Source organism: Gobius niger (assembly GCF_951799975.1).
Source record: "Gobius niger genome assembly, chromosome: 13".
Classification (NCBI taxonomy): domain Eukaryota; kingdom Metazoa; phylum Chordata; class Actinopteri; order Gobiiformes; family Gobiidae; genus Gobius; species Gobius niger.
Genome location: NC_136864.1, coordinates 28971051 through 29091296, shown reverse-complemented (window position 1 = coordinate 29091296; position 120246 = coordinate 28971051). Strand labels below are relative to the sequence as shown.

At 40.9% G+C, this 120246-nt stretch overlaps 5 protein-coding genes across 5 annotated transcripts; 4 read left to right on the top strand and 1 right to left on the bottom strand.

Moving 5' to 3' along the window:
* Positions 1–4418: 4418 nt before the first annotated feature.
* gdf15 (Growth differentiation factor-15) lies at positions 4419–6477 on the top strand (the record flags this gene model as incomplete). Its single annotated transcript, XM_079568804.1, has 2 exons — positions 4419–4722; positions 5747–6477. The coding sequence occupies 2 exons, from the start codon at positions 4419–4421 to the stop codon at positions 6475–6477; spliced, it is 1035 nt and encodes a 344-aa protein (XP_079424930.1).
* A 5282-nt stretch (positions 6478–11759) lies between these two features.
* LOC306972256 (uncharacterized protein) lies at positions 11760–24948 on the bottom strand (the record flags this gene model as incomplete). The annotated part of the gene is made up of 5 exons (XM_079568803.1): positions 11760–11986; positions 17043–17398; positions 17476–17591; positions 24388–24457; positions 24643–24948. The coding sequence occupies 5 exons, from the start codon at positions 24946–24948 to the stop codon at positions 11863–11865; spliced, it is 972 nt and encodes a 323-aa protein (XP_079424929.1). The 3' UTR covers positions 11760–11862.
* A 9007-nt stretch (positions 24949–33955) lies between these two features.
* On the top strand, positions 33956–65467 carry crtc1a (CREB regulated transcription coactivator 1a). The gene is given in 14 exon segments (XM_079570148.1): positions 33956–34118; positions 34120–34143; positions 40007–40117; positions 44446–44564; positions 46229–46288; positions 46625–46719; positions 50127–50315; positions 51943–52076; positions 52236–52328; positions 54079–54165; positions 57057–57161; positions 62267–62350; positions 62603–62783; positions 64876–65467. Coding segments are annotated over 14 exon segments (1581 nt in total). The 5' UTR covers positions 33956–34016; the 3' UTR covers positions 65073–65467.
* Positions 65468–75283: 9816 nt separating this feature from the next.
* On the top strand, positions 75284–80331 carry crsp7 (cofactor required for Sp1 transcriptional activation, subunit 7). Its single transcript, XM_079570280.1, has 3 exons — positions 75284–75622; positions 77652–77726; positions 78194–80331. Exons 1-3 carry the CDS (start codon positions 75551–75553, stop codon positions 79733–79735), a joined length of 1689 nt encoding a protein of 562 aa, XP_079426406.1. The 5' UTR covers positions 75284–75550; the 3' UTR covers positions 79736–80331.
* A 12352-nt stretch (positions 80332–92683) lies between these two features.
* Positions 92684–117840, top strand: cnn2 (calponin 2). Its single transcript, XM_079570172.1, has 7 exons — positions 92684–92750; positions 104240–104361; positions 104448–104514; positions 109565–109702; positions 109776–109889; positions 113991–114137; positions 117400–117840. The coding sequence occupies exons 1-7, from the start codon at positions 92694–92696 to the stop codon at positions 117700–117702; spliced, it is 948 nt and encodes a 315-aa protein (XP_079426298.1). The 5' UTR covers positions 92684–92693; the 3' UTR covers positions 117703–117840.
* The last annotated feature ends 2406 nt before the right edge of the window (positions 117841–120246 follow it).

Below are 120246 nucleotides of genomic sequence, written 5' to 3'. Positions count from 1 at the left end.
GAGAGGCTGCGTATGTGCTCCGTTTGCCTGGCAGAGCGCACGGACAAAGACCAGACGGGGATATATTAACACGTCTAAAGTGAGGTAAGAACATATCTTAGTATGTAAAAACGGTGGCCTATTCCTTTAATGATGCAAGTCTATGACAGCAGCTATCTCAAGGTTAATAGGAAAATTGACAAAGCAAAAAAAAACAGTCACTGCACTATTGATGATGATTGGTTGGTTGGTTTTAGACCCGGTTATTCTACCATAATTGCAAACTGCTGTTTTATTAAAAAGGTAAAACAGTCCTTGGACAGGAGTCCGGTAGTAGGAGCAGTATTTTAGATCTGAAAAAGGGTTTCGAAAAGGTCAGTCATAGCCTACTACTGTCCAAGATGACATCTTATCTTTCATTCAGACATCGGTGTGTTAAAGTTGGTCAGGATAAGTCACCGCTCTTTAACATTCAGAGGGGCACAGTGGTTAGTCTTTCGCTTCACAGCAGATTCCAGGTTTGAATCCGATTGGGGCCTTTCTGTGTGGCGTTTGCAGTTTGTCCGCGTCTGTGTAGGTTTCCTGCGGGTACTCCGGTTTCCCTTACCACTAAAAACATGCACAATAGGCCAGGATGAATGGTGTGTGTGTGTGTGTGTGTGTGTGTGTGTGTGTGTGTGTGTGTGTGCGTGCGTGCGTGTGTGCGTGCGTGTGTGTGTGTGTGTGTGTGTGTGTGTGTGAAATGTGTTCTCTGCATGTCCTCCATGTCTGTGGGCGACCTGCAGAGTCCAGTGAGCTCTGGAACTCATCTCCATGATGTGGAGCCAGGCTGGTGGTCAGAAACACCTGGCTGGAGGATTCACCTATTGCACATGTTTTTGCCACTAACCTACGCAGACACGGGGAGAACATGCAAACTCCACACCGAAAGGACCTGTCCAGCTTTTCAGGGTAAAGGATCCGGGAAATATTTAGGAGGATCCGGCAAAGATTTGATCTGTTCTCCGAATCCATCACATCAGACCAAAAGTGTTCATGAAACCACTCATTTACAAATGAAGCACTGGCTTTGTGACCATGTCGGTGAAAGGCTCAATATAAATAAAGTTCTTCTTCTTCTTTTCTTCTTCTTTTCTTCTTCTTTTCTTCTTCTTCTTCTTCTTCTTCTTCTTCTTCTTCTTCTTCTTCTTCTTCTTCTTCTTCTTCTTCTTCTTCTTCTTCTTCTTCTTCTTCTTCTTGTATTTCTGTACTGGGACCTTTGCTGCTTAGTCTTTTTATAAATGATTTGCAACTAATCGGTCCTGGTGTAAATAACCAACTGTATGTGAACAATGCAGTGTTTTATGAATCCGTCACGTCACCGGAACAGAAGAAGAAGAAGAAGATCTTTATTTATATAGAGAACAGTCTGTGGCTCATTCAAAATCAGTTGGTGCTCAATTTAACTAAAACTGTATCAATGTGTAATTAGACATTACATTCCAAACGCGGCCGCCCTTCTGTACATGATGCTATGATATTCTCACATATATCATATTGCAGGAGCACATGGGCCCAGGCCGCTCCCTCAGTCACAAAACACCTCAGGTCAGAATTACAATCAAACAATAGAGATTATGGACAAGAAGCCAATCTGCTTCCATCACTGTAATATTTAGCGATTTATGTTTTCTCAAACTCACTTTCATCTGTCTCAGTAATCTGCACCTGAGCCTCAGTTCATTTATGCAGAGACAAAACAGCAACACCAGAGTCACCAGAGGCTCCATCAGTAACAAGTGTACAGTTCCTCACCGCAAGACTGCTTTTGGTCAGTCTGCATTTACATAAAACCGCGACTGAGATTAAAGTGTTCACTTCTCTAATCGAAACAGAAATGTGCCCATTGGTAAAAAGTACTGAGTTTGTGCATGTAAATGATTTATACAGTGTATACAGTGCATATAGGTACGTTTTAGGATGAAATTGTAAGTTTTAATATAGTGTAGAAAGGCCCAACCGGGGAGTTGAAAATTAGCACTGGCTGTAAACTCTTTTTTGCATAGCATCAGCCACCAGCTTATTTTGTACTAGATTGAATTGCAATGTCCTTGTCAAATAAATGAATAAATAAATAATACATGTTTGGTGCAGCCCTGTGAGGAAACTCCTGTTGTGATATTGGGCTGTACAAAACCATTGCTTGATTGATTTAGTGAAATGATGAAATATTGAGGTGAGGTCCCTGGCCTGGACCAGACGAGACCAGCTGGGTTTGTGACTCCGGCACGGGTAACGTTGCATCAGTCAGTCTGATCAGATTCCACTGTTTATTTATGGCTGAGGTCATGGTTGCAAAAGCGAGCTGAACTGCAGAAAGGCCCATCACTCGCAATCACTGATGTTATGTGATTTTTAGAACAAAGCAGCCGGTGACAGATGAGAGTAAGTGAGAGTGCACGTAGATGACTAACACACACCTTTCACACACTTCAGGGGACTTCACACAGGCATCACATGACCAGAGCCGAGTGACTCACGGCTCAGACATCCACTAGAGCACACGCTCTTCAGAACAATGAGAACCCCCAACCAACACTACTGTCAGGGAGAAGTGTCTTTACATTTCAGCTCCAGCTTGCTACATCCATCCCCTTCATTCAGGCACAACTCAATCTTACATCATCTTCATCTTACATCAGCCAGGGGTCACCCACCGGACCGGGAGTTTGAGAGGAGCCTTCTTCCAATGGTTTTATGGCCCGTGGATTATTGCGTGTGTCATATTCCTGTATTCTCTGGCGCACACCTTCTGAGGTTTCAGAATCCTTGGTTTCACCAAACCTTGCGATAAGATTTTTTATGACTTTTTACCTGAGTACAGGTTCTACTGTAAGCACTGGTTCTTTTCCATTAGGCGACAGTGGGTTGGACTGTGTTCGATCAGTGGTGTGATGTAGTCTCTGGGATGCCCCCAGATAAAAGAGGAGGGCATTGACACCGTGCTCTTATGTTGAGACACTTCAAACACTTGGCCTTGTGAAAGCCATATGTGCAGCTGATAAAGGGAGGCTTCCACAGGAGCACAGCTGATAGCACACGCATTGGCGGCGCTGAGCCACTCATTCAAACCTGCTCGGTTTATCTTGACAGAAAAGCTGAAATCAGGGAGTTATAAATAGCGCATTTGGAAAGATGTGCAGCAGGATCCATGACGTCATGTTCCCAGACATGTACCTGCGCTATTGCCTTCTTATTTTTAACCTTGGAGTTTTTCAAGTCGGGTTTGGTTAGTTTCACTGTGCATACATTTGTAAGGTATGCATGTAACTTAGACTTTGAGACCGTTTAGTGAGTCATGTACAATATGAGAAAGTGTGCTGCTGGAGTGGAACAAAGATATGTAAGAAATACACTGCACTCATGCACTGCACTCCGGTCGGTCTGATCATGTTTCTGCCTCCTCACGACAGCAGCCAACTCAACATGCACAACATTTGGTATTATTTATGTCTAAATGTTACTTGTTGCTCTGAATGTTACAACTGAAAATGTTCCCAAGGCCTCGACTGGCAATTATAGTGGGGAGGTAGTTTAAAGAAGGCTAAAACATTAGTTTTGTTTCATATCAGAAACAATTTAACTGAAGAATAAAAATACTGGCTTACATTTCTTTTGCACTTTACTTTCTTCTCAACAGTTGAGTCAATATTCATTCACACCACTCTCGTGGTGGTAAGCTTCATGTATGTAGCCACAGATGCCCTGGGGTAGAATTTGCGCCATCAACCCCCTGACCACCACCATCCTTTACACAACACACAGAGACATTGGGTGAAGGGTCCCAGCACACTGCATTATGTAGCAGACAGACCTTTGGATTTGTGGACAAATGACCGAACTGGGCCACCGCTGTCCCGCAATGATGACTCCCCCAGAGTCCAGTGAAAGTACAATATCATCCGATGATGTCAGCTGTGTTTTGAGCTAAAAATAGATAGGTGAGGAATATAGCATTGTTCTAACCAGTAACCTTATCAAACAACAAAGCCCAGAACAGGAATATGGGATTTGCTACTGTCCATTTGAGTCAAAGATACATCATGTACATATCAAAGAGCGTGAGTGCAAGTGGTCTGCAACACTTGGCAAGTGGCTCTTGCTAAACCTGCCCGACCCCCCCAGCATGACCCTGACTGTTGGCTCCAGTACAGTGGAGAGTGTGTCTGTCACAGTGACGCAGCAGTATATAATGCACTGGGCCAGCTTTCCCTTTTTATCCCGGGCTAATAAGACCAAGAAGCTCCTCTCTGACTGTACTGGCCTGAAATACAGCCGCACAGTCCCAGTCTGCCTCACCTGACTGCTCCTGGGTGTGGCATCACAGCCTCTGCATAAATAAAGGCACGTGAAGAATTTCATTCATAAACCTGCTCACAAAGCTCCTGGGAAAGTCAGCCATGCCCACACAGCAATCCATCGCAGCCTTTACCTTAGTCACAGTTTGCCTCTGCAGTGCGGCCCATGTGCAGACGTCCCGACACGAGGTGATAGGAGAAGATTCAGAAAGAAGGCTGGTCTTGGAGGCGCTGAAAACTGGGATCCTCAGCTCTCTGGGGATGGACAAGCCACCTGTCGTCCGGAGGAAGGCGACGCAAACCGAGCTCATGAAGATGGAACAGCTTTACCAGGAGAAGCTAAGCGAGCTGGGCCTGAACGCCACGCGGACCAACCGGGTGTCCACGCTGCTTTTGCCGGACAGAGGTAAGAAAAAATGCTTCTGAAATGAAGGTTGAAAAAGATGTAGTTAGAATTCAGATGAGTAGCAGTGGTTGTCTAGTATAATAACGTGTTATTGTATCAAGACAATATAGACAATATGGAAAGAATTGTTTTGGTGCCAGGTTATAGAATAAAAGAAATGCACATAGTATAACCATAGCTTCTTTTGTAGTAGTAGTAGAAGTAGAGGTAGTTGAAGAAGTAAAGGAAGTAGAAGTAACTGTTATATCAAAAATAGCATTCACAAGCTTTGTTTGTGTAGCGCTTCACAAAGGTTACAAAGTGCTTTAAGGGGAAAACACAAAAAAACTGTATAGATTGAGAGTTCCTTATGTTTAAAAAAAGAAGGTCTTAAGTTTGCTTTATGAAAGTCTAAAGAAGAGAGGGAGTTTGTTTAGGAGACGGGTGCCACTGCTTTAAAGGATCTGTCTTGGTGTGACTGAAGTGTCGGGTCCCCCTTGTACATGTGGACACTTGACGGGATAATGATCATCATAAAAACATTCTTTTCTAACTTTGATTGTCACACAGTCATTTAAGGCGCACTATACTGGATAGTTGTTTGTGGGTGGTTTTCGGAGAGTCCATAAAGAAAACATTCCTTGGGTGTTGAGGCCAAGTGAGTGTGACGACGCTCCTCTGATCTTACGTAACACTGGGTCTCCTTGGATTGTGCTCGGATCAAGATAAAGGTCCCAAAATAACCCGTTGAAAGACTGACAAGTCATTGCATCAGTCTGAAAGCACTGCCCCCGGTGCTGCTGGGAAATAAGTGACTGAAAGTTAATCTCTCAAACATTCATCTACATTGCGTATCTTATGAAATAACATTGGGTGCACGTCCTGCTGCATTACCACTAATTAGGACTTGATTGTGAGTCATGTTATATTCCTTTGTTCATTCTCCAATCTGGCAACCTTATGTGTGGGGCTTCTTCTGTTGTCTAATTAGTTGTTTTTTAAAATCAAATATTGACATAATGTTTTCTTTTCCCTCTTGTTTCAGTGCAAAAGCTACATCCAGGACACAGGGCCGACTCCTGGAGGCGACACGTTCACTGGCACAGAGCAGTGTTCATGGAAAAACCCCACATTCAGGATGAACTCTCACTGATACGTGCCGAGCTGCACATGTCTAGACAAGTCCTGGAGAGAGCGTCACGCAAGGTTAAAGTTCACCTGTGGAACTCCACACGCATGAGACATGCGGCGTGGGCAGATGTCACCTCCGACGGGAATGTCTCACAGAGCATCGTGCTGGACGTCAGCGATGAGGTGCAAAAGTGGATCGGGGACAGCAGGGCGGGGTCGCTAGAGGTAGATATAGGCAACAGAGGAGCCGAATACAAGTTCAACGTTACTCTGAAGTTGACCCACCAACGCAGCACCAGGACGGCCCGCTCCGTTAAGGAAGACGAGTGTGGCGAGGGAGAGCTGTGCTGCAGGCAGGCGGTGACCGTCTCCTTCAAAGACATAGGCTGGACGGACTGGGTGGTGGCGCCGCTGGAGTACACGATGCACTTTTGCCAGGGTTCCTGCCCGCAGAACTACAAACCAGCCAGCATGCACACACAGGTCAAGTCCAGGATGGCGCAGATCTCCAGGGGGGGCACGCCGCGGCCCTGCTGCGTGCCCGCCGAGTACCAGCCTATGGTGCTCATGCATTATGACAGCCGCGGCAAACTCAAGCTGACGCCCTTTGAAGACCTCATAGTCAGTAGATGTCATTGTGCTTGACCCTGGTGTCTATAAAAGTGGATTTCTTGAGTAAAGTGGACATGTAAAGCTTATATTTGTGGCTTATAAACTACTTAAAGTTCATAAGCCAATTAATGTTGAAAAAAAGCTTTTGGTACGTTGCTTTGAACGCCCTCGACTGGCAGTAAGAGGATTTAAACATAGCAAATATAAGATACAAGCCATCATGTCTTAGTTAAAGAAGCTTTGAAAATGCAGAAAAAAACAACACGCTTTATATGCAACAAAATCCAGGAAATATGTATTGGAGTGCTTACGGAAAGAAGTTAATTTTGCCTACGCTAATTCCGTCACTGTTCTCTCATTAGTCTACGTAGTTTGTGGGTAAATGCTATGCTCACTGTGCCGTTGTTTCCTTCATTCTCACTTGTCTTCTACCTGACTGTTGATGCGAACAAGTGTAAACATCAAGTCTAGTTTTAACAATGTAGCTAACCTTTAGCCTCGCTATAGCTAAAGCTATTGTTAGCAACGTTAAACGACCTTAGCTACTCCTAAAGCTAGTCTTAGCAAAGGTAGTCTAAAGACAGGGCAAAGAGGATGTGGCCAAGTGTTTGAAAAGCGAATCTTGAAAATAGCCTCTGTGCTATCAAAGGTAAATGCTAACTTTAGACCGCTAGTTCAGAGCAAACTAGCATAGACAAACTAGCATAGACGAACCATACTAAAGAACCCTTGACATACAGGCTATTGATGTCTCAGGTATATGTTATATTATTGTATAGACCTACTCCTTTGTAAATGGTGTTACTTGTTGCATTCAAATGACGCTGTTCTTTTGGACTATTTATTTAAACTTTATTTATGTTAATATGTTGTAATGTTACACAATGTTGTATTTCTTATGACACGATTTCCTGTATGCTCCACTGTTTACTTTACTTGAATGTTTTTACGGTGCTGAATGCTGTATCAGTGCGACATTTCACAATAAATATGAGACAATAACACACTGTTGACGGAAATATTGTTAAAGGGTTTATTGGAGAAGCTCGATGACTCATATTTGTGGACAGATAACTTATCAAGGACTTTCTATCTGTGACCTTGATCCGCTGCGGTGGCCTTGACACATATCTACAAGGACGTGGATTGAAACTGTAAAAATCTGAAAAAAATAAAATAAAAATAGGCTGTAGAAAACGCTGTTGACTTGCCGCAATACAAAAGATGAAAGAACTCCATGCTCGATTAGGACAGTACAATTTATTATAATTCAATTACAATAATGAATATTATGAAAGTCACATCATTGAGGGGGGAAAAGCTTTATTATGTCCATTACTTTATGAACTGCACAGCTGGTCAAAATGCTGTGAAACGCAGAGTTACTAATGCATGTTTTGTTAGCTCTAGCTAGCTTGGGCTACAACCAGCTAAAGGCTAATTAAAGGGGAAAAAAAAAAATTATATGAAGCCATTGCCTAAAACAGGGTGTCCAAACTTTTTTCATGGGGGGCCACGTATTGGAGCGTACACGGGGTAAAGGGCCATGGGTCGGTGGTTAGTTCCACGAAACCTTCAAGTAGCAGAGGTTTAAATTGTGCCTCATGCCTTTATTTATGCTTAAAACCTTAATGCCAGCTCTGTCTCACAATGAAATGCTAGTTGTTTGGTTAGAATTGTGTAGAATTATTACATATTAAATAAAAAGGACCATCTCTGATGATGTGAACCGATTCAGCAAGCAGCCCGAGAGCCACCAAAAATTGGTCTGAGGGCCACATTTGGCCCGCGGGCCGCACTTTGGACACCCCTGGCCTAAAACAAATGTCAAAGCACTTATACCTAAGTACTACGATATTCAACAGTGAAAAGACAAAGGAATCGGTTCACATAGTCTAGTCTAATTATAACTGCATTTTATTCCATGGTCTGGGTGAATACTCGATTCTGATTGGCTGGTGCATTATTTTGGTATAACCGCACACGTAGTCCGGTAGTTAAATCACTGGGATATGGCACATTGAGTTGCCTTGTGTACGAAATGCGTGGTTGCCTTGCCTTGCCTTGGGATATCACTCCGCTGTGGGCGTCGCCATAGCAACGCATGACACAGCTGAATCAGATAAAGGCGTAATTAGTGACTGACAGGAACGTATGAGATGGATTTTGTTTAATTTCAACGATTTTGGCCAAAACAAAACGTTTGATAAATGTTTGTAGAGGAGAGTGAGCAGCTAGGTTAGCTACTGTTAATAACATATGAGCTTTACATTTCTATTGAAAACGGTTAAGGCTATTCATCATTTTCAGGCGTACATAAAATGATCCTGCATTTAAGCATATTTGTCTGGATTAGTAAAGTCAAACATAAAAGTTTCAGTTGGGGGGGCCCAGGTGTGAGCGACTCCACCGCAGCTGTTTCCATAAACAGTTGAGCTGGTTGAGCTAGCTAGCTAGCTTCAGGTTAAACAGCGTAAAAGGTAAATAACCCACGAGTGCCGCATATCGGTGTTTACTTCCAGGGAAAAGTGTTTCCGGGTTAGTCCTGTTGTGTTGTGATTCTGTGCTGATGTTGTGTCGTTGAGCCTGACTGAGATCCTCGTAATAGCTGCGGAGAATGACTCGCTCTGAGACCAGCCTTCAGTGACCGGCTAATAACCCACAGAAAATAGCCCCGTCGGTCTGGCATATTTAGTGAGTTTAGTCAATGAAAACAAAATTTATTATAAATGTTACGTTTGTGAGACCATAGTACTCCACTGCGCGTCGTGGTGGTCTTGACTCCGCGTCGTGCATTATAACCATCTAATGCACGACTCCTCGTTGTTTAATCCGTACGTCTTTGATATATCCCACCAACAACAGATATAAATGTTGGCTATAAGGAGACTATTAATTTGAGGCCAAAATATTTTCTGACCAATTTATAAATGTATAAATTTGTTGTCATATGTTGCTCATGCCCAAGGCCCATTAAAGGAACAGGCCAGCATTTTTCCATACTGAGATATGTTCTTACCCGAGCTTCGATGAGTTGATAAGTACCTGTCTGGTCTTTGTGTGTACGATCCAAGTGTAGCTATGCTGTTTAATTTTGTGTGACTATACTTGGATCGTGTAACTACTCACGTAACTGTATTTAACCCTTTAAAAATGACAACAAAACTGAGACGAAAACAATGATGGAAATGTGACAAAAAAGTGAGAAAACATTGACAAAAAAGTGACAAAACATTGACAAAATGTGCCAAAAAATGACAAAAATGTGACAAAAAAATGATAAAAATTTGATTTAAAAATGGACGAAAAAAATTACAAAAATGTGACAAAATGTGACAAAAAAATGACAAAAGTGTGATAAAATTTGACAAAAAAAATTACAAAAAATGGACAAAAAATGACCAAAATATGACAAAAATGAGTTGAATACCCAACAAAAAAATGATGGAAAAGAAATCTGATGACGTGAGGAAAATGATCCTCTCAGGCAGGAGTTAAGAGGTCAAATAGGGAGAACGTGGAAGAGCTTGGTCGCTTCTAACTTCACCCCCGTTTGGCCCCATAGAGGAGCGCAGGAGAGGCTAAAGGCTAACACAGTCTTTGGTCTTTTTGCGTGACTGAGCGCCCGCACAAAGAACAGACAGGTACGCATCAACTCGTCTAAGCTCAGGTAAGAACATGTCTCAGTCTTGAAAAAACGGTGGCCTGTTCCTTCAACTACAAGTCCAAGCTGTAAGAGTTAGAAGAAGCTAAGGAGGAAGTCCTGGCGGATGTGGTTACTTCATTACGCAATATTTCTAAATTTACTGTTGAACTGCATGGTTTCCCCATAATGTGCTTAGATGATAATTGAAGGGTTTCCAGCATTGGGAAATCCTTCTCATTATTTTGATATAAGTTTAAGTAGCCTAATTCAAGCAAAGATATAAATAACCAGTGAGAAAGAACAACAGTTCCTCCTTTCGATAAAACGCTCCACATTTTCATCCATAACATTATATAGGCTACTTTAAAACAGAGACGGAGCTGCTTTTTTTTAACCATATATGCAACAAAGCCATATCGGCCAACAGGAAGATACATACAACACATGAATTACAGTAATTAGCTCAATTTATTATAGTTTGAACCTTCTTTCAAAACAGCGTGAAATAAGTAGCTATTGGTACTGTTACATTTTTTCTCAGTATATATATTGAAATGACATTTTTTAAGTAATCCACACATGTTGTCAGGAAGTCAAAGAATATGCAAACAGACAAATGCTTGTGAAATAATGTAAAACATCAGAAAAAAAACATTGCTGCACAACATTTGACATCAGTGTGTAAGACTGGGGACTTCAGTCAGTTCAGGTGAAACCAAAATGTCACTCTGTTGGCACGGATTACGTACTACCCAAACAGCGGCCAGCCAACAGTGGAGTTTGGAGGCTGGAACATCATGGTGTTGAGCACAAACATCACCTGATGTGGCTCATCGCCGTGGAGACTAAAGGCAGCCAAATATGATGTTTAAACATATTAGGTCCTCGTCCAAATCTATTCTTTAATCATCCACCGCAAAAGCAGCAATGTCTGTGTTGAGCATGTTTTGCATTGTCAACAGTAGAATCCAAAATGTTACGCAGTGTGCCTTTAAGTCCATTTGAATGTGCTTTATACTTAACCTCTTAACTCCCGCCTGAACAGACAACATTTTCTCCAGTTCAGCTTTACCCAAATCCTGTAGGCCAGTTGTAGCGCCTCATTTGAAAGCTAAGATCTACAAAACTCATCTAAATGGATCTTTTTCCTCATGTCATCAGATTTTTTGGGGGTGTTTCAACAAATTTTTGTAACTTTTTTGTAATTTTTTTGTCAAATGATAAATGTTTTGACACTTTTTGTCCTTTTTTGTCATTTTTTGTGACATTTTTGCCACTTTTTCATAATTTTCCATCAATTTTTTGTAATTTTTTGTCATTTTTTTGGTCATTTTTTGTACATTTTTTGTCCTTTTTTGTCAATTTTGTGTGTCATTTTTGCCACTTTTTCATAATTTTCCGTCAATTTTTTGTCCTTTTTTGTCCATTTTTTGTGACATTTTTGTCCTTTTTTCTGGTCAAATTTTTGTCAAATTTTTCTCACTTTTTTCTCACATCTTCATCATTGTTTTTCGTCTCAGTTCTGTCACTACTCTCTCACCTTTTTTCCCCAGAAGCGTTTGGACTGGGGTTAAAGCCAAACTAGAGAAAATGTGCTCGGTTCAGGTGGGAGTTAAGGGGTTAAACTTTAAAGCCATACTGAAGAACATCCCAGTTGTACATAAATAAATATGCTGCTCACATTCTTGCACTTTTAAAGAAACCGAGTACCGGCTTGAAGTAAACCCACCAACAGTCCATCTGTGTGTAACACTGAAACCCATGGAGCGTTCTCAGGAGTCTGGGATGATGTAAGTGTCGTCCTCCTGGTGGTGGGCGGAGGGATCGCAGGCCGGGTCGTTACTGTAGATTGCATCACACTGCAAATACACATCATCCTCAGGCACGTGGACCGTCCTGTCAACACGAGCACAAACCCCCCCCCAGGGTGGCGTTAGATGAACCCCCCGGTTACAGATTAACAGTGAATCTTCCGCTGTGACTCAGATTTCCCACATTTCAAACCGTGCGCTGATGTTACGACATGAGGGACTTTCGAGGTGAAATGGAAAAGCGCCTGCCGCTGACTCAGCATTATATAAAAGGCGTTTGGTTTCCCGTCTCAGGACTCAGCATGACGACAACAGTTTTGGCTTTACCCAAATCTAAAAGCTTTCTGGAAGTAGCGACGAAAATGAGACGAAAATGAGGATGAAAAAAAGCAACGAAGAGCAAAAGAGCGATGGGAAAGTGACACAAATGCGGGACACTTGATTCTTGCATTTCGGACATTGAATTTGATGCATTTACTATTGAACACGACATATTTTAGTGAAATGAAGCCAAATATCAAAATGCAGTATCCAAATTTAAACCAGATTTGAAATGTTATTATAAATGCTGATTACATTTTACAGGAAAGGGGTCTGGAGTTGTTGGTTGAATCCACCCCTGGGCGAAAGCACATCATGCAGGTTGCTCCAGTCATAATACAGCAAGGGTAGGAAATACTCTGACATACACCAGACATCAAAGGCCTGTTTCAGTCTGTCTGCTTTGTTTGACTGACTGAAAATAGTGATGAATGAACCATGAAGATAAGTGTTTCTAGTAATGAATGGGATGGTGGAAGAGTTGTTTACGCCTTGAGAGCAATGGTAATGCAAATCATTATCATTATTATCATCATGATCATCATCATCATCCTTATTATCATTATCATCATTACTATTATTATTATTATTATTATTATTATTATTATTATTATTATTATTATTATTATTATTATTATTATTATTATTACCATTGTACATTTGGTTATCATTTCAATGAGCATTGCTACAGCATAGTTAGCCTGGGTAACGCCAGACTAAAATCACAAGTGATATTTAGTCTGGGGACCACAAATTCATTTTCTCGTAGGAGAGGTGTGGTTTACGGGGCGCTACGAACGTCAATCATGCGTCTGCATGTAGCCACAGCCAATCGTATCATCGTATCCGATTTTTTAATCCGTAAATAAACATCTTGCCGTCCCTCCTCACTCTGTGATTGGTTCCCAAATCCACGCAAAATTTCGGCCATGGTCCCCAGGCTGTTGTGCAGTTCGAAATGATTCGAGCGCACACAGCAGCAGTTAACAGCATAATAACAGCGTAATAAATCATTATTATCATTAGACATACGTACACACATACATACATAGACACGTGCATAGATTCCCATACAGTAGGAACACATTCATGCAAGCAATATTATATTCTGTCCATTTTTTGACAATTTTTTGACAATTGAATGGGCCGCTGGGCACTACCATTAGACTGGCAACACGTGAATCCCTCTTAACTGATATGTAAATGTATGCCTGCAGTGCTCGGGTGTGATGCAATAAAAAAAAGTGGTTTAGCGATGTGTTACATCAATGTGAGAGTTTTGTGGTGGATTAAAAGCTGAGGGATAATGTGTTGCTATTATTATACACATGTACATGTATCCACTGTTATTTGTTTTTCTGTTTACTGTGGTGGCCTTTTTTTTTACTTTCCTTTTGCCTATAGAAGGTCATTCACCTATATCATACACACATCATATATCATACACACATCATATATCATACACACATCATATATCATACACACATCATATATCATACACACATCATATATCATACACACATCTCTTTAGTACAGGGGTCACCAACGTGGTGCCCACGGGCACCCAGGGGCCCTTTAGGGCATGTCCAGTAGCCCTTGGGACTTTTTCTGAAGTGTAATACACTTCATTTTCTTGAATCTAATTCTTAAAATTACAGTTATTTCGGTTCTTGTGACTCGGTATGAGTTTAAAATAAAGCTATTTTAATATAATATGGGGTCAATATCCTATAAGTGAACAGTGTACGTTTAAGTCTTTAGGATTTGTTTTTGTCTGGTAGCCCTCGAACAACTTAATGCTCTTAAAGTAGCCCTCAGCTGAAATAAGATTGGTGACCCCTGCTTTAGTAGATCTTAGCTTTCAAATTGCTCTCCAGTCGAGAAGCTATAACTGGATAACGGCACTGGGCCGGGGTTGAAGAAGTTAAATATGCTCAAAATATTCTTTGGTTAAGGGAAATGGACTAATTTAGGAAAGTACACTTTATTTATTACTTCTATAGTTAGTTCATGTATTTATTTACAGCAGTACTAAGCAACTCTTGCCCCTAGAGGCCATAGGCGCAACTGCAGGTGTCATAGCAAGTTGCGATTTTTTTAACTCATTAATTGTCCGCGAGAGTAAAAACCACGCTGACAGAAAGGACAAAGGGAGAGAGGAATATCGTACATCCAATTACATAATTGAGATCACTTTTTTCACTGTCAATACTGTTTAAAGTGGCGCTAGCCCGCAGATAGTTTTGCCTGTTAGCCTGTTAGCTTCTTCTTCGGGGTTTTCTGGCCAGAGACACCAGGGGGAGATGAAAGACCCCCCCAATCATAAGGTAAACAAGTTACTTAGTACTGCTTTAAAAGGCACCACGTACAATTATAGCATACATGTTTCTACTTAATGCATTGTACCAGGGAAGGGCTAGCATGAGGCTAATTTACATCAGCAGGCCCTGGCAGGGTAACGGACAACCCCTAACAGAAAACAAGACCTCACACCAACATGGTCCAGCAGGGGCGGACTGGCCATATGTCCATTCTGGAAGAGCACAGAAGGGCCACTGACTCTAGGGCCACCGGTCTGGCCTCTCACTTTACCTTACCCTTACCCCCGGGGTAATCTAAAAGCTTAAAAGAAAAGCGTAACAACAAACAACAAAATGTGACAAAAACGTGACGACAAAGCAATGAAAAAAGCAACGATAAAAGAGACAAAAAAAGTGACGAAAACGCGGCAAAAAGCCACAAAAACGAACATCAACAAACAAAACTGCAGCGACAACGTGACAAACATCACTTTTCTAGATTTTAGCTTTCAAATGAGGCGTCACTCACAGTGGTGCTCTCCAGTCAAAAAGCCTTTGGATTTGGGTAGAGCCGAACTGGAGAAAATGCTCTCGGTTAAAGGGACTATAAGGAGTTTAAAAATGTTAAAGTGACGAAAAATTGATGAAAAATTGCAAAAATTTGACAAAAAAAAGACAAAAATGTGACAAAAATTTGATAAAAATTTGACAAAAAAAATGACAAAAATTGGATTAAAAAATTGACGAAAAAAATGACACAAATGGGACAAAAAAATGACAAAAATGTGATAAAAATTTGACAAAAAAATACAAAAAATTGACCAAAAAATGACAAAAAAGTTTCAAAAATGAGTTGAATACCCAACAAAAAAGCAGTGGCGGACTGGCCATATGTCCATTCTGGAAGAGCACAGAGGGGCCACTGGCTCTAGGGCCACCAGTCTGGCCTCTCACTTTACCTTACCCTTACCCCCGGGCGCAACCGAGCTTTACTCAAATCTGAAAGCTTAAAAGAAAAGCATAACAACAAACAACAAAATGTGACAAAAACGTGACGACAAAGCAATGAAAAAAGCAACGATAAAAGAGACAAAAAATGTGACGAAAAAGCAGCAAAAAGCAACAAAAACAAACATCAACAAACAAAACTGCAGCGACAACGTGACAAACATCACTTTTCTAGATTTTAGCTTTCAAATGAGGCGTTACAGTGGTGCTCTCCAGTCAAAAAGCCTTTGGATTTGGGTAAAGCCGAACTGGAGAAAATGCTCTCGGTTAAAGGGACTATAAGGAGTTTGAAAATGTTAAAGTGACGAAAAATTGATGGAAAAAATTACACAAATTTGACAAAAAAATGACAAAAAATGACAAAAATGTGACAAAATGTGCCAAAAAAATGACAAAAATGTGACAAAAATGTGATAAAAATTTGACAAAAAAATGATAAAAATGTGACAAAAAAAATGACAAAAATTGGATAAAAAAATTGACGAAAAAAATGACACAAATGGGACAAAATTTGACAAAAAAAAAATACAAAAAAATGGACAAAAAAATGACAAAAAAGTTACAAAAATGAGTTGAATACCCAACAAAAAAGCAGTGGCGGACTGGCCATATGTCCATTCTGGAAGAGCACAGTAGGGCCACTGGCTCTAGGGCCACCGGTCTGGCCTCTCACTTTACCTTACCCTCACCCCCGGGCGTAACCGAGCTTTACCCAAATCTGAAAGCTTAAAAGAAAAGCATAACAACAAACAACAAAATGTGACAAAAACGAACATCACTTTTCTAGATTTTAGCTTTCAAATGAGGCGTCACAGTGGTGCTCTCCAGTCAAAAAGCCTTTGAATTTGGGTAAAGCCGAACTGGAGAAAATGCTCTCGGTTTAAAAATGTTAAAACTAAGTATTTTCCTCCCCCTACGTGTTCCTCCATGTCCTGATGAGCTCATACCTGTTCACCACAACTGCCTCTTAAGTCACTCACAAAGTTGTTAATTCATAATTCTTAATATAGAAGCTGCAGTTACACGTAAGACCTGAGGTGGCAGTAGTGAGCATAAAATGACTAACTTGCATCTAGCCCCTTTAGGCGGGGGGTAAGAGGTTAACATATGTATTTGTGGAAGTGTCGCATTTACGCTAAATTGGGCCAGGAGTCCAGGGCTGTTTTTCAGTCCCAATTTGAGAATGTCTACAGTCGACACTTGCTAAATTGACCTCTGAACCCCCACCTGAGCCAAGCGCATTTTCTACAGTTTGGCTCTGTACCCAAATCTAAAAACCGTCTTGAACAAAGCCTCAAAATAGCAACATAAAAACGAGGACGAAAACGCAACAAATAAAAATGACAACAAATAAAAGCGACAAAAACACGACCAAAAAGTGACAAAAATGTGACGGAAAAAAACAACAACAACAACACACTGATCAACCTTCCAAAGAGAGGTGAATGTGTAGAACGTCTGAACTAGTTTGGACACGAGCAAAGTGAATAAAAACAGAAGAACTCCCCGTACCTGTCCTGAGCCTTGGCGCCGTAGCTTCCTACCCGGGCCACGTTCTCGTAGATGGGGGCCTGGGCCGGCGTCCCCTCGGGTCGGCTCTCGTAGTCGTGGCACTCCTTCACCGTTTTGGGCGCTTCTCCCTGCACCGCTTCCTCTCTCTCCTTCTCGATCCTTTTCCTAGAGCCGAAGCTCAAGACCCTCCTCAGCTGGCCGAACTTCCGATAGGCCAAAACTCCCGCCACAGCAGTCAGCAGCGCGAGGACGATGAAGAAGACGGACAGACCGGCGATGAGCCCGGTGTCGGGGCCCGGGGTCGGGCACGAGGAGGTGTCGTTCCCCGGGACGCAAGTGCTATTGGAATTCATAATCTGTGAAAGGAAATGGTAAATTAGTTAAAAATTAAAGGGAAGATCAACAGGTTTGTGGTTAATATCTTTTGTCTTACCATTTGAGAGTGGTCGGGGATGTAAGAAACTGACCGTGTTTGTCTGACACAGAGCTTCAAGTGAGAGACAAGTTCCCTTTTTTGAAATGGGCTATTGAAACCGTGCATAGTGTTTCCTGTTTAAAAAAAAAAAAAGACATAAGTGCTGAGAAAGGACTGAGGGATGCTGCTGCATTGTTAGAATGAATGTGTAAAGACGGTTTAAAGCTAACCTTAAAGGCATTAGAGAGGATTTTCCCCAGGAATTAAGTTCCCAGATACAACTAAAATGACTTAATTGATCGATGGCACTCTTGTAATTATGGTTCCCAAAAAAAAAAAAATTAATATCCATAAACTGTGGCCGTAGTGGGGCCTGGAAAACATTAGCCAATCGACTTTGTCACCTTTCCAAAGTCGATTGGCTACTGGTTTGTCAATCAAAAATTTAGCGTATATGCCCCAAGTACGTTATTTACGTAGGCTCCAAGCGTAACTCTCACGCAGTTTGGCCGGCAGTCCGCCATTACGCCGAAGACGAAGGATAGACTACCACCTAGTTCTGTACTCTGTACTGGTATTTAGAATTATTTCAGAAATGGCAGAAAAGAACCCTGAAAAACCTAACCGAAAAAGAAAGCCACTGTTTGAGGTGGTTGAAAGGAAGAGAGAAACTGCGAGAGAGCGGAGCCGAGTAAGCGTCTGTCTGGGAGATTGTTTCGAGCGCTGGCGAGCCCTGAAGGTGCAAAAGAATCTGAAAACGGATGCTTTGGTCGCTAAACTTCTGCTGGACAGGTAAATTCTGTTTAATTGTTGACTAAGTACTGTACTTAGCTATTTAAGAAACATGTGAAATAGAAAACTCATAAAGTTGTATGTTTACAACGAAGTGAATGCAACCTGCATTCACTTTGGTAGCCTAGCTTTAGCTTAGCTGTTCGGATATTTTCTAGCTATATGCGGATAGTTGTAGAAAAGGCGATTGATTGGGCACAGGCTTTATTACTTTTTTTAAAATAATCTGTGGCCATAATACTTCCAGCCACTGGTGCTGAGTGCAGTTAAGACTGTTGTTTTTGTCGTAGAAAAGCAATGAGCCGTGGCACAGCTGCTGATGCGTCCCTCCATTGTGTAAACAGTAAGCTCCTTGTATAACCTCGCGTTGTAGGCTTCTCAATCTTTACGATTCACTTTTAGCATTTTGGTACAAGTCTTCGCTAGATCGTGAATGTTTGGTGAAATTATGAGCTTTTAAATTGCTGTCACTGTTGTGGAAGAACTTCAGTCATTTCTCCGGTTAGCCTTCTTGTAGCCGCCAAGCTAGTAATGCGTCATCTCTTTCCCAATGGTCTTAGCTCGCTCGTGTCTCTCCCTGCTCCGCATACAAGTAACGCAAACGTCCCTCTCTTGTTCACTGGTAAGTTACAGATGTGCCACGGCTTATGTGACGTGTGTATTTCAAAAAAAGAAAGGGAAATAGGTGGCTTGTTTATACAAGCGTCACCATGACCGTGAGAATGCTAATGTGGCAGGCTGGTGTAGGCTAATGATAACAAATGATGTGTTCATCTTTCAAACGATGTATTTAATCGAGTATGATGTATAATATTCTCATGCATGCATGTTAAAATTGAGTGTAATTGTGTTTACAGCTATGACAATATTACATCAACACCATTACCTCATGGTCTATGGGTGAGACCACAGCCTCCAGTTTCAACTATAATGCAAGAGTCTCTCACAGACAGGTTGGTGTTTTTTTTTTAATTGCGTGTGATTTCTTTAGGTGCACATTGATGGTTATGGAATAGAAAAGTTGTTTGTTTTTTTTCCAAAATGTAAATACACCACGTTTGTTCAGGACCTTTCCATGACTTTTTTGTTACGTGTTACTATTAGTTATTTTGGACATGGGTACATATTTTACTTCCAAACCACAACTGTACTGTTCTCGCTTCCACATATTAGTGTAATATGTAATTGCAATGGAATTAGGTTTAGGATTAATCTGTGTTTTGTGATTGCAGAGATGATGATTTCTCTGTCAAAGGCGTTGAGAAATTAAGCACTAGCAGCAGTAATGAAGAGCTCGATTCACATCAGCAAGAGGCTGCTGGGTAATACACTTAGACTGCATAATTTTTTGGTCAAAAATGTTTGTTTTGGTTTAAATGTTTGTAAATTAATTGATGAATGATATTATTGTCACATTTTATATTTTATTGCTGTTTCTATGTTCTAGTCCCTCGATTTCCAGACAAGAGCAAATGGAAGACGTTAATGAACAAGCCTTCAACAGCCTTTTGAATGCTACGTAGGTTTTGAAATAAGACAAAAAAAAAAAATGGGATTATAATATAGTGTTATTCACTGCACAGGGTTGAGTGGGATAATGATGATGATGACGACGAGGACCAAACATGGACTCCACAGATGGAAACCCTGTCAATGTCTACATCTGAAGAGGACGAAACAAAAGAGTTCGATTCTGACTCGGATGACAGCAAAGATCTAGACTACGTTCCACCTATTTGTCTGCGGTTAGAACATTTACACGTATTTGTAACTTTATTTGTAATTTCAAGGACAGACCTTTTTTTTGTTTGGTATACAAGGGGGGAGGTGTTAATGTTGTTCATTTGTTTTTAACAGGGCTGGTGGTGCACTTAAAAAACGGATCGAGATCGAGGAACTACCTGAGGTATCAACAGAGGAAACCGTACTGGACCAACCACACAGCAGTGACAAACAAGAAGAAATTATTCCTCCAGTAAACGCTATGGTCATTACTGAAGAAGATGTTTTGGACAAACCAGCATCGATAGTATATCACGATGTCTTAAAACAGCTTCTTGAATTTTTGAGATTGCCAATAGACATTTGTAAAGCAAAGGATTCTGTAACAAAAGAACCATGCAATGCTGCAGCACCCTTTGAAGTGTCAGTTAAATGCAGATGCACAGCAGTTATTGCAGAATGGGTAAGTGTTTACACACTTCCACTATATTACCTATGTAAATTTACTGTACTCAATCCTCCAAAATGTAGCATTCTAAAACTTGCTTCTTGGGTACTCAATCTATACCCATTACTGTCAATTATTACCAATGGAATCCATGTTATCTATCTTGTAGTATGACTATTGCAAATGTCATATACACGGATACATTAATTTCCAGTCTTTATAAAGCTTTTGCTTTTAAAATAAACTGTTCTTGCTTTACTGTAAAAACTAGATCTGTCCAAATGGCCATACAGTTTGGAGGTGGAGCTCCCAGCGGTATTTTAAATACGGAATGCTTGCCGGAGATTTCATGTTGGGCTGCAATATCCTGCTATCGGGAAACAACTACAGGAAAATAGCACTCATGTTCAAGTTTATGAACATGGGGATAATGGACCCATCAACATATTACAAGATTCAAGACGGATTTTGTGTAGACAACATCAAAGCGTTCTGGAAGAGTACTAAACGAGGGATAATCAATGAGCTTAAAACAAAAGAATCCATAGTTCTGCTTGGTGAATGACTTTTTTTGGTTATTTTTATTACATTCTTCATATCATGGAATATTTTACTCTACATAGTACGTTCTTTCTGTCTCACATACTGAAATTTGTGTTTGTACACTCTTTCTTTTCGAAGGTGATGCTCGGATGGACAGTCCTGGATTTTGTGCCCAATATTGCACATATACCATGATGGAGAATGACTCCAAAAAAATCGTCCACACACACTCAACTGATAAACGGTACACCCAGAGAAACTCTGTAGTCATGGAGAAGGCTTGTTTTATCAAGTGTATGGATGCAATAAGTGAAGAGTTGAAAATCGATGAGGTTTGCACGGACGCACACTCGCAGATATCAGCTCTTTTCCGTAAGTGTTTTTACAGAGAACATGTTTATCTATGTACAATATTTGGCCCATCATCAATTTTGTTTGTACAGAAACGGGTGAATACAAAGACAGGGGCATAAAGCACTCCCTTGACATCTGGCATGGAGCTAAAAACCTCAGTAAAAGGATTGCTGCAGTAAGTATCCTTTGTAATGAACTATGTGCTTTTTTCCTGTATTTGTGGAGTGCGTTGTAAATATGTCTTTATCTGTCTAATAAGGCTGGGCGTGAAAAGCAGTGCAAGATCCTACTGAACTGGACCCAAGACATTACAAATCATTTCTGGTATTGCTGCCGAACAGCTGAAACGTATGGACAGTTCATGGTAACTAAAAATGAAGTCAATTGATGTTATTATTTACATGAATGGATTAACATTATGTAATGAAAGCCTATTCTTTCAGGACCTATGGCAAGGAGTGTTACACCACGTCACCGGTGAGCATGAGTGGTTCCTTGGTTCATGTCGCCATGGCCCCTACAATGACAAAGACAAGTCACTGATTTCCAAGGGTTCGGTGGCACACAAGCGATTGCGTGATTTAGTGCTGGATGCACGCTGGCTCAAGACGGTTACAAAGTACCTGTACTTCAGGTATGTGTTACATAACTTGTCAGTGCCATTTCATAGAGAATATGAACATTTTCATTACTTATTTCTAATTTGTTTAATTCAGATCCACATCAGATTTGGAATCTTTTCATAATCATATTCTGATGTATGCTGCAAAGAGATTCCATTTCACTGACAAAGTGTACAAGGCAAGAGTCTATTTGGCAACTTTAGACTACAACCATCACCTCGACAGGCCACTCAAGAGGAAGAAGGACGGATCAGTACAGTATGTTTATTTTGATCTTTCACATAGAAGTCACGTGTAATAACACAAAAAGTTTGTTCTACATGTTTATAACAGACACTTTGTAATGAATCACTTTCCATAATCTGTCTTGTCTTGTCTTGTCCTGTCCTGTCCTGTCTTGTCTTAAATGCACCATGCGTCATTTGAAGTGTTTTGATGTGCTACTCCAGGTGTAATTTCAAAAGCGCTTTTTTGCATTCCAAATAATTGCACATCAGACTATTTAAACTGAAAAATCCACATGTTTTAAATAATACCCAGAATTTCTATATAGTGCAAATCAACGTAGAAATATTCATGTTCTTCTGAATCCAGTAATCTGACTGAACGAACTATGCTACCAAATAAATTTCAAGAAGACTATTCCTATTTCTGCTTTTAACCACCCTCCCTCTCCTCTCCTCCCACTCCAGAAAAGGAAAAATATACAGCAAGAGAACAAAAATGTGGCGACTGTACTCTTATAAAGTCCCAAAGGACTACAAGTACATACCAGACCTGCAGGCGATCATCCTTCGCACAAGGATTGTGTCAAAGGGAGGGATGGCAAAAAGCCATCCGTTCAGACCTGATGACCCTCGTAAGCTTGGGACTCTAGCTGGTGGCCCAACACCAACGATAGAAGAGCTAGAGGAGCAACAAGTCAGCAGAGGGCTGCGTAAGTTGGTAATATGCATATACTGTAACTGGGGTATATTTATTCATGTATTGTATTGCAAATAAACATGAGTGAATTAGCACATAGGTGCAAGAAACTAGTTATCATACTTTGTACATTTGTTTTACCCTATGGCTTTCAAAGATTTCACAAACCGTATTGTATCTATGTATACAAAGCCTCTGTTTCTGTGATTCACGGGGATGTTTCTTCGCAATACAATATATTTTAGTAGAACAGTTGGAAGTGGCCTCGATCAGTGCCAATGAGTGTTGAGTGAATAACAGTAAGTAACAAAGTTGTATCCGGCTCGTCTAGATGCCTAAACAAAGTTTTGTCCAGAGTCTTTCTCACGTACATGTAACCATATAAAACATACATGTATTTTTCAACTTAAAATGTTTCCATTACAAGTTCCTTTTTGTGTGGCCCCCAGCTCAATTCAGGTGACATGTTGCCCCTTATCAAAGTAGCATACCCCTGCACTATGTAAATGTGATACTATGATGTATTAAAATAGACATAATCCTATGAGTTCCTAAACTCTTTTTCTGCTTCTTTCAAACAGGGAAACCGACAGAATAAACGGGAGAACCAGCACCTACCACCCGACTCATTTGTGTAAATTGTGGCAGTACAGTCTGGTGACTTTTAATTTTGATTTGATTTCACAAATTCAATAAACCGTATCATTGCAAGTTTGTATTCATAATGTATGCTTACATATTACCAAGATAAAGTACTAAAATACATAACTTAGGTCTTACAATATCTACAGCAAATCTTATTTTCCACTAAAAAAATCATCTTTATTCTTGTTTCCCTACTTCCTACCTTCAAGTTGCACAACAGAGGAAAATGCATTTCTATTTTTTTTGTTTCAGTCTGATTCAGATTAAACTTTCACCATTGTTAAAGATTTTCTTTTTAGAATATTCTTACATGACAGTGAGTAAATTAAAAACTCCCTTGTGATGACAGAAGATACAGAGTAAGGAGACCAATATACAAAGAACTTTTTATTTCACAAACCAAAATATAAGATAACATTTTTCAAAAACTCTAAAAATCAACATTCAGTCTGGAAGGTATGAATCCCACGTAACTGCCATGTGGGTCTGGGTATTTGTCGCGAATCCTCCATACACAGCAAGAGGGTATAACAACTCTGTGACCAGGGCCTAATACACCCCATCTCCAAACTACAAACTGACGATATGCAGCATAACGTAGCTGTTTATTGCTTTCTCCAGTCTCTTGTGAGTCTTGTTCAGCACGAAGATCATTCCAAATACGTCTTGCAAGTCGCAAGACGCCACCCTGGAGAATAAATACGTCCATGTGTGGCATCAAGGACACACATTGCTGGGGTCCATACCCACAACATTTATTCTCCACAATAGTTGGCATCTCGCGGCATTTACCACACACACACCAGATCAGTTGTTGGGCAACGGGAGGTTGTTCTTGCGGAGCTGCAGGAGCGGTGTCCATGAGGTCAAAAACCATACTTGGCTCACGGTCCAGGCACCGCTCCAGTAGTCGTTTGCATTCTTCATGCTTCAATGCCTGGATTCGAGCCTGTAAAAGACACAAGAATCAGGACAATTAGCATTACTTCCCCTCAAATAATCTATACAATATAGTTTTGATTAAATTTTACAGAGTGACTGCTTTTCTTAAACATGTTTTTAATTTATTTTTCTTAAACGGACAAGTGGAAGAAAACTGATGGATGGATGGATAGTTTAAACTCACCCGATCACTGTCAATCCGCTGCTGCTGGAGATCCTGAACTCTTTCAATATCTTGTCTTGACAAATGTTGTAGTATAAGTCCTCGTCCTGATTGTCTGGCTTGAGGTCTCCTGCGATCCCTGGTGCTCTCTGCTGCCCTGGTGTTCCCTGCTTCCCTGGTGCTCTCTGCTGCCCTGGTGCTCCCTGCTTCCCTGGTGCTCTCAGCTTCCCTGGTGCTCTCAGCTCTGCCAATTGCCCTGCGGCGAGAACCGGTGCCCCGCTGTCCTCTCCCACGCCGGCCCCATGAACATTTAGCCCGTGCTGTAGGTGGCTCATACTCTGAGTCCGAACCCTCCAAGGTCTCACCTTCAAAGCTCTAACAACAAACACAAAAATGAAATATCAGTCAAATTCAGTACAGAATAAAGGGGAGTGCTGCAGAGAGTCCTTTGTATACTTGATTGATAAGCAGAGTTTGACTTGAGGCTGGAAAGTCAATAATGGTGTCTGAGGCACTCTGTTGTTTTAAAATTAAAAGTCCTTTATGCCCACATGTTGGAATTAATGAATTTGACAAAAGATTGCCCCGGACACCGTTTTTGACTTTCGAAGCTCATTTTCAAAGATGTGTATTTCATTAGCCTCAAGTCAGCCTCTGCTTATCAATGCCATATCAATTTATGTATCTAAGTTGATGTGCAGACCAAAACAACAACTATAACAGACAGAAGGATGATTTGCATCTTGCATTTGTAAAGCTAACTAGATTGCTTACATGAATGCTATAGCTGCGTAGGAAGAGGATGCTGCAGAAGCATCCTCAGATACATAATGTAGATACTTTTCAGATAAATAACTAGCACAAAAAAGGTTTTGTAGTAAATTAATATACATATTCACCATGGAGGAGTCCGCCATATGAAAGTCCGAAGGATGTTCTGGCTGCAGTTGCGAGCACTCGGTAAACAACGTGTGTCAGTGTAGCCCATGGCCTCTCAACTTTGACCGCAAAAAGCAGAGGCTTCTTCTTCTTTTAGTTATTTTCGGCAGACTAGGCGCATCCTGGCACATTGCTGCCTCTACAGGTGAAATCCAAAAACAACGGCGGAGGCGTTTCTTACGTAGAGAGCTAATGCAAAGGAGGGGGCTCTGACGCATGCGCACTATTCAAACATACGCAAACAGCCGTTGGACAAATCTTAAACCGCAGAATCCTCTCTAATGCCTTTAAGTTTGAACCAATGTTTGCAATGTATCACTGATAAATCGACTTACTACTTCATTTCAGCTGCTAATGTGTGCAGCCATTGAGTGGGTTAAAAACATTAGAAAATGTGGGCCTATGCATAATAGCCTACAGGACTAACCCAACACGTGATCGCAATTCCATGTAAATACAGCACTTACTTACTTAAAACAGCGATTCTCAACTGGAGTGCGTCACAAGCCTGTAGGGAAGCTTTGTTTCAATATTTTCCATCTGAAACTGCATGAAAACACAACTGTTAAAATGAATGCAATTGGGTTGTTTAGCTCATAATTTCAGCCTTAAAGGAACAGGCCACCGTTTTTCCATACTGAGATATGTTCTTACCTGAGCTTAGACGAGTTCTTTAGGACCTGTCTGATCTTCACCCGTGCCTTCAGTCACGTAAACACAGCGCAGACGGCGTTAGCATTTAGCCTCTCCCTCTCTCCTCTATAGCTCCAAAACAGGTCAAGATAGAAGCTACCAAGCTCTTCCACGTTTTCCCTATTTAAATATGGTTACGTGAAGTGTTCCACTACAAAGTATAGTTACACAAAATTAAACAATGTGGATTTTCTAAGCGGATAAAAGGGGGAACTATATTGTAAGGCGTAATAATACCAGGAGTAGTTCGAAATCCGCGCAGTAATCTTCACTTTACTGTGCGGATGCCAAACTACTCCTGGTATTAAATAGGGAAAACGTGGAAGAGCTTGGTAGCTTCTATCTTGACCTGTTTTGGAGCTATAGTGGAGAGAGGGAGAGGCTAAATGCTAACGCCGTCTGCGCTGTGTTTACGTGATTGAAGGCACGGAAGAAGACCAGACAGGTCTTAAAGAAAAAAAAGGTCCTAAAGAACTCGTCAAAGCTAAGGTAAGAACATATCTCAGTATGTAAAAACGGTTCCTTTAAAGGAACAGGCCACCGTTTTTCCATACTGAGATATGTTCTTACCTGAGCTTAGACGAGTTGATACGTACCTGTCTGGTCTTTGCGCGCGTCCGTGAAAGAGCTTGGTCGTTTCTAACTTCACCCCCGTTTGGAGCTTAAGACAGAAACAACTGTCCGGTGCAGGTTTCAGTTGGTTTTAAATCAGCGGTTCCCAAACTGTGGGTCAGGGACCAGAACTGAGAGAATGGGCCCATTTGCCATTTACCATATTACAAAGTGGGGGAAATAGACTATAGTGGTCCTAAATCCCAGTCTCACAGTGGCTTGGTGGTTAGTGGTTCTCACACTGAGGGGCAGGGCCTGCACTGATGCACAGTGGAACTGTTCTTGACCATTAAAGGATTCACATTCTGTCAAATAGCCACGGGATGCGTACTGTAGGGCCCCCGTCTGGATTTTTGCTTAGGGCCCCAGAAGGGCCAGCACCGGCTCTGGGCACGCACAAAGACCAGACAGGTATGTATCAACTCGTCTAAGCTCAGGTAAGAACATATCTCACTGTGGAAAAAAACGGTGGCCTGTTCCTTTAAAGACAAAACTTCAGCTTGTTCAGTAGAAAACAGACGTGTCATCCCAGGAAATGTTGGGTCCCAGACCACTTGAGAACCACTGTTGTAAAACATTGGCATTTGCAGAAAACAAGTTCTTTGCTTTAGGCTACAATGGTGAGGTTTGGCCTTTGGTGTTTTCAATTTCTTTGCTTTAAGCTACTTTTGGCTAGCCTGGCTAACACCAGACTAAAATCACAAGTGATATTTAGTCTGGGGACCACCAATTCATTTTCTCGTAGGAGAGGTGTGGTTTACGATCGTCCATACTCGTTTATTGGGCGATACAAAAAAAAAAAAAAAAGTCTCATGCGTCTGCACGTAGCCATGGCCAATCGTATCATCGTATGAGATGACGTATGACGTATCCGCTGTAAACTTTTGAGCTAAATTATTTAGAACAAGGTCTAAAGCTTGATCAAAAAATACCATTGTGTCTGCTGCTGTCATGTTGGATCCGTAAATAAACTTTTTTTTTATTATCCGTAAATAAACTACAAGCTTCCATATATCGAATAGCGCGTCATCGTCTTGCCGTCCCTCCTCGCTCTGTGATTGGTTCCCAAATCGGCCATGGTCCCCAGGCTGCTGTGCAGTTCGAAATAATTCGAGCGCACACAGCAGCCTGGTGTTAGCCAGGTTAACTTTTGGCAATGATGAAAATCGTCCCTCCATGACACAAACTTGAGACCGCTGCTCCACGCGTTGAAAACACCAGTCCCCACACTCTGATCAATGTGACACAGAGATTTCCTCTCTTCTCTTCTCTGCTGTTCAAAATGAGAACTGTACTACCAAGCACTTGCACAAATAGAGGAGAACTTCCGCATCAAAGAGTTACCTGATATTAGCGTGTCTTTTGCAACTTGTGGTAAACCGCGAGGCTATGTTTGTACACAGCATCTTAACGTCCACTAAGAAGACATGATCCCATGGCTCAGGGCGTAGTTCTGGAAAGTCAAAGCCCCAGACTGTGATAAAGCCATGCAATGGTGGGTCCAACCAGGGAGCCTGTGGTGAATCTTAAATGCTCTAGAGTCTTGCCACAGGCTCCAGTATTCCCTTAGTAGTGAGTGTCCAAACTGGGAGACAATAGGACAGGGTGGAGAGTATGATGGCATGCAGGTATGTTCTTGAGACAGGTAATGACAAGCATGCCCTGATCTTACCATACACAAACAGTTTTTGGTCTAGCTTTTTAGTGAGGTTTTGTATGTGGGCACTGTATGTAAGGTGAGAGTCAAGGGTTACCCCCAGGTATTTATTGTTTGATGCAGTTGAGAGTGTTTGGTTTGCAATGACAAGGGTGTTGGAGATGGACAGCTGTCTCCGTGGTGAGTGGAAGTACATGCATTCTGTTGTACTAATGTTGAGAGTTAAATGATTGTCTTGGAGCCATGCATGTAAGGACTTTAAATCTGAGTTTGTCTGAGTCTGAGTTTTTGATTAATAACCTCTGTGTTTGGGCCAGAAACAAAGATCACTGTATCGTCTGCATAGAGCAGCGTTTGTGAGTGGTTTACTGCATTCGGGAGATCATTTATATATATGAGGAACAGCAGGGGGCCCAAGACACTGCCTTGTGGTACTCCCATAGAGCAGCCCAGTGGCCTAGATTACACTGACCCTATCTTTACGAGCTGTGTTCTGTCCTTTAGGTAAGACATTATCAAATCTATGGCATGTGACAAGAAATTGAGAGAGTGAAGCTGATTTTGGAGAATTAGGTGATGGACCGTGTCGAAAGCTTTGCGGAAATCTATATACACTTGCCCCTTGTTGAGGGAACCCCGTGTATGTTCGGTGAACAAGAGCAGTGCGGACATTGTCGACGCTGGGGTAGAGAAACCATGTTGGGAGTCTGGGAGTAGGTCGTTGGTCTCAAGAAAATCCACAATTTGATTGTTTAGTGTTTTTTCAAGTAATTTAGAAATGGTTGAGAGGACTGCAATTGGGCGATAATTAGAGATGTTAGTAGGATCGTCTTCACGCCAGGGGTAAACAATGTCCAGGTTAGGGTCCAAATCCGGGCCACCAGCACAGAACCTCTGCCCCCAAGATGATGAAATGTTGTTATGCAAATAAGAGTTCGAATCCCTGTTAAAGTATACTCTAAAAATGTGAGAGATATTTTTAACATTTCCTGGCAGAACATCCCACTTAGTCATATATAAAGGAACACTGGAGAGGCAACAAGAGCCCCCCACACCTGCAGCACAATGGAGGTGTCACAAGAGGAGGTATCCGGGCAGGACAAATAGCTAATAGCTAATAGTCACAAGCCATTAGGGAACCTTTGTTTCAATATTTTCCATCTGAAACTGAATGCAAACACACCAGAGTCTGCTAAAATGAATGTTATTGGGTTGTTTTGATCATAATTTCAGACTTGAAGGCAAATCTACAGGCTTGTCATCCCAGGGTGATGTTTGGGTCCTGAAGCCAGACCAACATTGGCTTTTGCAGGAAACAAGTTCTTTAGTTTAGGCTAAAATGGTGAGGTTCGGCCTTTGGTGTTTTAGCAATGATGAAAATCAGCCCTCCATGACACAAACTTGAAACACTCTAAATGTTGCACAGAGATTTCCTCTCTTCTCTGCGCCGAAGACACAAGTGAAAGAATTGTGCCTTCTGCTGGTGTGTTGTGTAACTGCTTCTGATGACATTCGTAAACCAGGGGGTGTTTTCTAGTCATACAGTATCTTCATTTTTACTCAAACAGTTGTAAAAGCCCAAGTAATATTTCCTGAAGTGCACAATCAATGCATGCTTAAATTAACAATGCACAAAGGTTGACAATAAGGCTTGTAGTAAAAGGCTATACGAAGATGGTTTATGGAGTAAACATTTTGCAAAACAAAACAAGACCAAAAAGAAGGAAGGCAGACTTTGTTGTACTCTCCAAAACTGCAGTGAGAGTCAGATGTGAAAATGAGTAACATTGTTAGTCGTTTCTCACTTCTGTTCACACTAACGCACTGGAGGAGGAGGTACATTACACAAGAACAAAGTAAAAAAAAACAACAGCAAGTTATTCCAAATGCCACGTATGCAGCTTCCTATAGAATACATACATTCAAATGTGTTAAAGCTGACATATCATGACTAAATGTTCCTGATCAGCATTTGCTCGGGCACCTCAGCATTGAAATGTTTGTGTTGACTATATGAGGGGTACTATGCTCTTTTGCGCGCATTTTGTAATACGAGGTTTCATTTGTAGCCATGGTCATGCTTGCAAATCGGCGGCGCTTCATGAACCCACTTTCATGCCGTGGCAAAACCCAAGTCAGGACAGAACTATGTGGCACGATTATGGGTAAAGTTTGGAATGATTTGAATTATTGCTTTATAACCCAACAAATTGTGTGAAGAAAACTTAAGCCTCCTCCCTTTGTGAGCCCGTGTGCCACAGTTACAGAGGAAATATCACAGAGAAACAGTCAAGGGAAGTGAGAGTTTCATTTTGATGTGTTTGTGTCAGGTTTCAGGTTTTTTTTTTTTTATCACTGCTTTTCAATCAACATCATGTGTTTGTCAAAATGTAAAGAAGACATAGAACTATATTTTTACTACTATCTACTCATAGTTAGTGGTTGTGTGAAGCCATTAATGGTGAAACAAATGAGTTTATTCTTTTTAAATCATACGAAAAAAGACCCTGATCAAAAGTTTATATTGCTCCTTTAACATCAATGACGGCTTGGATTCTTTTGTGGTAGTTGTGGATGAAGTTCTTTCTTTTCTTTGGATGGTAAAACTGTCCTTTCTTTTTGGCAAATAGCCTCCAGTTCCTGGAAGTTCATGGGCTGTCTTGCATGAACTGTATATTTCAGATCTCCAGGCTGATGAGTGACTCTTCCTCCAGTATTCTTTAATAACGTGCTGCATTCATCCTGAAATCAGTTTTCACTAAGTTCCCTGAAGCTCACACATCCCCAAAACATCAGTGATCCACCTCCATGTTTCACTGTGATGGTGCACCGTTCATCTCAGGCCTTGCTGACTCCTCCAAATGTAACGTTCATGGTTCTGGGCAACAAGTCCCATTTTGGTCTCAGTGTTTCAGAAATGTTGAGGTTTGTCTCTGTGCTGTTTGGCACATTGTAAGTGGATACTTTGTGGCATTAGCAAAGTAATGGCTTTCCCCATGACTTAGAAACCAGAATCGCCAGTGCAGCACTGGATGAAAGATGCAAGGGTCTGTCAGGAGCCCAAAACTCACTGACCATTTATACACACACTACCTTTAGTAGCCATTCAGACCCTTTGTGTGCATTTTTTCACCATAAATAGCTTCACACAACCACGAACTATGAGTGGGAAAAAAAGAGTTTTGTGTTATCTTTCATATTCTTTGAAAAATAGTCAAAAAATTCAAATGTTCTGCCAAAGTGGAAAAGTTTGTCTGGAGAAGAGAGACAGGTCTTTATTCTGACAATGTTCAAGTCTAGAAAGATTTGTAACTTTTAATGATTATTCATGTTGTTTTGGTACTTTCACTTTCAGAGAGAGAGAGAGAGAGGGAGCGGGAGGGAGGGAGAGAGGGAGAGAGACAGAAAGAGGGAGGGAGAGAGAGAGAGAGGGGGAGGGAAAGAGAGACAGAACGGGAGGGAGGGAGGGAGAGAGAGAGAGAGAGAGAGAGAGAGAGAGAGAGAGAGAGAGAGAGAGAGAGAGAGAGAGAGAGAGAGAGAGAGAGAGAGAGAGAGAGAGAGAGAGAGAGAGAGAGAGGGAGAGCTGCGACTTTCAGACGCACTCTCCCTTACCCCCACACAGTCCACTAATGTTACAAGAATCGATGTGAGAAACGCAGAAATAAACACAGAAAATGTTGCAGTTCTTTGCAAATTTGATCTTTATTTACATCTTTTCATTCATTTAAAAAAGAATACTTATATATATTTATTGTTTTGGCAGCCAGGGTCCTCCATACATGGCAACCCGCTATCCAGATGTTTTGAGGAGTGCATTTGTTATAACCATGCCAATAAGAACAGCCAAAGTGCATTAAAAGAAGACATTTACAGCTGTGATCATCAAAAAGAACATATATTTCTGAAATAAAACATGTTCTCCTGGTCTTTATTGGACGTGGACCAGAATGGCTCCAGAGCTCCACCTGGTTGGGACAAGCTCAAATGCAGGTGCTCGCAAATGAAAACATTTTTTTCTCATCGTAGTCCACATCTACTTTCTGTTCTTTTGTTGTTGTTTTTGTTTTGGAAAGTATAGCCTTTACGAACACTTGTAGAGTGGAAGAATATAAACAACTAAAATCAGAGCATCCTAACCCTTCTATAACTCGGCCTAATGACAGAAACAGGCCAAGTGTTAAAGGCTCTGTACCTGATTTTTGTGATAGTGTTGCACCCTGAAAGTAAATCATCCCTGTGAAGAACTGAGATATTAGAAATGCGTTTCGAGAGCTGTGAATGAGTTTGGACCACTAAAGAAAAAAACGAAGGGAATAAAGTATATTATAATAAGGTAGGCTATGGGGCCTTAAGCATTGGAACTTGCTCGGCAGTCATTCTGCTGCTGTACTAAATAAAAGACAATTGTGGCAACAGTGAAAATAAATAAATAATAATAATAAAAAATGGTCTGCCGAGTGATTTGAGGCTCTATGCATTCTGTCTATTTGCTAGCATAAGGGATAATAACAGGTATAACCAGTGTGAGGAGTGTGGCGCAGGACAGGGCAGGGCTCGTGGGACAGACCGAAGGATGCGTGTCATGTTGTCGGAGTAAAGCCCACGGACACAAGTTGAATGCGGGTGTTGCAGATGGTCCAGATGTGCGCCTCCACCTCACGCCCGCGCAGCGTCGTGAACACGCACAGCCGCGGTGAAGCGGCCGCAACGCCACACCGGAAACCGCGGTCCAGTTTTCACAATAAGAGCTCCATGGTGAACTTTTTTTTTTTTGTTGCACTCAGGAGAACAAAAAAAAAAAAAAAAAAACACAGCAGATTCCTTACATTTAGAAGAAAAAATGAAAACAACTTTAATAACTCAAGTTTGCAATTAATTTAGTCAAGCCATAAAAAAAAAAAAAAAAAAACATTGCTTGGCAGAGTGGTGCGTATCTGGTGTAGCTTCAGAGCTCAGCTTCAACTCACTATGTGTAGGTTACAACAAGCTTTATCCCAAACAAAAAGTATTTACACTTTTGGTAAAGTTTGTGCATACTTTTTTATTGAAAAGTTCAGTTGACCCAAGCATTTATCATAAGGCAACTGTCAAAAATCATCATATCAATCTGAATCTATCAACAAAATGTATTTTTTGGCAAAAGTCTCTGACCAAAAAGTTTTGCAACCAACTTTTGCATCCTGATCCACTTACTGGTAAATATGGAAATGTATGGAAACACAAAGCCTAAGATTAATGGCAGTTTATTTATTATACAAAAGTTATATAGCCTAGATAAGATAAGATAGAATGATATATCAGTAATGTATGTATTAAATATTGTACAAGTAAAGATACGTGCTAAAGACATAATAGCATTTTTTTTTTTAGAAAATGTAACTTCTTGTGAAATTATGGCATAGCATTTTTATTTTGACAAAGCAGGTCAAACCGGAAGTGAAGCGAGCGTGCGGCGCGTGCCTTGACAGTCCACTCTCGCTAAACCGAGCAGAGCGGTGAAACATGGCGACTTCGAACAATCCGCGGAAATTCAGCGAGAAAATCGCCCTGCACACCCAGAAGCAGGCGGAGGAGACGGCGGCCTTCGAGGAGGTCATGAAGGACCTTGAGCATCACGCGCCAGGCCCGGGTGAGTACCGCCACGGCACGAGCTTCTGCAAGCTTCCTCCCGCGACATGACGAAGAGGAGGTAAACAATAACAAACGACTCTTCCTGCACTGCTGCCAGCTGGAGCCATAGTGCAGCCTTCAGCCCGCTCCTCCAGCCCGCTCCTCCAGCCCGCTCCTCTGCCCGCTCCTCTGCCCGCTCTGTGACTGCGAGCGGCGGACTCACTGAAGCGAGCGAGGACCGTGCTCCAGGTTCCCACGGTAATGTGGAGGAAGAAAGGGGCGTGCGTGGATCTCCCGATGACATTTTGACAGGAGCTTGTCCTCGGCGGTTCTAATCCAGCAGGGCCGTAGTCAGGGGGGAGGCAACGTGCTGGAGGGGTTGAGTCCATTTGCTGTCGTTTTAGTTCAACTTTATAATGTAACAACCATTTATTGCTGTGATTTTATTGATTTCTGTATTCCCACTATTTGGTACTGTAGCCACTCAGTATTAAATCCATTGAAATGAACTTCATTTCTTTAAAGCCATTGCTTTTTAGATTATTGTTTGGCATACACTATATTAGCCTCTTAACCTCTTAACTCCCGCCTGAACCGAGAGGATCTTTTTCCTCACGTCATCAGATTTTCTTTCCATCATTTTTTTGTTGGGTATTCAACTCATTTTTGTAACTCATTTTTTGGGTAATTTTTTGGCACATTTTTGTAATTTTTTTGTCAACTTTTTGTCAATTTTCTATCACTTTTTTGGTCATTTTTTCGTCAATTTTTTATCTAATTGTTGTCACATTTTAGTAATTTTTTTTTGTCTTTTTTTGTCTTTTTTTGTCATTTTTTTGTCATTTTTTTGTCATTTTTTTGGTCATTTTTGTGACATTTTTGCCACTTTTTCATCCATTTTTCGTCACTTTTTTGTCAAAATTTTCTCACTTTTTTGTCACATTTTTGTAATTTTTTCGTCAACTTTTTGTCAATTTTCTATCACTTTTTTGTGTCATTTTTTTTGTCATTTTTTTGTCAATTTTTTTATGTAATTGTCACATTTTTGTAATTTTTTTTGTCTTTTCATTTTTTGTCATTGTTTTCGTCTCAGTTTTGTTGCTTTTTCACACCTTTTTTCCCAGAAGCTTTTGGATTGGGGTAAAGCCAAACTGGAGAAAATGTGCTCGGTTCAGGTGGGAGTTAAGGGGTTTTACCCCCACCTTAACCGAACACATTTTCTCCAGTCCAGCTTTGCCCAAATGTAAAAGCGTCTCGACTGGAGTTTTTAGCCTTTAAGCCAGAGTAATGCGTCATTTTAAAGCTAAGCTGTTAAGTTTTAGTAGCGTTTTGTACCATTTTGACCACATTTAGTTCTTTAGTGTAATGTAACTGTGATGAAGCCACAAAAATGTGAGGAAAGCGTAACAAAAACTTGACGAAAACCTGACAACAAAAAAGAGGAAAGCGCTTCGGCCTTGGCTTTCAAATGAGGTGTCACTCTGGCCTATAGGCTGTAAACTCTCCGATTTATGGTTTATAGCTCAAGAAAATCCCCCATATCTGTGCTGGCCATGGCCTAAAGTATATTCCGGACTATAAAGTTTAAGTCGCACCAGCCAAAAAATGCATAAGGAAGCAGAAAAACAAGTCGCAACTACCTGGGCACATAGGCGTAACTGCACCGTTGACAAGCCTCTCCCGGCAGCACGTTGTTCAAGCACCCACTTGCAAACTCATTCCTCCAGCTGTGGCCATCTGTAGCTTTTAGCCTGCAGTTAGCTTTTTTTTGTTTTCTTCATTTCACTCCAAACTCTCTTTCTGCCGCACAATTACCATAAGTAATTGAGTATAAGTCACCCCCCGCCAAACTATGAAAAAAAACTGTGACTTCTAGTCCTGAAAATACGGGAACTGCAAAAATTCAGCCATCTCTAAACCAAAACCTGTGGCTGAAGTTGTGTTACACAGCGTAGTAGTCTGTCCTGATACAAACACCGATGACAGATGCTCCCCGGTGTGAGCCAAGCGTGTGCAAACTTGTCGGACCGGTCTCCGTGGGCTCCTCTGCTGTGATTGACGTCTGAACTTGCAGCCTGAAGCCACTGGATTATAACCGGTGTGCGCCGTGTCCCGCCAAAAGGAAAAGTCCCCCTGGCCTTTGTGAATGCCCCCGTCCCGACCGCACTCACTGGAGCTGCATATCACACGGCTATATCAGGTGCTCGTCTGTCCACTATAATCCAATTTACCCACACAACTCAATTAGCAGAGACTATTTGCGGGCTATGAATATAAGGACGTTAGGGCTGCTCGATTATTGAAAAAATAATAATCACGATTATTTTTGTCATAATTGAAATCACGATTATTCAAACGCTTATTTGTCCAGCAAATCCAGCACAAAAAAGACAAAAATCCATTAAAAAAGTGACAAAAATCCATTAAAAAAGTGACACAAATCCAGCAAAAAAGTGACAAAAATCCAGTAGAAAAAAACAAAAATCCATCAAAAAAATGACAAAAATCCAGCAGAAAAAAGACAAAAATGCAGCAAAAAAGTGACACAAATCCAGCCAAAAAGTGACAAAAATCCAGCAGAAAAAAGACAAAAATACAGCAAAAAAGTAACACAAATCCAGCAAAAAAGTGACAAAAATCCAGCAGAAAAAAGACAAAAATCCAGCAAAAAAGTGACAAAAATCCAGCAAAAAAGTGACAAAAATCCACCCAAAAAATGACAAAGTATGCCTTGATTAAAGAGAGGTCCCTGTTTCACACCTGCCCCCTGCTGGCCAGCCCTCACACCTGTGCGCGGCCTGATGACATCATCACACAGCGCCGTTTGTTTTTATGTCAGACAAAAGCATGAGCCGTGGCACGGGAAAAGCGAAGGGTAAATAATCCCAGCGCCGTGAAATAACACAAGTCTGCTTTGCAAAAAAAAAAAAAAAAAATAGAAAAAAAAAATAGAAAAAAAATAAAGAAAAAAAATAGAAAAAAAAATAACTATAATTGATTTTTTGCGATTATGCTAATTTTGTAATCGTTTACTGTTGTAATCGAAATCGAATTTTGATTAATTGCACAGCCCTAAAGGACGTAACAATATTAATAGCCGCAGTTTAATAGATACCACAAAGTTCGCCAAAACTGTGCCTGTTTGAGCAAAACAACAAAATGTCCTGTTTCCATGGCGTCTTATCAAGTTCAGCATCTGCTAAAAATGAAGTGCGTGTGTCAGTTTAGCAGCTCACATATCGGCCGTCCCTCAAGTGTCAAACTGGATCTTTTTGCACTGGGTTTTGTATCGCTTGAACGCAGCCCCTTTGGCAGGCTAATAGCAATAATCGATTCCATCAATATCCAATTGAGATTTTTTTCGCACGCGAGCCCGTGGATTTAGGAGTAAGATTTTCAAATCAAGATTCGTTTCACTTTTGGAAAATGTCCCGGAGCGTTATTCGCACAAAGCCTAATTAGAACAGCGCAACGACAATCAGAGAATCAGACGCACTTCGGAACATGTCTGTAGACGCTGGGCCGGTCTCGGGGCGCTGTGGCAGGCTCAGCTGGTAATTGTGGTCATTATTAGATTCTGCGCGGTGCCCGTAGGGTTCGCAGGAGGAAATCTAATGGAGCGGTTATGGCTTCTGTAAATTGGAAATGGGACTTGAGACCGTTTTTTGAAATATAGACGTTATCAGAGTGCCTCCGGGAGTTTGTTTTAAAATTAGAAGAACAACATATGCTTACGAGATAGTTTTGGCTTTGCCCCCCCCCCCCCCCCCCCCCCTCTCCCACTTAGCAAGTTTTTAAGTGTTGATGAGCTTGTTCATAATCACCCTGATCGTTCCAGACACGGCTTTGGTTCGTTTTGCTAAATTCTACGTTGTATGCGCCACCAAACACAACGGCTGCGGAGGTGATTTGTCGGACGTCGCGAGTATCAGAGGTTTGCTCCGGGGAAATGTTTTCAAATCGACAACTTACGCCTTATTCCGTAATTTTCAAAGGTCAAAAGAAAGGATGTCAAGATTTAGCGGTTTTACGATTACCGTGGTCATTAAAGCAGTACTAAGCTAATGTGTTTACCTTAATAAATCCTTTCCGTAGTCCCTGTGGGGGTAATACAAGTGTTTATGGGATGAGTGGAGGGTCTTTCATCGCCCCCTGGTGTCTCTGGACAGAAAACCATGTTTGCAACTTGACTGCCACCAGGCCAGAGTCACCAATACACACTAATGGAATCACGAAGAAGAAGCTAACATGCTAACGGGCAAAGCTAACTGCGGGCTAGCGTCACTTTAAACAGTATTTACAGCCAAGTTTGAGTGAAAAAAAGGATTTCCATTTAATAATTGGATGTACAATATCCCTCTGTCCCCTCGCCTTTCCTGTCAGCGTCGTATTTACACTCCAAGTCAATTAATAAGTAAAAAAATCGCAACTTCCTACGACACCTGCAGTTGCGCTTATGGCCTATAGGGGCAAGAGTTACTTAGTACTGCTTTAAAGCTGACGGCAGGTTAATCGTAAAAGCAGTACGTCGCGGTAACAAGCGGCAGGAAGTCTTTTCAAAACCTCCTTTTTTTCACGAGGAACGCTTCCGACGCTGTTTCTTGTTCCGGTTTTCGAGATTTTGTTTGATTTTCCAAATGATTTGAAACAGACAGTGTATCGGTCGCCGCGCCGCCATCTTTAATGTTTTGGAAGAGCGCGTGGTGGTGACGTGGTCCGTGATTGGACCGTTACGGGTCAAATGGTGATATGACGGTTCTCCTTTTCGAACAGAAAGGAGGAGTGTCAAGGCAGGCCAGGCACTCAATGGCTGAGGTAAATCCACCCCAAACATATGAAGCCAGGTTCAATAATCCAACATGCAGGAGAGCAAATCTTATTCATTGTCATTGCCAAAGGAAAAGTCCCAAAAAAAACATATGCAACTGCGTTATGTCATGGTAATATAGGCTGAATATTCAATAGGTTTTCAATTAAAACAATCCTTAAATAAATCTAAAACTGTGCATAAAGGGGGTCATATATCAAGTGCAAAATAGTGAGTGCAAGCCACAAAGCATGTAGCTATTTCTGGGCATGTTTCACCATAGTTAATAAAAAATCTGATGTGTAAATTAAAAAATGCTGCGTGCGTTAAAAAAAAAAAGTGTGAATAACTCTGCTGCTGATCCACTTTAATTGACTCCCCATAATGTATTGTTTCTTTTTGTGAACATTGTGAAAGGATGAAAGAAATTGACTGTATTTTTGCCCCCAGCGCTGGCCAATAAATGGAAATGTAATCGAATTCAGAATCTCTGCTTTGGTCAATCTCAATAATCGTCATAGGACTTTATAATTGTCAGGTTTACAGCCATTTCTTTGGCCAAAACAGCACTGAGTTTTGTAAGTTTGGTTGAAAAACGCCGCATTTATTTGTCATATTGTCCAACGATATTTCTTTTTTTTTCAATAATTGTAATCGTTTTTACTAACAGCTTCCATAACAGGGCTTAGAATTGTGCCTGAAACGCATGAATAAGCAATTGATTTTATATTATATGAATATGATAAGAATTTCAGGCACAACATCTTGCTCTTGTGCACAAAAGCTCTTAAGCCGTCATCTGTATTTGGTAGTTTAAGCTTTACAGACATTTCACCTTTCACCCAAGAAGCTGTTGATCCAGTGGGAGGGATTTGGATTATCTTTGGTCCCATCTTTACCCCAAAACCGTTGGGTGGTACCAATTAGTGTAAACCCATCCTACTGGATCAGGATATTCTACAACACTTAAACTCCCCAGTCTTTAGATCCTTTGTCTACGATGGGAAACTCCTGTATGACAAACATGGAGAATGCAGTGAGAAGAAGCGTTGTAATCGTGCTCTGTGTGTTGCAGTTGCAGAAGGCCCAGTACCTGCAGCTGGGGCCGAACAGGGGCCTGTACTACGGAGGCTCTCTGCCCAACGTCAACACGATCGGAAAGAGCGCCGGAGAGGTGTCTTTTCAGGTAACTCCCAAGCGGCTCTCCATCGTGATCTGCTTCGCCAGCTCTAACACCGGCTTTGTGAATCTTTTGTTTAAATAATTCTGCATTTCTGAAATACGCTAGGTCACAGTTGAGACAAGCTGCGCATTCGCAAACAAGAGAGAGGATAAACGTCAGTCAACATCATTTGTAAATGAGCCGGAACTGTAGAAATGTGTGCGGGACAAGAGAGTCACAAGTTCCCAAGATGACCTTTGACTTTTCAACACAACAGAAAGCAGCTGAGCTAATCAATTTAGAAGTAGTTTAGCGGTTTGTTGACGACTTTTCACCTGAATCTATTTGTTTAAAGTGTATTGGTGTGGTTTTTTGGTGTGGTTTTTTTTTTCACTTTGCTATGACACAAAAGCGCTTGAACACAATGCACTCGTAATTTCCACTTCACAACTGGAAAGGATCATCTTTGCCAGAGCACATGAAGGCAACATGACTAGTGCTAACGCGGCTAGTGGGGGTCAGCCCTATGTTCCCCGGTGCCTATGTTCCCCCGTCAATAGAAGTGGGGGAATGTATTAAAGGTCCTATATCATGCTAAATCGACTTTTTGGAGCTTTTAGCCATGTTGTTATGCTATTTCCTTATCAAAAACACCCCCAGAGTGGTTTGTGGCTTCATTCACACAGCTCTCAGTAATCCTCCTGAATCCTGCTCTCTGAGCAGCTGCTCCTCCCTCTCCTGGTGAACGACTGAGTGTTCAGTTGTGTCGTAACAGCGGAACGGAAGTGCTCGACGTCTGTAATGTGATGTCTTAATTCTATGCTTTCAGCCTGAGTTTAATTTGTAAAACAGCGTTTTCATTATTTCTGTCGTAAGAGAGAAACGAAGAGAAAAAATAAATAAATAATAATAATAAAAAAAATAAAAAAGGATGTGCCCGAGGTGCTTCCAGGTCAGCTGTGGCCAAAACAAACACATCCCCTGAGCGTCTGAACAGATCAGTCATGTTTGCGCTGCAGCTGAAGATGGAGCTCGTTGTCACCTATTCTGGACACACCTGTTCTTTATTCTTACCTAACGATAATGTCACGGAGAAAAAGAAGCGCGTTTGGCTACGAGGACGGGAGTTTGTTCAACCTTTTTCAGGAAGAGGCCACTCAGCTGTTTTTTTCTCCTGGATTCGGCGACTATCACCAAAATATTGTTTTCTGTGACTGTCACTGATGGATGTTTGGGGAACCTTCACCAGAACCAAAGTGGATTAGCTTTTATAACCAACGCGAGTCCCATAATGTAAACAGCGATGGACCAGAGTGGTGAGTCAATCCAAGCGCGTGTTAGCTTGTGTGTTAGCATATTAGCTTGTGTGTTAGCATATTAGCATGTGTGTTAGCCATTTATCAAGCTGTGTTGCAGATGTCAACTCCTTATAACTGCATTGTGAAGTAACTTCACTTATTGCTGTTTATTTATATTACGGTAAAGTTGTATGTGCGGAGAGAGGGGGCGGAGTTAACTGAATCGAAGCGTTGTGTCTTCCGGGTTCGAAAAATACCTCCAGAAAACACTTATATTTATCACAAAAATGAGTGCTCCATAATGGTAGAGGTACAAATGCCTATACTTAACTTTGGAATGGCTAAAATAGCATGATATAGCTCCTTTAAGATGAGGCACCAGCCCACTTTCCTAAAGGTTAGTGGCTCGGGCAGGGTCAGGGTTCAGCTGATTAATATATGTATGACATTTCACTCTTGGTTGATGTACCAACTCACCTACGGAAAAAAAAAAAACGCACTTGGGGAGCATAGGCACGCACCCGGCTAGTGCTAACGCGGCTAGTGCTAGCACACAGCTTGTGTTAACCTCCATAGCAGCTAGTAAATACTTTGACTGAGGATGCTCTGCGCTGCTAAATTATAATTATTGCAAGGAAAGAATTACCTTTGCTGTGCTCCTTTGTCGTCTTTAGGGTAGAGTCAGAACTCTGATAGAATCGAGTCCAACAGCTTTAATCGGGAACTGAACTACTGTGATTACCCTGTCCTGCAAATGTTTCTGCAGTTCTGGCTTTTACAATGATGTTTCTCCCCTGTTAGCGCACAACTGAGACCTAGCACGTATATCGGAGATGAGGCATTGTGTGTGCATGAGGAGAAAAACGCTTGACGGAGAAAGACTTCTCTTATACGCATCTCTCATGTACCCTCCACTGGCAGCAGGGGAGATTATGACGAAAACCAGATACAAGCCACATGTTTCACTAACGGCATGCTAACAAATCAATGGTGCTGTGATAAATGCAGTTCGTTATGCGACTAAATCTGTAAAATGCAGATCAGAGCTTTTCTGTAGTAGAAGGAGAACTGACCAATGCAAACAGGATTGCTCAAACCGTGAATGAAGCTAGACAACGTTTTTGTTTCTGTTTATGAAACACCGTTGTAAAAAAGTCATTTTGGGTGATATGATTTGCTGAATAAATTGCAAATCAAATCACAAATATGACTCGTTAGCTGAAGGAAAACTCAATATGATATTTTTAGCAACACAATAGCCACAAAACAAAAGCCAATTTGTCTTTTCATCAAATTGCATCAAAACAAGACTTAACTTAAAGACTACTCAGTAAATGCTGCACTGATTGAACGGTGACAGAGATTTGCCGTGTGTTTGATCGTTTAGCTGGAGGACTCGCCGCAGAAACATTATAACAGTTAAACAATGGCCGACTCCAAAGTACACAGCCCGGTTTACAGAGGGCAGCTTTAGGGACCAGACTCCACGCTGAATAAATATTTCTGTTGGACCTAAGCCTCCACAGCTGTCACATGTAAACAGCCGCGTACATGTGTGTGGCTCTGAGCATACTCTGCGGTCCCTGGTTCACCATGTGCTCCATAAAAGTCTTAATAAGCTTGATCAGGCCATATGCTCGTGAACATCATGCTATTTATTCACGGGGGGTAATAAAGTGCTAGTCTGTTGTTCGATATCTGTCGGATGTGCCGGTTTCTTTGTGAAATTGAGCAGTTTTTCCTTTGTACGAAAATGTGATGGTGGTTTGTAAAAACACTTCTTGATTTTTGTCATGGAGAAAATCCCCCAAATGCTGAAGTAAATATTGAAAAGTACTAAGAAATGATTTACCCACAGTGTATTCTATTCACTTTGGTGGTTTCTTCTTCGACTGCTGAAGCGCTCTGATCTGTACTTCCTGGATTATATTGCATTTAGGTAAAACACAATGAAACGGAACATTTTAAAAGTCCTTCCCACTGCTGCCTGCAGAGGGTGTTCCAGGCAAACTCCTCACCAGCCACGGCCCCTGTGTTTCAGTTTTTCAAATCATAAAATGTCAAATATCGGGATTAGTTGAAGCTAGGGGTGGGCAATACGACCATATTAGACCGTCTTACGATCTCCAGAGCTGACGATGTCCACAATTTGCACAATAAAAGTCACTTCATGTTATCGCTTTAGGAAGTCTCTTATTGTGAAAGGGTCCGACAGTGATAGAGTGTCACATGACAGCAGCTCCACATCATGAGAGGAACAGATACTAACACGCATTTACCAACCTTGTTGTTATGGTGCGTTCCATTTGTAATGGGAACTCGGAATTTCCGACCTCCTTGTGGAAATTGCAACTGGAACGCCCCCCTATGTCGGATTTCCCACTGGGAAAAGCGCCGAGTTGGGGAAAACAAAATGTCGGCACATGGTGTTAGCAGTAAATAAAAACAAACCAACTAAAATATTTTTGGATTTCTTGTGGTCTTAGCACTGGAGTTGTCCTCCTTTGCCCGCTCGCTGTCTGCGAGGCTAATGTTGCTAACGTCCCTCACGGGCTAATGTCAGCCTTGCTCCCTTATTAATTTGTAACATTGTTCATGAGATCGTATATATAACCACACTGTTCTGGTTTATAAAACAAGTAAGGGCCATGTTATCTTAACAACCGGAACAATGAAACTCAGACCTCCGAGGACAAATGGAATACAGCATTACTCTTTTTCTTTTCATTTTTATTGTGTGGAGTTTTATTGTGTTTTTGTGAGTTTGTGAGCTTGCTTTAGTTCCAAGACTATTATTATTGTGTTGATTATCTCAAAGTTGAATAAGTAAGTCTATTCAGTCTTCTTCTTCATTGTGTAAAAAATCGTGCTAAAATCGAAATTGTGGATTTATAATGACATGAGTTGTGGTATTCTATTCTTGCCATACCCCTAGTGCCTCATGCTAGTCCTTTATGAAACTCTGTGCAGTGGAAGTGGTCTCATGACATGTAGTGTAAATATTACCTGTGCACTGTGTTATACATTGAGGACATGTCGTGTTGTTTTGCTCAGACGGATACGGGCAGAGGGGCGCGACACCACGGCCTGGTGGACAGAGTTTACCGCGACAGGAACCGCATCACCTCGCCGCATCGCAAGCCGCTGTCTGTGGACAAGCACGGACGGCAGATATCCTTTCACCGCTCGTGCTAAACATTCTGGACCGTAAATGTACAAAGGACTACAATGTCACTTTAGATGTGAAGTCTATAGATACTTAGTTCTGCTTAAAAGAAAATCAACATGTACGAAAAGATTAGATTAGATTTGAAATGTATGTCTGAAAATCTAAAGAAATATAAACTGCTAAATAAAGAGTCCATTCTCCCTTGCCCACGTAAGACAACTAAACTAGTTGTCACATGGTTAGGGCATAAGAATTATAATTTGAGCAAATTAAAGGGTAAAAAGAATCTAATAAGACTTAAGCCGGGTGGACACTGCAGAATGTAGACCGGCTGCGATGAACGATCTCTTGTTGTCGGGGAAAATCTTAAATTGTAGCTAGAAAACGCAGGTTATTGGTGGTACAGTGAGACAGGGCAAAGATTAGAAATAAAACCATCTTATGACCAAAGACAAGATACGACCGACATCAGGCAGTGTCTGAGTAGGACCTGACTGATATATCGGCCAGCTGATCTAGATACAGACGGCATCTCTGGAATCGCCCATATATGGTCATGTTTGAAAACAGTTAAGGGGGAAAACAATTTGGAGAACCCTAACCCTTTCTTTAATTATTCAACAGCGACTTTAACAAATGCTGAATTATGAAGTTTTCTACTAAATAAAGATGCAATGATATGGGGAGGACCAAAGTGGTTCGACAGCCCATAAATGCATAAATAACGGAGAATGCTAACCTGATGCTACATGTTAGCATCGGGCTAATGCTAACGGTTAGCTAGCGCTAGCTACAACTGCCGTTTTTTCACTTCTACTGAACAATCTGCTGTGAGAAAATATTCATATGGGCCCGATTTACACTTGACTTTACTTATGTGTGATACATAAGTTCATATTCCACCAGAAAATGGCTAAAAAGAGTGAAATAAATTGTGTTTCTCTAAAGATTCTATTTTCCCCCTCGGCGATGCCACGCCCCCTTCTATGACGAGTCTGTATCTATATCAGTCCGATATTTGAGTATTTTACAATATTGGCTATCGGCCGATATCTCCAAAACCGACAGTGATGGAGAGTTCCGTTTGGAATTGGAAAGACCTCAGTCAGAGCCTTAAAAGGAGTCCTCCCACCCCCACCTCCCCCCTTCGTGCTGTGTACACCCGGCTTAAGCAGTGCTATTCAGACAGGTGCTAAATAGCAAGTGCAAGGTGGAAAATGGCGCAGAGCACCGAATTTACCAGTTGAAATTTACCTTTTGCAAAAGCCCCAAACCCTTAGCAATCGTGCACTTAACTTAAATCTGAGCATCTGGCAAACGACAAGGCGGATTGTAAATGAGTATTAGCTTGGCTCAAAAGTTATCAGGCTGTGTTATTCAGCTCGTTTATCGACTTTGAGAAGAAACCGTTTCCGCTCTGTTAGTTTCTATGGGAGGACATAATGTTGTGTTACATTGATGCTGTATTCGCCATCAGCTAAACTGAAGCTACTTTCGTTATTTGTTCGTGTATGCAGCCCCTGTCTAATATTCATTGATTAAAAAAGGCTGTGAGATTTCCCAGTGCAGCCGCAGCCTCTTCACGTCTTTATGATTGTGTCTTCCAGCGTTGAGAGGATTGAAGCGATGATGAATCTGTGTTGTATTTCTTAACCCCGCGCCGCACATCGACAGCTGTCCGTACGGCTCTGTGTACCTGTCGCCTCCGCCCGACACCAGCTGGAGAAGGTAAAGCATAAATCCCGCCAAACCGCACCGCTCGCTATGGAATATTTACTGCCGTCTTTGCGGTTTAGATGGTGTGTTATTTATAGTGGGCTGAAAAGGTTGCCTTCCTGTGATGTCATCCTGCACTAAATCACTCCCGTTGTGTGTTAGACTTTTGAGAAACCGGTAACAAACTAAGTAAACCGCCTCAATTTGAAACTATAGGCTAGGAAACAGTAAGAAATGCAACTGTAATCCCCCCCGATATCTCCTCATCATAAAAGCGTCACTCGTACCTTTGTCTCGAACCATATCCTGCAGATTCAGCTTGTATTTGTAACGATTGTTTTGTCCCAGGGTGAACTCGGACTCGGCCCTCCACCAGAGCACCCTGACGCCCTCCCAGCAGGCCGCCTTCACCGGGGGCTCCCAGGAGATCCAGCCCAAGAGAGGTATTGACCAAACACAGCCGGAAATAACGGGCGCTGGGAGACCAGACAAACAGCTTTTACTGATGATCAGACATTTAACCTTTAAAGTGTAAATGGGCTCGTTGAACTTTTAACCATTGTTTTTTTCCGTCATCAAAACCTTATTTGGAGTTGGCTTTCTTGTGGGAGGTTGTTTGACTCATTCTATTAGGCATTATATAACTTATCCTAAATTGATCTCTTAGCCCTCACCTGAACCGAGCACATTCTCTTTTCCAGTTTGGCATTACCCAAATCTAAAAGCTACTTGAAAAGGAAAAAAAAAGAGTCTAAATAGCGACAAAGACGTGCTGAAAACGCAACAATGACACAATAAAAAAGCGACAAGAGACGACAAAAAAGCCATTAAAGAGTGACAAAAAAAGTGACAAAAAACGCGATGAAAAAGTGACAAAAAGCGTGGTGACAAAAAAAGATCAGTTTTGTAGGTCTTAGCTTTCAAATGAGGTGTTGCACTGGCCTTTGGGCTGTGTGCTCGAGCCGAGAAGATTTTCGATTTGGGTAATGTCAAACTGGAGAAAATATGCTCGGTTCAGGTGGGGGTTAAGAGGTCAATTTATATGCCATACCGAAGAGACGTTGTTTTAGAATAGTGAACATTTTTGTAAAAAGAAGCAGTCAAGCAGAAAAAAAATTGAATGTATGTTTTTTAAGGCTCTTTTTTGGAGTGTACCTTTTGACATTAGGGTCTTGAAAGGGTGCGAAATTGAAGGATCACAAAACCAACACAAGCTACAGCGGCCTGCAGAAGCAACACACATCGCACTGTGTTCCAGCACGGATCACAAGTTTATACAGATTATTTGAGCTATGAAATTGTAGGATATTCTACATGGTGTGAAGATTAAGGAAATTACTACTTATTAAATTAAAGAAACAACGCAATGAAAATTGGTTAGCTTTACCATCTAAACCTCAGTCAATGTGGACATGCTGCATGTCATTTTGAAGCACATTGTGCAATTGTATTTTTGATCGCAACAGCATGCTAATGCTAACGGCAACTAATCAAGGCTGGGAATCACCTAAAGATATGAAATATAATCGGCCACTGCTGGAGTGGCCAAGTATTTATGTTTATACAGGATTATAGACGGCATAATAATTGGCATCGGCCTTAGAAAAACCCGTATTGGTCGATCTCTAATATCAAATTTTCTAACCTTCTTACTCATGTTGGTGACTTCATAAAAATCGCACCCACTTTTTTGTCAATGAAACCGTTGCTGATCGGTTGCAGAGCTGGCGACAGCGACAAATGTTGAACATGTTTCAACTCTCTTGTATTGCGTCGCAAGAACATGAACGTCGCCTGTTGCTTGGCAGGAGAACGTGCGAGTTCCATAGGAAATGAAAATGTGTCAAGCCCATAATATTGGAAGGAAGACAGAAAGGGCATCCAGCATAATGAAATAATGAAAAAGGGGTCTTTTACACAATATGATGAAAAAGCAAATTGAGTGGGATTTTTTGGCAACCTCTTCGCAACATTTTTGGCTTTTTGAGAAATGATTTTTGTCGTACCTTTGGGTGAGAATATTTGAAGCTGTGACTAAGGAATCAAAATTAAAAATTTAAAATATATATGCTTTGTATATCATTTTTGGCCCCATTCACCTCCGTTGTAATGGCTTATTTACCCTTTTTTTGGTATCTACGATGAGGACAGATGACTTGGACAGCTGTCACCTACTGCGGCTGTAACTAAATAGTTTGTTCTTCCTAATGTACAGTGAAAACCTAAAGAACGAGTATAAGCCGCTCTCAATACGGCACCAATTAGGCTGCACTTGAGCGAGTCACGGCCTGTCGCCGGCAGCTAGTTTATGTAGCTGTGAGGCTTGGCTTTGGCTCTTCCATTCGGTTAAGTGCACTCTTTTTTGTTTGATTCGAGAGGCTCTTTATACTGGCTTTGAAGGTTGAACAGGAAATGGAACAGTGTTTTTAGGAGCATGTAAAGAGGATCCAAAAACTCAGGGCACTTTCGAGTGTGTTTCACTAATGACTGAGCAGGGTTAAAGTATACAGTGTAATTACGACATGAATCACTCTCTTCATTATCAAGGTAGGTCATACTAGAGGGTTCTCCAAAAACAATTGATATTTCTCCACATGTAGCTGCTTATAAGTTTCCTAAAGAGTAGGGCTGGGCGATAGTGCCAAAAATGAGACTTTCTCATTAACAAAGATGAAGCAATATTTTGGCAAACCATTGAACATATGCAAAAAATGTGCTGCCAAACATCTTAATTTGCAGAGCTTTGTTGCTCAAAAAGACAATTCTCCCAATTTCCCCCCATTTCTTTAACCATTTTTTCCTCAAAAGAGTATGCCTGCTTTTCATCCATGCAATTGGAGATTGCCAGTAAAAAGACCCCATTCAACGCGTGTTAAAGTGCATAAAAATATATTGTAGGGTTTTTCTAGGTTTGATTAATTGTTGTTAGTATAAGCATACTGTTGCTAGCCGAGGCATTTTGAGCATTAAAAATACAATTGAGGAAGTTGAAACTAACTCTGCGATTGGATTCCCAAGTGCTTCAAAATGACATGCAGAATGTTCATCTTGACTGAGGGTTTAGTGAAACTTGTGTTTAGCAAACTTGTAGCTAACGCGATTTGCATTGCGATGTTTCTCTGTTCTCTTGAGGCCTCGGAAGTTGTGGGAGGACTCGAGAAGTCTCTATCACTTTCGGTCCCGGAGATATCATCTTTTGTTTGCCGCTAGATCAGCAGATATTGTATAACACGCAAATATTGGCCCAGCATATCGACCGGCTGATACATCGTTCAACCTCTAATTAAAAAGCATTACATTGGATTCCAATTGACGTTGAATCGAAAGTTCTTGGGGAAAAAATGACATTGATGGTCTAAAACTGTGCACCCAACCTAATTTCCTTGATGCCCACAAATGCATCAGAACTTAATATTAATGGCCAGCAATTATTTAAATGCATCCAGTAAACATTATTGTGGCCCTTTCTCAGTCACGGGTAAGGATGTTTTACCATTTCATTTGCTGAAATAATGTCTCTTGTGGCCTGACCATCTGACTACTGTCCAGACACAGCTCCAGGGACCCCTGAAATCCCAGGCGGTTTTAAATATCAGGAAGAGGTAGGCATGACTGGATAGAATTTTGCTGTTATCCAGATTTAGATGAAGTGATGCACTTCTGAAGACCTGTTGCTTTCCGCTGATTTGGCAGCTAAATATCAAGTCAGTCCGCCCACTTCATTCTACTGCCCACGCATCACAGTCTTCTTTTGCAATTTTACTTATTTGAAAGATATCAATTTCTGTGCCTTATGGTTATCCTGCCAGTTCACCACATTTAAATAAAATCCACCCTGCTGCTTTGACAGTTCTTCTCCTCAATGTCCCGGGTTCGGAGGGACTGGAACAGGAGCAGCTCAAACAGGCGGCCCACAACACGGGCGGCTCCCTGCCCGACCTCACCAACCTGCAGTTCCCCCCACCTCTGCCCACTCCGCTGGACTCAGAGGACACAGCGGCGGGATCATTCGGCAGCTTGCACTCTCTCAGCTCACAAGGTAATGACAGACAGTCTCAGTCTTTTTGCGATAATGTACAGGGGAGAGCGAAGGTTTAGGGTTTAGTTGCTTTTTCTCAGCAGTCAAGAGTCTTTCTGTTCTTGTTTGAGGGATTTTTTTGCTCTTTCTTCCTTACAAAAGTCCTCCAGAATTAAGAGATTTCTGGGCCGTCTTGCAAGTACTGCTCTTTGGATGTCTGTCCACAGATCTTCAATGATGTTTAGGCCAGGGGACTGTAAAGGCCGTAGCAACTTGAGATCGTCCATTGAGGATTTTGGTGGTGTGTTTAGGATCATTTTGCCATTTGTAGAAGCCATTTGCTTTTTAACTGCAGCCTGTGTTACGCTTGCCTTCAGAATTTGTTAGAAATTAATTGAATCCACTCTTTGTTCTACTCGTGAATTGTACCCTGTGCTAGTGTTGTCACGATACTAAAATTTAAAACTCTGAAAATAAAACTCGATTGTTGATACCGATTTTGGTAACTTGGGAAAAAGAGACGAAAAGAAAAGTACTATATAATACTATATTTGCTGCTGGAAAGCTTTGTAATTTTCTTTTTTATTGTCATAAAAGGTGTCATTTGTTCTCTCTAATTAAAGTCAAATGCTAAAATTATGCTTGGTAATATATAAACAACGGTATTTAGGAGCATTCAAAGCACCAAACAATGTTAAAACTGACCTTTGAATTTCCATACACATCCATGAGTAAAGTACTGATAGGAAACATGTCACTGTACAGTTGGCTTTGGTATCATTTTTAGGAGAAAAACACCTTAACTGTAAACAAATGGAAGCTGCTAGTCTATGCTAGGCCATGGCTAGGAATTTGCACCCCCAAATCTACTGTTTCCATCAAAACGCCTGCTCCTTTTGACCTGGTACAGAACCAGCATCCGACACTTGGACGATGAATGCATTTAGTTTTCACATTATATTCAGGGTTTAAGTGAGTACTTCTAGCTCTCGTTTCAATTTTGAGCGTAGCGCGCAGGTTCCTGCCTGAGCTCTGGCAGCGGAGCAGTAGGAGTAGGGCCTGTTCTGTGCGGGCAGCCCGGAGGAGAGGAGGAAAGTATTGATATCTGCACAAATGAATATCTAGCTACGATGCTTTTACATTTTTAATATAAATTTTGAATCGAGGATTTTTTTTTGGAAGCCCTACCCTGTGCCAATGGCTGCAATACAACCCCCATTCTTTCCCTAACGGACCTTTGCTCACTCCGGCCAAAAAGTTCTATTTTAACCTTGGATTTTTGTCTCCAAATACATGAAGCTTGTCTTCACTTTTGCATCGTCATCGTAGAACTTTTTGGCTGGCAGCAGAGGAAGGGGAAGGGGGAGTTCAGTTTTCTGACATCTTTGTGGACGAAACTGTTCTTCAGTCAGTTGGACTTGGCTGTGGATTGAGACTCCACAGCGGGTGCTTGGATTTCCCACTGAGATAACTCCTTCTACTAAGCTTGTGGAAAGGGCACTGTCCAGATTGTTGTTGTTGAGCCATGACTCTGTAAACAAAGCATAGTTTAGTTTTGTTGTAATTTCCGCTGCGGTTTGTTTAAGCGCGGTGACCGGCGAAGTTAGAAGTCCTCCCCGGTGACTTGTGCGTTTTCTGTTGCGGGTAGGAGTGAACGCCTCGCAGCCCTCTGTCGCCATGGAAACGCAGAGCCGGCCGGACATCGTCCCTCTGATGCTGAACGCGGGGGACTCCCAGCACCAGCAGCTGTCCCCCCAGTCTCCCCCACTCACCCTGTCCCAGGTAAGGCGAAAGTCGAAACGGTTTCCAACATTTGAGGAGCGTTTATGAGAGATGACTTTTGCTCTCGGGAGGTTTCAGTCACCATTGTCGTATTGATTGTTGCCGTAACACAGTGTGCTGCGGTGGTTTTGTGTTTTACTGAGTGTTGATGCCCCTCAGGCAGCGATCAACGCCATGAACCTGGAGCAGCAGCTGTCTCAGTACGCCTTCTTCAGCCAGCAGCCCACAGCGCCGACGCACCACAACCAACAAGTACGCCACTTTTAGATACACACCGACGCGCTGTCACTGGCTTTGTAAAAACACAAGGATATCGCTGCATTGTTGCACCTGCGATTTTAATCCATCACTGCACTGGCTGGAGTGAACAATCAAGTTAACAGCATTTTTAACAGATTTGATTTGATTTATTTTCACACAGTAAATGACATCACATGATTTACATCTGGTTCCAAGCATGTGATGGAAGATTAACAAAATCCCTCAAGGTGGCAACCTCCATAAATTGAGGTTAAAGACAAATGAAGCATGCAGGTATATGCAATAGTCAATACATAATATACAATGTCATCAAACAAAATGTACAGAAGTACAATACCAAGTTTAGAAATGGATCACTTGAGGAAAATCGCAATCACTCAGAAACAGAGATTTTAAAGGTCAAGTTAAGATTGCAAAATTGATTGATTTTTAAATTAATCCAGGCGCTAATAGCTAATATTTAAAGCAGACCTAAGTAACTTGTTTACCTTAATAAATCCTTTTCATAGTCCCTCTGGGGGTAATACAAGTGTTACTGGGATGATTGGGGGGGTCTCTCAGCTCCCCCTGGTGTGTTTGTCCTGAAAACCACCCTTTTTTTAAATCTTTATTTATACAGGGAAAGCCCAATCAGAGTAAGAAAAGCCTCTTTTTCCTGTGTCACTCTTTATGAGTCCATTTTTCATTACTAAACAGTCATGTGACCTAGTGTTGTATCGACTTGAGCTGCGAGATAATCAGGAAGCCTCCCAACAAGTCCCTTATAATTAAATAAGATACAGTGCTGCTCTCTCCGGTTTGTCAGGGAAAACCAGCCAACTTTGTCATACTGCAAACAGTGATGAGTTCTGTATTTCTCTCCAGTTATAAATCAAATAGCAGAATGATAGACTGCATCGAGAGGTGTAAGAACGGAAGGGGAAGTGTGCACATAAACTGTGTTACTTTAACTGTGTAACTTTCCCTGCACCGGGTCGGAGGCGCAATACACGCTAATAGAATCACGAAAAAGAAGCTAACAGGCTAACGGGCAAAGCTAACTGCGGGCTAGCACCACTTTAGCAGTATTTACAGTAAAGTTTGAGTGAAAGAAATACTCTCACGGGCAATTAATGAGTAAAAAAATGCATCATGCTCGACACCAGCAGTGGCGCTTATGGCCTCTAGGGGCATGAGTTCTGCTTTAACACTGTTGATTTATTTCATGCATATATCTGGAGCAGAGATGGGTAAAGTAGCCAAAAATATTTATTCAAGTAACATTACTTGGACATAATTTTACTCAAGTACAAGTAAAAAGTATTCCCCAAACAATAATTAAAGTAAAAGATTGCTTGGAGAAAATGTTGTCCGTTGTCAATTATATCGTGAAACAAATCTTTATTGTGATGTTTCTTTTTTATATCATGGTATAGATTTTAGGCCATATTGCGGTGCCCTACTAAGAAACACAATTTCAAGTACATGGGTAAATGTAACTGAGTACTACCCGCCTCTGGTCTGGAGTCAGGGAAAGGTTATGTTTGTGGACGCTGAGCAGTTTTAGTTGCACTAAACCCTAAAATTCTTGACAGTTTGCTTTTGCTGGTAATCCCACTGAAATGAGCAACATTTTGTGAGAAGTGCATGACATTGATCTATCGGTATCCGCTCTGATCAGATATATTAAGCCTGTTATTATATCCCACATAGTCAAAGAACTAATGCCTTTTCATTAACCTCCCTTTGCGTTGTGCCGCAGACCGGCCTCGTCCAAATGCAGACCATGACGTCGCCGACGGACAACCAGAGCTCCCAGCAAAACAACATGACCATAGACATGAACGCGGTAAGATCCAGATGTTCCACTCTGCTTTCTTAAATATACAAAAAACAAGAATGTTCAAGGTTTAGAGCAAATTCAAACTAGTGGGGTATGAATTCTAGAAGAAACCTCTGCATTTGCACCAAAAACATGCCGACTCACTCCTAAGTATGTCAAGGTTACATCTATAAGTAGATGCTCTATTTCGCTGAGCTGCTCTTGGAGTTGTTTGTCCTGCAATGTCAAACACACACACACACACTACACATTTTATATAAGAGAAATGAGTATGCAGCACTTCAGATATTTAAAGGATTTCCCCCCCGGCGCTACTTCAGTCCTTGCAGATCAGATCAGAACAGCCTGATCTGTTTAACTCCAGGAAGGCTTGCTGTACATAAGGGGAACAAAGCAGCCGCGTCACAAGAGGATGTATCAGCACTACAGAGAGAGCCAGCTGCACAGCTCTTTTCTTTAGGCGAGGTGGAAGTATCAGTTTTTCATGCAGTGGTCGATGTTGAGATTTTTAGCTATAGTTTTCTCCCTTAACATAAATGTCCCAGAAGATTCCGGCCTCATTTAAACCGCAAACATTTTTAGTTTTTACTGAATTGTTTCACTTATAAATATTCAAAAACTAAAGAAGATTTCCAAAATCCCCTCTGATGAAATGTTATGTCAACACAATTAAAGCAAACATTTAAACCGGGCTGTATCCATTATTTAGATTTCCTCATATTTTTACCAGTAATCTACAGTAAAGGGTTCTAATCTCTAAATGTATTTGTTTTTACTCTCCACCTGCAGTGTCTCGTCTAAAGCCTCTCACCACACTGTTGATGATGATAAGGTTAGCATTCTAGTAAAGGAAAAAAGATAGTGTGGGAGAGGAGTAAAGGAGGTTATTTTTGTCCAAAAGCTCAAACCGCGCCAGAATAACTATTCTAATTAGTTGCTGTTGCTGTTTTAGTGTGAATAAGAAATAGGTGTGGCTCAGTGAGTTAGTGGTGTTGTTTAACCAATAATTCAAATTGTGATTTTGTTTTGAATTTGATGAATTATTAAACCCTTATCAAACCTTACCATATATATATTTTTTTTAAGTTTTTGATTTGTGCGCTGCAGTCTTCTCCTTGATCTTCCAGGCGTTTGTCTTATCCAGGGTTTTTCAACCTTGAGTCTCTGGCCTCCTGTGGTCTGCCTCGCATCACAAGCCTCCAGCAGCATGAATTATACATCCATACAACAAGTTCAAACAGTCTTTTCAGCGGAGCGGAGCGGCAGACACGGATACTGCTTCATTTTTCAGGGGCTTGGAATTCAGAAGGAGATGCACAGCTTCTATTAAGATCAATATTCAATCAGAGAGAATGAATTTGAAGAGGATTTAAGGCTAAAACTAACCAAACAGACACATGCGTTAATAGAAGACGCATTCAATTTTAGCTGCATGAGAATGGTTTATTACGAAGAAACTCTGGAGTCCATTAAAGTAATCCCTGTTGTAAACCGTATCAAAACATTACTGTTAAAAACTGAAAAATATCACTTTTGGGGTCTGGCATCTGTCCTATTTGCAGTAGCTCACGCCTTTTTCTTAAAATGTTATGGAATATGTCACTTGGGTCAAACAGCTGGCCTAGGATGGGTTTATCTAGTTTTTCCCATAAGCAAACATGGGCATTCTGTTCAATTACTGATGAAATGTGTATGTGAAATATGTATCATCATAAAAAAAAAGTGGCATTTGTAACCATAGACAAGTTATATTTGTGCATATTTTAAGAAAAAGTTGCTCAATCTATAGAACAGGGGTTCTCAACCTGGGGGTCGGGACCCACTAGGGGGTCGCGAGACAAATTTGAGGGGTCGTCAGAGCATATAGATAAATATGTATTTTAATATTATTATTATGGCGTCGTAGCATACATGCTATTTTACCAGGGTGCCATTATTTGTTCTAAATTTAATTCATTTTTGTTTTAGCCATTGTTTTTTCTTTGTTTTTTAAGAGTTATATAGGTTAACCTCTTAACTCCCGCCTGAACCAAGAGGATCTTTTTCCTCACGTCATTTTTTTGTTGGGTATTCAACTCATTTTTGTCATTTTTTGTCACATTTTTGTAAATTTTTTATCACATTTTGTCACATTTTTGTCATTTTTTTGGTCACATTTTTTTCATCAGTTTTTTATCAATTTTTTGTGATTTTTTATCACATTTTTGTCACTTTTTACATCAAATTCTTGTCATTTTTTTGTCACATTTTGTCAAATTTTTGTCCTTTTTTTGTCACATTTTTTTCATTTTTTCGTCAAATTTTTGTCAATTTCTTGTGACATTTTTGCCACTTTTTCAAACATTTTTCGTCACTTTTTTGTCAATGTTTTCTCACTTTTTTGTCACATTTCCATCATTGTTTTCATCTCAGTTTTGTTGCTATTTTCACAGCTTTTTTTCCAGAAGCTTTTGGATTGGGGTAAAGCCAAACTGGAGAAAATGTGCTCGGTTCAGGCGAGAGTTAAGGGGTTAATGTCCCTGTTTTTCCCATGGTCTGACCCGGGTGGGGGCTCCAAAGGGTTGAGAACCACTGCTATAGAACATTACAGATGTAGCTTCATATGGTCTTTTTTGAGACAACTAAAGCTGCAGCGTGCGCTTCTTATGAGAGTTCGCACTCTTCTGTGATCAGCTGTCATAAATGCTGTCAGTATTGTCTGTCATGCCAATAGAGGAACCAATAATGCAACAACAGCCGGAAATGTAGGGTAATCACAACCAAAAACATCATTAGGTTGGCCAGTTTCATACGTAATGAGGCAAAAGCTGTGTTATTTCAGATGAGAAAGGCATTATGTAGCATGTCTTCTTTGTGGGCATTAGTGGGAGGTATTGAAGAGCTGTCTCCTGTGTCAGTGTCAGGCTTCGTCCCAGTACCGCAGCAGAATGGGATCCTCGGCCAATCAGTCGCCCACGTCTCCCGTCTCCAACCAAGGCTTTTCCCCGGGAGGCTCCCCCCAAGTAAGGCCTGGACCAGCCACCGGCGTCTAAACCGGCTCAGGCACGGCGCCAACACCTGTCCGAGCCGGTTTAAACCGGATTTGTTTCTTTTTTTCGGATCCTGTCGAGTCCAAAGTCGTGGTTGCTTCCCCCCGAGTCGCTTCTGTGATGTTGATGGCAGATCTGGGCAAGATTATTAAGATTTTTTTTCCTTTTTCTTTTTTTTTTTTTTAACACCGGTCAAAGCAGGATGTAGTTTTCAGTGACATCACTTTTGAAGGGAAGTAACCATGGCGATGCACACTATACATAACCACAGTGCTGTTAAGTCGAGCATTGAACAGTGATCGGCTCTGTTCATGTTGTGTAATGTTGATTTAATGGAGATTCTAAAGTTTTACATTTAGCGTTCAGAAAGTGTGTGAGATTGACTTTGTTTGAACATTTCCATCGAAATTCACCCGTTTTAAGGGAAACTAGCAAACATTCTTTATTAGATTAACATGTAGAAAAGAGCAGGAGAACAACAACACATACACTACCTATAACGAAATGTATATAAACAATAACTCCAATATTTTACGTTTTGAAGTCTCCATTGGTTTATTTTTTTGAAACAGAGTTTGGGATCGAGATGTCATGCCACAAAGCATTATGGGATTTGCAGTGTACTTTTTCCATAATAAACTATTATTGGTTATCATCACTTAACAACTAATATGTTTGTTAAGTGATGATGTCATCGCTGCACTTCCGGGTTTAGCTCTATTCACAATAGGATAGTAAAGCTTTTCTGGCATTAATTATCTAATTATTCGTTCACAATGGATATGGTGAGCTATATTATTAATTAACTAATTGGGCTGTCATTTCAGCAGGAGATTCAGATAAAGTTGCGTTTCTTACTGTGTATGTCAATGGAACCATCAACAGTTTGGATGCGGAAAAAGCTTATTGTGTGTGAAAACACTACAACACTACAAAACACTACAGTATTAGCTTGTAGCTGTAATGTTATTTATTCACTGATATCGTGTGTGCATAGAGTTTGAGATATTGCATTTTAATGTTACCAATTTACCATGGAGTCTGCAATTTTTGTTGAATATGGCACAAATCTACAAATTGTTATAACTGTTGTACAAAAACAAAAAAATCTAGCGCCAATGCATCGCCTCGTGAGCTTCTCTCCAATGATGTCACCTGAAAACTATGAATAGCAGGCACTTGTTCCAACATATACTATTAACTCTCTTCACAGTAGGCAACCGAATGGCTTAGCTTTAAGTGCTCTTTGCCCAGATCTGAGCGCGTCCGTCCTCTGGTGTCGTTGGCGTGATGTGCCTCTCCTCACTCCTCACTCCTCACTCCTCACTCCTCACTGCTGCTGTGTGCTTTTACAGCCCCCCTGTATCCCTCAGACGTCCTACTCAACCTCTGTGTTTCTGTACTGTCCCGTCAGGGCAAATGCTGGAGAGTCATTGTTTTATGTGTAATGTGTACTTTCTGTTCAAACTCAAGTCGCGAGTGAGCGCAGATCACAAGCTGTCTGTGGATGTCGTACTGTTGGAGGTGTTCACACGTGCATTAGTCATTCACTTGTATGTGTTGATAACATCTTTGGATTGTGGACCAATTACGAGTTACTATTTTAGGGTTCTGGCTCTAAGGAAAGCTGTAAACGGGATTTTTTATTTGTAATTTGCAATCTTTTTGGACAGATAAGTTTGCAAAATCCATCCATCCATCTGTTTTGTTCCACTTTATCCGGGGCCGGGTCGCGGAGGCAGCAGTCTGAGCAGAGATGTCCAGACTTCCTCATCCACGCACGAATATCTTCTACAATCAAGATTCAGCCCACAAAGCACATTTTACAGATTATTATCGACTTTTCTAGAGCTTTTTACTTTGTTATTGTGTCTCTTCAAAAACGCACCTAGATTTGTGGGAGGGGTTTAGGGAGAGTGCCTTTTTGAGCCAGGAAGTAAGACTTAAAAAGAATGTGTGTAAGCCGTTTTTGATCAATCTAACCGACAAAGTGCAAGATAAAGATCAAACTACATTTGAGATCATTACCAAATATACCTGCAAAAAGCACAATATCCAAGGATAAGATTTCAGAACATGTTTTCTTAACTATACAGTTAGGAGGCTTTATGTTGTAAGAGCCTAATTAATTTTTGTTTTGTTTTTGTAGATGAAAGTATCTAAATATTAACCTCTTAATTCCCGCCTTAACAGAGCACATTTTCTCCAGTTCGGCTTTACCCAAATCTAAAAGCTTCTTGAAAAAAAAACATCAAAATAGCAACAAAAACGAGATTTAAATGAGGATGAAAATGCAGCAAAAGAGTGTCAAAAATCACAACAAAACGGCCGAGAAAATAGTGATGAAAAAGCAGCAAAACATAACAAAAAAGCGACAAAATGCAGCAAAACAGGCGACAAAGAAGTGATGAAAAAGCAACAAAAACGTGACAAAAAACGACAATAACCTGAGGAAATGTCTATCAGTTTTGTAGGTCCTAGCTTTCAAATTAGGCGTGACTCTGGCCTGTAGGCTGTAAACTCCAGTTTACTTTTACATTTGGGTAAAGCTGAACTGGAGAAAATGTGCTGGGATAAGGCTGAGGTTAACTGCCACTTTAGCTCTTGCTGGTTGATTATGGTAATGCAGCAAGGTCCCAAGTTTGGTTCCTGGATGGGTGGGGCGTTTCTGTGTGAAGTTTGCACGTTCATCCCGCGCTCCAGTATTTCCTACCACTATAAACATGTACATTGGGATCCCTTCTTACTACCTACAGTACCTGCCTTGTACTTTCTATCTCATTTCAAGCACTATTCACACTCCCAACTTTGAGGAGCGAGGTGCGTGCGTCTGAGATTGAACAAAGGCCGCGTCGCATTGTGCCGATCAGCCCCGCGAGCCCCCGTGGGGACATGTGAACTCACTTTGATAATCCACTTTTCATCCGGCTGGAGCACGGACCGCAGTATGATCCAATTACGCGTGCATTATAAAGGCCACAATCCAATCAGCCGTATACTCGTGTTTCTGCTTCAGTGACAGCATCCACCAGAGAAGCTCGCGGAGAATTAGCCGCGGCTCGCTGACTTTGAGGAGGAGGAACGGGATTCAACAGGGATTAATATTTTTCAGCGAGTTTCAGCGGATTGGATTTAGTTGGTGTTAATTAAAACATCAAGGGATTCGCAGGCTCAGAGGGGAGTGCGGTTTTCTAAAGGAAAGTCACTGCTGCAATGTCCTTCCATGGCTTTAACTGACTTCACTTCAAGAGCCTGTCATGCAAACTGACTACTTGAGGGCTTTAACCGTTTTAATGTTTTATTCATTTGTTCTTGTTTCAGTTAACTCCCTTTTACGCGTTCGAAACGTGTGCCCCTCACCGGTATACGTCACTAAGTACTGTATGTCGTCATCCTTAGAGATATACTTATCCCTAGAGAACAATATCAATATTGGAGGATGGCTGACATCCGATACCAAGAGACTTTCTTAAACGTACCTTACTGTGAGTTCAAAAGTGAATGGTCCTCCTTCATAACAAGTGAATTTCTCAAAATCAAAAATACATTTGCAAAACTAGCAAATTGAACCCAGCGATTGAATTCACAGAGCTCAGCATGTCCATATTCACTTTGATTACGTCACTGATAGTTGTATTTTTAAAACAGTGAGAGATAAAATGGGTATCAGTTCAGTATCGGATATTCGGAATCGATACTCCATTTCCATTATCAACTCTGATAGATACAGACAGCATCCCATATATGGTCATGTTTGAAGCAGTTGCGGGGGAAAACAAAGAGGAGAAAAATCGAAACTTTCTATAATTACACCAAAACTACTTAAACAAAAGCTGAATTATGAATATAGTTTACCCAAAAAGATACAAAGACACGGAGAGGAGCAAAGTAATTCAGCAGCCCATAAATACATAAATAACAGAGAATGCTAACATGGTGCGTCATGTTAGCGCCGTGCTAAGGCTAACCACGAATGCTGTTTTTTTTTCATCTTCTACTGAATAATCTGCTGTGAACAAACATTCATATGGACCCGATTCAAACTTGACTTCCTTCCCCCTTGGCGAGGCCACGCCCCCTTGTTTGACGCAATGCCGTCTGGATCTATGTCCGATACCGATCCCGAGACGGTATGAGAACAAATACTGAAATATTTCATTGTTTTTTTATGTCCACATCATCCAGTCGTGTAATGTACTACAAACGTCCTTGTTGTACGTCTCGAAGGAATGTTAAAAATCTCCTGAATTAGACTTGAGTTGATCAACCGCTTAAACTTTAACAGAGCGTATTTTCCTCGTGTTATATACTATATTACAGCGCATTTTTGACACTTTTTTCAAGAACCTTTTAAATTTGGGTATTGGCTGGATACCTGGATAATAACTGAACATACAGTATGCTCGGTTAAGGAGGGGATTAAGAGGTTAAACTAAAACATGTAGGCGTTTTGTTTGATTTGTCATGTTTAGATACAGCTCTGAGGGATTCTTAATGCCAAAAAAATGGTCAGACCAGTGTTTTTTACTCAACATGTTTCAGTGATTGACAGCCCTGACGTGTCTTTTATCACACGTCAGACGAAGGCGGCAGTCGCGGTTCAGTTTGATTAAAACAAATACTAACAGCACGTACCTATGAAGTTAGTCAAAAGCTTTGCAGGAGATCATAGGAAGACACCCCTATCTGTCTTATCTTGTCAAAATGCATTATTAATGACACAAGTATTGATGTCAGCCATTTTGAAACTCTTGCTGCTTGTCTCTGTTGTTTTGTTGAATGGAACAGCCCTTGTACTGCTTCGCTGTGTTTGTAGATACTCTCCCGCGCAGAGCTGTCAGTGTCAAAAGAGAATTGTACATTTTTCATGTCGAGCTGATCTTTCAAAATAAGTTTGCAACAGCTTTTCTCCCCGCACTTTATCTGCTCCGAAAATGAGAAAACATAAGCCAGTCTTTCTCTTCTCGCAATCCTATTTTGATGAATATATTAGTGGTTCTGTGTGGACCTTCTAGATGGCATCTCTGTTGTTTTGATCTGAGCTGACCCCCCTGGGCTTCTGTGTTGTCTTCTTGTAGCACAACTCCATACTGGGCAGTGTGTTTGCAGACTTCTACGACCAGCAGCTTCCGTCCATTCAGACCAGCGCTCTCTCACAACAGGTAACGTAACAGTGTCCATGAGATGCTTTCTAGACGGGTTTCCTTTAACGGATGCCATTTTGAGGACTTGTTTTCATAGCCAGCAACCCGTCCTTTCAGTGCAGTATGGCTCTGTCCTCTCCTCTCGAGTTTTGTCACAGCGTGGGTTGCTCCGAAAAAAGTGCCAGTTTGAAGTAGGAGTTGTTGTGTGTTGTGTTGTGTGTGTGTGTTCCTTTCTTAACCGTGCGATGTGTTGTTGTGCGTTCCCGTCAGCTGGAGCAGTTTAACATGTTCGAGACGCCCACCAGCTCCGACAGCCTGCCCTACAGCCAGACGCAGTCCACGCTCAACTACTCGCAGGCCCTCATGATGGGACTGAGCGCTCCTCACCTCCAGGACCAACCCAACCTGGGCTTCAGCAACCACAGCAACATCCCCAACATCATCCTCACAGGTTGGGATCGCAGTTTTCATACTGCTCAGTGTTTTTTACTCATGGTTATCTTTAAAATAATTGCGTTTACATTTCTTATGGTGAAATGCATTTCTTATTTTTGCATGCCTCGGCTATATCTAACTAAACATTGGTGTTCATAGCTCATTCATCAACACATCAGCACAATGAGAAAATACATCTATAAATTTCACTCAATATATATATACAAATATAAGCGTGTTTAGAAATATATAGTCAATGTTGAGTTACTTGGAAAAGCGCTAAAGAGTAGGTAATAACTACAAGTAGGAGAACCCTTTAATACAGACCTGGACAAATTACGGCCTGCGGGCCACATCTGGCCCGCGAGATGATTGTATCCGGCCTACGACTTGTAGGGCATAAATTCCCGAGTATGTAAAAAAAAAAAGTAGGTCTCTAGCCCATTCCTTTGCAGAGTTTTTTTTAAAGAAATTACCAGAATGCTCACTCCAGCCACAAGGGGGCTGCATAAATAAAAAAAATAAAAAAATACATGTTGTTTGTTGTTTTACTATGGATGCCCGTTTCCGCCATGTTAAAAAATAAAATCCCAAGGGGAAGTCGAAATTACGAGATTTAAAGTCATAATTTTGTGTTTAAAACACAAAATTTCGAGTTTAAATCTCGAAATTACGACTTTTAAACAAAAAAGCCACCAAAAGCGATAGAAAAAGTAGCAAAAATGCGATGGAAAAAAAAGTTTAAAAAGTGACACACGGCAACAACGCAAGGAAAAGGATCAGTTTTTATCAATTTTGTAGCTTTCACGTGAGGCGCTACAATGTCATTTGCATAATAATTTGGAACGCAGTGTATACCAATCTTGTTCTAAAACACTGAGAGGCTTCTTTGTGATCTCAACCCACAGATTCTGCAAAAAAGCGAAAATCACCAATAAAAAAAAACAAAAAACTTCTTTTGCGTTTCTCTCGAAACTTAGGCTGCCGAATTCTGTCCCTGGTACTCATGACGGGGCTCATTTGTAAGTGCTTTTCTCATCTGTATGACATTTCTTTTGCATTTTTGTAGACACATAGTTTAATAGCTGAAAACAGAAATTGCTAAAGCCCTACATCATTACTTTGTTCCTTATCATGTCAGTTTTCTTTTTTCTAAATTTCATTAATCTGTGACTCTGTATGCGATCACAGCACTACTTTGAACAGAATCACAAAGTTCCATCTGAAGCCTGTCCCGTAAAAGTTTTTGGGGTCCTGGGACTGAACGGGGCCAAGTTGCAACCAAAGGTACCCACTGGTAATGACGTAAAAGGTGTTGTCGGTTATGTGTTAATGCGATGAAAGGAGGGAATGTTGACGTTTGCTCTTTACTGACGCCTACAGCTAAGTTAGCAGGAATGTTTAAAGGCTTAAGGATGACTTTGTGTATGGACAATCTCCGGACAATGGAGATGAAGAGTGAACTGAGGACAAACCAGTTCTCTTGGAGTTGTAAGAAGTTTGTCAGTTATGACTTGCCTTGTGGGTCTTCAGTGTGTAATTAAAACGTCAAAATGTCAAGTTGAAATTATAGGCCTCTGCTTCCTCTCACTTAAAGATTATTTTGTAAAAAGGATTTTACAAAATAATGTCAGTGCCAAATAGCATTACGTTTATCCAAGGAGGCATGTTGGTTAGTGGTCTGTTTAGTGCACTACTTTTTCTCCTCTTCAAAAAAAAAGCCCAGTTTTGACTGACGCTGTTCACTTTGATGGTTTCTTCTACAGCAGAAATGCTCTGATCTGTTTATCCTGGATTATGCGGCTGCTTTGTTGTTGTGAACTTTCCAGTTGATGTAGTGCCACTACACTCACTCAGTTGGTGATTCGGACATGTAGCACTACTTTTTTTACCCAAATGCCAGAGTGGCATCATCTGTGGTGAGGAGAAAACAGTGAGTTGTGTGTCCGAATTGCCGACAGAATAAGTGCCCTATATAGTCTGCTATATAGTGTGGCACCATGTAGTCAATGAGGAGTTAATGGCTAGGGTTCAATGTTGGTACTTGAAAAGAGGAGAATCACTGTCCTAACCCTTGTCCTTGTCCTCCCATTCCCTTCCTTCCCCAGTGAGCGGCGAGTCCCCCCCCAGCCTGAGCAAGGACCTGGCCTGCCTGTCCGCAGACCTGGACCTGGACTCTCAGTTTCCCCTGGACGACCTGAAGATCGACCCCCTGACCCTGGACGGACTGCACATGCTCAACGACCCCGACATGGTGCTGACCGACCCGGCCACGGAGGACGCCTTCAGGCTGGACCGGCTGTGACTCTCAAACCCCCCCCCCTCCCCTGCTGCCTCCCTCTGACTGCCGCCACGACTGTATGTAACCACACTACAGCCCTGGGTTTGGACTGACAGGCCCGAGCTGGTTTTTAAAGTCCTATCATCTCACTACAGTTACTGTACAAATGTGGTTTTTATTTACGAAACAGTCTCAAAAGAAGCGCTTATGTGTTGTTTATGCTGAAACTTCAATATAAAAAGTGTTTGAATGTAATAGGTCAATAAAGCTCAAAACCCAGTCTGGTTGGGGAGGTAAAAATGTCATTCATATTCCCCATAGACTTTTAGGAAAAAGTATTAGACGTTTTTGGAGACAACGGAAGCTAGCCAGCGTTGTGGTAACTACTGACCATTGAGGAATGGAAAAATACAAAATACAATCTGTCAAAAATATTTAAATTTGCACTTACTTGAAACTGTAGTGAAATACTTTTGTAACGTTTTTGTATATAAAGATGCAGCTAAATGTTCCAGGTGAAACTGCTTTATGGCCGCGAGTTACCACACATTGCTGATGAGCTTCCATTATTCTTTTATATATTTTTTCCCTAATAAAAAGTCTATAGGAAAAATGAACTGGGCTTATTAGCATGAAACAAATGCAATCTATTCGCTGCTGTTAACACAAAACAGCAAAACAAAATGGAAAAAAAAAAACCTCTTAACGGCATGAACATCACTGAGCTATTCTCTGACGCTGGATCATTTTACAGCAACTTCATGTTTACTTATAAAACGAAATCACTTTATCCAGTGCTTGAAAATATCGACTGAACGATCGAGTTTTATGAAACATCCACCTGTTACTGTACACAAATATGCCACACTCTCTCTGATAATTTGTTTAGCTCGAATGCTGAAGTTTGGTATTCTTTTAACTCTTAAACCCAAACTCGTCTTTTTGAAGTCAGTAAATAGCCGTCATGAGTTATGCATGAAATAACAAATCACTGTGCATACTTGTTTTGCCTTAAAAAGCTTTTTGGTTGCAAGAATCATGAATATAGAAAACAAAATCATTTTGGAGTTGTACAAATATATGTTGAATGATTTAATCGTTTAAAAGATTGTCAAGCCAAAATCACAACCCCCCCATCAGTGTCCATCTGAGCTCTTAGAAAACACTACAGTCACACACTATAACAATGAATCAAGCACTTATATATATATACAGTATAAGAAAAAAAGATTGAGCTAACATATTTTAAGATGCAAACAGGCACAGTGTAAATATAGAGTGCCCCCTATTTTCGAGAAGATTTTTATTCAGTATTTATGTACCTGTTGTTGATAAGAACACATAATGCAAAATTGCAGTACCTTTACACTGGCATTATTTGGGTTATTTATTTGTACATAAGTCAAAGGACTCCTGAGAAATAGTGTGCATACCGTCAGTAGACACTACCCCATCTTGCGTGGTCTGTCATTAAACTCATTTAAATCATCGAAAAACACTTCATATGCAGTGCTGCCACAGATTACTGATTACTCCTTTAAAAAGTAACTTAGTTACCTTACTGATGACTTGATTTTGAGAGTAACTAAGTTAGATTACACGTGACTTTATTCTTCGTATAGCTCCCGACTGTAGTGAGATCAGTCTACTGTAGTTTGGGTACCTGACCACTAGGCGGCACTACGTTTGGCTCTGATTCACTTCAACCTCGTGCTGTGGCTAAATCAATGCATTTTCCATGAAGCTTATGACCTGTGTTTTAGCTCATATCATGACACGGACATTCACCGCCTCCTCCTGCATTAGCATCTGCTTCTCCAATCCTGGTGGGACTATCTCTGTAAGTCTGACTGCCGTGCTGCAACTCCAAATGTGTCTTCATTTGATGCAGTGTTTTTGAACGGAGACAACACTTTGATGTCAGTACAGAGTGTGCAGCGAACCTTATTATTGTGCTCTTTAGCTGACACAAACTCAAAATAGTGACTACGTAGTGAGAATACACGTATCTTTCTCCTCCTCCAATTGCTGTTTATGTTTGTGCCGTGGCCCTCAGGCCCTTTTTACTAAGGAAAATGACAAAATAGTAACGCACAGGGACTTGACTTACTTGTTTGGAAATGGTAATGCATTAGATTACACATTACTGAAAAACGTAGTCAGATTAGAGTAGCGCGCTGTTCATATGTCCCATACTGTGTTTATGCAGACAAGTTAACAACCATTAACCAGTGGTTAATAACCAAATGAAAATATGTCAAGCAAGGATGATTTTACAACGTTTTACAAACAAGCACAAGTTACATTTTGATATGAAAAAGCTAGTCTGGAGTTTACTCTGCACTTCTCAGTTTTTTCACGTTTAGTGGCAGTTCATTCACAGATTTTCACGATTTTCACCAGTTCATTCACAAATATTCACAATTATCACTAGTTCATTCACAGATTTTCACGATTATCACCAGTTCATTCACAAATATTCACAATTATCACTAGTTCATTCACAGATTTTCACGATTATCACCAGTTCATTCACAGATTTTCACAACTTTCACCAGTTCATTCACGGATTTTCACGATTATCACCATCTCACTCACAGATTTTCACGATTATCACCAGTTCATTCACAAATATTCACAATTATCACTAGTTCATTCAAAGATTTTCACAATTATCACCAGTTCATTCACAAATTTTCACAATTATCACCAGTTCATTCACAGATTTTCACAACTTTCACCAGTTCATTCACGGATTTTCACAATTATCACCATTTCACTCACAGATTTTCACATTTAGCAGCAGTTTACGCCGATTTTCACGACTATCACCAGTTCATTCACAGATTTTCACGATTATCACCATTTCACTCACAGATTTTCACAACTTTCACCAGTTCATTCACAAATATTCACAATTATCACTAGTTCATTCAAAGATTTTCACGATTATCACCAGTTCATTCACAGATTTTCACAACTTTCACCAGTTCATTCACGGATTTTCACGATTATCACCATCTCACTCACAGATTTTCATGATTTTCACCAGTTCATTCACAAATATTCACAATTATCACTAGTTCATTCACAGATTTTCACGATTATCACCAGTTCATTCACAAATATTCACAATTATCACCAGTTCATTCACAAATATTCACAATTATCACCAGTTCATTCACAGATATTCACGATTATCACCATTTCACTCACAGATTTTCACAACTTTCACCAGTTCATTCACAAATATTCACAATTATCACTAGTTCATTCAAAGATTTTCACGATTATCACCAGTTCATTCACAGATTTTCACAACTTTCACCATTTCACTCACAGATTTTCACATTTAGCAGCAGTTTACACCGATTTTCACGACTATCACCAGGTCATTCACAGATTTTCACAATTATTACCAGTTCATACATAGATTTTCACATTTAGCAGCAGTTCACACAGATTTTCACCATTATCACCAGTTCATGCACAGGTGTTCACGATTAGCAGCAGACAACTACTGTGAGACAAGTACCTAACAATAGAAAAGTGTTTATTTCAAGTGTATTGCTCCAATCTCAAAACTTAAATTCTTCTCACCACGTCCGGGGCAGTAACAGTTTTAAACCAGCGAAAATAGGGTAACCTTCCAGATCAGGTTGCAGAATCAGAATTAGAATCAGATTCTGCAACAGTAAAAAAAAAAGATGATTTGATGTCCATAAAACAATCTGTTTGCACACATTAAGTTGTTTTCCTTCTCACCGTATAGTTGCAGAATGCTTACCGTCCTGTGAAGATACTGCCATTTTCATTGAAATGTACACGTGGCATAGATTAAGCTCGCTTCTCTCAACGGAGCACTCACCCATCCACCATGTTTGTACAGTCCATGGTGAAAAAGATGTATCTGCAATGAAACGTATGTTTACAAGCTTCATGTACAGATTGTGATTGCATTTAGTGTGAGCGTATCTATGCAAACAAAACAAAAAAACAATGTAAAAGAGAAAATTTACCCTAAGCCTGAATTTACATACGACGCGACGACGGTGCCATGTCTGAATTCTTGGATGCTTTGGGGAAGGCTGAGGGCAGCTCTTTGTGACCTCCGTAGTTCAATCGTTTTGCAGGCAGATGAAATGCCTCTATGGTGTCAATGCAACAGAATGTATTTGGTCACATCTGTTCTCTCTATGTTGTGTCTTCATTCTCTCTTTTATGTGCTTGTATTGAGGTAGTGTTTTTGATAATGATACACAAAAGAATCTGCATATTTATGTACATAGAGCTGGGCTGTATGTTGTAAAAAGTAAGTTATCTAATGCTGTCTTTGCCCTCCGATTTTTAGTTAGCGTCTTGATCCAGCCTTACCGACTTTCCCTTCAAAAAAATTGTCAAATTTACCAAAAGAAATGAAGTAGGGCAAAGTCCAAGACAAATATGGTGCGATCATTTTTCAACCAAAGTTAGTAAAAGTCTCCATCTGTTAGTCCCGCCCTTCGGAATTTAAAGGGTTGAATTCTGATTTGTGGACTGGCCAGGCTAAACTATAGTGCGTCCTGTAGTTCTCTATACAGCCCACTTCTACTGTTTGAACTACATTACTGTATGAACTACATTACTGTATATTCCTCCTCTCGGCTCTTTGTTACCAGTGGTGTGCGCTGTTCTTTCTTGTGCATTAATGTTGCTTGAAGTGTATTATTCAATTCTTTTATTTTTCCGTTTTCTTTACCCAGCACTTTAGGCTTTGTCTTTGGAGAACCAAACCCGCGTGACTGTTACTGTACATGCACTGGACCTTTTGCCCCATCTTTGACTAAACTTGCCTTTATGTAAAAAACAAAACAAAAAAACATATATATTATAGATTACAGTTATTTTTAAAAGTCAAATTGATATTGAGAATATTTTGTTATTCCTCCGGTGCTTTTCCTAAATTTTATAAATTCTATGAAAGGATAAAAAAATCGGGTAATTTGATTTCGTCTCGGGGACATTATAATGCCACGCATCATCAATATTACGACATCTGAAGGAGCCCTATTCGATTACTTTGTAGTCTTATTAACGAGGTATTTGTTTGTTAAAAATCAAGATAAGAAATCTTTGAATTTCCTCAAAAGCTTGGACATGAACTAGAGTGGATAGAGTAACCAAAATATTTTATATAAGTGCAACATTAGTAGAATAATAAATAAAATAATACTTTATTGAAATTATTTTTTGAGCAATGAATAGCAGTGTGAGTATAAAGTCTGATTTTTGTTTTTGTAGTGACATAATCCAATAGACAAAACCCAAAATAAAATTTCCAAAGAATGCGTCATAAAAAAGTAATTCTGAAGATATGGTAAACCAAAATACAAACTGTATTTGGTTTTTCGTCCAGTTTTTTGTTTTGTTTTGTTGTCGTTGCCATTTATAGATTTACTTACAGTGAAGTAGAGAGTAACTTAGTTTTTATTCAAAGATCTATCTCAGAGCAGACTGAAACAGGAACTCTCAAACATTACTTTTCTATTGGTAAAATTACACAAGGATCAATTTACAGTTATCCATTAAAAACAGAAATGTTAAAACTGCTGAAAAATATGAAAAAATAATACATTTGCAAGGGACAAGTGGGACATTTAATACAACAACTGCAGTTCCATTGCTCTCTCATAAGATAAGGTATTTATTACATTATTAATCTCCCAGTGGAGACATTTGGGAAAATGTGCAATAAAAAGACAAAACAAATGTGCAATCGAAGAATAAAGATAGAATATAAGATAGATATAAGAATATAAGAATAAAGACTTTAGACTTGATGCAGCTTCTATATGAACCAACACAACATAATAACATAGGGATAAATAAAGGGGCAAGAATACTTCCTAAATATACTATAAATTAATCACATACTCATAACACACAGTACCCAGACTAATAACTGATATGCTAATCTTACTACTTTTCTAATGTCGCAAATATCTGCTTCTTTTTGTTTACGTCTTTGCTTTTGCGTACTTTGCCTTTTGTCCCTTTGCGTCTTGTGACAAAACAACTGGACTCGCACTTAAAAATGTCTCTGTTTTGTCCACATTAAGTGCATGGTGAGTCTAATCAGCTTTTTATGGACATTTGTAAAAGCTGTTGTTTGGTCTTTTGCAATATTCTTCGTGTGCTTTCAATTTGTGCAATACCCCACCTTTTTTGTAACTTTTGTTTGAAAGGTTTTATAGACATGCTTTGTACTTTTCTGTGTTTTGGAATAGTGTGTTATTTCAGTTCAGGTTGACAGCTGTGTTTGTCTTTACCATGTAATGATTATGTCAAACAGATTGATTATCAGTTTAATATTAACTCCATTAGCCGCCCCAAAGCCAAAGTCTCAAGGAACCATAAATGAGACAGGGCATGGTTTTATTCTGTCAAAATCTTTGAATCATCAGTTATTATAAAGATGATGCAAGTGCTATTTGTAATCACTAGGTTGTCAGTGCTGTGCAGTTGTCTAAAACTCAATATTTTTCATTTACTCTTTAGTTTAGGATTAATGGTGCGTTCCAATTGTCCTCGAAGGTATAAAATGCACTGTTTGCTCTGTGATGCTAATGTTGCTAACGTCCATCATGGGCTAATGACAACAAGAGCAAAGTGCGCTACACAATGACACTCTACGGGTAGTAAGTTAATTATGTTCATGTTTTGGTTGACTTTTACGAGATCTTCAATCACATGTATTTGTCTCATTGTCAGGAAACTTTCTGACAACTAGCGTACAGTAATTCAGATAAAATGACTTTGAGTTCCAGCTTCCGAAGACAAATGGATGAATAAGAACCATACATTCCAGTGATGACCTAGCTCGGCCAGCCAGCCACCCCTGCTTTTTGTTTCTGTTCAAAAGCACGTCTTTGTTAAGAATGGGAAAAGCGTGTAGTCTGGCTGGCCAGGCTAGTGATGACCCATTTTAAAATCACTGGGCAAAACTTCATTTTGACAAACCTTGGTGGATAAATATTTTCTGGTTTATCCTGTAGTAAAATTGACTGAATGTTGTAATTTAAAGCCACACTGTTTAACCTTTCTTTCTTTTTTTTTTATGCAAGCACTTACTTGCGTCTTTACGGGTACTTCTTTGGCGGAAAAAACAAACCAAAACAAAATAAACGCGTCTACTTTGAGCAGGCTCTCCTATCCTCAGACTTTTTGCTTGCTAGCCAACATGAGGTTTCAAACCATTTAGTACTCTTCCAAATGCTGTATTCTGATCAGGTTCTGCACAAATAGCATTGTTTGTGTCTAGCTGAGCATTAGGAGCATGTTTGGTATTGCCAACGTTTTTGTTTTGAGTTTTACGACAGTTTAGTTACTCTGGAGATGAAGCAACAGTGTCCCGCAGTGTGGCTTTGATTAATGGTAAATACGCCTGACCCTGCATTAAAACAACACCACAGCATCTTACCTGGTAGACCATAATATTTGTTTTACCTATTTCTTTCAACGCATCAATCTGTACGACCAGTTATTGTTATTAAATGTATTATTGTAAAGTGTCATATACCCTGGAAAGCAGAAGTCTACTGTACTGTATGTCACTAAATGTCAATCACACCTTGTCAATACTTTTGTTCAATATAATATTTTTCATTTGCAGAAGAGAATCAGGACGAGAATCGGACCGGCGTCTTTATCAGGTCCGTGACTTGTTTGTGCGTAACCTTCGAGGACAAGTAAACCTCATTCAGTGGCAGCTAAATTCTCCTGTATTTACTTTCTTGGTGATTCTGTGCGTTTGAGTAGCCCGGCCAGCCAGCCACTTCTACTTTCTTGTTCTAAAAAGCAGGATCGTCCGTCCGGGAGCCTTATCAATTTTCTCACAAGTTTGCAAATCAACACCGGTTCCCAGGGCAAGTACGTCTTCGTGAAGAAAAGGAAAAGCGCGAAGTGGTTTTCGACTGGCCGGGCTACTGTTTTACTGCCGTGTATAGGATTTGCATCGCGTTCCTTGTTTTGTGACACGGAACTTTGCAGCAGGGGACATGCGCTCAAAAAATATGCAAACTTCTTTTTTGTGTTGAGCAAACCCTTTAAGACGACAGCTTCAGAAATTGTGTTTTTCTAGTTTCGCCGTTGTTGAATCGGACCAAAAGACCCTGAGTTTGCCTGTACATGTGCGCTTATTTAAAGATGGCATACGCTTCTGTTTGAACCGTAACCTAATGTATTTTCTCTTGTGGAGGCTTCTGTCTTTGTACCTTTGCATTATTCTGATTTGTAAATGACATTAAAAGAAGTATATCTAAATAAGTACTTGTGACTGTTTCTGTCATGAGGTGTATGATACTTCAAAAATATCCAATTGCAATATTTGTGACGTCGATTGAGATTCCTGCCGCCGGCTTGGGATTCCCCCAGAACAGCTGGAGGAAGTGTGCGTGGATGGGGAAGGCTGGGCATCTCTGCTCAGACTGCTGCCTCCGCAATCCGGCCCCGGATAAAGCGGAAGAAAATGGATTGATTCCTTAAAACTCCTAAATAGACAGTTCGTGATCATTTCAAATAGTTAGATAAAGTGGACGTCCCCTCCACATCTGAGTTTGAGCCCACTTCACAGCCCGCAGAGAGAACACACTGGACATTCTGCTCGTGGGATGGAGGAGGAATAGCTGATGGCAGGCTTACAGGAACAAAATACATTCATGCTCTTACTTTCTGCTGGCTTAAAAAATCCTTTGAAAAGATATTATTCAAAACTTTCCCTTTGTCAAAGTTTCACTACAACCTCATAATAGCTAGCTGTATTGCTGTGTTTTGTCTATGTTGTGGTATCTTAATCATATAGGATGCTTGCACACTCACCTAATCAATGGTGAGAACTGATTGTTTTCTAAAACTCTTCCGCCATCTGCTGGTCAATGGCAATACTTCACAAATGACGGAGTTATTCCTTTCTGTTGTGCTGCTGTCAAACATTGTTATGGGTTAATAATATATTCAAGGCCTTCATCATAAAACTGCAACGTCTTAGGAGTACAGACCACGTCCTGTCCCTTATTTAGAAATGAAATGGTTTATTTCTCAGTCCCTTCATTTTCCACCAAAATGCTCAACAGGTCCCAGTTGTGTATGTGTATATATGTGGTCACACTCCTACACCTTTAACCTCACCCCCACCTGAACCGAGCACATTTTCTCCAGTTCGGCTTTACCCAAATCTAAAAGGTTATAGCCTGTAGGCCAGTGTAATGCCTTATTTGAAAGCTAAGACCTACAAAACTGATCGTGACTTTGTCGTCGCGTTGTCAGTACGTTTTTGAAGCATTTTTGTCGTATTTTCGTCACGTTTTTGTCATTTTTGTTGTGTTTTTGTCGCGTTTTTATTGTGTTACTTTTGCCTTTCCAGCAGGTTTTTGTCGCTTTTTTGTTGCTCTTTAGTGGCTTTTTTGTGGCTCTTTTTTTTTTTTTTCGCTTTTTCATCACTTTTTAATCATGTTTTTGTCGCATGTTTATTTTTTTTAAAATATATATAATAATGGTTAGTGCTAGATCGTATGCTCCGGAGGGACGGTCTGCTGTGAGTTTGTATTGATTTATGAGTTGGTTTGTCTAAAAATGCAAATAATCCTAATCCTAACCCTAATCCTTAAAGTTAACCCCTTAACTCCCACTTGAACCGAGCACATTTTCTCCAGTTTGGCTTTACCCCAGTCCAAAAGCTTCTGGAAAAAAAGCAGTGAAAATAGCAACAAAACAATGATGGAAATGTGACAAAAAAGTGAGAAAACATTGACAAAAAGTGATGAAAAATGTATGAAAAAGTGGCAAAAATGTCACAAGAAATTGACAAAAAATGACAAAAATGTGACCAAAAAAAATTAAAAAAATTGATAAAAAATGGACAGAAAAATGTCAAAAATGTGACAAAAAATTGATTAAAAATGGACGGAAAAAAATGACAAAAATGGGATAAATTACAAATAAGTTACAAAAATGAGTTGAACACCCAACAAAAAAATGTTGGAAAAAAAATCTGATGACGTGAGGAAAAAGATCCTCTCGGTTCAGGCGGGAGTTAAGAGGTTAACCATTTCCCTGGCCCTATCCTTAATTTGTGTCACGATATCTCACGTTTTCACAGCAGACTGTCCCTCCGGAGCATACGATCTAGCACTAACCTATAATAATATCGCTATGTATTATTTCCTTGTGTGCGTGCTGACGTCAGTGTGTTGTGCGCGTACTTTCCCGTCATGCAGAGCGGGCCGTGTAGCCGAGGTTGATCCGGGGCTGTAGAAGAGGATCGCGCCGACAGACCAGGCAGCAGCCCACGGCCAGCCCAGTGTCCATGTGAGATCACCCAGCCGTCTCGCTTTTTAGGCGACTCAAAATATGCTGTTCGGGCGCCTGACGTGTCACCGCAGCGGCTTCTGAGCGACCATCATCTCCGGGGGGTTTTGATTTCGGGGGATTCCTCCCTCCATCCTCCGGACCGCACCGAACAGGCAATGAGCACGGTCCCAGCAACCCCGCAGCAGATGAAGGACCGGCTGCTGCAGGCCATCGACAGTCAGAGCAATGTGAGTGCGGCTAGCGGCTAACTAGCAGCTTCACAGTCTTCACAGATCGTACATACACGACACGTCCGTTTATTCGGCGGTGTATCTTACCTAATGCGATCTCCTACGGTGCTAATGGTGCTGGTGTTGCAACAACGCGAATTCCTCCCTGTGAGACAAATGAGAGCTAAAGTTATTGGACTGCATCTCTGAACGGAAGGCATACTACTTCAGTGTAACAAACATACGTATCCACGCAGCTCTGAAAGCACACTTTTAATGTTCAAATCTTTTGCTGAGCCTTTGGTAAAAGCGTCGACATCAGAAGTCTCTGGAGTTGACAGCTTGGAGCTAACTTAGCAACAGCGTTCAGTCAGAAATGCTTCTTCAGGGAGAGATCGCAAACCAGAGAAAAGTCATGGCTGCTTTTTGGCATGTGATTGGTTGTGAACCAATGGTTTCAGCCCGTCAGCGGCCTTCAGTGTTTACGGAGCATCTATTGTCAAACTCTATTTATTCAATTACAGAAATTGAATTGTCTGAAGTTGTCAATATGTGTGTGCTACGATACAAATATCTTCATATAAAGAGCAAAACGTTGTCTCACCTTACTCTGAACCTTAGAAGTATTTCCGAAAGGGACAAGCTATACATATTTTTAGTATAATAATTTAAATGTTCCGGTTATTTAACTGACAGCATGTGGGAGGTACGACTACTTGAAGTTCTCGTTTATCTACAACTACATCAATGCTTACCATAACAATGCTGGCAATCTCACAACAATTTATACTCTCTGGTTAGGCTACAGTTTACTGTAATCTACGATTAGCATGCTAACGTTAGCCTAGCATCAACGCACATGCTAGTCAAAATATGTGACCTCTTTTGGACCTGTCATATAAAATACAGAACCCCAATAGTCTCCCGTACCGCCTCGTCAACTTTCTTACACATATATTTCATCACTGTTGCTTTGTTTTATCGATGCGTGTTAACCCTATACGGCTAACTTTAGCCTTAGCAGCTAAAGTTGAGTCGGACTACTTCTCAAGTTAGATCAACGGGAGCAGAAGCCAATGCTAATACATGTAAGACTGTGACATTGAATCATTCTTCTTTTGTCCTAACAACACCAATATCTCCTCTTTTGAAGCCCTTGACAAACAAGCTCTGCATTTTGCGTCAAATGCCACGTTTGTCGGTGTGCGACAGTTGGACATGACACTTGTACGTTCTTGCATTCAGCCTTCATATCTAGAATCCAGGATAATCAAGTCATAGTTTTTTTTCTTGAATAACCCCTCTGTATATGAACGTACTTCTAAACATTCTTGATTTGAACTGTAGCACATGGATAAGGGCACTGTCCTATAGGCCTATTATTTCTTAAACCTGTTTCAGTAATGCTGTGGTAAGGATTTACTTCAATTATAAACGTATTGCTTTTTTGTCATTTAAATAATTAGATTCTATTAAAAACACAACGACTTTATGAGGTGAGCAGTTTATCCTTATAGAAGAGTCAGTGCACTGTCATGCATTGGGAAAAATCCTTGAGGTTCCAGATGAGGATATTCAGATGAGTTTCCTCTATCAAATAGAATCCCCAACTCTACTCATGGTTGAAGTCAAGGGCAACTTCCTGTGTGGTTAATAACAGTTTTTCTCATTTTAAATTGTTATGCAGTAGCCTGCAAATTACGATTGCAATAAATCTCTTCACTTGGTTCCACAGTCCAGTGAGTTGCTAACTTCTGGTTTTCAAGTCAGATAGTCAGACATTTCCTGAAGATGCCACTTCCTTGGTCTCTCTTGGTGTTTGAACACATGTCACTTCCTGCATTTGGGTTTAGAGTCCAAACTGCTGCCGAGCTGGCTTCCATCTGGAGTTCACGCAGAGCAGATATCGCACTGAATTAAGACCACCTCTTTTGGTGCAAACAATGATTCATTGAACAGTGAACTGCTCAACCCAAAGGTCTATGAAATATTACTTTAGCCTCAAGATGTGAGGAAATAAAATCTTTTTAAATGCTTGTCATTCCAGATATGCAACATGGTGGCAGTACTGGAGGTCATTACCTGTCTGGAGAAGTATCCCATCACCAAAGAAGCACTTGAGGTAAGTTCTCCCTTGCTTACCACATGTTTCCACACACACTATCAGTATACAATGATTTAGATCTCATTGTCTGAGAATGGCTCTAGCTGCCGCATCATATAGTAGTGCAATCATGCGAATGTGGCAGAGTTGATTTTGGGAAAGTGACCCGGGTAATGTCAAATTGGAATTCTGTCAAAAATTCTCCCGCTTCTATTTTCTGAGCTTCAGATTCTCTCCACAGCAGCTGTGAGTTTACGCTCCTCTTTAATAAGAGTATATTAAGAGTTTTGTTCACGTTTAGAGTGTCATCACTGAGTATCCAAGTAATGAGCTTGTTCATTAAGACAAAATCTGTCAAAACATGTGTTCATTTCTATCTGTAGTTTACACATTGCAGCGGTACCACCACTACCGTACGTACAATCATGTCTGCCTGCAGGGGTAGGTGTAAGAAGTTCATGCAGTGTTTTTCTTTTTTTTCATAGGAAACACGATTAGGAAAGCTCATTAATGACGTAAGGAAGAAAACCAAGGATGAAGACCTTGCTAAACGTGCAAAGAAGCTCCTGAGGAACTGGCAGAAGCTGATTGAACCAGGTGCTGCTGTAGCTCCCAGTGCTGCCCCCGGATCCACCAATGGCAGCTCTCACCCTGCCCCACAGGACATCCCATTGGCAGGCAAAGCGGTCCCGGAAGTCAAGCTCCGAAATGATGTGCACAACACCTACTCTCCCAAAGCAGAGAAATCGAGCCGTAAGCGGCGAGCGGAGAACAGGGACAGCGGGGTGCACATACCCGAAAAAATGTCCAAACTGTCTCCTTTTGACGTCTCCTTGTCTCCACCACCCAGTAATGGCATCTTGGCCAGCCCGGACCGACAGGAGCAGGAGGTGGTCCCATCGCCAGACGGACTGCGGCTCGAGCACCTGGACAATGATAAAATGTGTCGCATTCCTGTAAATGCTGTAAAGCCTCGGCCTAGTTCTCCGGGCATGGCCAAACTACCTAGCACTTCTTCTTTGATCAAAGCTGCGGTTCCCCAAAAGGCCCCAAGGCTGGATGACAGTGGGGGTGGGGGGTACTATCAGGCCCGCAGCCCTCGGAGCGTTAAGCAGGACGTCAAATGCTCTGGTTCTTATGCACTAAAGGGTTCGCCTGACTCCCCAGTGTCTGTGCCCTCTCCATCCCAGCCCACTTTCACCGACAGACTGCCTCAATCTTCGTATAGGTCCTCTACTTCACACTGGTGTTCAGAGGCCTCGCTACAGGACACACATTTGGAATCGCCTACCGTCTCCCCATCACCGGACCAACTCAGACCAACTGTTTCTGAGGAATCCGAACACAGCACAGAGCATAAACGAAGGAAATATCGCCCTAGGGACTACTCCGTTAACTTGGATGGTCAGAAATTAGAAGATGCAAGTAAACCAGTTCGGTTAAAAGAACGCAGACTGACGTTTGACCCAGTTACTGGGCAGATTAAACCTATAGTCCATAAAGAACAGACTCACTCTGAGGAAACCATCATTTCAGAACCCCAACCCCCAAAAAGAACTGAAAACACTGCCCAAGTACCCTCCACAACAACAACAACAACAACCATCACATCCACCACCCCCCAAGGCCCCAACCCTTTCCATCAAACCAACTGGAAGGAGCTGTCCACGAACGAGTTCATTCAGTCCTACCTACACCTCCAGAGCAACGTGCTGACGTCGTCTGGAGTGCAGGCCCCCAGTGCACACTTTTTCATGTCCGAGTACTTAAAAAGGGAGGAACAAGGCCCGGCAGAGACCAGGCACACGCATGTGTTACAGTTGAGCCCGCCTGTGGAGGAGCTGCCTGGGGTGACGCGGCCCCTTACGGAGGACGACATGGACAGGATACAGACGCAGCACTGGCCCGGGGTCAACGGGTGCTATGACACCCAGGGCAAGTGGTACGACTGGACAGAGTGCATATCATTAGACCCACACGGGGACGAGAGCAGACTCAACATCCTGCCATACGTTTGCCTAGACTGAGGGGTTCTACTCAGTTAATCTGTCCACTGTGAGTTTGGATATTACAGCAGGAACGCTAAACTCCCCCCAGGCCCCCACTATTGCCTCGCCCTGCCGATCTGAAATGTTGTGGTAAACATGAGAAATAAAAAAAAAAGTGATAGTTGAGTTTGTAATTTTAAGGGCTGTTTTTTGTTTTGTTATTTTCTCCCCCGAAATAATAGCCACAGGAAAGATTAGGCCATTGTAGCAGAAATGCTGCCATTAAAATAAAGGGCACTGAGGTGGACATGGTTATTCTGGATTGACCTAAGGGCTGTGACTACGAAGGAGATTCATTCAATAGATGCCCCAATCAAGTGATTCTATATAAATTCTAATTTTTCTAAAAAGATAAAAGATAATTTTACAACAGCATAAGATATACACAAAAACTAAACTGGGCTAAATGTGCTTCCAGTGATAGTTTTGGTCCAAAGCATGAAGCCGAATGTGGTGTTCCTAAACAACAGTGCACAATAACATGTAAAACATTGATTTTGATTAACTTAACAACAGTATAGCCATTCTTACATAGCTCTTCGTGACACATTATAGCAGTCATAGTACTTGTTATTTTAAAAATGAACGAGCTTGTACAAATTCACCTACCATTAAACTGTTACTGGTATTACAATGGCTTCGTAGCACACACCTGTTTACAAGACATGGTCACATTTAAAAATGATTAACTTTCCCACAGAGTCTCTCTGAGTGCCATTGTCCTCTTCTGCTGCCTTTTGTTTGCTGAGGAACTTAAGCTGCGACTGGGGGAAGGTTGGGGTTTAGCCGACCTGTACTACACCATGTTGGTGCCCTGAACCCATCCATACACAATGAGACTGGCGCTCCCGAGGCAGTCACCCAAGCTTTATGTGACACACAGAGTAAATTATCAAATGTTATCATGTAATACATCTTATTTATTTTGGGTTGTTCATAAACGCAGATTTTCTTTTTGCTTCCTCCTCGTTGTTGGCGTTACATTGTCGTCGACCGGATTTCCTGCGTGTAACGGGCACGACCATGTTTCTGCATTGGCCGATGCATTTTGGGCAAAACATTCCATACCTTGCTTCAGCTTCAAGTTCACACCCAGGAAATGTTCTCAACTGCTAATCATCACTCGTTTGATGCAAATTAGTTCAACTTTACTTTGAGGAGTTGTATGGACTTGTGGACAGCTGGTGAAGAGAAGCAAACCGAACTGACGCAAAAACACATTTAAACCCCACTTTTCCAACATCATTAACGTATCCACTGCTGGTACAAAATTGAATCTGAATTAGTAATTGATTATGAAATGCCATTCAGTTTGTTTCATGCACTTAACTATATTTGCACTATATTTGAAATGGGAATTACAGAATCGATTGCCTTAAGTATAAAAAAAAAAAAAAAAGGTTTTGTGGTAAATGAAGCTTCCCCTTTGTTACTGTATTAAAGCTTTACAAAGAAACAATTCTATACATTTTGATAACATTGCCATTCTGTACAAGCCTCTTCCATTTTCATCACCGTCTCGCCACCTGACCGACGTAGGAATTAACAAACTTTACACCACGTGAAGATATCGCAGTCAAACTTAACCCTATGTTAAAAAAAAATCTATCATTGCAACTAGTTAAATATTTGTTTGTGGAAATCAGCGGGTAATCAGAGCCTTAATTGCCGCAGTATGAAATAATTAGGACACAAGGGGAAAGCTGCGGAAAATAGCTCGGGGCCTTGTCAAGTATGCCCAATATCACCACAAGTGTTGCATCAGCCGTGCCCTTTGTTAGATTGAAAATTGAACTATTCCTTTAGAGAATATTTTTCAAATTTTACTACTATTAACTATTAAATCTGTTTACTATAATTAGATGAGGATGCATTTGTTTTCATGTGTTTTTTTTTAAACAAAATTGAAAACCAAAAACACATTCAATTAGCATCATCGCTAATTCTCTGCTAGTTGGCCTGTCAAAGCGTCCGCCGTTGCACTTGCTAGGTGGATAGCTTTTGGGTATTTTGATTGGGGGTTCCCATGACAACTTCTGATTGATTGATAAACTTTGCTGTAACTGGTGCCATAAAGTCTAGCAATTTGATAATATTACGGTAATGGCGGCGGCACAGATCGAAATGGAAACGCCAAATTTGTACACTTTCTATCCACAAGTGCTTCATACAACTCCCGTCACACTCGGAACGCTACCGTTTCCTCTCTAGATCTTAGTTGCCTTTTGAAATATTTCCAAAAAGAGACGAAAAAAACAAAAAAAGTGTTCCATTTGATTGCGAATGTACAGGGTTGCCGCCTCTTAATGCACTTCCAGGACGTAACATCGTTGGCTTTTCTCACTCGATGGAGTCTCTGTGAAGTTCTTCCAATATCAGATAGGAAGCTGTTCAAGTAGCATTTCTTTGCATTTCTATTCATTTTTCCCTCCATCTTCCCCAACTCTGCCTCCATCGCTGTTCCATGTATACATCCCTACCAATGTGCCTTGGTGAAAACGTTAAGCTAGTTTTTTTTTTTTTTTTGCTTTTGGAAAAAACGCCTGCCTGCCCGCCTGTCTGTTCTCCTCCTCGAGAGATGGGAATTCTTTATTTTATTTTGTGCAAGTGTCTGAATCAATCCGACTGCGGTATATGCACAGAGTTAGCTGACTTATTGGATCTCCGGTGAAGAAGAGAGAGAGAGCGTGGGAGAGGGGGGAGGGACCGCACAATTCTGAAACAAGCTGGCAATAAAAAAGGAAGGAGGAAGAAATCTGGAGTTTGGACTTTAATGGGCATCTTTATTTGTTCAGTGTTTAACATCTCTCAATTGTTTGGAAAATAAAATATGATTCTTCAACTATGTCAACCCCTTTTGTCATTCCGCTGTTGAAATTGCTGTTGGTGTAGTTTGAAGTATTATATAGCTGTGTTTACTTTGTTCGCAAGTGGTAAAAATGATTGATTCTTAAACTTGAATCCCATCTCAGATATTCAGGGCTGTACAATTTGGGATAAATCAAAGTAAAAGAGACTAGATTAGCGACTCAGGACCAAATAACATCTGTGGTTACATGTTGAATTTGTAGTTGGGAGTTCTAAGCAGTGATGATGGGTCGTCGGTTACATAATAATAATAATACCTTTAATTTGTAAAGCACTTTACATGGAAATCTCAAAGTGCTTGAGTACTTCCTTAGAATCATTTTACACACTTACTTTTGACTACATCTTAAAGTCGGAGTATCAATATATACAACAAAAACGTTATTCATTGTGTTTAACATATTACAAACTTGGTTTACTTTAATTTTTACTCTTGATAGTACTCTTTTCCAGGTGTCACTTTATTTTACAGTACCTTATTAATACATTATACGATAACTACATGTAGTACAATGTAATGTGCCCTGTAACAATCTGTAATAACTTGTACCTATGGGTTAGATACACAATGGAATAACTTGCACTAGTACTTTGTAGGTACATAATGTAATAGGACACGAGACCTTTAGGTTTAGGGTTAGAGTTAAGTCTACAACTACAAATACATATTATTCCATTGTGTATCTAACCCATAGGTCCAAGTTATTACACATTGTTACAGAGCACGTTACATTGTAGTAAATTTAGTTCGGTGCAATGTATCAAGGGTAAAATAAAGTGTTACCCTTTTCTGTTTACTTTTGTAATATTTGAGTCACTACTTCTATTTGTTGCTAAACTCCCCACCTCTGATAACGAGGAATCCACCAATATCGATTATTAACCTCTTAACTCCCGCCTGAACCGAGAGGATCTTTTTCCTTACGTCATCAGATTTTTTTTCCATCATTTTTTTAGTTGGGTATTCCACTCATTTTTGTAACTTTTTTGTCATTTTTTGGTGATTTTTTATCACATTTTTGTCTTTTTTTTTTTTTTTTTTTGTCAAATATTTGTCTTTTTTTTTTAATCACATTTTAATCACATTTTTGTATTTTTTTTGTCACATTTTTGTCTTTTTTTTTTTTTGGTCAAATATTTGTCTTTTTTTTGGTCAAATTTTAATCACATTTTTGTAATTTTTTTGTCACATTTTTGTAATTTTTTTGTTACATTTTTGTCATTTTTTTGTCACTTTTTGTCATTTTTTGTCACATTTTTTCGTCCATTTTTTCTCCATTTCTTGTGACATTTTTGCCACTTCTTCATCCATTTTCCGTCACTTTTTTGTCAATGTTTTCCCACTTTTTTGTCACATTTCCATCATTGTTTTCGTCTCAGTTTTGTTGCTATTTTCACAGCTTTTCTTCCCCAGAAGCTTTTGGACTGGGGTAAAGCCAAACTGGAGAAAATGTGCTCGGTTCAGGTGGGAGTTAAGGGGTTGATACTAATCGTTGCACTACGCCATTGTGCCAGCAGAGGGAGCCCTGCACCTATCGAGAATCCTCTGTTTAAAGAGAGTGGTCCGCCGGCTGTGAAGTGATGACAGTAATGTGAGCAAGTGTGACAAATCAAGTGTGGACAGGCGGCCACCACCCCCCAAAATTGTGCAAAATTCTGTCTAACAACCATTGTATTTCAGCCCTGTTGTATTTCTTATAGTATCATTTATGAGGAAATTTAGAAATTACAATACAGAACGCTTTTTGCAGCACTTTTGAGGGCCCCCACCCTGCACTGGGCCCTGGGTACTCAGTACCCTTTACCCCCCCAGTCCGATTTCCCCATTTCAATGCTTTTTTTGTGCAAATGGAAGCGACAGCAGGAGAATCCGGATGTTAAACCTGCTATAAAAAGCAATGTGACAACCAACCCGCATGACAAACAGCCCCGATCTCCCCCACTTGCGTTGCCGTAAATTAAAGATCACTACTTACTGACTGCAATGAATCAGAGCTCTATGTGTTTCTTATTCATGTGGTGAATGTCTTCGCTCAAACACATGATCATAAAGTTCAGTAACGCGATTTATTCACCTTTTCATTGTCAGATATAAGCCTAAGTGTGGTATGGATGAAAAAGTAAGGTAGGGGAGATCGGGGCTATTTGTCAATTTGCTTTTTATAGCCACACGAGAGGGCGCTGTACGCTGGTACTGATATATAATATGTGTATTGGTATTCCTCTTCTCTTCCAACAATACATTTCTCATTTGGACTGAAGACATGAGGACGGGACACATTTGAATAGTTTTTTTTTTCATGGTTTCTCACAACCTTTAATGTTTGGGTTATTTCTGTAATGAGAGCTTTGCTTTAGTTAGTGCCTTAAAGGAACAGGCCACCGTTTTTCCATACTGAGATATGTTTTTACCTGAGCTTAGACGAGTTGATACGTACCTGTCTGGTCTTTGTGCGTGCTCTCAGTGACCCAAAACGACCAAAGATGTTGTTAGCATTTGGCCTCTCCCAATGTTTTCCTATAGCTCCAAATGGAGGTGAAGTTTGAAGCTACCACGCTCTTCCACGGGCACACACAAAGACCAGACAGGTACGTATCAACTCGTCTAAGCTCAGGTGAGAACATATCCCAGTATGGAAGAACTGTGTTCCCTCGATCACGTAAAAAGACCAAAGTTGCTGTTAGCATTTGGCCTCTTCCAGTACATTCCTATAGCTCCAAACGGGTTGAAGTTAGAGGCGACCAAGCCCTTCCACGGGCACGCACACAGACCAAACAGGTACGTATCAACTCGTCTAAGCTCAGGTAAGAACATATCTCAGTGTGAAAAAACGGTGGCCTGTTCCTTTAAACAAAAGACACTGATCTGAAAGACACAGATGCTAGCTTTAATTTGAGCCGTCTCAGAGCTAACATGCTAAAGCCGTTTAGCTTTTTAGCCGTTTAGCCGTTCAGCTAGCTTACATTGTTGGTAAAGTGGACACTCGGGGCTAATTGTCAAAAAATGGAGGGGTCATTGGTCACATGGGGGAAAACATGGAAGGACATTTTTTTCTTGTGTGTCTAAAATTGTTTTTATGATCGATTTATTTTAACATTATATTATATAGAGCCTGTATGTTTGGGTTATTTTTCGTGAATTATATTTTAGACCTCATAGTATGGAGCATTTTGCAAAAAAATCAACGATGAGATCAAATGAGTGTCATGAACACATGTGGCATGGCATTGTGACTGTGTTATCAAATCAAGTTAACATAAAAAACGATTGAAAACAATAGTGACAACCAACCCCCCATGACTTGTGACAACTTGCCCCGCACATGGGGCACATTGTCACAGTTGATTTGCTTGTGTTTGACGGCTAATAACTATTTATTGCAATGTGATGGAGAAAAGAGATTTCAAGCTTTCATTTAATGCAGGTCTGACTCTTGTTGGATTTTGCTGAGCAGTGAACTCTTGAAAAAAAGTGTGACAAATAGCCCCGGTCTCTCTTACATTGATTTGTTGTAGGCTATACATGTATTTATCAAGCTGGAATATACTTTTTCTCAGTGGACTGTGTTAGTACATAAGTAAATATTGTTTTGGCTCAACAACGATGATCTGGACAGGGCCCGTTGGACTGGCAGAGCGAGGAGGCTCATCTTATATTATTATGTCCATCACACAACTTCTCCAGTCCTGCATCAGGGAGAAAACGGCAGGGTCTTCATCCATGCCAGGACGAACTGACTGAAGGACAGCTTCATTCATCATGCTGTCGGAAAGGTGAACTCTGCCTTATTGTGTTTGACATTGCTCTGTGTAATGTTAACCTTATCCGAGCACATTTTCTCCAGTTCAGCATTTGAAAGCTAAGGCCTACAAAAGTCATCTAATCTCCTTTCTTGTTGTTGTCAAGTTTTAGTCATTTTTGTTGCTTTTTTGTAGAGTTTTTGCCACGTTTTCGTTGCTTTTTTTTGTAGCATTTTGGACGCATTTTATTTTTTTAGTGTACTGTAACTGTGATTAACCCCTTAACTCCCACCTGAACCGAGCACATTTTCTCCAGTTTGGCTTTACCCCAATCCTAAAGCTTCTGGAAAAAAAACAAAAATGTGATCAAAATTTGACAAAAAAATAATTAAAAAATTGACAAAAAAATGACAAAAATGTGACAAAAAAATGACAAAAATGGGATCAAAATTTGACAAAAAAAAAAATTGACAAAAAATTGACAAAAAAATGACCAAAAAATGACAAAAATGTGAAGAAATAAATTGACAAAAAACTTACAAAAATGTGACAAAAAACTTACAAAAATGAGTTAATACCCAATAAAAAAATGATGGAAAAAAAAAAATCTGATGACGCGAGGAAAAAGATCCTCTCGGTTCAGGTGGGAGTTAAGAGGTTAACTGTGAATTTGAGGGTAACCATTTGGAGTATTATTGACACTAAAGGGCTGTTGACGGATTCATTTGTAACGTGTGACCTTTAACCTACACTAACTCACTGGGCTGTGATGTTTCCTTCTGCCCACGTCATCACTGTGACTGTGACCAGACGATGCCGTGACAGTGTTGACGTGTGACACCTGCCGACGTCATCTCCACCTGCAGACGGTGAGTCACGCCTGAGCACACCTGGACCCTTCTTTCAGGCGTTTACAAAATTACAACCCGCGCACAGACATGAAACGCACCGGGACATTCAGCCAGGCTTCGGTCTGCACACGCTTTACAACTCAAATGAGCTCAACACCGTCGGGTCAGACAAACAGAGCGGGACCATTACACGATAAAATGAAGGAATGGACTGAGGGAGCGGGGCTGACCCGGGCTAACTGAAGCTCGTTCATGCTAGCAATTTGCCTGGGTTTTTGGAGCCAGCTCTATCATTTAGAATAGGACGAAAACAAAAATAGTAAGAAACAGGATAAAATGAAGATGATGTTGCGCATGTTAAGACAAACATGTGGCGGTATAGATGACAAGCCCCCCCCCCCCCCCGCCTTCACTGAGCACGTTTTCTCTTCAGTTTCGGCTTTACCCACGACTGGAGCTTAGAACCTATAGGCCAGTGCAACGCCTTATTTGAAAGCTAACAAAACGGATAATAAACCGATCCTTTTCCTTGTGTTGTTGTCACGTTCTTTTTCATAGCATTTTTGTCACTTTCTCGTTCTTCTGTTGCTCTTTTGTGACTTTTTTTTTTTTCAAACTTTTGTCATTTTTTGTTGCACTTTCATTGCTTTATTGTGCTTTCTGTCACTTTTTTGAAGTTTTTGTCTCTCTCTCTCTTAAAGGCACTATACCAAATTTCTAGCTATTTCGTCAGATTCGCCTTCAAGTTTTTTGTTCCTTAAATGTTTTTATTACCGCATTGTAAAAGCTTTAAAGGGGGGGTGTTATGCAAAATCGACTTTTTCAAGCTTTACATCATGTTATTATGTCATTCCATCATTAAAAACATGCCTGAAGTGTTGCCTTGGCACATCCACGTATTTTTGAGTAATCTGTAAAAACTCTGATGGCGGCCATTTTAGGGATAGGTTTGCCTGAGTCCTCCTAGGAACGCCCCCACCTCCTGGAGACGCCTCCCAGCTTTCGTCACCAGCCGAGTAACCAACCACTGCTCCTCAGCAGAACCCCCTCCCCACTGATGCCACAGACAGCGTGTGGAGGGGGCGTGTCTGAAAGGCTCAGAGGTTCTTAAAGAGACAGAGGCCTATTTCAAGACATTCGCTACAGCCATTTTGAGAGAGACATTTTATACAAGGCAGTTATTCTAATTTACTGCATTTACGACCAACAGAAGGTTTGGTCATCATTGTAGTGTGATATAGACTGGTGCTATGTGATTGAAAAAAGCAGAATACCCCCTCTTTAACAACACAATTTCTCCATTGTGAGATCAATAAAGGATTATCTTAACCTGTCTGCACTTGTTTTTGTCCGTTTCGGTGCTAGGCCTATACGTTGTCAGCTGCACCTGCACTATGTGCCCAGAAGAAATTTACCTATGGGGGACAATAAACGCTACTCTACTCTACTCTACTCTACTCTACTCTACTCTACTCTACTCTACTCTACTCTACTCTACTCTACTCTACTCTACTCTACTCTACTCTACTCTACTCTACTCTACTCTACTCTACTCTCTACTCTACTCTACTCTACTCTACTCTACTCTAATGCAGAATGGCAACCAGATCACTTCTCTAACTGTTAGCGTATTTTAAAATTAATAATGTAAGTTTTTGTAAGTTTTTAACACAAATGCATCAGACAGTTGAAAAATTGGCCAGAACCTCGGAAATACAAATAATTTCCCCCATTTCAATGCTTTTTTGTGCAAATGGAAGCGACAGCAGGAGAATCAGGATGTTAAACCTGCTATAAAAAGCAATGTGACAACCAACCCGTATTGTCGTGTTGTTTATTCTAGCTTTTGTATAATACCTGCGAATCAGACCATTTATGTTTTGTTTTTTTTTGTCTACTTTTTGTATTTGAAGAAAGGGGCACTTAGCATAAGCGTTGTCTTCATCGTGCTCCTTTTCAATCATGTATAAAAAATAAAAAATAAATAAAAAAAAGCATGTATAGTTGTTGAAATGTGAAAACATGTAACTAACAGAACTGAACTGACTGAAATAAATAAATAAAATAAAATAAAAATAAAGTATGACAAACAGCCCCGATCTCCCCCACTTGACTTGCCGTAAATTAAAGATCACTCACTACAATGAATCAGAGCTCTATGTGTTTCTTATTCATGTGGAAAATGTCTACTCTACTCTACTCTACTCTACTCTACTCTACTCTACTCTACTCTACTCTACCCTACCCTACCCTACCCTACCCTACCCTACCCTACTCTACCCTACCCTACTCTACTCTACTCTACTCTACTGAATGTTTCCTTACAAAGTGAAAACATTCAGGTATCCCTAAAGCACTGAGTAGTACTTGTGCATAGAAAGTTGAGTGCGGTCAAATGACAACAACTGAAACAGCCAGAGTTGCAGAGAATCGTGTTCTTTAACCACAGTTGCTTTCCAGAACTCACACCTCGGTGCTGCACTTTTCCGGGGCTAAATCCAAATGTCAGGCGCGCTAATCTGCTTTTACGCACGTTCCCGCGCCGGCTGTGAACAGACACAGCCCGTGCCCCCGTCCCTAACCTCGACATTACGTCAGCCCAGTAGCCCTTTGCTCCTGCCCCTGCTGCTGCTGACTTCATTTTTCAGTCCAGCTTCTCTCTCAGCGGTGAGTCAGGAGAAAGCACGCCCGGTCTGTGTGCTCGGCTGCCCGGCTGGAATGCAGGGTGGGCCCTCGATAGCCGCACTCCCCACCACCAGGAATTTGGGACGGTTCCTTCCATATAAGGACTTTTTGATATCAATCGCCGCCCGGAGACGAGCAGGGGAAAAGGTGGAGCTGTGGGGGGATCGATGACCGAAGAGCAGTGGCGAAAGGGGCGGGGCTAAGAGAGGGTTGATGTCGCTTCACTTCCGCGTTCGCTCGGGTAGAACTGTCTTTATAACGGATCCGTGGGAGGGAACTATCCAAGGCAGTTATTCATGAAGGCTGCTTTGAGTTTCACAAAAACATTTGCAAGGATTAAAGACGAGATTAGATGAAAGCGCAAGTGTCTTTATACACAATGTGGCCTAATGCATTACACCACAGCAAGCAGGTCCCGGTTCAATTCCCAGGGCCGTGTATGGCTCTATTAGTTTGGGGTTAACATTATTCTCCCTGTTTCTTTCGGTTCTCTTCACTAGACTTTATCGATTGATTTAACTGCCTTAGAAGGAGCATGGCACAGACAGTGGCAGTGTGTATTGTAGGTCATGGTTTTGGAGATGACATCATGGTTGCACTAAATCCAGGCTGTCCAAGCTGCAGAAGTGACTCCTAACCTCCTGGTGAATTCAAAACTAATTCATGGCCGATCCCTATTCCATGACAAATATATTTTTCCAACGAACTGAAATCATTGACATATCCCAGAAGTAGCTGGACCGAGGATGCTCTGGATGTACTAGGCTGGTCTTGGAATGGTTCCCCCTATGAGCTGGAGGAGACTGCGAACCCTGGTCTGAAGAAGAAGCTTTATTTCTATAGCACCTTTCACAGATATGAGTGCTTCACAATGGAACAAGTGACAGTGGCACAGCGGTTAGCTCTCGTGCTTCACAGCTCTAGGTCAAGGGCTCGAGCCCCGGACAGGACTTTTCTGTGTGGAGTTTGCATGTTCTCCCTGTGTCTACGTAGGTTTCCTCCGGTTTCAACTACCACTAAAAACATCTACAATAGGCCAGAATGAAAGCATTGACTTTTCAGAAAAAGGCAACTATTTAGAATTTAACATCACGGCGCTGGCTAATCAGCTGTGTGCTAACTCACGGACATAAAACACACAAGGTCAAATTCAATATTCGTCTAAAACATTACAAATTGCAAAATTATAAAAAGTTATTTTCTCGTATTGTTTGTTTGTTTCTTGTAAAATACCTGCGCTGTTGTCGGTAGTTAGCACATAGCTGATTAGCCGGTGTCGTGCCATTAAACTCTTAATAATTGACTTTTTCGGAAAGTCAAAGCAAAAAATACATGTGATTTTCTGTGTCTGACCCCGACACGTGACCGGGACTGTGGAGCTCTATGCACATTAATCAACTTTTCTGTAAATGTGCCCCACTTTTAGCTCTGAAGTTTTTTTAACCCTGGACATGGACGATTATAGCCTGGTGAGACCAGAATGATTCACCTCTATATCTTTTAGACAGAGGGGGATCAGTATGGACACCCGCTAGTACAGCAGTGAGTCTGGTTACCAGGCTTGGACATTTAGCCGGGTAACCAGAAAAAATGTAAAGGCACAGACTGGCAGCTGTGGCTACAATGGCAGTTTAATCTGTAAAAACTCTGATGGCGGCCATTTTAGGGATAGGTTTGCCTGAGTCCTCCTAGGAACGCCCCCACCTCCTGGAGACGCCTCCGAGCTTTCGTCACCAGCCGAGTAACCAACCACTGCTCCTCAGCAGAACCCCCTCCCCACTGATGCCACAGACAGTGTGGAGGGGGCGTGTCGGAAAGGCTCAGAGGTTCTTAAAGAGACAGAGGCCTATTTCAAGACATTCACTACAGCCATTTTGAGAGAGACATTTTATACAAGGCAGTTATTCTAATTTACTGCATTTACAGACCAACAGAAGGTTTGGTCATCATTGTAGTGTGATATAGACTGGTGTTATGTGATGGAAAAAAGCATAATATCCCCTCTTTAACACCACTGAGTATGGAGTGAATGAATAATGACTGCGCTGCGCTTTGAGAAACTTGGTAACACAAGCTTGTAAAGCACAATAAAAGTGTACGCCATTATTATTGAAAATCAAATTAAAATAGAAACAGTTGTAAGTCTTTGCCGTCTCAATAGCCGAGTCTTCAGCTGCTTTTTAAAAGAATCAACACGGTCTGGATTGAAAAACAAAAAACACAAAGCTTCCAAACTCAGACCGGATCAGCATTCACAATTGCTTTCTGTTGGTTAATCTGAGTTTAGACCTGTATTAATCCTTGTTTTGTGGCACAATACAAACAAACCACTCTTCTACACACTCCCTCCCCCCCCCCCATAAAAGTTCAAAACACAAACCGAAACAGTCTACAATGCCTCCACACACGCTCTACCTTCGGAATCCCGTCTACCCCGTTGCGTAACCGGCTGCAGGTGGTAACTAGGAAGTGCGCGGCCACGCTTCGCATATTAACCACCTCCACTGAATATTCATGAGCCTCCCCTTAAATCCCCGCGGCCGCCTCTCCCTCCTCCGCACACTGACCGGCCCCCTCTTCCTTTTTTGGCACGGCACCATCTTGACTCCCGCAACTCTTCGGGGCGCCACCGTGGGAGCGCTTCTAATTGGTGGCTGTAAAAGAGAAAGGAAGTTATTTAGCCGAGCTTTCATTGAGAGGGAGCCAGACACAAAAGTTTGGCACTCTTGTTCGCAGGAGACTTTTTTTTTAGGCATTTTAATTTCCAGTGCGTAAAAGTTCTTCCGCGCACCATGGCCGGCTTCAACAAGGGACCGTCTTACGGCTTATCCGCAGAAGTGAAGAATAAGGTAACTGTCCACCAACAATGCCTAACTTTTCGTGTTTTGTTTTTTGTGCTACGGTCGATCTGCCACCTGGGCTCCATCTTGAGGTGAAGACGCGTTTGGGCGATGGGGAAACTACGGTAGCGTCGCGTAAAGTTATCTAACGCGAACTATAGCGCGCGCATGGAAGTTTATACGTAGATTAGGCGTGAAGAACGGGGGACACGGACTTTCCCACGGACGTTTTCAACAAACCATGGGCGTTGTCCGATTTGCTACAAGTTGTTGTGTCACTCTCCCCTAAAATCTGCTGCAAATCTCGACTCCCGACGCAACACGCGGCGTGCGTAATTCGACTATTTTATCACAAAATGCGTCACGGTGCAGCTTTTTTCTGTCCTTTTTTTTTTTTTTTTTTTAGCTTCGTGGAAGTTTTTTGGCAACGTTTCCATTCCTTGACCAAACTCCTCCCCCCCAGTTCTGTTGAAAAGGTAAAACCACGTTGACGAAGTAACCTCCAGACGCAGCGTAGACGAGAGTGCGTGACCTCTGCGGTTTTTTTTTTACTCCTCGGTGCTGCTGCTGCCCGCGAGGAGATAATGGAATTGTTTGTGTAGGCTAGTGTGGACACCTTGGAGCACATCCGGAGCCACTTAAAAAACAGCAGGCAGATGGAGCAGATACCTTTTAACTGCATGGAATGTTCTCGATTGAGACGCAGCTCCATGTGTCGAAGTGTGGTAGAAGAGTTCTTTTGTTCATTTGCTGGTAGTGTTTTGGGCAAGTCAGCTTGTCAGGGTCATATTATGATGACAGTGACATTCCAACTTGGGATGTAGGAATTCTAATTCACTTATACTTCGACTCGGGGCCACAAAGTTCTTTCACACAGAAGTAAAGTACAAAACTATTGTCATAAAACAAGAAGCAAATATGACAGGCTTTTACCGAACCGAAAATGGCATGGGGCCCCCCAATGATATTGTTCTAATAATACAGGGGTGTCCAAAGTGCGGCCCTCAGACCAATTTATGGTGGCCCTCGGCCTCTTGCTGTATCGCCAGAGATGGACCTTTTTATCTGAAATGTAATAATTCTATACAATTCTAACCTAACAACTAACATTTTACTGTGAGACAGAGCTGGCATGAAGGTTTTAAGCTTAAATAGAGGTAAAGGGCACAATTTAAACCTCTGCTAGTCAAAGGTTTTGCAGCACTAACTACTGATCTACGGCCCTTCACCCCGTGTACACTTCAATTAGGGCTGCTTGATTATTGAAAAAATAATAATCACGATTATTTTTGTCATAATTGAAATCATGATTATTCAAACGATTATTTGTTGCCTTTAAAAAAAAGTCTATCTTTATTTTATTTATTTATTAATCAAAACACTACACTACACTTTGTTTTCTGGACAGTCATAAAAGTACAAATGATTTCAAGTGCGCCTTGATTAAAGAGAGGTCCCTGTTTCACACCTGCCCCCTGCTGGCCAGCCCTCACACCTGCGCAAGTAAACTAAGCAGTGCGGCCTGATGACATCATCACACAGTGCTGTTTGTTTGACAAAAGCATGAGCCATGGCACGTGAAAAGCGAAGGGAAAATAATCCCAGCGGCCTGAAATAACGCAAGTCTGCTTTGCAAAAAAAAAAACTTGGGGGAAAAAAAAAAATATAACCGATTTTTTGCTATTATGCTAATTTTGTAATCGTTTACTGTTGCACAGCCCTAACTTCAATATGCGGCCCCACATGAAAAAAGTTTGGACACCCCTGTACTAATACATCTCAATACACTTGTTTGGTTGGACAGGCTGTAGTACTTCAGAGGGCCCTGGACCCCGCTTTGGGAACCACTGAAATGTCCTCCAGGTGCTGCGGCGTTCCCCATCAGCCCCAAAAAACAAAACCTGCTTCTGTTACGTAAAAAAACAACGACTGTACGTAACCTATACATGACCTGTCAACTTTGGAATCTTAGCCCTTTTGCTGAGTCACACGACAATAGTCAAAATCAATTGAACAGTCGGTGCACTGTCCCACAAAGATATTCAAAAGAATACTATACGGTGTTTGAGTTTGTTTTGTTTCCCCTCCAAAATACCCCCAACATAAAACAAAAAAACTGAAAGTTGAAAGAAGCCGAGGTTTTGTTGTCAGCAGGGGTGGGACTAAACAAGTTACAACTTCTTCCCACTCCCATTTTCTCTTCATGTTTATTTCTTTTTGTCCTTATGGCATAATGGATGTACAATGATGTTTTTCAAGGTTTGTAAGGCTGGGCTATGTGGACCAAAAGTCATATCCCGATATATATTTAGGCTGAATATTGATATACGATAGATATCCCGATATTTTTTCCACAAAGTGAGAGCTGTGAAATGAAATGTTAAGTCAAAGTCAAATACGAGTAGCTTTATTTATTGAAAACTCACAATAAAATATAAATTCAAACACTCAATTCAATTCAATTCATCTTTTTTATTTGAGCATCTGAGCTCCACAAAGTTCTTCATAGGAGCAGAGTTCAGCACAGTAATCAAGCAAAAGAAAGATACATGCGTAGGTAAATAGCCAAATAGATAAATAAATAACGTGGATATGACACACTGTATCACAAAACTCTTTAAATAATAATAATAAAAAAAGAAATAAGTGGCCTATAAATAAAATGGGTCAATCTTTTTCTGAGGGCAGCATTTATATAAGGGATAACAAAATAAAGTGCTCAGTTTAAACATCAGCTTGAGATTACCTGTGTCTTTTTGTTAACTTAAACAAAAAAAAGACCATCAACTCAATAAACATGTTCTTTTTTTACTTGGATAAGCAGTAGTGCTGTCTTGAGGTAGACATTAGAAGACAGACAAGCGTGTCCCCTTCATTTAAAGATTTTTTTTTTCAATCTGGGCTTCAGAGATGCTCTGTGGGAGGTCACGATATTTCCACTGCCCTGAAGCAATTTTTACAGCGCAGATTTGGTCTAATTCCGTGTCTCATTTAAAAATATATCGATATATCTTCAATATCGATATATCGCCCCGCCCTAGTTTGAATGAATGAATTCATTGAATTTGTTCATCCAAATACTGCCATTTGCCACACAAATAATGTTAATAATTAAATAATAATAATAATAATGGAGGATTTTCCAACACATTGTGGCTTCTTGAGATACGGATATTGTATCACTCAATTTTGCAATACGATATTTTTTGCGATATTTTGAGCGTCCCTAATTTCAAAGCCTAAAGTATGGGAAGATGTTCTCACAAATGTGATTATTCATAAGCTGTATCCTCTCCAACAAGTTTCTTTCTCCCATCAGTTCTGTCCTTTGTGGGCACCTGTAGTGTCAATACCATGGCTCCTTATGCTGTGAGCGATACTCCTACTACTTCCATACCACCTTATGTGGGACTGGTTGGCGGTGGTTTGTAGCCGCACTTCTGCCAGTTTTTTTAATCCTTCGGCGATAGAATTTCCATCCAGTTTATCCCGAGATTGACTGTTTCTCGAATGGTGTGCTATTTTTTACCTCCGCTCATGCTTCGTCACACGCCGGCATCTTCCACCTTCGCACTTGAGATTTCGGAGCGTTCTGGTGTGGTCTCCTTGTAAGGCAGAGATATAGCAGTCTCCTCCCCAGATCAGTGGGTTCAGGCTGGGGTGCTCTGTCTAGGAGAGGGGCGAGAGGGAGGGAGGGAGGGAGGGGGGCCGGGAGCTTCATGAGCCATGGAATTTCCTGCTGCTGAGCTGACGTCGCCTCCCCGGGGAAAACAAAGGCATCTGAGGATTCGCACTGAAATCCAGGGACCGATTTGGCTGGAGATTGAGTTTGGAGATCTAAAGTTTAGTCCAATTAATTTCAAGTTGTATTTGACGGTTGGCATTTTAACCCCTTTACAGAGAAGCTAAATCATTGACTGAAATGGGTTTTTGGGAAAGTTGAGGATGTTTCACTTTGAGTCACACAACTTTACCAGAATTCAGTCCGGTCAATTTCACTTCTCTGCGATGGATACTCCCTGGACAAAAAAGAGCCTTACATTATAGTTTCATAAGGTATTTCTCTTTCTTCATTCAGGTATTGACCATCAAAAACTCTCATAACTATTTATTAAAAATCAATTTGGATGGGGCGCAACTCGCTGGAATACGTCCAGTTGAAAACCACCGATTTAGATGAAGACTCTATTCCTTACAAACGGAATATGTGTGGTAAAGACCTTCAGAAAGTATAAACATGTCCTGAAATGCTTTGCGTTTGTTCAAGCAGTTCATATTTTAGCTTTGGAGAATCTATATTGAAAACGGTTATCACAATTAACCCACTAAATGTTAATCCTGTTCATTCATATCGGCTGTAAGCGACAATGTTCTTTACCCTACAGTAATAATAGTCATTTTACGTGCTCCCGGCTCTGGTGAAAACTATAGGGCTTTACACTGTTGAGTTGTCATATGAACCCACCAATTACTGTAGACTCAATGGTTATAATTCCTTATGGCTGGCAACAAAGTACTCTGGTGTGTTCTTAACTTGACTAATAAATGTTTTAGTTTCTTATGTATGAAAAAGGAAATGAAAATTCCCCCTTTTTTAAAATTCAATAGTTCCTCATTCCATCAATACGGAAGTTTTAATAAAGGCAATAAGCAGAAATGGAACAATTAAAGGCTTATATTTGTGAAACGCGGCTATCCCGTCATGTTCCTCGATTGGCAATTGGTCGATCTTGTTTAGGATTTCTCCAGAAGCTCAATGTTACAACACAATTTCATGCATTATTCAATCACTCTCCGCACTGAGTTGTGTCGCATTAGTGACCAGTTCATGTGGATTCAATAGAAGTCGCTTTGGCATTGGCTGCTGGAAGATTAATTAGGAAGTAGTGGCGGAGCCCAGTCATTACGAAAGTTCTTGGCTGCTGTGAACTTACCATTGAAACCTATTTCCCCTCTTTAAGTCATTGTCATATTCCTATGGCCCCAAACGGGGGTGAAGTCAGAAGCGACCAAGCTCTTCCACGTTTTCCCTATTTTAAATATGGTTACGTGAGTAGATACATGATCAAAAATGTCAATTTTCTAAGAGAATAAAAAGGGGAACTATATACTAACACCTTAGGAGCACTTCGGCGTCCACGCAGTGATATCTTTAGAATTCTTTGGGAATTTAGCAAGAACATATATTATGGAAAAAGTGTGGCCTGTTCCTTTTTACATGAACTACATTGTCCTATTTTTTCCTTTCGCTGTTTCTATTTTCACCTATTTCTCAATAGCTGAGCGACTCCAAAAACATGGCTAATTGGCTTGCATGAATGAGCTTCTTTTGAATCTACAGTCTATGGTTGTAAACTAGTGCTACTACTACTACTGCCACAGGCAAGGTGTTTGAAGTGTCTTGCCAAAGGACACAACAGCAGTACCGGGTTGGAGGTGGGATCTGTCCATGGATCAAAGAATCCATGATGGGGTTTTTTCTGTTTTGTCCTTTTGTATATTGTAAACTCAGACATTTGTGGGGAAGGCTCTGCATCTAATTACAAAGCCTTTGCATCAACTTGATTGTTTCTGTGAAAGTGAACCTGCAAGTTGTGAAATGTGCCTTTAAAGTTGGCCCTGTGAAGAATTCAGATGCTACAAAAATGTACGGAAAGTGTGGAATGAATTTGGACCAGACTAAATTTAGTGGCTTCCACTTTACTGTTTGTGAAGACAAAGGGAAGAAAATATCAGGTATTTACTTTTATGATAATCAATCAAACTTTATTTATAAAGCGCTTTTCATACCGAAAGGTATCACAAAGTGCTTTACAGATGACAACATTTAAAACCATACGCCTGGCACAATCTCCCATACATATTATATATGAGGACTAGCTACTATAGTTAGACACTACTATAGTAGTGGTAGCGACTGCTATGGGTGTGAGGCTGTCTGCGTGTGAGATTTGCCAACAACTTCACAGTACAATATGCAATCCCAAGTCCAAGATACAATACATATGCTGATGCGAGTATACATAAGTTTATATTGGAGTACCGTAGTTGGTGTGCATGTTGATAAATTCTGAATTAATTGGGGTCAACAAACATATCATACTTAATTTTTTTTATTTTTTTATTTGCATGTCACGATACAGGTGCCTTGATATTATATACGTATTTTCACATACTCCATAACAATACATTGTCGATATGGAGCACAGCCTTACCAACCATCAGTCACTCACACACCACTCCTGGTACTGCCCTGGCCCAACCATGCGGAGCTTAAGAGATGGGTTTAAATCATCGACTGGACGAATTAGAGCCTTCACAAACTTTAGAGATGGAGCTTTCTCAAGGGGATTTGGGTAGTAGTAGTAGTAGTAGTAGTGGGAAAACGAGGGCATTACGTATCTTGGAGCTGCCCTTGGCTATAGTAATACTTTTTCAGTTTTTGCATACTGAGATATGTTCATACCTGAGCTTAGACGAGTTGATACGTACCTGTCTGGTCTGTGCGCGTGCCCGTGGAGGGCGTGGTAGCTTCCAACTTCACCCTGCATGGAGCTATAGGAATATACTGGGAGAGGCCAAATGCTAACAACATCTTTGGTCTTTCTGTGTGACTGAGGGCACGCAGAAAGACCAGACAGTTATGCATCAACTCGTCTAAGCTCAGGTAAGAACATATCTCCGTATGGAAAAACTGTGAACTATTCCTTTAAGACACATCCAGGCATAACCAACATGTGATTCCCTCGGAAAAAGTCTGCTGGAATCATACAGTTTTTTTTCCTCACCGAGATACTCAGTGCAGAATGTAGTTGACCTAAAAAAAAAGTCTATCTAACTATTTCCCTCACTTTGACTTTTTTCCAAACATGGCCGCCATTCGGTCTCCATAAACCACGTCTGGCCTGTTAGTTCATTCATTTTTACAATCTCCAACAACGGAAACATCCAGCAGCGCCGACATTGTCCTAGTAGCTGCTGTTATTTACAAGCTCCTTTTTCCTCCCGAACTCCGGCTCCCTTTCCTTTCCACGCTGCGAGGGGGAAATTCCTGGCATTCCCTTTGTCTTTTAAAAATAACGTGCAGGATTCCAGTTTCGAGCACGCCATGCTGTGTTTTTTTTAATACAAGGAGCAGCGTAAAGTAATTAGAAGACAGACATGTTTTTTAAGAGCAGTTGCCAGTGTTTATAATAGGCTAGCTCTGCGGTTAGCTTTCCATGGCCCCAGGGACAGAAGGGATTGTTAGCTATAGCTGCGGTTTGAGAAGCTAGCACGAACCTTATCTTTATGCTTCAGATGTAAGTCGGAGGAGAGGTTAGCTAGCTAGTCATTTTGGCTTTTGGTTTGGTTTCGAAATTTGAGCTAGCATGTTAAAGAAAGCCGCGTTGCCGCTGTAGAAAGCAAAAAAAATTGTAAGATAAGTGTCACCGACCAAAAAACCCAACAAAAACTGACTTCTGAATGGTTATGTGTGAGTGTGTAGCGAGGAATTTGGCTACGTTATTACTTGCAACAGAAAAGGCATTAGCCAAAACCATTTTAGCAACATTTTAAGTGGAAAGAAAGTATCCTTTGTACAGTTTGAGATAGCATACATTTCTGGGAAGATTGCAAGCAGGTGGTATAAGTCATGAGGCAAATGATTTTAATCACATTCAGGGGTGAAGACTTCTGTCTGTCTCTCTAACAAACGAATAATAAGCTACAATGTGTTTCAAATCAGGAAAGTTTAGCTACAAAATAGTTTGGAGTCAAATGTTGAATTGAACATTACCATCGCCATTTTAGGGGGTAGGCCGCCTTCTAGAAAATATCGTCCATAGATCATTAACCTCTTATCTCCCGCCTGAACCGAGAGGATCTTTTTCCTCATGTCATCAGATTTTTTTTTCCATCATTTTTTTGTTGGGTGTTCAACTCATTTTTGTAACTTTTTTGTCATTTTTTTGGTCATTTTTTGTTTTTGTTTTTCTTCAAATTTTTGTCCCATTTTTGTAATTTTTTGTCACATTTTTGTCATTTAATCGTCAAATTTTTGTAATTTTTTTTGTCACATTTTGTCATTTTTTTGTCACATTTTTATCACATTTGTCACATTTTTGTAGTTTTTTTTTGTCACATTTTTGTCATTTTTTTGTCACATTTTGGTCATTTTTTTTTGTCACATTTTTATCACATTTGTCACATTTTTGTAGTTTTTTTGTCAAATTTTTGTAGTTTTTTGTCACATTTTTTCTTCAATTTTTTGTCATTTTTTCTTCAATTTTTTTTGTCAAGTTCTTGTGCCATTTTTGTCACATTTTTGCCACTTTTTCATTAATTTTTCGTCACTTTTTTCTCAATGTTTTCTCACTTTTTTGTCACGTTTCCATCATTGTTTTCGTCTCAGTTTTATTGCTATTTTCACAGCTTTTTTTCCCAGAAGCTTTTGGACTGGGGGTAAAGCCAAACTGGAGAAAATGTCCTCGGTAAAAATCAATACAAAAAGTAGATAAAAATTTTTTTAAAAGCCATGCAAGCTGTGGGTCACTTCTGGTCCGAATAAAAACTCCAGTATTTTACATTTTCAAAGTTCCATGAGTTTATTATTATGAAATGGGCCTACAATCTCCGAAATCTAAGCGGTTTTGTTGACACAATCCCATGCTCTCTGGGAGAACATGTTTGCCGAGGTCCAAACTCCAGGGGTAGCCGGTTTTATACACAAGACCTCACAGAGACGGGATACAAAAGACAACGTATTACTAATTACTCTTTGTTGGTTTGTCTTTTACACCAATTAAACTTGCATTGGAAATAATTGTGCAACCTTCTTATATTAATTCCTCAACATGTTGCGATGTGAATATGATTAATCTCCGAATCCCATCCCTAATCTTGTAAGGCCATTCATTTGACATTTATCTGGCGGCCCTCGCCACAATCACCCTCCCTGTGCTCCTGTGATCGCCACACTATAGTTTTAAAGAGTGTTATGGCTGGCGTTTTTATCGCATACGCAGGGTCACCTCTGAAAGCCGCCTCTCTCCCTCCCCCAGCCGAAGCCGGTCCACAGAGCGCCGCTTGTCTACTCCCTAAATAAAGCTAACTGTGCGCCGACTCAAGGATATCCTGTTTGCTACTTGCTTATTAAAAACGGGGAGGGGGGGGGGGGTTGACAGCTTTGCGCGGCCACAATAATCTGCGTTATTGTGGAAAGTGCAGAGGTGCAGAGGTGTGATACTGATTCGCGTGTGTCGCTCCAGTCCTGACAGAAAGTGTGAGAGGGGTCTTGGCTGTGAAAAGGTCTTTCAGAATGATGACTGGAGGTTTGTTGTGTAACCGTATATACAGGGAGGGACCGGGGGTAATAATGGCAGGTTAGCTCATGCCGTTGCAAATTGAGACGTTGCCTTCTGTTGAAATGACTGTGTAAAATTACAGTTGTGGATGTGCATTTCTGAAAAGACCAATTCATAGGAGAAAATGGGTTCTTAGTAAATTACAGATTGTTTGCATGCAGCGATTAAAAGATTCAGGCGAGACACTGGGGCAAAACTTTTTTTTTTCCAGGTTTTGGGACAGTGTGTTCTAGGGCTGCTTGGTTATTGAAAAAATACTTATCACGATTATTTTGGTCATAATTGAAATCCCGATTATTCAAGCGATTATTTGTTGCCTTAAAAATAATTTAAAAAAACTATACTGCATATTTTATGTGTTTGGAACAGTCATGAAAGTACAAATGATTTCAAGTTTGCCTCGGTTAAGGAGAGGTCTCTGTTTCACACCTGCCCCCTGCTGGCCAGTCCACATACCTGCGCAAGTAAACTGAGTAGCGCGGTCTGATGACGTCATCACACAGCAGTTTGTTTTAGAGCCATGGCTCATGAAATGCGAAGGGAAAATAATCCCAGCCGCATGAAATAATGCAAGTTTGCTTTGCAACAAAACAATAATTTTCTATTATCTATAGATTATGCTAATTTAATAATCATTTAGTCTAGTAATCGAAATCGTAATCGAATTTCCGTTAATTGCTCAGCCCTAGTGTGTTCTCTTAATAAACTTTAATAGAGGAACAAAACAATCTACATTGGGCTTCGTTATGAGTTTACTGTCATCAGAGGGAACTTATCAAATGACATTTTCTTTATAGTTCCTACAGAGACCAACTATTCCAGTTTATACTTAAAGGGGGGTATTATGCTTTTTTCAATCACATAGCACCAGTCTATATCACACTACAATGATGACCAAACCTTTTGTTGGTCTGTAAATGCAGTAAATTAGAATAACTGCCTTGTATAAAATGTCTCTCTCAAAATGGCTGTAGTGAATGTTTTGAAATAGGCCTCTGTCTCTTTAAGAACCTCTGAGCCTTTCCGACACGCCCCCTCCACACGCTGTCTGTGGCATCAGTGGGGAGGGGGTTCTGCTGAGGAGCAGTGGTTGGTTACTCGGCTGGTGACGAAAGCTCGGAGGCGTCTCCAGGAGGTGGGGGCGTTCCTAGGAGGACTCAGGCAAACCTATCCCTAAAATGGCCGCCATCAGAGTTTTTACAGATGACTCAAAAATACGTGAATGTGCCAAGGCAACACTTCAGGCATGTTTTTAATAAGGGAATGACATAATAACACGATGTAAATCTTGGAAAAAGTCCTTTTTGCATAATACCCCCCCTTTAAATGATTAGATTTTATTTTATTTAACCAGGTAGGGGCAATTTGAGAACCAAGTCTCATTTACAACGGGCTAAGAGGCAGCGACCAGAGTCAAAGTTCCAGTACAAAATACACATGAAGGATAGTTTCAGACCTAAAAATCACTCTCTACATTGTCCATCTACAAAGGGCTCATCTATTTACACTACAAGAATGATTTAAAACATCTGCACTCCTCATGAAGCACAGATCTAAGGGAGAACCTGAAAAGTAGAAAAAGGAATCAAGGAACGACGGAGGGAAGGGACTCTTGGAGTTACCAGGGTTCAGCATCACTAGATCGTAAGTTGCTAGGGCTATTTGATATAATAAGAAAAGAACCAACATACTGGAGGTTTTTTTCCTTTTAATTGGTTTGTAGATGTAGAGATGCCAGTTTCCTTCCATGGAAGTAGAGGGGCAGGTGTATAACATAAAGTAAATTTGAGCACTTAAACTGTTGGTCATTATTTTTCCTATATTATTGAAGAAAATGATGTAAGATTCAGTTTGGCTTAATAGCAAACATTTCTGCTTAAATGACCGTATCTTTTGTCTTTTGCTTGTTGCTTATTTTACTTGAATTGCAATTAATCTTTCGCCCTTATATTCCCACGTTAGACTGGTTTTCTGCCTCGCGTCGAATACCTTGTTGAACCTCTCCAACGCTGCATTGTCCCATTGTATTCCCCTTTCACCACACAACACTCTGTTTACTCACGGCCTCACTCGACCTGCAAACATTTCTCAAACAAGTCTGGTCTGTGTTAACCAGTGCCTCTCCTCCTGACCCCTTCACCTTTTTGACCCCAGATCGCGCAGAAGTACGACCCCCAGGCCGAGGAGGAGCTGCGCGTGTGGATTGAGGAGGCGACTGGCTGCAGCATCGGTCCGGACTTCCAGCGAGGCCTGAGGAGCGGGGTGATCCTGTGCAAGTACGAGACACGACGATGAGCTCGCCGGCGTTTCGGAGAACGTCCGGCCGGAGATTAACGCGGTTTACTTTCTGTCTTCCGCACAGACTCATCAACAAGCTGCAGCCAAATTCGGTGCAGAAGATCAACGAGTCCGAGCTCAACTGGTACCAGGTGAGTCCCGTGAAGAGACGGAGGTTAAAACGCCAATGATTTCACGGTTTATAAACTAATGCGAAAAGGGCTGGACTCATTTTTTCTGAGTGGCTTCCTTACACATTTTGTTTATGCATGTATATCTTTACTCAATATTTCATAATACAAAATGAAGCAAAAGGGAATGAAAAACCCAACCACATCTGCTCTCTCTCCACAAATTTTTTTTAGTTCAGTTTACCTGTTACTATGTAAGGCAGGGGTCACCAACCGTAGGGCCGCGGGCCATAACCGGACCGTGGGCTGTCAGGTACCGGGCCGCTGACCCAATCCCGTCAACGTTCTGAGAAACATTGGCAAGTTAAGGCCAATTTGATCCAACTCTGATCATGAATTGGTGATTAACCTCTTAACCCCCCCACCTGAAACAAGCGCATTGTCTCCAGTTTGGCTTTACCCAAATCTAAAAGCTTCTTGGAGAAAAAAAAAAAAGCATTGAAATGAAACAAAATGACAAAAACGAGGATCAAAATGCATAAATGCATTTTTGTTGCTGTTGTTGTTGTTGTTTTTTGTTTTGTTTTGATGTTGTTTGTTTTTGTTTTGTCTTGTTTTGTATTTTTGTACTGTGACTTTTGTGTGTGTCATGTATTTTATTTGTTTCTGTCATGTCTGCAAAATAAACATAAATTAAAAAAAAAAAATGCATAAAAAAAGTGACAAAAACACAATGAAAAATGAATGAAAAAGCAACTAAAAATCACAAATCACAAAAGTGTCAAAAATGTGACAAAAAAACAATAAAAAGTGACAAAAGTATCATATCTTATCTTAAAAAAACAATGGCAAAGCTAAAAAAAAAAAACAGAAAAATGTGACAAAAGAGAAGAAAACGCACAAAAACACGCTTCAAAAATGTGACAAAAAACACAGACGTGACAAAAAAAGTTGCAATCACTTTTGTAGGTCTTTCAAAATCAGGCGTTACACTGTTGCTCTCCAGTTGAGAAGCTTTTAGAATTAGGTAAAGCTGAACTGTAGAAAATGCTCTTTGTTCAGGCGGAGGTTAAGAGGTTATAGCTTTTACCTCCTCTCATTTAGATTATTCATTATTTACCCGTTTCAAAAAATCTGCTTTGAATCATCTTCAAATGGTTGAAATCGCTGCAGCGAGGCTTTGAACAGGATCTACAGACGCTCACACACTGCTCTCATTTCACACTCTGCACTGGCTCCCCACCAAAATTTCAAATTGAATATAAAATCTTGGATTCGCCTTTTATAAGAGTCTTGCATGGTCAGGCTTCCAAACACGTGTCCGGCCTGATGTGCCTCTATACTCCTCCGGTCGCACCCTTCGGTCCTCGGGCCAGAACCCTCCTCACCGTCCGAGTGACCCACTTTAAGACCAGAGGAGACTCGTCCTTTGAAGCCGTTGCTCCTAAACTGTGGAATGGCCTCCCTCTGTCGCCGCATGGGGCCGACTGTTGAGTCTTTTAAAAAGCAGCTGTTCAGACGAGCTTTTAGTTGGCTCACGATTGTTTCCATTTTGATTTGTGTTTTACTGCGAAAGGTACTGTATAAATAGTTTCTTGAGTGTGCAGAGATGTTAGTTCATTATTCTTTCAGCGTATGAGGATGCACTTGCCCGGCAGCGATGTAAAATGCTTCTTGTTAGAAGTCCCAGATGTCTCAAAGTAACCAAATTCTGGGAGCTTTTTACAGTTTTTCTTAACCTCTTAACTCCCGCCTGAACCGAGAGGATCTTTTCCCTCACGGCATCAGATTTTTTCCATCATTTGTTGTGGGTAGTCAACTCATTTTTGTAACTTTTTTCGTCATTTTTTCATCATTTTTTTCATCACATTTTAGTCAAATTTTTCGTCAATTTTTTTAAATCAATTTTTTGTCATTTTTTTGGGTCACATTTAGTCAAATTTTTGTCATTTTTTCGTCAGTTTCTTGTGACATTTTTGCCACTTTTTCATCAATGTTTCGTCACTTTTTTTGTCAATGTTTTCTCACTTCTTTTTTCCCATCATTTTTTGTTGGGTAGTCAACTCATTTTTGTAACTTTTTCCGTCATTTTTTCATCATTTTTTTAATCACATTTTTGTCAAATTTTTCGTCAATTTTTTTAAATCAATTTTTTGTCATTTTTTTTTGGGTTACATTTAGTCAAATTTTTGTCATTTTTTCGTCAATTTATTGTGACATTTTTGCCACTTTTTCATCAATGTTTCGTCACTTTTTTGTCAATGTTTTCTCACTTCTTTGTCACATTTCCATCATTGTTTTCCTCTCAGTTCTGTTGCTATTTTCACAGCTTTTTTTCCAGAAGCTTTTGGACTGGGGTAAAGCCAAACTGTAGAAAATGTGCTCGGTTCAGGTGGGAGTTAAGGGGTTAAAACGGGACTAAATGCCATGATTGCACCAAGCCAGTTCATAAAATACTCCTCTTTCCGGGCTGATTCTCGCTCTTTTAGACACGCTTGTCATTCACAGCACGCACACGATCCAAAAAGTGAACTCCGTTTCGGTGCAGTCGGTGTTCTTGTTGTCCCTATTTTTGCAACAAAGTGCAGTTTTGACCCAAGAGTGCAGTATTTACAGGGGAATGTGCTCCGTGTCCTTTTCAATTGAGAAAATATGTGACTAAGGCTAGAAATAAAAGCGGGGAGCTTTTGGGAAGAAAGGATTTGCGGTTGAGGCGGTTGAGGGCTGAATTTATGAGAGTTTTGTCAACCTGGGGAGGGAGTGCCACCAATCAAGTCTTTATATAGCAGTGTGTAATGTACAGAACAGACCGACATCTTTCTGCCAATCTTCACTCAGGTTACATTTTGTCAGTCGGTTTGGAATGCTGTTAACGCCACTATTCACAATGCAGTGTCTTGTAATAATAAAATCTGTATCCGTAACACATTAACTTTGGCTGTGTGCCTGTGAAGCACTCTGCCTTCTGCTGATGTAAGGTGTGGCCGTAGCAGTCACCGGTGACACTGCGCTGTGTGCTATTGTAACACGGACCGTCTCTTCACTGGGACGTCCCGTGTGCTTACAGCGTGGGAGGTGGGATGTTTGGAAGCGTTTCTGTATCACACAGGTTACAGCTGCTTTGTGGCTGACCCCGTGAGACTGTCCTCCATGAAAGGGCTCTTGGTGTGACGATGGCCTCTTTCCATTTCTTGTGTTTATAGTTACAGATAATGGAGCAAAACACGGATTACAATGGCTGAGATTAGTTCAATGGCACGGGTCAATTTAAGTTTCCTTTCATTCTTACGTTTTGTAAAGTACTTATAACATCTAACCTTGGTATTTCATGTTATCTTTTTAAGCGAGAGTCTCTGATTTTGCTAAGGCCTTGTCCAGCTCCCTTGTCTGTTATTATCAGCAGTGCTGGGGGTAACGTATTACAAAAGTAATGAGATACAAAATGATATTACTTTTTTCAGTAACTAAGGAATGTATAACATATTACTGAAACAAAATATGTGACTGTATTAGTCATTACAATTCAACTCACTCAAGTTACAAGTGCATTTAAATGTATGAACAAAAAATGCCCCCCAAACAGAATGCAGCACCAAATCAGGTCGACACTGTGTATAAGAGCTGCAGTTATAAATGTCATCAAAACAAAACACGACAGAATGGGGATAAAGAAGGAAAAGGAAATTGTTGACTGCACTTTTGCTCGTTGGTATTGTTAATATTTTTAGTTAATATTTTACCAAATGTAACTCAATGTAGTGTAACTCGGCTACATTTATGAAGCAGTAATATGAAATACAAACGTATTACATTTTAAAAGATGTAATAATCACTATTATAGAATATATTAGAGTTTTAAAGTAACTTGACCCGACACTGATTATCAGAGGCAACAATTATAGGTTTAACCTCTTACTCCCCCGCCTTCACAGCGCGCGTTTTCTCCAGTTCGCATTTTTTTTGCTTTTTCGTCACTTTTATGTCATATTTTTGTTGCCCTTTCATCCTCGCTTTTGTGACTACATTGACACTATTTTCAAGAAGCTTTTAGATTTGGGTAAAGCTAAAGCCGAACATGAGAAAAAGCACGCGGTTAAGGCGGGGTTGAAGAGGTTAACTAAGTTAGTGTTTTAAAAAAAAAAGTATTTCTATTTTTAAAAAATCCAAAGATGCTAACTATTAGCCTAGCTAGATGCTGTGGCTCCATTTCCGAAGCTGTAAAATAGAAAAACACATTTGTTTCATATCACTTCAATGCTGATATAAAGCAAGTTTTATCTGGTCAAATAGTTGATTTGACAAAATGTAAATAATTATGCTGCTTCCCAGGCAACTAGTATTTGGGATTTTCCCCACTCGAAAACTACGAGTGTAAACACAAAGACCTGTGTAAGTAAAACCACGGCTAAAGCTACAGCGGTTAGCTAACAAGAAGCTAACGTTGTATGAACATTTCTTCGCACCAAATGTAATTCAAATCATGCTACATCACGTTATATTTTAGTCCGTGGTCAAAGATGACGTTTCTTTTGCTGTCTTCATTTTGTATCTAAACTCGGACCACTCTGATCATCTCCCAGTCTACATGTTGTAATCACCCGTGCGAGCCGTGCTCCAAGGCATCTCTCCAGGTTGGAGGTCAGAAATGTACCAGTTACCAGGAACGCAGCGTTAGCTCTGCACAAACGCAGCGCTGTTTTTTGTGGCGCAGATCGTGCTACCATGTCACAGAGTGCAGTGACGCGGTGAAAGGGGGCAGCTGAGCAGAAAGTGTTTGCCGCCGCCTTAGCATGTACAGTGAGTCGGCGAAGCAAAACAGGGCGACCTGTCACAACAATACAGTACATGCTCTGATTTAGGCTGAATGAAGAATGAAAAAGTGCTTTACTTAGATTCAGATAGTGCGAGGGTTTGAGGCAATATACAAAACATACATGAATGGAACAACACTTAGCGACACATTGACATGGATAAGGCCCTGTAAGGGTTATTATTGTAACCCTCTTTGGGCAGTTTCATCCTCATTTTATGCATTTGTTCATTATATTTCTTTGATTGCTTTCATTGCCAGCTGGAGAACCTGAACAACTTCCTCAAAGGCATCAAAGTGTACGGCCTGAAGCCCCACGACACGTTCGAGGCCAGCGACCTGTTCGAAAACTGCAACCTGACGCAAGTGCAGACCACTCTGCTCGCTCTCGCCAGCATGGTACCGCCGCTCTCCGCTTAGCATCTGCACACACGTGTCCCGTCAGTGCCCAGGCTAATTCTTCTCTCCTCAGGCCAAGACCAAGGGCCATTCCAGGGTGGACATCGGGATAAAATACGCAGACAAAAAGGAGAGGATGTTCGATGAGGCGAAGATGAAGGCCGGGCAGTGCGTCATTGGACTTCAGGTAACGACGCCAATATATGGTTTTATTGTCAGCTTGGTTTGGCGTCGACTGATAACTGAGATGGAGCTCTGTCTAATCTGACCTGAGGAATTGGTTTTGCTCTTGACACGCTACGTTATAAGTACCGAGATAATGACTAGAGATTGTGAGGAATTGATGGCCATGACAATCTTAAAGCAGTACTAAGTAACGTGTTTACCTTAATAAATCCTTTCCGTAGTCCCTGTGGGGGTAATACAAGTGTTTATGGGATGATTGGAGGGTCTTTCATCTCCCCCTGGTGTCTCTGGACAGAAAACCATGTTTGCAACTTGACTGCAACCGGTCCGGAGAAAGCTATACACACTAATGGAATCACGAAGAAGAAGCTAACATGCTAACGGGCAAAGCTAACAGCGGGCTAACGTCACTTTAAACAGTATTTACAGCAAAGTTTGAGTGAAAAAAAATATTTCCATTGTATAATTGGATGTACAATATCCCTCTCTCCCTTCGCCTTTTCTGTCAGCGTAGTATTTACTCTCCAAGACAATTAATAAGTTAAAAAATCGTAACTTGCTACTACACCTGCAGTTGCGCTTATGGCCTCTAGGGGGAAGAGTTACTTAGTACTGCTTTAAATGTGAAGAAAAGTTCATACATTTGTTACCAGATGGTATAATGTTAAAATCATGTTTTCCAGTGATGCACTTTATTTTCTTTTTGATAATTTCTAAGGCTGTCACACTCAAAAGGTTAAAAGTGCTGTTCTTTATAGACAACGTTCATTTCTATTCAATAAGAAAAGCAAAACCGCACTCTTTTCCAAGACGAAGGAAGTGCAGTCTTCTTTAACCTCATGTTTTGCTTGACACATGTCTATACAAAGACGAGCGTCACCAAGCAAGAAACTCGCCAGCATAAAGGATTGCCAAGTTCTTCCACTAATTCAGATCAATTTGCTCCGCCTAAACTTTACAAGACATTGAGCCAAACCTGAAGTCGGAGTGCGCGCCTCGTCATGTGGATGAGGTGCGTGATGAAACTGCCCCGATACCTGCCCGTGCTGTTGTGTCATGTTTAAAGCACGCTGCCGTAGAAGACTCGCTTCATTGTCTCCTCGGGTTTGTTTTTGTTTTTCGAGAGCTGTCAAAGAGAGAGAGGAGCAGAATGTTAAAGTGACACACGGAGCACGGTAAAGAGGAGTAGCCCAGGGTGACAGCAAGTGGACGCACAGCATTTACGAAACACTAGTCTAATGGGAGGTCATTGTGTAGTAGGGCCTGTGTCACAAAATCGACGAAATCTCCACTTTAGTAGCTCCTACAGACTCAAACTTACCAGTCTTGGACTTTTTTTAAGGTGTTATCAGCCTGATTTATTGAACTTTAAAGGGACTATACGGAGTTTCAAAATGTTAAAACTAAATATTTTCCTCCCCCGACATGTTCCAGCCATGTCCTAACGCAGGGGTAGGCAACGTCAGGCCCGGGGGCCAAATCCGGCCCTCCAGCACAGCACCTCTGGCCCTCAAGATGATGTTGAGAAACATTATTTCACAAATCAGAAAGTACTTTTAAAGGAATAGGCCACCGTTTTTACATTTACTCTTACCTCACTTTAGCCGAGTTAATATATCCCCGTCTGGTCTTTGTCTGTGCGCTCTGTCAGGCAAACGGAGCACATACGCAGCCTCTCCCACATGTCACATAGCTCCAAAAAAGCTCACGATAGAAGCTACCAAGCTCTTCCACGTGTTCCCTATTTAAATAAAGTTACGTGAAGTGTTTTCATGCGAAGTATATTTACACAGAAATGTAGCATGTCGATTTTATAAGCAGATAAAAAGGGGGACTATATTGTGAGGCGTAATGATACGAGGAGCAAAACGTCCGCGCAGTAACTCCTAAAGACTTCCCCCACTCACTTCCGTCAATAACCTTTAGGAGTTACTGCGCAGACGTTTTACTCCTCGTATCATTACGCCTCACAATATAGTCCCCCTTTTTATCTGCTTATAAAATCGACATGCTACATTTCTGTGTAAATATACTTCGCATGAAAACACTTCACGTAACTTTCATTTAAATAGGGAACACGTGGAAGAGCTTGGTAGCTTCTATCGTGAGCTTTTTTGGAGCTATGTGACATGTGGGAGAGGCTGCGTATGTGCTCCGTTTGACTGACGGAGCGCACGGACAAAGACCAGACGGGGATATATTAACTCGGCTAAAGTGAGGTAAGAGCATATCTCAGTATGTAAAAACGGTGGCCTATTCCTTTAACATTATTAGAGTTAAATGGGAGAAAAAAAGGTAGAAGTACTGTCAATACACCCAATGAGGTCATATATTGTGTACAACACTGGCATTTGAAAGAAGTTATAAGGAAGAAATGACATAAATCTACTTGAATGAACAGATTAAATCTAAGGTCTGAGTAGATTTGGTCTGGTCTTAGACGAGATAAAACCTCTAGTAGTAGTTCTCTTAATTCAGATAGTTTTGTGTCATCGCATTTGTGTCTTGGATTAGTTCAAAACCGACTCAAATTCAACACAGAAGAATTTTAATTCAAGCAATTTTAAGTCATTTATCTCATTTAAGATGGTCATTTTTCCAGTGTTGTGCTTTACTTTGGGCTAATAATCAGCGACTTCGGCCCTCGGTCTATCTACAGTAAAGAAAATCGTCCCTCCGCCAAGAAAAGTTGCCTCCCCCTGCCCTAATGTGTAGAATGAGCCCAGGCCTGTTCACCACAACTGCCTCTAAAATCCTGCACTGTCGCACAAAAAGTTGTTAGTTCACGCAAAAGACCTGAGGTGGCAGTAGTGAGCATAAAATGACCAACTTGCATCTAGTCTCTTTGAATAAAATAACAGCTATTTTGGTCATTGTTATGCATTTTTTCCCTTTCACCTGCAGAGTTTTACCTCAAATGAGCCCCAGAAGCTAAACAGCCTCAAGTTGTCTTTTTATACTTCAGTAGATGAATGTTTTCTTTTGGGTCCATACCCAAAAGAATATTGTATTCAAATCGCGCTTTTCTAGACACTTGATCTTGTTTGGCACCCCAGTGAATTCATAAGAGATTCCCCCCCTCCCAAATACACCTGGTATCTGGGGTGGGGTGACTTTATATTTATAAGCTTATTGGGGTTTGAAATATGAGGTCACACATTGGCCATATTCTCCATGGAAAAATAAAACTTGGAAAAGGATGTGTTAACAATGTCTAACAAATGGAGACAGCTGGAAATTTCTAGATGCAGAAGTCTGCCAGAGTTGGTCATTGAGTTCCCACAAGAGCGGGCTGTGACATATACCAGTGCACAGGCGTTAAAGCTCACTGACCAGGGCAAACTGTTTGGACACTTCTTATTGCCATTTACCAAAGTCCAAAGGAAGAAAGGAGGCCAGTCAATAATAATAATAATAACAATAATAAACAAATGAATTATAAAGGGGGTCGGGGGGGGGAACAAACACATAGATAGAAAGAGTGGGACAGGAAGGGAAAATAATGAATAGATTAAATGAATAAATAATCAAATCAAATAAAACATTAAGGAGCTCTGGAATAAGGCTCCCTCACCTGCATCATGTACTACCCTGTGGGTTTTTAATTGCACCACATATCCCAAAGATTTTAATGCACCGCACAAGGACAGAGATGCAGGTGGGGGTGGTCAGAACTTAATATTATAGTTTCCTGTTTGTTTTCTCCCTTTTCTTCCTCCAAATCTAAATGGTTTATATGATTTCAATCTTGAATGTTTACCCTTCCTCATGTTCATTACCCCATTCAGTTTACCTTTACCTCTATTATAATTGTTTCTTTACTATTATTTGTTACTATCATCATTTTTCATGTTCCACCATTTGTTTCCCATGATTTACTATTTGCTTTCATCTTTTTTTGTTTTCTCTCTTATTCATATCTCACACCTACTCAGCACACACACCGCACATCCACGCCATGCAGAACCCGAGAACGAAGAATCAAATATGTACCCTACCCTTATGTGTCTTTCCTTTGTCTATGTGCTATTTGTAAGCTTTGAAGAAGTGTCAAAAGTCTATTTCGTCATTTAATAGAACCCACTTTTTAAAATTTTTCCAGATGGGGACCAACAAGTGTGCGAGCCAGGCGGGGATGAACGCCTACGGCACCCGGAGGCATCTGTACGACCCCAAAGCCCCGGTCCAGGCACCCATGGACAACACCACCATCAGCCTGCAGATGGGCACCAACAAAGGGGCCAGCCAGGTAACTCCACAGCCCCTGCAACAAAGGATATCCACAGCACGATTACAAAGCATCACAGAGGAAAAATCCCCAGGGACGTTAAGACCTACTATTGTCTGAGGCCATAAATCTACTGACATGTTTAGTCCTGTGACAAGTTAGATGCGTTTTTCCATCATTTGGAACACCTTTCCTACTCGAATACCGCGACGTGAGCGGCGGAAAGCAAGAGTGGGGTAGGCTAGGTCTTAAAAGGAACATTATTGAGCGATAAGAAAACTTACAAGGTAGGAAAAAAATCCACAATGTTAAGTTAGATAATAAACTCTGCAAAATCCAACCTTTTTTCATAGACCTTTCTTCCTCTGCCTCTGAAGGGGCACATGTAACATCACAGTAAACAGTTTAGTGTAACGGTTACTGTAATAATAAGCTAAGACTAGACTTTTCCATCTCCACAGTGGCGGATTAATGAATGCCAAAAAACAGCAAAAAATATATAGGAAAAATATGGAATGACATTTGGTTCAAACTCTTTATTGTATTTTATTGTTAAAAATAAGAAGAAATTATTTTATCATATGACTGATTTACTCTTTTTTACTCTTTTGTTTTTTCTTTATATATTTTTGTGTGTGTGTATATATGGGGGGCATAGCCAGTACTTGGCCCTGGTCTCCTTGGTGCTAAAGACACTTCTTTGGGCCTTAAATGGGCCTTAAGTGCTGAAGAGGCGGTTGGGTTGAGGCTTCTCCCCCACCACCTCTTCAAAAAGCGCAGTCACCGCTGGTACAAACAGTCTTTGTACCGCTTGGCAGTCAGTACCAACATAATGATTAACTCAGCACATTCCTCCAACATTACAAATCAGTGATGTGTAATTACTGACTAATGGGCTCATACCCAATGAGAAGCTCTCACTGTCCGTACATGCTGTAACGCTCGGCTGTATGCCCTAGACTTAGTTGCATCATTGTTGAAATTTAAAACGGCTTCATTTTTAATACCCATAATCCATCAGTGGACCTGTTCTGAGCTGTTCTGCACTCGGTGTGTTCATCACGCCGCTATTGATTTGCTAGAATACCATTTTAGCTCAAAGCGAAAGCTTGTTTTCACTTTTTTATAATGTACCATTCCCTCTACCGGCCTGCAGGGCACAACAGGCAGATTCCAAATCCTGACCAGTCCAGTCTTTCACTCCTTACAGTGTTTTCTTCATGTAGTAGACTGTATTTTACATTTCAAAACCTACAAAATAATGTTTTTAGGCCTCAGTTCTGCAGTTGTCCACTTTGTTTCTCCTGTTCTTGTTGGTAATGGTGAACTGTTCTGTGACGAGTGTAAGTAACGGTGTGACCAAACATTTGCCCAACAACTGACATGCAAACAAAATGCAAATGTTTGTCCAGGGAAGAGTTCATTTGCAAAAACAAGGTATCGCGTGTGATTTTTTAAAAATCTGTTCAATCAGAAAAGTGATTCAATATCCTAATATTTTTGGCGCACTAAAATAAATCAAATCAGTGCTAGTTTGTAATTGTAATTGCTGGATCTGTCAACAGAGTTTCTATCGCTATGACTAAAGACTAAATTACTCCGTTTTCAGTGGTTGCTAGTCGTTAGCTGCCGTGCTAATTGTCATCACCCACTTCTCTCACTCCCCCTGCTAACCCTGCAGCGAATGCAAACCCTCTACATTCGTTCAAATGCAAATTACCGAAGTATTACGAACTTAAGTGATATTTCTAAATGAAACAAATCCTTACGTGTATTTGCGATGCTACCTGTGCGTTTCCCAGTGCATTCCTGCTGCCGCTCGGCTGTGTAGGTCGACGGGTCAATGGGTTACAATAGGTTACGCGCTAAACGGCCTGCGGTAAATGAATACCGACTCTGGGATTACCAGGCCATTGTTCCTACTGCAGTTTGCACAGCCTCGAGCACTAACCCCGTGACCCTCCACAATCCACGCTCAGATTCATTCACAATTAGGGTTTTCAATTGCATCATTGGGCAGAAGGCTCCAGATTTCTGTGGAGAGTTGACATGCTCTCCCTGGGTCTAGGTTTCCCTTGGCACTAAAGCATGTACAATAGGGCCCACCATATGCCTTTCCTGTAAGAGATTTTGAGCCTCAATCAGACAGAGCCACATTAGGGGTACAACTTATTCTGCCATGATGGAAGGAGCTCGACGTGATGACAGACCATGCACTGCTTCACTGTAATTCTGCCTGAGACAAACTGGTTTGTTGTTGGCCTGTGATTTTATTGCCCTGCTTTACAACCCTGACACGTTTTTAGCTTTGTTTTTGACAGTTAAATGGTCAAACCAAGGGACTCTCAAAGCAGAGCACATAACAGACAATGGGAAAAAAAATCTGTGTAAAAATGACCCTTACAAAATGGGAATTTGAAATTTATTTGATTTATCAAGGATGAGGATTGGGAACAGACACTGTGGGAGGGACATAAACAAATAGTCCAGTCCTTTCGAGAGATCGAGTGGAAAACTAAAATTAGATTTCTTTGGAACTCCCTTTGTCACATCCAAGTTTAGAAGAACTTCGGACCAATGCCGGAGGGGCCGTGGTCAGGTGGGAGACACTTGCGAATTTTGGGACTGTATAAAACGAACTAATTATTGGAAAGACGTACAAAGTGAAAATAGTTTAGGTGTTTAAATTCCATGGGAACCGAAAGTCATAATATTGGGAATATTCCCTTGCAATCTCAGATCCCATTGTAACATTTCCAAACTAAAAATACTACACTTAATTGCACAGAAAATGATTACAGTCTCGGCCCACCATTACCCAATGGAAAATAAACTGAGAAGTGTATCGTATGGAGCAAATAACAGCAAGATTGCAAATGAAAACTGACCTATTCATGGACAACTGGTCTTTAATTGAAAATTATATTTAAAGTTAAGCCTTTTGTTGCACTTTTATTTAATAAGTTGTTAAAAAAAAATGAACCTGTCTCTTGAACGGCTCTTTTTGAATGCTCTCATTAGAAAGCCATAAATCCCAACACTGGTCTTTGCTCCGGAGCGGTCCCTACTGTACATGTTTTTAGTTTGAAATGAGAGTAAAGGACCCAAAGGAAGCCTACGCTGACACAGGAGTGGACGATGTTAAGAGGAGAGCTGCTCTTTCATATTCTCCCTAACGTTTTACATTTCAGAATTTAAAATACTCAAAGCCAGACTGTGCACCTTATTAAGAATTTGTCTATTCCCGATGTCTGCCACGTTTAACCCTCCCTCTCTCCCTCAGGCCGGCATGACCGCTCCGGGCACCCGGCGCGCCATCTACGAGCCCAAGCTGGGCACCGACCGCTGCGACAACTCCACCATGTCCCTGCAGATGGGCTACAGCCAGGGCGCCAACCAGAGCGGCCAGAACTTCGGCCTGGGGCGGCAGATCTACGACGCCAAGTACTGCCCCAAGGCCCAGGGCAACGGCGAGCAGAACGGGGCCGGCGGCGAGCTCCAGGAGTACAGCCCGGACTTCCAGGACGAGGGCTACCAGGGCTACCACGAGGAGTACAACCACGCCCAGCCCGAGACCGACTATTGAGCGGAGGGGGTTAGGGGAAGGGAAGGATTTTTAGAAGGAAGGCAAAGCGACCTCACAGCGAGCGTTACGCGGTGGCTTCGGAAAGTGTCCAGATCTCCTCTTGTCAAGACTTGGATCAGAACAAACTGTCATTCTATAGATCCAAGCCTGCTTTTGATTATTTCTATTTTATAATTTGAACCTTTTCAGTATCAAATTTTAACGTAGGAATAAAAAGGATGTGTGAATACTTCCTGAAGCCACTGTAGTTGTGTATCTTGAGCACGGTGAAACAGCTGGTGCCTTCGGAGCCCCAAAAGTCCTGGAAAAAACAAAACCTGTACAGTTAGGTATTTTCTCGAAACTAACTGATAGGCGCATTACTCTTGATGTGGTTTATGGTTAATATTGTCCATTTCGATTGGCCTGGCAATGAGTTTTTGCGTGGAAGTTTAGATAAAGCTTTCCTGACCTTTGGGGCTCTGCAGTTGTTGCTCAAATCTTAATATTTTTTTTAGTATTTTTATCAATTGTCCCCTTTTTTTTTTTTGCGCAAGAACAACGTTACACATATCATAATGAACTGTATCCTGTGATTTTTTTTTTTGTATTTAAAAGGACCACAGTAGCCAGTCTTTGGCTTAGCTCGGCTTGCTTTTGTGCCAAATCTTTAGCCTGATGTCGCCAAGTAGTTACAGTACGGGAGAGGGCAGAGTAACCGCATATTTCTACGTTCCTTGCTATATTGTAAGCATCCATTTTGTTTTTGTGAATGTACTTTTTGTGTAGTGTTACCTTGGCATTTTTTCAGTATTGGCTAGTAATATTGGTTTAAAACATAAGGGAACAAAATGCTTTTTTTTTTTTTTCCTTGGGCAACAGTTTATAGCAACGACACAATATTAATCGGTAAACAATTGGTAAAAACTTAAAGCAGTACTAAGTAACGTGTTTACCTTAATAAATCCTCCCCGTAGTCCCTGTGGGGGTAATGCAAGTGTTTATGGGATGACTGGAGGGTCTTTCATCTCCCCCTGGTGTCTCTGACCAGAAAACCATGATTGCAACTTGACTGCCACCGGTGCGGAGAAAGCAATACGCACTAATGGAATCATGAAGAAGAAGCTAACATGCTAACGGGCAAAGCTAACTGCGGGCTAACGTCACTTTAAACAGTATTTACAGCCAAGTTTGAGTGAAAAAAAATATTTCCATTGTATAATTGGATGCACAGTAACCCTCTCTCCCTTCGCCTTTCCTGTCAGCGTAGTATTTACTCTCCAAGACAATTAATAAGTTAAAAAATCGTAACTTGCTACTACACCTGCAGTTGCGCTTATGGCCTCTAGGGGGAAGAGTTACTTAGTACTGCTTTAAAGCGATCCTCCATAACATTTCACCTGATAAATAGAATAAAATCCAAGCATTCATATGTATGCCATATGGGTGTTTTTATTGGTTAAAAATACCCTACAAATGCGTATGTATTCCTGTAGCCAACGCCTTCCCGGACTTGTTAGAGCTCCATAGTGAAGCCAGGTCCCATATTAAACTATGGCAAGGTATGACATGTCTGTTTCATGGCATACCTCGCATACCTTAAGAAATTTCTGTAGTTTATCCTTCATAAAAATATAAGATGATGTTTAGTGGACATGGATCCGACCCCAGAAAAAGCAGAAACTTAACTAAATATGACTTAGCATTTTGCTAATTGCTATCTAAAGTCAAATCTCAAAGCGTCTGTGCATTAATTCATGGTTCCTAACTAGACCTCACCTGGATGTGGTCAGTGGGTTGACAACAGCTGAAAACATCTGGAAATGTAATAATTTGAAATATTTGGTGGCTAATGCTAACAGCTAATACATTGAACATGCTAACAGACGCTGAAAACTTGACAGTAGCCTGCTTGTTAACTGTCCACATACATTACAATCAAACGCTGCTCCTCCTTTTTATTTCTGTGATTATTGGTGGGTCGCAAGTGCTACAACCTGGAATGTTCCGCAGTGTGGCTTTAATATATCGTATAACTTTTCCAAAGCCTTACTTTTTTAAAAGAAGAATGCTTCCTAGTGTGTCGTTATTATAAACTGTTGCCCTTTTTTTCTCCTCCTTTCATTCATTCCTTATTAGCGGAAATAGTTGCTTTGTTTGCTTAAGCTGTTCGACTGGAGCGAGGATTGTTTCCGTTGGATAGAGGCCGATAAGAAGTAATACTGAGGTGAAGTTCAGAACATTCCTTGTAAAAAAAATAAATTACTGGATTTCTTTTGACGAATGAATAATGTTAGTGAAATTATTATGAAATACTTTTGAATATGCAATCCTTTCCTCAACACGTTTTTGATTTTGATTCTTATTTAAGCGTATTTTGTGATTATTCTTTTTCTTTATTTTTTTGTTTTTAATGAGTTTTATACTTTTAGCGTTGGGCCAATCCATTTTCTCTGGAGTTATCTTAATAGTAAAAATGTTTTTTTTTCTGACAATTGTATAATAAAAGTTGTATGGAAAAACTTCGACTGGTGTTTGACTCAATTTGTGCATTTCTTGAGTGTG

What these genes read in the sequence shown, in the direction of transcription:
- crsp7 (XM_079570280.1), top strand. Translation starts at nt 75,551, where the DNA reads ATGAGCACGGTCCCAGCAACCCCGCAGCAGATGAAGGACCGGCTGCTG. An exon ending in CCATCGACAGTCAGAGCAAT is followed by an intron (nt 75,623 to 77,651) that starts GTGAGTGCGGCT and finishes TTGTCATTCCAG; the next exon opens with ATATGCAACATGGTGGCAGT. An exon ending in TCACCAAAGAAGCACTTGAG is followed by an intron (nt 77,727 to 78,193) that starts GTAAGTTCTCCC and finishes TTTTTTTCATAG; the next exon opens with GAAACACGATTAGGAAAGCT.
- cnn2 (XM_079570172.1), top strand. Translation starts at nt 92,694, where the DNA reads ATGGCCGGCTTCAACAAGGGACCGTCTTACGGCTTATCCGCAGAAGTG. An exon ending in AGCGGGGTGATCCTGTGCAA is followed by an intron (nt 104,362 to 104,447) that starts GTACGAGACACG and finishes TCTTCCGCACAG; the next exon opens with ACTCATCAACAAGCTGCAGC. An exon ending in AGTGCGTCATTGGACTTCAG is followed by an intron (nt 109,890 to 113,990) that starts GTAACGACGCCA and finishes AAATTTTTCCAG; the next exon opens with ATGGGGACCAACAAGTGTGC.